The 101,101-nt window shown below is 42.4% G+C and overlaps 2 long non-coding RNA genes across 2 annotated transcripts; both read left to right on the top strand.

Moving 5' to 3' along the window:
- Nucleotides 1-9,183: 9,183 nt before the first annotated feature.
- On the top strand, nt 9,184-48,585 carry LOC148051511 (uncharacterized). Its single transcript, XR_015699830.1, has 7 exons — nt 9,184-9,263; nt 10,630-10,682; nt 14,311-14,484; nt 14,828-14,983; nt 47,085-47,235; nt 47,341-47,671; nt 48,202-48,585. It is a non-coding gene; the product is annotated as an uncharacterized LOC148051511 (long non-coding RNA).
- Nucleotides 48,586-50,459: 1,874 nt separating this feature from the next.
- Nucleotides 50,460-52,454, top strand: LOC148051510 (uncharacterized). Its single transcript, XR_015699606.1, has 3 exons — nt 50,460-50,503; nt 51,048-51,125; nt 52,327-52,454. It is a non-coding gene; the product is annotated as an uncharacterized LOC148051510 (long non-coding RNA).
- Nucleotides 52,455-101,101: the final 48,647 nt, after the last annotated feature.

The following is a 101,101-nucleotide window of genomic DNA, read 5'->3' as shown; positions in this document are numbered from 1 at the left end:
AGCAGTATCTTTTTGTGTTTGCTTTGGTGAGAAGATGGCATCTTCACCTGTGAAAAACAATCTGGAAACTTTCCAGCATGGTAGTGCAGAAAGGAATCCAATTTGTGGTTGGTTCTTATGGGCAAGTGTCAGTACAGCAACCTGTGTCTCACTGATAGCAAATGAAAGGTAAATATTGTGAGTGATGAGGTTGTTCGAAAGGCTGAAATGAAGCTTTGCTCTGACTTTCCAACATGTCTTAATTTCCAGGCAGAGGAAACCTTTGCCCACCTTGAGATGTGTGCCAAGAGCAACTTACGAGACTGGAAGAAAAGCCATCCTCAAAACTGTTGTTTTCTCATAGGTCCATTCCACAAAGAGGAACAGTAATCAGAAGGTGCTGCTGGTGTTTGATGGGACGGCTTGACTGTGAGAATCTTGTTCCTGCCATTGCTGGGTCCAATGCAGATCCATAGCTGTTAGAATCTTGCAAAGTTCTTCGAACAGCACCAGAGCAGTCTGAGTGGTTTTTAAAGGAGATGTGATAGAGTAACAGCATCTTTGTTTGGCACGTGTCTGTGGAACAGATTGCTTCTGCAACCAGATCATTTCATTTACTTGCTTTCAGTCCATGTCCTCATCTCTTTAAAATGGGCACTATAATGCTGTCTCATTATGCACAGACTTTATGGGAGAGGTTCAGTAATCATTATGAAAAGGTCAGATGCTTCTGTGAAGGGCACCTGTAAATGAGTCTATAAATAAATAGACTGGAAGCCTTTAGGAGAGGCTAACAACTTATTTATCTTTTATCCTGCTGGTTGCAGGGGATGTATAAAAGCACTAGCATACTGCTAATTAGTTTAATGCTCAAGTTTTGGTTTGGGGGCACTGAGACACTGCTGGGTGTAGCAATTGGCTTGATACGAGACCTGACCAGCACTAAGCTCATACCAATGCAGAGTATGGCTCCATAAGATCTGTGCTAAGCCTTGCTGGGGACTGCATTTCTTAATTGGGAAATGCGTGCGTTTTATTGAGATGATGCTAGCTGTAAAATATATCCTCGGCAACAATGCGGCACCATTTTTTTCCACTTGGCTTAGAGGAGAAAAACGATTGTTAGTAATGCTTTTTATTGACTAGTCTGAGTGCTGCTGGTTGTTCGGGTAGTGTTCAGTAGTGTCGGGTCTGGACTTGAAACACGACTGTCTAGCAAGAAGCTGGTTTCATTCACACTCTAGTGGTGTTCAAGGCAGGTAGTAAGAAACACCTCATTTGCTTTGGGGCCATTCCACTTTTTATGGAGGAAGACAGTCCTGATCTACCTGTATACCAATGGGATGGTTACTTTGTTTGCCATCTGCCTGTGCAATGGGTTTTGGCTGCAGTGGAAAGGGCTGTGGTGGTGCACAAAGGCAGTCCCAGTTCTGAGGGATGGCAAGAGACAGGGGAAGTCTCAGGCTGACTGGGGGGATGCATCTTTGAAAGGCTTCTCCCTTGGGCAGCTTGTTTAATCACTTCAGTATTGCTTAGCTTTTTGTCACATGAGATCCAGCACTTCCAAGCTGCAGAGAAGCTGACAGTCTCAGTGTGGAAGTTTTCAGAGCCTCTGGCACCTGATCCTTAGTACACTGCTCCTTAGGAGAGCCCATCCGATTCCTTGATCCCTGGCTGCAGACTGAAGCACAGAAAAGACGCTTTACTTGAACTGTAGGACATAGTGTGCCCCCCTCCTTTTCTCTCCAACCAAGGAGACTGACGTTATAAAGGGAATTCAGTCCCAAAACATCCTGGTGCTTCTGAATCCATGCTGATTCAGGTTGCAAATCTGCTTAGGCCTCTGACTGTTCCCTGTGTCACACAGTTTAATGCCAGGTAGAGAGAGAACATGGCAGTTGTTACTCATTGTCTTACCTTTGTCTGTCTTCTGAAAGCATTCAGCCAGGCTGGGTGTTTATTTTCAATCTGATTTAAATAACTAAGTTAGAAGAGTGGCCTTTTTCTTTGATAGCCTGATCCCACCTGGGTTTGCTTTTATCAGCAGTCTGAAGGGAACAGGGCTCAAACCTTCAGTTGCTTCATGACAGACAGGCTCGTTTCTACCTTCTGGGCTTGCACAGGATTGTGCTGGGTGTTGCACTCTTTGCAGGTGGGATTTTAATGATTGCAACCTTTCTTCTGTGGCAGCCCACCCTTTCAGAGGAAAAACAAGTGTGTGTCCATGAAGAGAGAGAGCAGGGACTACTTAAAAAGGGAAATGCACTGATGCACTAGGAAAAGAAAAAGTGAACGTGCAGACTTTGTTCCTCGCTGCAAGATGACCCATCATAGGAAGGCAAATTTTGTAAGTGGCTTATTTTGTCTTTAGTCCACTGTCTCTTGTTATTATCTCAGAATACAAAATTTTCTCCTACTTTGGCATTTGCATTGCTTTGATCGGGCTGGAGCAAACTGCAGGGCAGCCCCTTTCTCTGAGGCAGAGCACTGAGACATTTTAGCCCAAGAAGCAGGAGAACGCCCACTCCATATGGAGGCAGTAGGAGCTACAGCAAAAAGTACAACTGAAGAGCGCCTACATTCAAGAGGGTTCCCACCCTCATGCTAGAGGAAAGAATTAAACAGCATGCTATCACATTGCCAGTTAGCCTAGCATCTGGCCGACCTTCCTGAGCACCTAGGGCAAGTGTGTGGTTGGGGTTCGATTTCTACAGACTGGCAATGCCTGAACTGATATTGTTGTATGTACTAATTCAGCAATGTGGGACCTTTTCCATTGGCACATCCAGTAGAGCAGCATTATTCTGTGTAAGATACAGCAATACGCTGGACTTCTCACTTTGCTAGAAAAACATAGGGCTGAGAAGAGCCTAAGTTTGTGTCCCAGCTAGCTGGGCAGTGCCCACTGCGTGTTGCCTTTCAGTGAGATAAAGGACTCCATCTTCAGAATGACTTGGTCGTTTGACCTCTTCCTTTCTCCCTGGAGGTCTCCCCTTCTCCCTTGATTTCCCCCCCACCCCCCCAAATCCTTTTCTCACAAGGGACCTCTCCATTTTGCTTCATGCTAGCCTTCTGAGAAGAGTTCAGACATGTATGATGAAGTTGGACAAGCCGAAGAAGAGCATGGATGGAGACTTTCTGGATAAATGGGCCACCAGGTTCCTTAGAAGCTTACAGCAATCCCCTTCTCTTTTTCTCACATAGGTGTAGCCTGTTTCTCCTGGGGCTTATTCTTAGTCCAGAGCAAGGAGGTAACTCCTCTTTGCACCTTTAATCACCACTGAGGAGTATTGGATCTTCCCGGAAAGGAAACAACATATTTTTGCAAGCAAAGAAACAAAGTGCCCTGATGACGGCTGGAATAGACTTTCCTTTCAAGCAGAACGAAATGTTTTTGCCAACCTGAGGCTGCTTTGCTTTGGGAATCTCTAATAATGGGGTTTATAGTCATTGCTAGCTGAAATATTGCCAGTCCTCCAGGCTCCGTTTGCAGGTATTAGTATGTGTGTAAATGAGAGTTTTCCAGACCAAGCCTCACACGATATAAAACTGTATGGAGCCAGGGCTAGACAGGACATAGCATTAGCTGGACTTTCATTCACAGCGTGTTATAGTTGTAGGGATCATTCATTCAAGCCCCAATTTTTGCTGTTTTTCATTACTGCTCAGGTGCTGTCCTGGAAAACTTTCACCTAAAATTTTCATCTAAAGAACTAGTGAGTTCTTATATATATATATATATTTTTTTTTTTTTTTTCCCCTAGTAAGCCAGTGAAACGAGAGCAGTTTCCTCAACATCTTTCCTGTGTGACCTTTTTTTCCTGCAATACCAGCCAGACATTTAATCACTCTTTGTTTATATCTATGCTACGTTTCCCCCTTTTGAAACAGGCATCCAAGTGTTGCCTCACTAGACGCATGTGTGAGAAGGATGAATTCAGTTGTACACATGCAGAGGTCAGATACCGAATAAGGAAACACTGAGCTTTAGCTCAGTATCTCACTCGCTGCCCAACCTGTGGCCTGGCCACGGGAGATGCCAAGCAGCCCCTATCAGCCAAGGTATTCCTACATAAACGATAATAATTTTTTGTCTCAGGTTAGATGGTGGTCAACTTGGTGCTGGCTGACAGTTATACTTGCAGCCTTTTCATTTTTTTAAGAAAGAGATTTTTATTTTTTTTTATATTTGCTAAAGGAGAAGTGGGGATATTTGTTCTACAAGTGCCTGCTCCAGGCAAAATATTTCATCTCTGTTTATATTCCTTCTTTCTACAATGGGTGCTGTTATTTTTGTCTCATTATTCATAGACCTTTGGAGGATTAATTAAGCAATAATTGTGAACAGGCCAGATTTCTTATTTAAAGGTTCCAGATCAACAAGGCAATGAATAAATAGGACAAACAGATTTAGCCAAGGCTTACAGTATATTAACTTCATCTCATTTCTCATTAGTTTGGTATCAAGCTTGTCTTTTAGTTTGCTGGAGTTGCACTGTGTATAAAAATCTGCTCTCAAAAGCAAGTTGGTAGTTTCTGGGATTTATAAATATTGATGGCTGAATGTGGCTCCCGCTCGTGTGATGACATTTCATGCTGGAAAAGAAGAAAGTTGCAGCAGCTGTGCAGCATCCCAAGGTCCCTTGTCACCAGCCTTTTTTCCTCCACTGTTCAGCCTTTCTTTTCAGCCCTCCTGATGACAGAGACATCTTCTTTTTTTTTTTTTTTTCATGTGCTTGAACCTACTTGGGAAATAAACACTTTGCGTACATAAAGGCTAATAGCTAACTTTTAATTTTATGCTACTCTTGTTAAAAACCCTGCCTCTTACACGTGCCTTTATGCTGTGCCTTCAGGCATGGTCGGAGGTTGTGCTCAGTTGTCACTCTGTCTCAACAGCTCTTGTAACATTGTCTCAATGTGAAAACTTGCTGTTATGATAAATGCTGTAATAACTGGGGAGATCAGCTGTTTTAGGAAGGAGATCCACTTGCACCCTGATAAATAAACAGAAGGCCTGTTTCATAGTGCTTTCAGGGGGAGAATTAAGAAATCCTGTTTCCTCTCATTGTCTCTATTTATGAAAAAGGTTATCTTTTTTTCTCCTTGTTTTTTTTCTGACTACTCGACCACCGGCGCAGAACAGCATTTAGGAAATTTTCCCAAAATGTGTTGACCCAATCAGCTGTTGTCTGCCAGTGTCCACAGCTGCTGTGCTGGGAAGGGAAGGAAAAGGGACCTGGTTGTTATCCAATGATGGTTTGTTGCAAGCTTAAAGGCAAGGATACCTGTTCTTTCCCTTCACATAACTCTTTCCCTTATTCCTCCAAGGAGAAAGCAATCCTGTTTGGGAGATACAATGGGGATACAATAGGGTAGAGTCAGGATAATTCTTTTCTTAGGGTAACTCAACCCTTACTGCTCTTGCAGTATGATGTATCTTCATATGGGTGGATGGGAAGAGTTTTCTTGCCCAAATGCTACTCAGTGGTGTGGGGCATGCAAGCTTAAAACATGTGACTGGCAACACAGTGGTTCAGTTTTGTCTCCTGGTGCTAGTGAAGACTATAAAAAATACAGTCTGGATCTAGAGATGAAGTGGCATTTGTTGCCCCATCTTGTCTCACATTTGTGTGCAAGTATGCCTTTGTCTGTCCCCCCTTAATTACAGTTATACCCACTGTCTGGCTGCAACCCAAACTTCTCACGGGTGCTCCTGTGGATTTTGTGAAAATAGGTGTCCAGATGGAAAAGAAATGCCCTGCTGAGGAAAGGGCTTCCAAATTCATGCTTTATTAGACTTTGGGGAAGCCATACAGCTGAGCCTGTTGGGTAATAGGATACATTAGCTCTGTTGAACTCAAAAACCTACCTGTTGGGTGTGTTTGGTTTTCAGACTGCCAACAAACCCTTCAAATCAATTAGTCACGCAGCTCTAGTTGCAGTGCATGTTTTCCTGCTGTTCACAGGGAGAAGCCATTTTATGTTATCTCTAATTATTTTTGCATTCAGCTTTTCTTGCTAGCTAAGGCAAGCACTGCTTTTTGTGGGGGATTTAGATCTCAGGTAGCTCCTGGGCTTTTCAAATCTGCTGTAATCCACACTGAATATCTGCACTGGTATCAGACACTGTTTGTATTGCTGTCTAGCACACTTAATGGGGAAGGAGAGAGGGTGGCAACTGTTTAGCGTCCCTCAAAAACCTTTGACACTACTCTTTAGGGTAAGTAGAAGTCCACTTCTTCTTATGGCTAGATCTCCATCTCTCTCTCCTAGATTCAACTGGAACTTCAGAGTTTAACTCAGAAAGCAGGAAAATGTGATTGTTTGGTTACATTGCTTTTAATAAATTGTTTTTATACATATTGGTATATGCAGGTATATTGCAATCTGTTGTATACATGAGCCTCAACTGGATGGGCAATGGGCTTAGCACCTGTAGGTGGTTTCCTTTTTTGGGTGTACTCAAAAGTTTTTTCTCTCCTCCCTTTGAAGAAATTTTCAGCTGTCAAAGATGCTGGCTGTTAGGTCCCAGCAGGAAGAGGTAACCCATTCTGATCTGCATTGGGAAGTGTTTATATCATCCTAGAGAAAAAAAAAATAAAAGTGCATCCTGGTCTTGCTGCACTAGAAGAAAGTGCCACTGCAGAATTTCATATGTGATCCAGGCATCAGCAAATGTTTTTTGTCCACTAATGGCCCATGTTTTAATCTTAGCTTCAAATTGAAGAAGATGCTCTTTTTCTACCACAACCCACAGGGATCTGAAGGACGTGGAAAATGCCACTTGGAAAGCTGGGCTTCTACAGGAAGCTACATGCCTGTTACACCTGAAGACACAATCCTGTTTTCTCCTGTGCATTTTCTTCACCAGCCTATTGTATCTTTTTTGCTCTTCTTGATTCTCACTGCAATGAATTACACGCGACTTTTTTCTTGAGTCCATCACCACAATGTTCACAAAGACTGCACCTTAGTCCAAGGAGGTTCATTGCTCTAGGCCTACTTCACCAAGGCGAGAGGTACATGTACAGGGGCATCACACGAGCAGTGGCCTCAAGATGCCAGAACAGCCCAGTGAATGACTGCCAGCTGCCAACAGCATGCACAGGCAGGTGCCAGCAGGTATTAGCCACACATTTGGTTTGCAGTCCTAGCAGTAAAATTAGGATTTTAGTCGTTGATTTTACTGAACGAAAGCAGAACTTTTTATTTATTATTTTTATTTATTATACTCTCCCAGACACCAAGCCAATGTAGGAAATAAAGGGATTTATATTAGAAGCTCAGCCAAAAGCACTCCTGTTCCTCCAGCATTCGATGGAATTGTGTTTGGCAGTGTCCCCCTTAACAGCTTGAGCTACACACCTCAGGTGTGTTTTCTCCTTCATTTTGAAGGAGGCTCTTCTTCCATGAAAGGGAACTAGAGAAAAAGGGTTTGGTCCTGAGCGTGATGGGAAAATTTCAGGTTATACATTCTCTTAATGAAGTTGCTATAAAGCATGGACTTCTAAAGAACAGCTAAACAGCCCTTTCTGGCTTCTTGTAGGAGCAGCAGTAAATGCAGCAGTTAATAGGGCAAAGTTTGCTTGCAAAACAAACTGGCAAGTGATGGTCCTTTTAAATCTGCAGCAATCCCTCCTTTAAGAAACCGTGTCAAGCTTCTACATCACAGGGCAGAACATGGCCCTTGTTCAATAGCTCATGATCTGTGTCTGTGCTTGAAGAGAGAGCACACATATCCTTTACTGTAGCCATTTAGTCAATAAAAAAATAACAGTCCCTTTAGCGAGATGAATCCTTTTGGCTGCTATATATTTCACACCAGGAGAATTCTTTTATAGAGGGATTATTGGTAAGATTCATCTGGGATGCACTTTACATTCTTTAATGTTAAGCATTTTCCTTTGCTGTAGAGATCTTCTTTCGTGTGGGGTGCGGGCTTCAAATCTGTGGCTGTTTCGCAATGGAGTGGTTCAGTTCCTCCTCTTGGAGAAAGCAATGCAAGGCTGGATGCTAATTCTCCGGCAGTCATCCCGGCACTAAAGTTTGGATAACCCAAGCAAATTAGGCCATCCTGTGGCTGTGTCTCTTGCAGACCATTGTCCTGCTAAGGAAAATGCCATAGAGGAGAATGTTTCAAGTTAATTTCATATGTTTTCCCCCAAAAACACCCATTAGTTTCTTTATTTGCAAACGTCCATTAATGCTTCTCAGTGCTGAAGGGGATGCTCCCCATTACGTCTCACTCTCCTCTACCATCTTGCTCTAGTTCCTCATCTCCCCTTCCTCCTTTTTCCCTTGTCCTCAGCTGCATGTCCCTAATTCCATCCCTCTGCCATCTGCTAATGGTTACCCAGGCAGAGGATGGCACATTTTGAAGCTTGCTCTGAGCTGACAGTGGCTGCTCAGCTGCCTGGCAGGACACATGGCATGGGGGACAGCTGAAGCCTTCTACTTAGCCCCAATTTTCGCAGTTTGCTGCGATTCATCTTTGAGATTTCTACCCTCCCTTCCAACTTGGTTGAAACGGGGTGAGCAGCTCAAATGCTGTTAGGAGGGGCCTTTCAGACAGCCACAGTGCAACCGTACAAATGCACAGCCTTAGAAAACCAGGGCCAGAAACATCCCGTTCCAGCTAAAGAGTAAGAACATAATAGGATGTTCTCACCCCAGCAGAGTGTTTCAGGGTGATCTGTGAGAAGAAAATTAGAAACGCTGCTTCTATCTCTGCCCTGTCCAGTAGCTGTCCTAGGAGCAGCCTGGGACCTGAGATAATTTGGTAATTTCATTCTTACGAGTTCAGCTCCCCTTAATGACCTTTAAAATTGATTTGCTTCATTTGCTTGGGTTTTAAGAGATTATGCTTAAGTAATGCTTTGTTGCATTTAATGTTTTGTTGTATTTTAATTTACTGTGTAATGACTCTCTATATTAAATAATAGTAACAACATCTGAAATTATTAATCAACAAAAGATGACAGATAATGCATGTTAAGTTCTCTCTATATTTTGAATCATTTATCTCCCAGGTAACATAAGAAAAATGTTAAATCATGCTGAAACATATTCCTCAGCTGATGTAAATCAGCTAATGTACAGCAGCTGAATTTCTGGCCCATTATGTTTCTCCATGAAAGATGTCTTTGCCTTCACAGTATTAATTATCCATTATTCTTTTACTTTTCTTGTTTTCTGTCTTTGCAGGTGCTGCTAATTCTCCCAATTTCTTCCAGAAATGGGAAAATTGATCTATATTAGGAAATGTGTTCTTCCTTTCTTCAGTAAGCTGCATTTTCATTTTTGGCATCCATATTTAAATCCTAATGCACATACACATATGAATGATGTGGGTTTTACTGCTGACAGTTTTAAATCCTACCATGTATCAGCTGCATAGACAGCTTAACCCCTTCTTGCTTTAGAAGACGACCATAGATTTTTTGCAAAAGACAACCATGGCATGCACTTTGTCACACACTACACAGAGGTCTCTGTCAACAAACTGTCCCCGTTTTCAAGTCCTATCCCCCAAAATCAGTTAATTCAGATAATAAATGATGCACCAAGACTGGGTGCTGGAGGGGGGATGAAGGGAAGGCTCAGAGTCCCTTACCCCACAGCCTGCTGGCACGGGCAGATGCACCAAAAGCTCCCACCCAAAGGGACGTGGTTGCAGAGGCTTCTTTCCCCCTCCTCGATGCCCCCTTCAGCAAAGCTCGGGCTGAAGCCCACAATATCTGAGCTCTGGCATAACTTTTCCATGCCCCACTGCTGTACATGGAGGGTATTTTGGGCAAGATTGGGTTGTATGCCAGGGCAACGAGAATCCCATGCTGCTCCAGAGGAATTAATCATTGGTGACCTGCATCCAGCAGGCACGACAGGAGCCACAGCTGTGGGGGAGACCCTCTCCCCGTAAGTCTGTAGGTGCGATTCGCTGCCCCAGAGCATTTCCCCCGGGAGCCGCACAGCACGCAGCCTGGACAGAAGAGGGGAGAGGATTAATCATCCTGTCTCTACTAGATTTTAATTGGAAGGGAATCTGTCTTTGACTTAATTTCCTCTCAGCTGAAGTCTAGTGGATCAAAAGAAATGCAAATTGAAAGAGAATATTTTGGATGTGCCCGATTTTAAAGTTGAACATGAATAATCTTTCGTGCCTCTGACTTAATGTCTGTACCATTTTTCTCACAAAAGTCTTGAAACTGTGAATATTTCCTTGTGTGACAAAAAGAATTTACTTTTCATCAAGAGAGGAAACCTGAATGATGCTGTCACAGTATTGAAACATAGCTACTTATGTTATCAAACCTGACATTATCCTTTACATTAAAATACATATGTTTTATTTTATAATAAGAGGGCAAAGACCGAGTTACTACAAAGTATCAAGGTACTGTATGTGGGCTGCCATTATATAGCAGGGGTTATTCACAAAGAAATTCAATTGGCTGATTATCAGATTATTGGCTAATGCAATTTAATATAAAGTATTTCTTTTCCTTTTTCTTTCCTTTTCCTTTCTTTCCTTGTTATTTTGAATTACAACACTAGGAAAAGTATTTTTCAAGTGGTTAACTTGAGTTTGCTTTCCGACATCTCTTTATTTGGGAAGAAATGAATTCAATGGTTCCGTTTTATTTTTAGTGCTTGTGAAAATGAAGGATAGTTGTGCCTGCACTACAAGAAGGGTGATTTAGGTAAGTGTCTCTGAGGCAGCTTGAGTCAATTTACCTTAGACTTTCCATGAAATTCTCTATTGCTTTGCTGCAAACCTTCCCAAAAGAAAAGATTTACTCTTGCTGAGCTGTATCGGAGTAAAGGGTGGTTTTGCTGGTGTCCTACATTATGGCTGAAGAAAAGAGGAGGAAAATGCTACATTGATGGAACAACATCAATGGGGAGAAGAAAAGATTTAATTATTTTTTGTCCACACATTCAGCCTGGGGGTGATGGATGTCAGTTGTGTCATCTGTAAAATTCACATCAGACTCAGCCAAGAAACCTATAAGGATTTTTTATTCCAGGTCTCCTTGTTGCTGGTTTTCCAAGAATTCCTCATTTTCAAAGTGCACACAGGAGATTTTTCTGTCGCCTTTTGACTGCAGGTAGTAGAGCCTTACATGTTGGCTGACATGTAGGTAGAATAAATGCCCGGCCCTCTGCTCAGCCCTAGCTTGGGAAGGCCCAAATGTATAGATGGAAAAAAACCCCACCTATCTTCTCTGCCATTCAAACCATACTGTCCTGAGCACTTACTCCAGATCTGCCCCATGGAACATATTGGAAGGCAAAGCCCTGAGCCGAAACAAAGGGAGAAGTTGCAAGGGCAAATGCTATTTTTTTGATTACCACAGCACTTATTTATAGATTGAGAGGGATAACTTGTGCCTGCTCTCTGAACAGAGCCATTCCTTTGCTCATGCAGAGACATCTCGCAGGCCAGCTGTGCTGTCTCTGAGTCACTTGTTATCAACTCTTACAAGTGTGCGGGAAAGCAACAAAATCATGACAATGACAAATAATGCTTCTTTACACACTTACACAATGCCAGCCCAGTTTGTGGTCCGTAAGCACCACTGTGGTCTGGCTCCGAGTACACAGAGCTATTAGCCATCACAGGAAGCCGACAGGTTGCAGGTTTGAGCTGAACAGTTGCTACAGAAAAACAACAGATTCCTCCTTTCTTTTTTTCTTTTTTTGTGGGCTCCTTTTATTGCTGAATCTTTCACGCTCTGGAGAAGAGCGCTGCTGTTGTCTGGTGGCTAAAAGCAAAATCACATAAAGGGGAAAGAGAAAGGATAATAAAACAAAGATGTCTCTCTTTCCCAGCTCGATAACAAATGCAGCAAGCAATCCCGTAGGTGCACCAGGTAGTGCCCCTGGGCTGGCACAGTGCCCGTCTGTGCCATCTGCTGAGTTTCAGACCCTCTTCTGCTTCCCATCCTGCAGAACCTCCTGCAGCCAGCTGCTTTTCTGCTGAAATCACTGCGGCACGCAGCCAGCCCAGGTTAGCAGTTTGCTAGCATTTACTATAAAAAAGGGGAAAGGGGGTGCATTACATCTTCGTATTTTTGCAGTTATAATCTCTATTATGGCATTTGTGGGTGTAATAGGACATTTATCCAGCTATTTACAACAGGTCAGGGCAAGAGCCCTGCTTCCCATATGCCATCTCACTGGAAACGTGGATGTTTGGCTATTTTTGTTTGCTGAATGCAACTTTAGATGGAGGCTAGTGAAACAGCCACATTGGAATCATTGATGTGATTAGTGGGTGGAAGGAGTACAATAAACAAAGATATGTTGTGTCTATTATGAGATGCAGGACTCAAACTGATGGACTGTCATATAAAAGTGGGAATGAAATAGGAAACTGAGACCCAAAAAAAGGCAGTAATAAAATGCTCAGTATTTTATTCCATGCAGACGGTTTCTCTTCTATCTAAACTGGCATATTTCCTAAAACAATATCATTTAAGTAAACAGCTGGTCCATCACAATGTTCTCCCTCTTCTGCGTATCATCTGCCCAGCATTTTGCTCTGTTCAGAAAGGTAAAGAGCATGAGCACAGAGCGAGGGCTGAAGGAAAAAAAATCCCTTACCCCTAAACAGCAATGCAACAACTCCAAGCAAAGTCATAGCAGTATAAGACAAATTCACTGATAAATCAAGCACTGACAATTTCAGCAGGAGAAAATATGTCCCAACTCTCATAATTTCTTTCAGGTTTTACAAGGTCAGATCATCAGTACTTCAAATTAGTATGAATGTAAGAATAGTGTCTGAGATTTCTGTAAAATCATCTGATTTTCCACAGCACAAGAGATTTCCAAGAAATTTTGTACAATTCATAAATAGCATATCTAGAAGCCTTCCATGTGAACAGAATCATGTTGCTCTAGTCTTAAAAATTGCAGATATAAGATCTAGTGCAAGATACTTAGAAGTGCAATGTGATTCTCCCCTTGGATCAGATGCTTTTAGGAAAAGTCTGTTTAAGGTTGGATCATTAAGTTTTAGTTCAACTTCGGCTGGTCTGTGTTAAAGAAGAGTTCAATTTAGGAGCCCTTCTGCCTAAAAAATTGCTAAAACATTTGGGGCAGTGCCCTATTTCTCCACAGCAGAGTTTAATGTCCAGTCTCATAAGCCTGGATTCTTCTGAGAGCTCTCCCCTCTGGCATTTTACCTTTTTGTTCTTTTTCTGCTTGCAAAGTTGGGAACCTTGGAGATGTACTAAAATTAAAAGTAGGGTGAACAAAAGAGGTGTTTTGCCAGGAATAGTACAAGTTTTACATGATGGTGCATTTAGACTGCTTTTATTTAATCTGAATGGGCACACTGTACTTGCAAGAATTGCACATACATTGATATCTGATGTTGGGTTTGAAGTGTTAGGTAGACACCTTAATAAATAGCGTGGTATTCAGAGGAGGAGTACTAAGTGGCACCTAGTGAGTCATTAACCTTTACTTTGTTCATTTTATCATCTATCTATCTTGCTAAATTTCTTGTGATCTCAAACGCAGATCCACTAGTTTAGCTGATTTTCTCCTACAGCAGCTCTGTTTGATCAAAACCAAGGTTTTCAAGGCAGATGTGCCAAATTCACCAATGCTGATCTGGAAGTCAAATACCCATGTGTTTTGAAGAGTGGAAATGCTGGAACCTGAGTATCTCACTCAGAGCTGTTAGCTCTTTTCAAAACCTAGCATCTATATTGCCACCTCTGCTCAAAAGCCCTGAGATATTTTGAAAAACACAACTCTAAAGGTGCATGCTGAGCATTTAAAAATTAAGCTTTGGGTTCTTCTTGGAAACGCAGGTCTGCAGCTCATTTGGATAAAGTTAAAGTAACCACTGCATCTCCCAAAATCTACTGACCTGATGCAGATAGAGTGGAAAATGCCAGGTAGCCTTGCATTGAGACAATTGCATTTGACTAAAGCACACATTTTTGCTAAAACCACATCTTCTAAAAAACCTTGCAGATGTAATTTTAAAAATGTTGAAATGAATTGTTTTGAACATTTTTTTTTTACTTATATACAAGTCAATGCTTGCTTCAAGAGGTTCGCTTGAGGCTGTAAACAAAAATACAGAACAGCTGTATTACACAGGCACAGGAAAGAAACTCTAGTATCTTTTCTCCTAAAATACATGGAGAAGCCATAGCTTCTGGTCTTGCCACAGTGGATTTACTGCAGTTTTAACTTGGCTATCTAAAGTCATATGTCATAGGCTTAAGTCGCTTTAGTTTTACTAAAACTTCTGTCTCTTGTGCAGCTTCGTATCAGCTAAAGTTGTGTTCACTATTTTTTCAAAAGCAGGACAACAAGGTGAGGAGCCCCCCAACTCTGCTGGCTCTACAGCAGCAGCTGCTGCTTGGGCTTGATGCCCAGCTGAGGCAGCAGCCCCAAGAAATGGTGCTCAGGGGACTTCATCAGCCAGCCTAGCTGCACCTGCAAGAAGAACCTACATCAACCCCAGGACGTGCTTGGGTATGGCTGCGCTGCCTTTGGAGGAGCTTTTTAAGGGGCTGTGGGGCTTTGGACTTGCAGGATTACAGCATGGTGAAATCAGATATTGCAGTTACTTTGAAGAGGCACAGCATTCAGTCTGGGCTAACTGGAAATGGTTCACTTTTTTCTTTTCCAAGCAAAATTTCATTTCAGTTCGACTTAAGGCATTCTATTTAATCACCGCCAAGTGTTTCAGGTTACTTGTTTGGGGGTTACTGCTTTAGGTTGTGCTCTTTTCAAGTGCTGCCTCCAAACACTTCTTTTTTAACCCATTGGCACGCAGTGCTCCAGAGTGTCTCATTTTTGCCTGCCTCTTTTCTAGGAAAAACTGCTCATCAGGCAAACAGAATTTGTAGTTTCTATCTGCTACAAGCTGGGCCTTGGGCTGGAGAAATAGCTGCAGGCTGCCACTCTCCGAAGGAGCACAGGATTTAGGATCTATGCACCACGGTACCAAGAGTTCATTTACCTCTTTCTGGTAAGTACATGCAATGTGGACACACCTGTAGCTTTTATGTAGACCTCCTTTAGGTAAGCATCTAAGGGTCTTTTCCAGAGGCTCCCTTGAGACTAGGTGTCAGGTGAGTACCTCCCATAACGGTCCTATACACGCTGGAAATGTTCATATAGTAAAAGCTGCTCGGGGTTCCTACTAGTTGTGCTGGACACATCACTGAGAGGTAGATGGTGTTCCGGAGAGTGTACAGCCTGAGCAAGGTTGTATGGGGGCACATGGGCTGACCTGTTCTGTTGGAGTCGAATTATAGCCTCAGAGCTGTGTGCAGAATAAAATGTGGTTGATAGGACTGCAGGGCTCCTTTTCCTGAATGTTAGAAATTCCTCTCAACAGACACAGGGAAGCTGGAATTGCTGTACAGCCCCCTGTACTGATACAACAGCGTTTCTAACATTTAAACAACAGTTTAATTTTTCTGGGGAGAAAATGTCTCTAAAATTTCTGTGGAGAAAGCAAAGCAAGCCTTCAGAAAACTACAGATGGAAAGCTTGCATTTATGTAAAATGGAAGCATGCTGTGAATCATTGGAGAAAACCTATATTTTCTTGACAATTATAACAATATTAGGTAGTAGTGAAGGTTTCCAAGGCAACCTGGCCACGGGTGCGTTCATGTGGAGTGTGTGTGACTCCCTGCTTTGTCAAGCCAATGGATGGATGTCAGAAGGTGGTGTGGTGGTGGGAGGGGTACATATCATTTCATCAGTCTACACTAGGAACACCATTTAAAAGCAGAGGGTTTGTTTTTTTTTTCCAGAGTATGTCTGATTGCACCGACCGTCTCACTGCTTTAGTTTCTAGAATAGGTTAGACAAATGCGTGGGAGCCAGGCTGAAGGCAGCTGGCTGGTGAGGTGTCCCACGGTTATAGGACATCTTCTGGGGAAGTTAGTGTGGAGTCTGCTCATAGATTCTCTGTGGGTGTAAATAAACATACAGCATTTTCCCCAAATAAGCTTTGTTCTTCCTTTTGTGCCTAGCCTGACACCAGCCTGTATTTCCAGAGGTGCTAAATCACAGGGATCCTTCCGACACCTCAGGTTTCTCATCCTCAATTGCAGTGCTTGGTACCGTCTTGCCTTACCATGTGTCCCTCCCCATTTCTCTCCGCCACGTCTCTGCTTGGTATATGGGAGCTTTCCTGGCCTCTCTGGCTGTCCTGCAAAGCACAGAAAGTGCAACACGCAGTGTGGTCTCCCATATGTTGTACTTCAGGCCATCACTCTCACTCCCTCTGAAGAGCCTTTGCATTTAATGTTGCGCGAGGACCCCTGCTTGTCAATCTCCAGGGAATTCACTGCCTTGTCTTCGACCTTTTAAAAACTTCCAAGAGTGGCAGATGCAGTTGGTTTAGAAAAAAAAAAAACATCAGGCCTGGAGAATACCTGATATGGTTGGCAGGAAAATAAACAAACACCCCCTAGCCACCCAAGGGAACTAGGAAAGGAGAGTGCATCACGTTCATCAGTTCTGACCTCTTTCTAGATCATGGGGACAGGTGTGACACAGCCATGATGTAGAGCAGACATCTCATTTCACCTGGTCGGGTAAGCTGAGCTTGCAAGTATGTGCTGACATCATAGTGGTGCAGGTCATTGGGGGATGCAGCCATAGGCTCAGTTTCCACTGTTCTTCAATTGCAGTCTCCCTACCAAATTAGTTTTGCTTCAGAAAAAGGCAGGGAGGATTCCCAATTATCTTTCTCTAAACCAAAACTATTATAGTATTGAGCTTACTGAAACTTTGCAGCTTCCCCTGGGAATTAACCCATCACAGGAGGCATTCAATGGAGCGGTTATTCAGGTATTGAAAATTGCCTGTGTGATCCCCTTTGGCTCTGGTGTGAGGGCTCCAACCACATTGAAATGCTGGCAACATGCATGGCCGCATTCCTTGCCCACGCTGCTTTCGGAGTAGCCACGGTGGGTGCTGTGTGCAATGAATGTCAATCACACACTCAGCACCCAGAAGTAAGCTTGAGTGAAAAATGAAGATTCTGGGAATTTGTGTTTAAATTATTTTACCTAACCATTGCCTTTTACTGTGGATTATAAAATACCCTCTGTGCACGCAGATGCGCTCACAGCTAGCTCACACTCAAGAGCTTGCACTTTTGTGCTTACAGCTGTGGTTCAGATGTGCACTGTGCCGGTGCCGTGTCCCTCTCCATGCGCCAGTGTGTACACTGCCATCCAGAGGTGCAACAGCAGCATCTGCGGGTACAACCAAGCTAGCTGTCAGCTCGCTGCCACAGTGCAAATAGCAATGAAACCACACTTGCAAAAAGACTGTGCAGCTGGCAGCCTGGGACTCCTAGCACACACATACCTGATGGCCATGCTGCTCTCGCACCCAAAGTGGCTGAGCCGTGACTGGTGCCGTTAGGTGTGTGCACAGCACCCCAACTGCAGTGGGATCCTCTTCCCAAAGAGGCTGTTCAAGCAACTGCCAAAGCCATACAGGGAGGAAGCAAAGAGGGGAGGATGCAGGTCAGAAACCCACTCGACTGGCCAAGGCAGGAAAATGTACTCATCTACTTTCACTTTCACAATTTACACTGCATTGGCTGTCCTGAAATTTTGGGCATAAGCCCGTTTTTCTACTCGTGGGCAAGGAAAGAAGAGACTTGGAAACAGCCAGCCCAGATGTCAGAGCCCATGTATATGGAAAAGGGTAAACTCAGGTGGTTTGCGCTCAAGCTAGTGTAACCTGAAAGGCAGGCACACAGCTCTGCTGCAGTGCAAGCGAGTATCCAGACTGCCAGGATGTGCGCTGCGTGCACCAGTTGTGTTTGTTGCAAGGTGCTTGTGTTTCGAGAGGTGAAGTTATCCGCTGGATTACAGCATGGGTGAGTTGCTCAGTCTGCTTAGGGCTTCTGAGATGGTTTTCAGTGTTAGAACTATGAGCATGGATATAGCTGAGACATTGATGGCAGGCATCTAAAGGTGGCAGTAGCTCTTAACTGTTGAATATGCTATTGAATATTTGGGCCCAAGTGAATCAGGCACTCCGGACACTTAAATCTCGTGTTTAAGGCTCTCAACCAGCCTAAGGCTCTGCATTATTTGGCATTTTGGGTTCCAGAAAAACGTGTATCAAGCTCTCGTCTCTGGAGGCAAAATCAAACGCTGGATTGAATTGCCTTTCCTTTGTACAATATGGGACACTTGACAGAGCTATAGAAATCCCATTTGAAAAATGATAGCTGTTGATTTTCTGCTTGCTGAGAATTATTAGTATTTTTCTATCCTGCAAAACCAGCTGTTAAATCAGCAAAACGCTTTGGCATTAGAACCATTTGGAATGTAAAAAATACTGCTTCTTCTTGTTGAGCTGCAAATGTTCAGTTGCAAAGTTAAGGGAAAATCCAAAAGGATGAATAATGATCTTAATTTGAAAGACATTTTACAAGTAAACATGCTGCAGTTGTAGCTACAAATCAGATAATTGCTGAACATTTTAAAACCCAGGAGTATAAAATTAAAAACAAGAAAATCAAACTTAAGTGCAAACAAGTAACAGGGGAATTCTAAGTAGAAGGTTCAGATACTTTCTTTTTTTTTTTTTATGGACCGTTTCTTTATCTCTGCAACCTCAAATATTGCACAGTGGTCTCTATTTAATCATCCAGGTTATAATATTTAAATGAGCAGGTACTTTAACATAAAATGGTTTACAGTCAGTTTTTCTATTACTGTATAAGAAATGTGCCCATGAAACATAAAAAGGTCAACTACTTCAATGAAATAACTTTTAAAAATAATACAGTTTTACAGCCACACATAAATATATGTATTCTATTATGTCGAAGAATATGAAATAATATCGCTCAGCATTAAGCCGCAACTTTTTCAAGGCGAATACATTAGCTTTAAACTGGGATATATGATCATTGAAATACATTATTTCTGTTTTGGACTTTACATTTCCAAGTGAAAGGTTTTTATTCTCCCTCCTTCACATCTTTGGCTACTCTTTTTCCCCACTTGTAACGATTTCCCTATCAAAGTACTAATATGTCTTGTCACTGTGTATTTTAGTAATGTACAATCAGGAACTGGGGGCTGTGCTGGCCCCCTGCATGCCCTCCAACTCCATGGCCCAGCTTTGCCATGCCAGGACAGCCCACCTGCTCTGACCCATGGTTTGGGAGGTGCTGGCAGCTGGGTGGGGGAGCAAAGCTGAGGTGCAGCCATGAGGCAGGTGGCAGAGAGGCTCTGGATGTATCCCCAGGTGGGATGGGACTTTAGCTGGGAGGAATATGCAAGGGGACAATGCTTATGCTGATGCGTGTGGAAAATTGTTCAGCAGAACTTCCTGAGAAGGTAGAAGGAAGGGGAGAAGAGACCAGAAAATATACTTTGTACACACATCTGGTCCTCCTGTCTACCTGTGACAAAGTATGTCTTGGTCTAAGCTGATCCTCAGAGAACTTCCAAATCCCTGGGTAGGTTCTGTAGCTTCTGACAAATCTATAGTAGCCCAGATATCTACGCTGAGCTGCAGGCTAGATCCTTCCGTACAGCCTCCCCGCATGTCCCACTTGACTGTGGGGTCCCATGAATACAGATTCCCAAAGCATCTGCTGTTACACAGTTAACTAACATCTCTAGGCCACACCTGACCTAAATTTTATGCAAGTAATTAAAAGGGTAAGTTTATTTCGGAGGAGCAGCTGTTTACAGAGTTGGGAGATAGAAGTAAGGTAAAAAGCATTCCCATTCCCTACACATCCTTCCTCCGAAGGATCAATAAGTTTAATTAGAGTGGTTAGGAATAAACTATGAAAGCAGCAAAGTTAGTACCAGATAAATTAGGGAAACACTAAGACAGAAGATATATGTATGACATTTCTAACAGAAATCTGATGTACGTAATTGCCAGTACCCGTTGTTATGAAGTGGAGGAGTGTGTGCATCAGGACTTTGCAGCAGTGGAAAGAAAGTCCATTATAATCCATCCATTTCACACACTGTAACTGCAGGCTAGAGAAGTAATTGGAGGGTAGAGTGGTATAACACCCGCGCCACCCTGCTTCCCCTTTGATAAATACCGGTGTTCTCTTGCTGACTAGCCCCTAAAGTCAATGGGTAACGTACAAGTCTGATATAACGCTAACCCTCCTGTATGCGTTGCACCTCGCATGTACCCTTTTCTTCTTTCTAGTATAGAACGAAATCCGCTGCAGCAGTCCTTTTCTGAGTACCACTTGAGACAAAAAGAAATCCCAAAAGATATAGACACCCCTAGATTCATCCTGCTGTTTCCCAGATGCCTCGAGTTAGAAACCTAGTTGGCACAGGAGAGCGAATGGTACTTCCAGCTGCCCACCTACAGCTTCATTCCCCTTTAGAGATGTCTGTCTCTCTCTATTGACCATGAAGGCCCTCCCAGAATAAGTGCCGTGATTCTGGGCCAATGTTTCTATCAAGTTTCAGAGGATGTTTTGGGTAACTTAGGACAGCTGTCATCACTGGACTGGGTCATGCAAGATATCCCTGTGCCCTTTCCTGCTTGCGTTAGTATTAACATCAGCTCCACACACAGTTCAAAGTAAGCCACATCTCTTCTATTCCCTCTTTCTGGTGTGCTGGACCATACTTCTCCATGGAGGCATGCTGACTGGGGGTGCTTAAATAAATATATTTTAAGGAAATGGTCCCTCAAATGATGGACATGCTTAGTTCTAAGGTGTGGAGGCTTCCACAGTAGGGATCCTTTATAACTCCAAGCACTGGCTTCCTGGAGAAAGGATTTTAAGAAAACACTTTATTTCTATGTTGGATTTTGTTTGTTGTGGGGCTGCTCATGCTTTTGAAGTTAAGCATGTTCTTAAGAGTTTTGTTCCGTTTAGGTCAAAACGACAAGTGACAGAACTTAGAAAAGCTTTCATAGCAAACATCTTTGTGAAAAATGCTGTAGATCTGTCAATACCAGAATGTTTTGTGGGCACATCCTTTTAGTTGTTTTGATGCATTAAAATACCTGAAATTTTATCTGAGGCACTGAAATTATCTGAAGCACTGAATTTCAACATTTTGTTAGCTGAAATATCTGAACTTTCCGTTTAAAATAGCTCCTCATGTAATTTTTTTTTTTTATTGAAACGCTTAAAAGCAAAATATTTTGGTTTTTTGGGTTTTTTTTACTGTGAGGAAAGGGTTTATTTAGTTTGGAGGAGAGAACAAATTGGATTACTTAGTCTAAAGGAGAGAACATGACGGAGGACATCTCTCCAAATAAATATAAGGCTGCTGCAGTGAGGAAGGCAATCAATCTGATCTCCATGTTCATGTTGGATACAAGAAAAAGTAATGGGATTCCAATTGCAGAGCAAAAAAAAAAAAAAAAACAACCCAAAAATCAAGCTAAGCACTAGGAAAACTTTCTACTATAAGGCTATAGCTCTTGGAGAAGACTACCTGACAGGAGTTCTCTACCAAAATATCTCAAACCTGTGTCCTGCCTGAGGGTTGGATGATCTCTGGGGTGTCTTTAAGCCTTGGGATTCTCTGATGTTGTGAGGGCTGTTTTCTTAAAGATAAAACACTATTGATAAGGAAACAGTCTGGTAAGAGATTGTAGGTGCAGTAAGCAGACTCTCAAGGAGAGTTTCCCTCAGACTGTACTGGCTTTGGCAGGCTGCTGTGACCATCTGACCATCCCCAGCCTTTGCGTGTGCCTTGCCCATACGTGGTCTGCATGTGCAAGGGCACAGATGGGGCTGGCAGAGCCGAAACATTTCTTTTAATCCTTCTAAGAAATGACAAATTAAGATGTGATTATAGAACTGTTAAAAAGGAATTACCACAGAAGAATTTCCAGATGGTCATGCAGAATAACTATTGAAGAGTGAACAGCAAGGTTGAGCTATTTATCCAAGTACAGTTCTCTTGTCTCTTTGTTTCCAGTTGGCAAGTCCTGTTCTGTCTTCCAGTCAGTGTAATAATTTCTTTTTCAGTCCAGTTACAACCACGTTTCTGCCCGATAGTTCATGTTCTTGTCCAGTGCTGGTAATATTCTTTTAAACCAAATTCCTCAGGAAAATAAAATGCATGGGATCAGTTTGTCCCCTGCTGTGGAAAATAACTTTGGGATTTTTTGGCTGGTGTTAAGCTTATTTGATAGTGGATAACGGATGCTTTGGTACTGTTCTGTGGAGCAGCATGCAATTCTGCATGGTAGGATATCAGAAAAAATCACTGCTGATAACCTCCTAGGTTAATTACTGTGCAGTGAGTGACCCTCTGCTTTGAATCAACACATTATGTTTAATCCGAGAACACACTATGGCTGCCTCTTTACACTGACTCCGTGGGGCTTCCAATTGTTATTTATGCCTGATGAGTGACACTTGTTTCAGAGCCATCTAAGTGATTTAGATACAACAGTTTAACCATTTTGCAGGATGTCATCCCTGTAGATGATTCTGGCATAATGTACATTGTAAATGTTTCTATACATTCCAGCTAACGCCTAGATAATGCCTTACTCCGCTTTCTCATCACAGCTTGTAAATCCTTATTTGTTCTTTGCACAGTGGCTAGATTTTTTTTTTTTTTTTTTTAAGTGCTGAGCACTGCACATAAGTTGCAGAGGTCACCATGAGATCCTGATGGAATTTGTCACCTAACTGGAGGTTCCTGTATTTGATAGAGCGGCCAAATGCTGTGTTTGTTCGAGACGGTCCTCTGGGAAATGATCCCAGGGATGGAGGAAGATCCTAGTCAAATCAGTGGGAAGATTCTTCTTCTCACTCCTTTGGCTCAGGCCCTTAGAAACTGTTCAGAAATCAAAAACCTTGAAGAGCATGGGATATGCTGTTGCTGCTGAGGATCGGACCTGATTGCAGTTTTACTAAGTGAAATTTCCCGAGGCGTTTTACAGGAACTAGATCCACATTCCTATTGAATTTTGCTGGAAATTAGATTTTGCTCCTTCTGAAAAAACTTGCCGTTATGATCTAACTGCAGCAAGGCTGTTCTAGTCCTTAAAGTCATGGTGCTAACACAGCATCAAGTTTCCCTAGATTAAAATAACACAGAGTAACAAAATAATATACTTAACAGCAGGGCTGAGCAGGTTCTTGGCCACAATTTCACTGACCAGTCACGAGATAAGGGGGACTCTGTAACTTGCTCAATGCTTCTTCACTATCCACATTGCTTGTCTTCAGCCTCCTTTTTCATTAGCTCTTGCACTTCCAGATCACAACGTTGTTCACAACCAACTGACTATGTAAGTATTCTTGCTGTGGAAGACTGCAAGGGAAGGTGGCTTCTGTTCCTCTTTTAATCTCTTTCCTGAGAAACTGTGCCTCTGCAATGCTCTGTCTTTTGTTTATTACTGTATCACTCACAGCTTCATTTTATGTTGTCTCACACCTCCATGTTTGCAGTATTCCATCTGCAGTAATCAAGGGTGTGACTGAATTTACATCACCTTGCAATGTGGGGAGTGGGGTAAGAAAGGAAGGGAGACAATGCCGTATGCACCCTGTTCATCTAAGCAAAAGGCAGTCTGTGTACACAACATGTGGTTACTTCAGCTGTAGCAAAGCTCAAAGAAAATGCTGTTTTCTGACATCGCGGTCAGCTAGGAACTATTACAACAACTTCCACTATCAGTGTCAAAATAAATCTTTGCTTCCAGATAGAGCAGCATAAGTTTTCTTCGCAGGTTCGTGGAGTAGCTCTCAATCTACATCTTGTATATGGCATCTGTGGAAGGAATGTGTATTAACTGTTTCATCAAAATGCTGATCTTTACTTTGTAGTCTGTGAGGCTTTCCATTGTTTCCTCATTGCTTCCAAGGCTGGTAGTGTGCTGACGGTGAATACTGGTAAAAGTTATTTTTCCTGAATCCTTCTCCATCACGTGCTTGGACTTGTAGTCTAAGCCTAGCTTATAGGCTTTAAAGTTAACCTTAAGTATCCATGAAAGAAACTTATTGCAAATATTACAGTGGTCTGTATTTTTTTTTTTGTCTTATCATTTAAAATTTTAACTTTTTTAAAATGAGAATTTAAAAAAAAAATACCATTTGAACTCATAAAATCCACCTCTGTGAAAGAAGGCATGTGGCTCAAAATATATGTACACACAGGAGCAGACATCTCTGGCAATGAAATGCTCTCAACAGCCCTTCCCATGCAGAATGACTAACCTGCTAAAATCATACTTATCAGCTCCTACAAATGAGCAGATTCATTTCAGTTCAGTAAAATGCAGGATTTTTCTGATCAATTGCCAACATTTCCATGGAAATGACAAGGATTTTGCTGCTTGGGCTATTTCTGTGTATCCTTTGTGTCACTGCTATATACTCTTCTTTTCAAGTTGTATTTGTGTGAAAGATTTTACTGTCTGGATGTCATGATTTCTTGTTTGAGGAAGGTTTCTGTAGAGAACAGCTGCTGATCTTGATCACATCTTGGCATAGTACAGCTCTGTTATTAAATCTAGATTGTAGTCTTGCTTTCATGTTAGGCCAGAGTTGATGATACATATCCATAAAGGATACCTTTGCATTATAATCTGATGGGGAAAAAAGGTAAAGATGGGAGGCTGGCATTCACTAGTAAATTAGGAATATCCTTCATTTGCAATGAAAGCTAACGTTGCCTTTATGTAAAGACGTATATACTTTAGATACCATATTATCAGTGGTTTTCTTCTTGTACCCTGCATTATTTCTCCATACTTTCCCCTACCCCTCTATTTTTGAGAACAGTCCTGCAAGAATTTTTCTAGTGATTCTTAATTACTCTAGAAATCGGGGCCTGAAACTGGTCATTTAAAATTGTGGAATAGTATAGTGTGTTTTAAGTGCTGAGATTTTTATTGGGATAGATGCTTTCAAAGCAAACTTTCATCTGTAATAAAAGTTTTCAGCATGTTATGAGGCAGCAAAACATCATTATTTGTAATAAGCAAAAAAGAGAGGCCATGGTTTTTGCCAGAATTCAAAACAAGTGAGGGGGATCGCACAAGAATTTTGCGCATTTTAAAAACCATGGAAGAAGTAATCAATGATATGTGCTAGAAATGATAGGGACAGAGGATCCGTCAGCCACATCAACAGCCTGTCCTGTGTCCTTCCCTGCTGCCTGAATGGAGACACCAGACATGAAAGCTGCTTCCACACCACGTTCACAATGTAGAGGGTAATTTGTAGGATACTTACTGGTGTTCCACAGAGAGCTACAAGTTGGTGGGTTTTGCTGCTGAAGTCAAAGCACTTTGGTCTTTGGTCCAGCTTTTATGTGTTGTCTCTCTGAAGTGCGTGTGTGTGTAGGTGGGTAGTGGGGGGTGTCTGTGCATTCACACCAGTGTGTAAATATTGCTCTGTATAGGTTGGTGCCATACATTGCTGCTGCAGCTGAATAGGCAAGAACAGAAAATGCAGCTGGAGGATTTCAGCAGCCCCTGGGCATTTCCCGGGTTCCCGTTATTGCAGAGCCCTCACAAGGAATTCACTCCTAATCATGCAAAATTCACCCTTGCTTTTACTTGTAAGAAAGCTTAGCTTTTTTGAAGTAGATAGGGCTGGAAAGGTCCCAAAGGACATTGCAGCTGGCACTGTGGGTACAGAAATGCTGTTGTGCCCAGTGCCTCTTCAATCACTGACAGTGCTCTCCAGTTAGCTGAAATGATGACTATGCCTTTGCCTACCTCAGTGTCAAGTCCTCCTTCTATAGGTTTTTGGACACAGTGAGCTACAAGGAACAGGCAACCATTCCTTGGGACCCACACAGCCCCCATCTACTCCAGTCCCATTTTAGGCTGTACTGGCTAAAGCCTGAGGCTACATTGCTAATCTGTCTCAGAGCTGATGCATGACCCTGCATAGCTGTATTCGAATGAGCTATCTGAGGGTCTCTGTGGTATTGCAGATTGCCTGTCATTTTTGTTGGGCTGCTTTAGCTGCTGATATCCTGTAGGACTTTGGTGTCCACATTCCTGTTTAGAACAGTTTTGTGACTGCTCTGACTCTCCTGGGACGGGACTTAATACACATAACCTTCTTGGGAGGGATCTCGTTCATGCTCAGATATCTGAGCTCCTCGTTACATACCATCCCTAAATTCAGCTTTACGGTGGCAGGAATGACCAGAAAATTAATACTAAATGAAACAAGGAAGAGAGAAAAGACAACAGTGTTTTTCATGTATGGATGTGTCTTCAGAGGAATGACCCATAGAGAAGCTGTGCAGTGAAAGGAGTATTTGATAATGGCTAAAACTCACTGAGCAGTCAAATCCAGTGAAGATGTGTTAGAAATCAGCTGCGCTACAAGAGGTGCAGAAAATTAACGATGCATTCCTCAATATAATAAATATTTTTTAACAGAATAGGCAGAAGATGATGCTGCACAAGGACCAATCTTTCATTGCTTTTGTCTTTTAATGAGATTATAGCAACTACCTTTTGTCGTGAGTAAAAAGTGCTTTCTTTGAACATAAGTGCTGGTAGTTGCATAATATGAAACTTACTGATGCATATAATGGTAGCAGTGGGCCGTCTGAGCACAATGTACGCTTTAAAATTAATCTCTGCACAGATCAGCAAGCACATGCAGACTCTCCCATGTTGACATGAACAACATACTTCTTTAGGAGAAGCCAAACTTTCAAAGCCTGGCAGCTGGAGTTTGCAAGCTTGTCGTTCCGTTATTAACTCTGTAGGCCTTAGGGAAGGGGTAATGGATGAGATGATCCCATGGGGCCCCTTCCAGACCTACTTTGTTTGGTTTCATGGTTCCTAACCAAGCAAGCGATAAGCAAAAATGTTCTCTGAAATGAGCAGAGGGAAAGGGATGTGTATTAATTATGCAAGATGCTCCATCCAGTTCAAAGCAATGTATCTGGCGCCAGTCAGAGTTCAGCAAAGGGCGGGTGAAAGGAGCCACAAGGATGGTGTTTGCTAGGGACTCCTGCGACCCCCGGTGTTGCTGGATGTACCTTGAGGATGAACCATGAGACTGTAAAGAATGGGTTTTGAGGGAGTGGGTTTGGGCAGGAGAAGACTGCTAGGGAAATCATCTCCCAAGAGACTGGAGGTTAAAGCAAACAGACTCATCAAAATCTCATTTCTTTTCAGCAAGAAGTGGCATTTTACAGTGATACCAAAATCACTCAACCCATACTGTAAATGCTGGGGGATTTGAATCACAACAGCAGAAACTTACTGGATTTCTCTGTTGCTGACATGCGTGCTGTGATCCTTTAGAGAACGCGAGGCTGGAGGTCGAGCTCCCGCTCAAAGCAAGGCCAGTGCTGTATCCAGACAGGTTTGCTTGGGCTTTGTCCAGTCGGGACTTGAAAACCCCTGAGATCCTGCAGCCCCTCTGAGCCCTTGTTCCTGTGCTTGGCTGTCCTCACAGTGAGTGCAAGTCAGTCCTAAAAGGAGGGGAATCGTAAAAGGCCAGCCCTGAATCGGGCAGATCCATTATCTGCTCTCAAGACTGGGGTTGCCAGAGGATTGCTGAGCCCGGCAGGGTGAGATCGTAGCTGTAGCTCAGCTCTTTGCAGACCTTTCGGTGCTCCAGTTGTCATCTTCACTTGCCCCTTGCAGCTTGTCTTGAGGAGACTTTTCTTTCATATTCAGTGGTTTCAAGTAATATCTCCACTTCCTTTTGGAAGGAGAAGGAAGGGCACCTTTCTTTTGAATAAAATCTGTCCCAGTCTTTTTGCAATGCTTTGACTAGAGGGTAGCTCTAAAAAGCATTTGTGTGTTCCTTCCTTTCCCTTCTTCCAACAAATCAAGTAAGCCCTCAGTTCACATTTTAAATGGAACCCAGATGATTTGTAGGCATTTTATTACACATTGTAGAATATTTGTAGGTTTATGAGCCCAGGTTGGAATTTTCCTTGTGTCTAAAAGAACTAAATATACTTTTTGCATCCACTTTGATGGGGTTTCAGGCATACATGCAAAAGACCCTGAGTGACTTAGGTACCTACTGAAAGTCAGTCAGGCAGAAGACCCTATTGTGCTTTTAAAAATGTAACTTTCTTCAATGTGTTAAAAATCCCAGCTGGCATAGCTGTAGTGATAAGGCATTAAGTTGAACTGTGCCTTTTTGTAAGACAGGATAGTTTTTCTCTGTATTCTGGCAGATTTACAATGCAGAAAAACAAGTCATTAAAAGATTCATTTATGAGGATAAACAGAGTTGACAAATAAAGCTGGCTTTTGAAACTAGGCTGAAAAAGTATTTTTTCTCAAGAGGTGATGATAGGTTTCAAAGCTGAGTCTGTACTACCTAATGCCTACACCATAATTCCTCCCCCAATTAGCCAGTTGTAAGACAGTGCCATCTTCCACTTGTCACATTATAGGCTTTATTCAAATGAGATGCAAAGGGAAGAATGAGCTGGTACCACTGTCATTACCTGAAAGAAAAACCTCCAACCTGTCCAGTACCACTGAGCAGAATTCTATTATGTAAATCTACTTACATATTTTGGGAACAAATGATAGGCAGGACATAAAATGGAAAAATAAATTATACTCACACGAGTAAAAGATCAGTCAGGCAATGTATGGAGATATCATTAGGGCTGATGAATCACTATTATCATTACAAAAATAACATATAATGCTTCAAATCCAGCATCGTGGTTGACGACTTTGCTGATGAATATTTATGCAGTTTCTTTTGTTTCTTTGTGTGTCTAACAGATGCCAAGCTAAGTTCAATAGACAAATTGCATCTCTGTGAACTGTCACAGCCTTGTCCTTGTTTTTTTCTAGCAAACTGCAGTTAAATAGCAAAATGGAATAAATAAGCAGAGGTCAGAACCCCTATCTCCCTACAAGATTCAATCAACTGATAAATAATCTGTGGAAGGATTCAGTTCAGATCAAAGGAGGAATGCAAGTTAAATCTTCTTTATTTGAAATGAACAGTTTGCTTATCTGTGCTCTGAGGATCATAAATTATTTAACCAATGTGTATGTCATAATTTAATTAGTCACTTACCTCTACTAAATTTCTCAATATTCCTTGAGTCTGTGCTCCTTACCTGCAGTGCAGGATGGGAGAATTGTTATAAATGTATGAGTTTTATTAGCAAATAAGGCTTTTAAACAAATAAAAAATTACGTGGAGAAAAATAAAGATGGTTAGATAATGGAATTTGTGGGCACAAAAGCTGAGGTCAACATCATTTACTACCTTTTTCAAGTGGTAATAAATCAGTTCAATTAATTCAGTGTCTTAGCATAATCTTGTTCCAAAGCAAACTTTTATCTTAGGATGGTAGTATTTATGGCAGGTGATTTTTTTTTTTTTTTCTCATGTCAGGGACCTCCAAATGTACAGTCCTATTGATTTGCTTTGCAAGCTTTCTGTAGAAGGGAGAATCGATGGTGCCCTGTCACCCAAAACAACTGTGAAGTAGAATTTATAGATTTGGGGAAATGGCTTAATTGCTGGAATGATGCTTGCAGCTAAGCCCAGCTGCTTAAACTTGTGCGACTACTGTACATTATCCAAGTATCAGGCATAAAATATATAACAGTATATAAAAGTAACAGGAAAATAATATAAGTATTTCTGGAATGTCACCACTTTTGTGAGGTCTTACACTGCATTTAACTGATGCTCACACAGGGGTACAATCTCTGAAGTTTCTCCCTCATTCTACCTACAACAGGCTTGAGAATCTTGATACCTTTCAAGATACACAAGGCTTCCCACAGCTGAGGCTGTACAAAAGCAGAGTTTGCCATTTAAAACCATGCCAGGCAGAGCTACGTTAAGGATTTTCTCCTGCCTCGGTACTCTCCATTTCTTCCTGTCTTCCCATCAATCCAATTCCCACTAGTCATTGTGGTTACTTACAGCCCAACCTCTTCTCGGACATCTTGTAGTCCTTCTGCTCCAACTTCTTCAGAAGGTGAACTTGCTGATATTTAGCAATGACAAGACTGCAACCAAGCAGTGAGTGGGGTTTTCTTGTCTGGTAATGCAACACCAAATATGCCATCCAGATGACTGAGCAATACAAGGCATCATATACATCTTTTGCTGAGCTTTGTTCCTCTTTCTGACAAGGCCATTATGGATCAGGCAGGAGTGCCTCTTGTTTTGGGCCAAGATTTGAAATATTTAGCTAGAAATGAATGTTGTATACCTTCTCACAATCCTGTAAGCAAGAGACTGAGGCTGCTCTACATCTTTTGGGCAGCTTTGCCCAGGAAATTCTAATATCTTCACAGAAATCATCACCTGCCATACCGACCTATACAGAAGGTACTGAGCTTTGCACTGAACATCTCCTGGTTTTTCTGTGCTTAGCCACTGCTGGGATGGTTTCCAGGATTGCCTTTGCCAAGGGATCCAGCAATGTATAGCCCTACACCATTTGCTAGCACCTCCGACTCCTGAAGAAAACATTAGGTCTGCAATTGGAGGAGTGTTTTTAATGGGGAAATCTTTTCACGCACCTGCATAGTTCTGTCTTTAGCTGGTAGCTTTTCAAGTGGCAATGTAAAGTCATTTGATTCACTTGCTTGGCCAGTTTCTAATTGGATATAATGAAGCAATGTGAAATAGCTGTATACACCCCCTCTGCCACTGCTTGATTATTTCTTACATCTCTGTGATAAGATCAGCAGGACTGTTTCATACATGCGGGGGCTCTCTATGCGGCTGCCAAACCCACCCAGCTAATCAGGCTTTACTGCTATTTCGGTGCCGTTACATTTTTGTTCACTCGTCCTTAGATTTACACATCACATTAGACTCTGCAAGTACTACATGAGCGTATTGGCTTCTTAATGCAAAACAAATACATGGTCTGTCAGTATGTATTACACACATATATACCTTTTGCTAAAAATCAGCTGTGCATTAAATGGATGGCATTTCTATTTAGAAGAGCAAGCATGGTCTGAACTGTCCGAGATACACTGCGACCAGGTTACCTAGGCAACAAAATTCCTCACATTGGAGGGGTCTGTAACAGAAGATGTTTAGATAGCTTTAATTTTGGGGCATGGTTTCTAAAAATCTTAATTGACTCCTTTCAAATGTATTTTATCTAGTGATAATACTATGTTTCAAGTATTAACTAGTACAGCTTCATCTACTGTATCTCTACTACAAATTATAGCTATAAAGCATATAAAATAGAAACAAAGGTTAAAGGGTAACTTATTTCACAGTTTGGCAAGTGTTTAGACGGTTGATCCTTGCTTGTTAGCTATTATAATTACTGAACATGTGTTTATTTTCTTCATACATACAAAGCATCAAAAAGTACCATCTTCAATTTGACTGCAGTGCGCTATCAGATACCAAAATTCTTGACTTTGTTTTTATTAAGTTCTGTATTTTCTGTAATTGTTGCTATAAGGTTCCCTGCAGCACACTTGCTCTCTTTGCATAATTCAGCACCACACAGAGTGGCTCTGTCTAATCCTGGAAATGGTGTTGAACCCATTATCGAGATATGGTAGTCAGTTTTGTCTTGCCTCACACTGCTTTTTGGATAAGCAGGATGGGCCTTTTCCTCTTGGTAGAGCATGACTGCGGCCTCCCGTAACAATCCCTGCCCCTCAGATGGATATGGGAGCAGGGTTGCATGTTAACACGGCTTTGCAGCAAGGCTTTGGGGCTTGGTGTGGGGTGAGCTCCCACGCCAGGAGCTGTGGATGCTTGTTCATCCACAACAGGGCAGCTGTACTGCTGCCAGGGCTGGAGTCGGCTTGTTAGGGGCTACATCAGGCTCTGCTGCAAAGGGTGACATTGCAGGGCGCAGCTGTTGCGTCAGCATGAAGGTGAGGCTGGCTGTACATCTAGCTGAGGGGATGCTGCAGCACCATCTTGGGGATAACCATTCTGAGGTATTCCAGAATCAGTTTCCCCAGAGTTCGGTGCCCACGAGTGGAGGAAAAACGCCAAAAGGCTTATCTCCCACTAGTCATTAGTTAATTTATGAGATAATCTGAAATATTCAATATTAGGTAACTTCTGTTGTTCCTGTAGCACCTGAGGCCTCTCTAAAACCAAGCTGGTCATCACAGCATGGGTACGTCCTGCAGGTCTGTGACAGCTGACAAATTGCTTTCAGAGGCGGCTGTTTGCACAGAGTTGTCCCCACTCAGGGGATCCCTTGGGAACTAGGTTTGCTGGCTTTCCAGGGGCTTTGAAATGAAAGAAAATTAATAGGAAGTGAGCATTCAGATCTCTTAAGAAGCAATTTCAAAAGCACAGGCTTAATGTTTCTGTAGGTGATTTTTCCAGAACATTCAGGAGATTTGAGAGCACGAGGCTCCCTGCAAGGCAGTGGCACTGCGTTCCTCAGTCCCTTGAGGGAGAAGATTGTGGGTTGCCTACCCACAGACATGTAGACAATATCTCCCTCTGAACAAGATGTTGAGAATTTCCCCCCTTGTATTTCCTTTCTGCTCACCTGGATTAAACTGATCTGTGCTTAAAGCAAATGTAGAACTGGGAATCAATAACACATAAGCAACTGTTGCTGTCTGGATTTAGGCATTTCTTGGTCTCTGTCTGGAGCTGAGGTTTAAGGGCAGGATGTATGGTTTTGTGAAATTTAACTTTGTGAAGAAAGAATTTTGCATGCATCTGCTCTGAACAGCAGAAAACTTAATGCAGATGATGGCAATATTAATCTTTTTTGCCTTCCCCTCCAAAATTAAATCTGTTGGTTTCCTGAGCAGATATTTTTGCTTTTCTGTTTTCCACAGGTGTTTTTAAAAACCTTTGTTAAGTGTACCTTGAATGCAACACATGGAAACAGTTGTGTGCACTTGTCCTTGTGTCTTCACAAAACAGAAATTAAACTAGTTTGAAGTTTGACACTGATTTGAGGAAATTTGCTGAAAATGACCTGTCAAATGTTACCAAAGTGCCAGTGCCAAATGCAGGCAGCAAAATGTTTTCTGCTCAACTGAGACTGGCTCATCCTCTTCTAGCTGAACACCCGTGTGCTCTCTCCTGAGGTCAAGATCTTTCTCATTCTCATTAGGTTTCCCTGAAAATTCAGTGTTGCTTGTTATTCTTTGCTGACAGGTTTTGGCTTTTTAAGGCTCAGTCTTGTATGATTATGAAAGTACTACTGAACGTTGTGATTCTGTATTTTTATTCTTGATTGCCCATCAATTTTTTGTATCTGAAAATCTCATTCATTTAGACAACAGAGATGTCAGATTCAGCTTAAAGGAACTGGCATGATAGCAGTCTGTTAGGATTTCTCAGTGATTCGAAACAAGATGCTTTGTTCCTAAGCTTTCTTCTGCATGCAGCTTTGGACATTTATTGTGAGGGTTCTGGCTTAGACAGATGTGTGTCACGTGTCCCATCTTGTTCTTACAGTAAGCAGGAGAGACGAAAAAATGTACAACTAATTGCCAATGGGATAATGAATCTCTTAATCCTTTGACAGAGCTTTTTAATTCAGTAGTGATCCTGTGCGTTGTTTAACCAGTTCTGCTTAGAAACGAGTGGAGACACAGCAGCTGGTACTGGGACTAGAGAGAGAACTGATGAAGAGTAACTAGAAGGGCCTTTTACCCACTAGCTATTTTAAACTAAAATTAAATTTCTGTCTAGCTTGCTGGAGGCACCAAGTGAAATAAGGACTTCATTTCACGAAACTTGTGCATACAATGAATATAAAAAAAAAAAGAACAGAGACTAAAAATGGCAATAATGGGTTGGAGTAATAACTTTTTTGGGTAATCTGCTTCACCCAGTATCCCCGATTTTATACCAGCCAAAAGTTAAAGCATAGGGAAGAGTATAACACATACGTAGTTTCCCCAAATACTTGTATCCTCTGAGACTGGGCGGCTTCCTGAACCAAAACCATTTCCTTTCGTTTGTTTTTTGGATCTGCTTTCTTCTAGTTTTATCTGGTGCTTCCTTCACTCTCACATTGGAAGAGAGACTGAACAATCAGTCCCTATGTACCTACTGCATGCTACTCAGGATTAAAAAGTAAGAAAAACTCTGTTTCTGGTTGATGCAAAATAAACAAAATACAAAGTTTTAGTCAACTAAAATCTTTTAGAGCAAACTTTTCCTGTTCTTTTTTTATTATTATTATTTGTTGGGTTTTGACTGAGGTTTTAAGACATTTTAAAGTAAGATGGAAAGAAACTTTTGGAAAGGAACAGTCATTTGGAACTGAATGACAGAAGTACTTGTTTAAAAAAATCAAAACAAAACAAAACAAAAAAAACCCAGAACCAAACCCAACATACCAACCTGAGATGTCTAGATCATTATCACCCTGTATCTTGTTCCCTCCCTAGCCCCTCACAGGCATGAAAAAAAAGTGGAGGTAAACTGAGAAGTTCTTTTTCCAAAAAACACTGTAGCATTACCAGATCACCATTCTTCCTCCAAAGCATTTTTTGATAGAAAAAAAATGCTCTACTTGATACTTATCTAGGAGCATATAACATCCATCTGAAGTTGCAGGTGAGCACAAAGAGGACTACAGATCTTTTGCTATCAGCCAAAAACAGCTTTAGAGTTAGCTCTACACTGGAATTGCTGAAATCCTCTTCAATTGAAGGCAGTGGCAGCAAAGTCCTTTAGGAGAAAAACAAGCAAACTGAAACCAATCTGTGGGGCATTCATTAAATCGCATAGCCAGAATTCATGCACATAGTACTTAAGTCAGTAAAATCTGCTTGTGGCAAATACATTTGGGAGAAAAAGTACTTACGATTTCTCAGCATCATTTTACTTTGCTTTAATTTTCAAGTTAGATTTGGAATAGCTTAATGCTTTTTCTGAAGTGTGGTAGAGCACAGAATCTAAAAACTGGAGAATGGCAAGAAACCTAGAAACGGCGGTAAGAAGCTTATGCAAGTGACTGCTGAACCCTTACTCTTGTCCGTGGCTTACCTGAAAGCGAGGCATCTAATGTTCCTATGATATATCCTTATTTGCTCTTAATGGCAGCGGATGTGGAAAGTGCTAATGGTGCTACTTTTTTTTTTTTTTTTTTTTTTTTGTAATCCCAAGTGAGGGGAAATTTATTTTGGTCTGTCATTTGGCAGTACTCGATGGTTATGGTGAAATCTGAGCTGGTTGGCCTGTCCCTGTAGTGGCAGACAGTCTAGCTAATCACATCACTGTTTCACGTTTTCTGCTGGTATTCCCCCTCTTAGGACCCACAGTGGTTCAGCAGGTTAGTCCTCCTCCGCCTCATCCCCATGCTGGCTTAAGTGCAGACCGTTTCTGCACACAAAAGGCTCAAACCCAGTCACTTCTCCTGACTTCATTTCTAGTGCCTGTTGCCATTGGCTTGACAGAGTACTCCTCTTTTATAACCTGACACTGAAAACGAGACCTTAACAAGTCCCACTGATGTGCTAAGTCACCTCCACAGATGTTAAGGAAATGCTGTGATGAAACTCAGAGCTTCTGTAGACTGCTTGTCCTTTTGCAAAGCCTTCCCCACTCCTTTTTCCACAACCCAAATCATCCAACAGGTCGAAGACCTGTCTATAGGCCATATTTACTCCCAGAAAATACCTTCTTTCCCTTCATGTCTCTAGGAGACTAAGACAATTCTTGGGAGATTTAAAGAAAGGTGCCTATGGGCTGGTGGGCTGCAATGGTCCCAGCACAGCACAAAAAGGTAGTGAGAACTTTGTCCTACAGATTTGGTGACTTGAAGCAAGGTGAAGATCCCAGCGCCAAGGAGTTTTGTGAATCCGTGCTGGAACCACTTGAATCATCTACAACGTTGCCCGCAGAACAGCTTAGAAATCATTTCCTATGTTAAACATTTAGCCTGTAGCAATTGCTTGGGTAGGAACCATTTCAGAAACTTTATGGTCAACATAAAGTTAGGCCTGGCTGACTAGAGAAGGGTCTCTCCGACCTCCATGTGTAGCCAGCTCACAGAAATTTGGTCTGCTCATCTGGACAGGAAAAATACCTTTGAAGCCCATTTAAATCAAGGGAAGTGGCCGTGGTTTAGGCAGGTAAATCAGGGCAAATATTCCTTGAGGCAACACTGTTCTGGACTGGGAAGCCTAACTCGAGGCAGCTGGATCTGGGAATATTTGCAGTGTTGATCTGTTTGCTGAAGGGGCAAACTCACTTCTTGCATTTCAGGGATTTTCAGATGTTTGTTCTGCATTTCTCTAAGTTGCCTGAATCCTCTGAGGGCTAAAGTCACTTCATCCTGCTCAGCAGGATAGGGGACAGGGTTTTATGACCTCTCGGGCCCCTGGTGGCATCTGTCCTCTTTCTTTGTAACCATTTTTGCTTTCTTTCTCCATTTCTATGGCAACTCTTGACAATGTCCCCTCTATTATGCAGTTCAGTGTAACTTGGAAAAAAAAAACTGTTAAATTTTCAACAGGGTCAGATGTCAGGCTTTTTAGAATGAGAATGAAGATTTGGCTTGCCATGCTCATCTTGGCAAAGTAGGGGGAAAATTCCTTTGTGAGGAAGCTTTTTCAAAAAGTGTATGATATGGCCTGTGATTGCAGGTGATATGTCTCTGCATTGTAACCCCAGCATGAAGTAAGGGCAGGGTGACAACAGCAGAAAGGAATCAGCAACCTTTCTGGACTATCTGCAACCTTTTAGGCAATTGCATGCACTTCTTTCGTTGTGCTGCTTCATGGGTTTCTCTGCAGGAACAGGGCAGTCCAGTCTGCTTGCTCTCCTGGTGCTGTGAAAAAGGGAGAGGTTAGAACGAGGCCTTGCTTTTCATCTCGCTTTAATGAGAAGACTCCAGAGCTGCTCAACTGCCCTGACCCTGCTTACTAACAGCACCTCAATCCTGCGCAGAAAAATGCAATGGGAAAACTCAGTATCCACATGGCACACGTTATGCTCATCTGTTCCTCAGCAATTACCATGATACCCGTGGTAAGCCACCCAGGCAGTCACTGCACAGGTATGAATGATAATATTTTAGCAAAGGTCTTGTAAAAGTTGCTGACATGGTAGTTGGTTCTTCTTCACCACCTCAAGAGAAGCTGCAGGCGCCAGACACTCTTGAAGAGATGGACTCCTCAATATAGGAATAAAATATTGATGGCGGTCTTCCAAAAGTCTGGCCCTGAGTAGTTTTGCCTCTCTAGAAATGAGATGGCTAAAAGAGTCTCTGACCTTGTATGTGTGGTCAGGAAAGAATGAAAGAAACCCTTCCTGCACACCAAGCCTGCGAATGAGATCAAAGGGGGCTCAGAGATCAGAGCTTAACTAGAGTTGGTGGAGGAGCAAATATCGGCTGTTTTTAAAAATTCAGATAGGCAAGATGCAGACCAGCAGCTTCAGAAGATGTCATGGTTATCACCGATACACTTAATTTATTTCTGTCTTCTGCCCTAGGAAATGACAATGTGTTAAATGAACGTAGTGGAGAGGATGGGCAGGCCAAAAACACAAGCCACCTTAAAACAAGTGGCTTCCCTCAAATGAATGGAGGAACAACCATGTGCATTGTTTACACACTGTTCCTCAGCCTCATGGTCCTGAGAGCTGAGTGATGGGCCGAGATCTCCACCATGTCTCCCCAGGGATGGGAGTTGAGGTCCATGCCTGGGGCATTCCTGGAAGATGGCAACATGTGCCTCCAGCTGACCCCTGTGAGCTGTGAGAAGCAGAGGGGTTGCACTGGGGTAGCTGTCTCCTTTGCACTTGTGATGGTGTTTGGGGGGAGACAGAAATGCAGCAGGTGTTATTTTGAAGCAGTCCCTTCCTCTATTGCTTTGAGGAAAGCAGAGCAGCTGTCGGGAGGAATATCCCTATTCCATATGGCTGTTCCATATAAATATAGCACTGTAAACAAAGACCTGCCTGGGAATTAATCCCAGGGTGACTAAAAATACTTGGGCATGTTTTTGCTGGCTCTTCTGCCACTTAGCACAGCACTTTTTCCAGTCATAACTGATAGATATTTCCATTAATGTACGCACAAGCAATTCAAAGAGTTGCTGCTAGCAGAGCAGACTGGGACTTTCAAGTGTCACAAAGCTAAAGCAGAGAACAGAAGTCATATCCAAATGCCAAGCCCAAATGTTTGCTTGTGGTGGTGCTGGTGAAGCACTCAGTGCAGGGAACATTAAATGGCACAGGAGGGTCATGCTGCCACACAACCCCAGGCTAAGACAGCAAGTCAGTACCTGGCCAGGCTGTTTCACTCTCATGGGGAAGTGGGGTGTATCACAGGTCTAGAAGCTGCAGAGATGTTGTTTGCTGTGGTCTGGGCGATAGCATGCCATGGTCGCATGATGTCTGGTTTTGGAGGCCATCCTGCCTCCTCAACTACCCAGCCCTCAGGGGCGATTGCTCCCTGCCTAGCTGTGCCAGTCATTTTTTCCCCCTGAGAGTCCACGGGAAGAGAAGTAAGGAATAGAGACTGGATTATCTATTTCAAAGAGATGCATTTATGTTTTGCATGAAAGTTTTCGTATTTTTGTAAAAAACAAACCTCCTTCCCCCTCCCCTTTTGAAATCACAACCATATTCTGCTGCTTCTAGAGGAAGTTTGCATTTTTTTCAGTGCTTTGAAATTAACTTTATATTCAAATAACCCCTTCCTCACTCAGGAACTCTTGAATTTTTGAAAACTAAAGAGAACTCAAGGGTGTTGGCAAGTGCATTTCTCCAAAATGGTCCCATGGTGCAGATCTGGAAGCATTTATGAGCTGTTTTGATAATCCCTCTACTGAGCTACTTTATAACTCTGGGTTCCAAAATACTTCCCTGACTCTGGACGAAGTCACTTCAAAAACAGAATTTAGGCACTTAAATCATTAGGGAAAAAAAAAAATCCTATCAGTAATGCGTAAACCCCTTTGAGAATATGACTCCATGTCTTTGGCAGCAAGTCCATGGAACCCGTGTGTCAGACAACAAAGCAGGTTGTGCTAAGAAGAAAATCCCCTCAACTTTGAGAATTAAACTGCCATGACACCCTACAAGTCATACACTTTTTGCAGCAGCCTGTCATCAAAGCTCAACATCTTGTTCAGGTCTCGCACACCGAAAAACAGTTGCCTCCGTAAACCAGAAGCCGCACAAGCATCACTCTAGAAAGAGCCAAGCGTGACAAATTTCTTCTATGTCACATCTCATACAGCAAAATTAAGAAAGAGTTTTAAAGGGGTGCACAAAACCAGAAGCAAAAATAATTGGCATAGAAAACTTAGATGACCTACCTAATTACGCAGTAAACAGGTAATGCCTTTGTATGTACACATGGGAAAGGGGTTAAATACAGATCCTGACTTGGTATCTTCAACAGGAGCGAGTGGCTGGTTGGTTTTTGCAAGAGAAGGTTAAACCGCACAGTCAGGCAACTGCAAACACATCGCCTCATAATTCTGCATGTGTCCTCCACTAAGGTTCTACCTAGAAGTAGTTTAGACTTTCGTTTTCTCTAAACCTGGATGCCTACTGTCACAGGGATGGCAGACGGGAAATACGACCTGCAGGAGACAAATGTTTTTCTGGAGAGGTAGCCCACTGCTTGGCTGGGTACAGAACAGGGGAGACATTTCTACCCTCTGTCCACAGTCTGCCTATGGGGTTAGCTGGAACATCTCACCACATCACAGACTACAACATTTACATAAATTGTTATGATAATATCCTTTATCTGTGCATCCCCATATTTACTTTTCCTTATGTGGCACATGATGGTTGCATCCCATTGGGATTCCTTTTCCAGTAGCTCAGGATCTTCTTTTACTTTCACAGATTTATCTTAGGGAGAAGAAGGACGAAGAAGAAGAAAAAAAAAACAAAACCCAAGCATCAATGATTTGGTATTTCTCCTGTATTTGTAGTATGTGCTTGGCCTGAAGGTTGTGTGTTGTTTTTTTCCCCCCCCTCTTCTTTTTTCAGACTTAGTGGTGAATGGATGACATATATAAATACGTTATAAAACATACAGTTACTGATGGAGGTATGATTTGGTTATTGAGCATTGATATTTGCAATGGGTTCTTTTTCCCACAGTACAGACTGCTTCCATTACTAAGTCCCTGAGACAGTTCACTCCACAGAGCAGGCATGGAACAGCCTCATTTTGAGTCCTTAAAATACTGAGTTCATCAGTCAAGAATCAAAGTATAATTGGACCTACCCAGATTTTTATGAAATGCAGGAGGGGAAGTTGAGCAACATTGACCCTACTCCCAAAGCCATCTGTGAGGCAATCTTGAGGTCCCCAAAATGCAGTGCCCACAAAGTAAGTGCAGGAGCCACTCATTTCCTCTTTGTTAGAGTCATCTCACAACCGTAACTTGCCTATGGAGAACTGAAATCCCTGCAAAACTTGATGTATTTTTTTACCCTACTTGACCAGGGTTTGTTGTGGCCGATAGATGTTTAAACAGAGTGTTTCAAAGTCTTATCTATTCATCAGTCATATTATTCACTCAATGCTTTTTCTGCGTCATGGATTTTACTGATCAAACCCACTGGTAATTTATTTCAGGCAGATTTGTAGCATTCACATCACCTCATCTCTTGTGACTTGCTTGTTCCTGGTGCACAGTATCAGATTTCTAACAATGCTAAATGTAATACAAGTTAAAGCCTGGAAGTTCGTTTGCTGTGGTGCTTTATGAATCAAACCCAAAGATGGTGTTACGGATCTGTGTTCATACAGTTTCTTTAATAAAGTAACACCGGGAAGTGACACTGCCACATCGTATTGACACAGGATGATGTATGGCGGCATTAATCTAACTTAGTGCACAGGCATGTTTTGATCAGTTTTAATTCACTTTGCATTGCCCTCCCTATGAAGCCTCTCAGGTTTGATCAGTGAGCCCCTTCTGGTGCTATCACACTGCAGTCTGGAATCTTCTGACTGAGGCATTTTGAATGTAAGTTTTTTTACACAGATAAATGAATTACATTATCAGTCCTAAAACTCCACACTTTTCACTTACAGCGGCAGTAGCAGCGTTACTTTCTACAGGAGTTATGAGTTGTCAGCAGTTTTCTCCTCTCCTCCTGGTTTGGTGACTGCCTGACACTGCACGTGCAGGCAATGCCCTGCGGTGGCCAAGTCCCAAGGGACCTTCTCCCAGCAGCACCAGAAGTCATACTAAGATGCTGTTTGTGTCCTCCTCCCTACCATCACCCCCATTTTTGTTTTAACTTCCTCTTTTATCACTTTAGCATCCCCTTACTGCCCACGTCTAGATGCTCTGAACAGATTTTTCTCTGCAGGGCTGTGTGTTGTTTCAAATAGCAGTACCAGTACTCCTAGGTAGCTCAGGGCTGACTCCAGGTGTATGGACCAGTATTTAACTGAGGGGAAGGCACTGGAAGCTGGCTGGTCCTCCTCACATTTAAGGATAAGATGCATTCTTGGCTTGCCAGCCAGTCTGACTACACAGTTCCTTGGTGGGAATTGTTTAACAGCACCTGTAATTACGGGGTCCCCATTTACCTCAGAGACAATGTTGTAGCAATGCAAGGTGTGCACCAAACCTAATCCTGCTGTGAGCCAGGTCTTCTCTTCTGTTGTGCCTGGGGTGACTCTTCTCCTTTGTTTGGCTAGTTGATTTTCTGCGATCGCCTTTTCATTGTGGCAGGCATCTCACTGTAGAACAGCTTTCCAACCTTGGAAGGCTTCCCAATAGGTATGTTCCAGCTCTTGGGTTTAGGGCCACCTCTTCACTTCTTTCTGCCTCATCCTCCTCTGTTCAGGGAAGGTCCTTTACTCCAGAGTCTCTGACTAAAGGCTTGTGGATGATATATTTTTGCTGTCTTTGCCAGTAGCATTGCAGCAGCAGACAGAGGTCCCATTTCCCCTTCTTGTGAACCTCTTCAGAGAAAGGAGTTGTTATTGCTTTTACTGGATTGTCCCTGAAGCTCCAGTCAGCTTGTGGTAGATGTGGCACCTGGGCGAAGTAGTCTCTCCTTTCCTCTTGGCTGCCGAGATCCTTATTCTGCGGCCTTCCAGTCCACTTGGGGAGCTCCCAGTGAAAGCAGTTAGCTGCTTGTTGGGCTGTAATTGGCAGCTCTTCACCAGCCTCTTGTCTCGCTGCTACGTCCTGAGTATTTTGGTGGGGCACAGTTCTGCAGAGGTATTTACCTCCTCCAGCAGTGCTAGAGGCACCAAGGAAGTCCTCTGTGAAAAGGGAAGGAATCACACACCAACTAGTGACAGCAGCTGCCTGCTGCTTCTGCACACACAAACTGTGTGCAGTAGATCAACTACTCAGTGAAATGCAAAGCAGGCAGGAAGAGATGTTCAGGTTTTCTAGGTTTTGAAGAATGACATCAGTAACCTTGCATGTCTGTTATGGCAAGATAGCTACTGGGATATTGGGGGGAAGGAGCTAAGCCTAATAGGAATAAACATTTAAGAAACAAGGGTCTGACTAGCTCCATGAGTTTTCCTTTGGGGGTATTATTTTAAGGTGGTAAAAATAAGAAATCTTGCTGGGGTTGCTTTGGCCCACAAAGAGCTACTATAAAGACAGGGTGAGGGATGTGTTTGACAGAATGACTATTTCAACTGCTTCTTGGAGTTGAAATACTGATCCTAAACATGTTTGAAAGTAGGCAGAGTCTGACTGACTACAGCCCAAGTGACAGGAGAACTGAGAATAATATCTGGGCATTTCACCTAAAAATGTTATTCTTTCTACCCCATAACATTTTCCCTGAACTCAGGTATTAGCTGTCGGAGGTCCTCAAAGCAAAGTATGGGGGCAGCTCACTATAACCTTCTCATCTGCAGTCTGACAGGCTGTGCCTATGTCCACCGCTCCATCTGCTTAACCTTCCTAGGAAGCTGATGTTCATCTCTGGGCTCCAGTGAATGGTTTTGTTTTTCCAAGATAAAAACCTGGCACAGTAGCACTCATTGGGCTGTCAAATAAAAATGGAACTCAAAAATGTTGGCAATTGTTCTCATAACTAACAGTCTGCTTTGAAATACTTTTGATTCTTCCTTCTCAAATTAACTTGAGAAACATTTTTATATGCAAAATCTTAAGGAGATTTTCCTGACCCTGAGAGTTTGAAGATTGTCCTTTGTATGCAGAAAGCCGGAGGGAGCTCCTGAGAAAGCAGTCTATAGAAATTCTGATTTTTAGTGCTTTTAGTATATCCAAAATAAGCATTATGCAGGTGAAGGCTTTCTGGTTTGTTTCCATTGTTTTTGTTGCAGTTTACTTACAGTTCATCTGCACTCTAACAGGAAACTCCTTCAGACCGAGACAGGAGCAAGTCCTGCTTCAGTTCATGTTCATCGGGTACTACCTGCTAATCTTGGAAGTTTGGCCATGGCATAAGAAAGCTTGATATATGTGGGATTTTTGGTCAGGTTTATCAGGTCTGAATTTCTGAGCTGCTGGGGACTCAGCCATGCTTTAGGGGAAAGGTTTTGATTCAGTGTTTTCTAGCCTGTGCCAGCCATACTTATGTTCCTCCAACCATATCATTCTGACTTTAGACTTCTTACAAAAGAGGGGCATGTACACACAAAACAGACCTGAACACATGTTGTTAAAGAGATCTTTGTAAGTTGAAAGCCAAGTACTCAGGCTTTTGAAAAGCATCCTAGTTTCATCAGGCCCTGCTCAATCTCCTTATTGGTTTCGCTCACCTACAAGGCTAATAGTGCTGACTGGAGGGAGCATACTTGATCAGCACAGAAGTTGCAGCACTAATTGGCTGTTAAGCTTCGTGCAGGTGCATTGCTGAGAAGCACTTATTGGCTACCTAAGTGACTATTAGCTACTAGTGTATCTTCTAAGCTCTATTTGCTCCCTAGCACAAAGGTCTAAATTCATAATACCAGCCCAGACCTGGAAGAAAGGACAATTCATACATTAAGGACAATACTAGCAGGCATGCAGCCTTCAGGATCTGACAGTGCAAGGTGATGAGACTCCAAGGAGAGAGGCACAGCACATGGCACAGGTCAAAGCCCTGCACAGCCCTCCAGCGGGAATGACGCTGGCACAGCATACTGGCCCTGGACACAGCTCTGACAACACCCAGCACTACAGCCCACCCACTAACCTGCTCTTGCCTGCTGCCAGGATGAAAGCTCACACTGTACACATGCAGTAGCCAGGACTCAGTAACACAACCATCAACATACACTTCACACTATGGCAGATGTTAGTGACGGTTTAGACCAGGGTACAAGGCCAAATGCAACAATACTGGAGCTGAGAGGCCTGAACAAGTTGCACTGTTGGGAAGTTACCGCATCTTGTAACTGACAGACTGTAGAGACTAACACCTTGGCAGGGTGGATAACCCAGGGTAACTTGCTAGAAACAATTTTATCCCTGAGAGCACAGTGCTGGCTGCTCCTCTTGTGCCCACAGACTCCTACAGCCTCAGTCACTGGTGGAGTCTCTTCTACTACAGGTACAGTGTGGGTGGCAACTTCGAACTGTGGTCTTACTGCAAAGATGACACAATACATGTTTTACTGACTATCTTGCTCAAAGGATTTTAACAGGAAAATAGCAGCTAACATTCAGGAAAGGAATATAGTAACTTTACATTTTTACAATTACTTGGTTAGTCATTTGATAACACTTTCCCATAAAGTTGCATGCCTACATACTACAGATTTAGTTTTTTGACATCTCTAATTGAGGAAGCTCTTCTATCTGCCAAGTACTAATTTTAACCTATTTTTACCTACTCCTTTTTACCTATTCAAGGACCATTAATTTCTGTAATGGTTTTCTGAAAGACATGAAAGTATAGTTCTCCCTTCTGAAGTTGCAGAGATAGCTTAATGATAACAAATTATACTTTACCAGATTGCATGTGGGAAACATTTGGACTTAATTGAATCACTTGTTTCTTCCAACTCAAGTATCATTTACAAATACATATAATTATATCTACACAGACTTATATACATACTTCACAATTTGGACATAAATATATTCATGATCAGGTCATTCTGATTGTATTTAACAGTGGGAGAGAAACAGAGTTTCTCTTGCTTGGACTCTGAGACACCCTTGAATTTGTGCCACTTGGGTTCCTTATTTTCTTCTTTCCTATAATTTCAGTCATGGCCATGAGCTAAATGTTGCATCTTTTCCTCCTCTTATAAATATGTGATAATGGAAAATAATTAAAGCAAAGTTAGGCAGCACATACTTATCAATATCTATGGGGTGGAATGAACTACTTGCTCTTCTGTGATACTTGTGGAAGACATTTAAAAATAACATAAAATTGGTGTTAATGATCATCTTAGTTACCCAGGCTAGAACATCTTCCTCCATAGGAGTAAGATGTTAACAGCCTAGTCAGTAGATTTTTTTCTTCTTTTATTCAGTTCATTAGCTATTATTCTTAAACAGCTGTTCACCAGATTGTTATTCCTTGGTTCCATCTCTTGCCTATAACAAAGAGAGAAAGATTATTCTTTAAAGTTGCAGTTGCTATATTTAGGCATAGATTTTTACCATCTTTTTTCCTTCACAGGAAAGGTTTTAACCCATGACTTACAGTCATGTGCCATAGCGTCAACTTCAGGAAACATGAAATGCAATAGTTAAGCCTCAGTTATAGACAGGTATGATTATCCTCTACTGTTTTATTGGTTTTGGCCATGATAGAGTTAATTTTCTTCATAGTAGCTTGTATGGGGCTATATTTTGGATTTGTGCTGAAAACTGTTGATGACACAGGGACATTTTAGCTATTGCTGAGCAGTGCTTACACAGGGTCAAGGCCTTTTCTGCTTCTCACACTGCCCTGCCAGCAAGTAGGCTGGGGGTGCACAAGAAGCTGGGAGGGGACACAGCCAGGACAGCTGACCAAAGGGATATCCCATACCATGTGACATCGTGCCCAGCATATGAAGCTGGGGGAAGAAGAAGGAAGGGGGGACATTCAGCATTTGCCTTGCCAAGTATCCGTTACACATGATGGAGCCCTGCTTTCCTAGGGACCACTGAACACCTGCCTGCCAATCGGAAGCAGTAAAGGAATTCCTTATTTTGTTTTGCTTGTGTGCGTGTCTTTTGCTTTACCTATTAAACTGTCTTTATCTCAACTCACAAGTTTTCTCACTTTTACCCTTCCAATTCTGAATAACCAGCTGTGTGGGGCTCAGCTGCTGGCCAGGGTTAAGCCACAACAACCATTTTCCTTCAATGTTACTTCTACTCTGGAAGAATCAACATTTTACTATTCATTATTTTCCCCTCCAAAATTTCTCCTGTACTTACACACACTTGCTTGAAAGAACATGACTGAAACCAATAGCTCCAGCACTAGGCTCAGCTGTTTCTTTAAGCTGTTGCCTTGTAGAGGATTACCCTGTACAACAAACCAGAGAGCCCCATCAAGGCCATGAAGGTGCTTGGTTTTGGAGTGTTTTCCTAGCAGTTGATGGAGATTTATGGAATCACTTTTTAAGACCATCTATTCCTGAAGTATGAACTCTTTTTTAGGGTCTTCATTTGCTTCATGATTTGGACAGCCATCTCTTGTTCCTTTTGGTTTACAGTAGGTTTGCGTTTTGTTTTTTCTTTTTTTTTTTTCCAATTAAAGATACTATTAGTTTCTTGAACTTGCAGTTTTTTCCTACTTTTTAACTGGGCTTCCTAGGCCATTATCTGGTTCTCATTTTTGTCATTAGCCTCTGCAGCAGGCCATCATTACTAATTAGTATTTGCACAGGAGCTTTGATGTATTCTACTTGCATGTTCAGCTTCTCTCTCTTAGTTATACCTGTAAAAATGCTGTAGCACTTCATCCTGTGTTTGAGTAGTGATTTGAATGGCATTCCTTACAGCCTGCCCCTCCCTAAAGTTTCTACATTATGTTGATGGATGCACCAAATCTTACACTACCCAAGAAGTCTTAGTTTAGGTCAACTTGTAAGTTTGTTAAACTTGAAACTGCAAACTGAAAAGCTGACAAGTAACAGATTAACTTAAGCTCACAGAGTTACTGCTATACCTTCTTGCTTTGCTAATCACCATCTTAGTATTTCTAACAATACTGGAAAGTCACAGTGGTAAGGGCAACAATACCTATAAAAATCAAACACACCACTCATATTCATGCATATTTTGTTTCTTTAGAGGAGACTGGTGGTATCACTGTTCATTCCCATGTTTCTGCAGCCAGGGCCCCAGGGTCTGAGCTACAGCTCTTCTCCACTCCAGGTCAGGCCAATTACTGCCATTTCCCAAGGATTCATGGATGACTTAAGGGCAGGAGTAACCTGTCATGGTAAGCTGGTTCTTAAAGCTATTTAATGTTTAGTTAAATGTTTAATGTTTGTCTTTGTTTCATACTGTGTGAATTAGTAATTGCATTTTTATTTTAATTGGGAAGAAGTTAATCTTCCCCAGGTTGAAGCTGTTCTGCCCACGATGGAAACTGCCTGCAGGAAACCAGGCACCAGGCTGAGCTGGAGCAAGAGGAAGACCCACAGGTGCACCGGAGCAGCACTCAGGGCCTGACTCTCCATCGACGAAGCCCTCTTCACACTCACTGAAGGCCATCTTGTTGCCTCCCACCCAATGTTGAGCCCGGAAGATCTCTGAAGTAGGTCCTGACTGCGCGAGTGGCTTCATCCTGGCCCCGCAGGCGGGTGAAACCGTGACTCACTGCCGCCCCGCTGCCTCGCCAGACTCTACCCCATCGTGGGCTCCTCGTCGAGGAGGTGACTGTGGGCTGAGCCAAAGGGGATGGTGCTTGGCGCTGGGCTGTGGCATGGCTGCTGGCAGGAGCAAGAGCTGGAGATATCTGCAGCTGTGCCAGAGCAGTGCCTGGGGCCTGACTGCTTGGGGATGAACCCACAGCTGCTCCCCCCTCGAGGCCACCCCCTGCCCGATGCCGAGGGGAAAGGCCTGTGCTGGGCAACTGCTGGGTGCTGCCTGATCCTGCCGGCCTCCTGCCACCTGCGTGGGGGTGGGAGCGCAGCTCCTGCTCGCTGTGGCGCCAGGGGGGCTCTTGACATGGTTGTAAATCAATCGCTGCCATCACTTGATTATGAGTATCATAGTTTAATATTGAGTACATGCTGAACAATCAATTTACAAGTACTTAAATAATAATGAATTATTAGTTTACAAATATTGTCTGATTACTAAACATTTTAGTTAGTAGATACAGAAAGTAACATGTAAGTGTAATGTGAAATCGAAGATGCTGTTTGGCTGTTTTCTGGCTGAAAAGTGCCTTTCTCCCCAGGGATGGAGGAGCCGGTTCAGCCCTGGGTTCATCTGCGGCGAGTGAGGGCGACCGGGCCGGTGGCGCTGCCCCCACAAATTGCCGAGCAATTTGCCCAGCGTGTGCTGGGACACATCGTTTCTGCCCTTGAAAGGAGACAGGGAGAGACCTGCCCAGGGTTTGCTGAATCCCTGAGGAAGAAGCCAGGCTGCCTGCGCTGGGGACGATGCTGCCGCCTGCCCTGCTCCTGGCTGGGGACAGCCCTGCCCATCCTTCAGCTAATTACAGCTTCTGCTCATTATAGCAGTGTGGGCTTTGACAAGGTCATAAATCAATCACTGTCATAAGAATATGAACTGTCGTAATTGTGCATTGCCTAAATATGGACTAATGAGTTAATGACTATTCTGGCTGTTGTGCACACCTCAAATAAAGAGCTGGCCAGAGGAAGACAGTGTGAAAACGTGCCTTTTCCCCCAGAGACTCCCTCGAGTCTGGCCTGGTGCCTGCTGGCCTCCCGAGCTTCAGGGACCAACGTGACCAGAGCCCCACCTCTGGGGGGGTCCATGCACCCTGCCCACCTCCAGCCTGCCCAGAGCCCAACACCCTCCCGCCCCCCTGCACAGAAACAGCCGCCTCGGTCTCCGTTTCTGAGCCCAAACGGGCAGGACCCAGTCTCTGCTCCAACCCCCAGCCCAGCCCCAGGAGCCCATTTCCCAGCCCCAAAAATGCAGGACTTGTTTTTCAAGTCTGGAAAATGCAGGACTGACCGAGTCTCCATTTTCAAGTATAGAAAACACAGGACTTAGTCTCTGTTTCTGAGCCCCAAAACCAGCCGCATGGGCCGGGCCTTGACCCCCAAGGACACGCGTCTCCCTTTGAGGCCCAAAGCCCACGACTTGCCCTCCCTTCCTGAAGTCAAATGAGCCGGGGTTTTGCACCCCCAGAACAGCCCCCCCGAGCCCATGTCCAGGTCTGGAAAATGCAGGACTTGGTCTCTGTTTTCAAGTTCTTGAAAATGCAGAACTTAAGCCCATGTTTCTGACCCTAAACCCAGCCAAACGAGCCTGGCTTTGAGCCCCCAGAATGGCCCCTGAGCCCCCTTTCAAGGCCTGAAAAACACAGGATTCCGCGTCTGCTGCTGAGCCTCAAAACCAGCCCATTGGGCTTGTTTTTGACTCCCAACACCACACACCCCATTCTGTGTTTGAGACCCGAACTGACAAATGACCCTGGTTTTGAACCCCAAAACCATGACTCAGTCTCTGCCCCTGAGCCCCCAGACCAGCGGCACGTGCCTGGTCCTGAGCCCCAAACCCCTTGCTGGTGTCAGAGATGGGCCCGGGAGCCCCAGGCACTGCTTGGGAACTGGCCCCGGGGACCTGCAGGCACCCTGAGGCCCAGCCCGGCCCGGCCCGGTCCAGTCTCGTCTCGTCTCATCTCGTCTTGTCTCGTCTAGTCTCACCCCACCTCATCCCCACCCCACCTAGGTGTGGGTCCTGCCCCTGCAGCCCCAATTGGGCGGGGCTGGGGCAGGGCCTTGTTCCACCCTGAGGGGGAGGAGGTGGCCGTGACCCGTGGACGTGGGGTTGCCAAGTTGCTCACTGAGGAGGAGACAAGAAGCCTCGAAGTACTAGTGACTTCTATCATATTTCTGAGGGAGAGGGATAATTATTTTGTGATGCCACAGAGTCTCATGTCTTCCACCTTGCTTTGTTACTTTGTAGACTGACTGGACAAAGATTTAAACAAAACTCTACAAATCAAGATCGGAACCTTCAATTCTCATCCCTCCTCCCTAACTCTGGACGTTGAACTAACTCTCTTGACTTTGGAAGATCTCCTCCCTCACTGTTTGGGGAAGGGAAGATGCCTTAGGAGTTGTCTGTCTATGCAAGGAATGTGGGGGGAGGCACCCCAAAAAGTCAGAGATTTTGTCTAAACTAATTGTCTGATTTCACTCTGTTTCTCCCAGAAAGACCACCTGCTCTCAGGCAGCAATGAGGAACAGCCCTGCAGGGCCTGAGGGCCCTTACAGGCCCTAGTTGCCCTGAGCAGCCTCACCTGGGTCCTCCCCACCACCATTTAAGCTCCAGCTGAGGGTCTATTCTTTTTTTTCCTGGCTGTGGGCAGGTCTTTATACAGCTGTGGTCATTACTAAGCTTAGTGTTCTGCCCTGGATGTCTCAGTTTCACCAGCTTGTATTTGTTTTTTGTGTGTTGGACCTTTGGCTGAACCTACTATTGCTTCTTGCTCTGCTCTGCTTCCCCTGCTTGGCTGCTGGGGAAGCTGGGCTACATCTGTGAGGTTGATGTATGTGGAGGTGCTTATTTTTGGTTTGTTTCTCATCATGGGACTGCTTGGGGCTGGCCTGTGGCTTTAGGTTAAATTGCAAGTGGTATAGGAGGCTGTTATCAGGTTGCAGCTGTGCAGGGTTCTGTGGTGATTCCTGCACCCTAAAACTTCCAATGGATTAAGGCTTGAAGGGAGTGGGGGTGCTGTAGTTAAATGCAGGTCATATCTCTGCCTCCCCAACAGCTGTTAACTGTTTAGTGGCGATAGCTTCTTAGCTCTTGAGGATGGTCCAAGATGTCATTTGGGTATGCAGTAGAGCAATCTTTGCTCTACGTTTGTAATGCCTTATTTATTCACTTTGCATTGTCTTGGGGATTGCAATGAGCAGAGTGCTGTTGCAGGCAAGAGGCACCCTTGCACAGCAAGGTGGTGCTATCCTGCACATATGTTTGCATGGGGTTACATGTGTTGGGGCCGCACACATCTATAGGGCAGGCCCTTAGAACACGTACTGGTAAAGGATGTCAGGTAGAGAAAGATGCCTGTTGTGAGACAGGTCTGTCTTTCTGCAGGTCCTACAGACAGTAGCGGAAGACCTTTGCAGGCTGTGCTTGGCTGCTGGATGCTTACAAGGAGTAGCTTAAGAACATGTGAGTACGGGTTGCCTGTGTGCCTTGTACCCCTTCCTTACCAGCTGCCGCTCCGCCCTTGTGCCTGGTGTTGGTTTCTGGGTCTCCTGGGGCTATAGGAGCCTCTCTCTGCCCTGCTGCCCTGCCACAGCTAGGGATCAGCATCTTTAGGATCAGCTCCTGGGGCTGCCCGTGACCTTTCTCCTGCCTCTTGCACCCCCAGGGAGAAATTGCTTGTGATCAATCCAGCTGCCCTGGTGGGGCTGCTGGGGCCTCTCACCTGGGGCTTGTTGGCCATATCCTGCCAGTGGGCAGAGGCCTGCCTTGGCTGCCTTGAATATAAGGTGGCCCTGACCAGCCTGATCTTCTATGCCTGAGAACACCAAGGTCATGCAGAGCTGTACCCTGCCCACAGGAGGGAAGTGGGAAGAGGCAAGATGCTTTGCTAGTTTCTTACACCCATCCTGTTAATCCTCTGTCTTCCTGCTCACCTCAGGAAGGATCCCTGGGATAAGCCCTTGAGTTCCCCCTCCCCAGGACATCTCCCTGTGGTGGTGGGCAGCCAGCAGCTGAGGGCAGCAGGCAGCCTTTACTGTCCTGAGCAGTCGTGCCTGGTACCTCCCTGGGCTTCCCCTCTGGGGTAGGGAAATGGGTCCAGAGAGTGACAGGACTGGGTAAGGGCTTGGGTGTGCTGTGCCATGGGGAGCCTGGGTGGCTGCCCTGTGCTCTGTGGCAAGTCAGCCTGGGCTGTCTCAGCTTCGAGAGCCTCAGTTAGTCCTAGGCTGTAACAGGCCTTAAAGGCTCTTTCCTCCACTGAGTTGAGCAGCGAGTTTCATGAACTGAGCTGTGTAGTATGAACTTGTGAGCTAGAGGGTTTTTTTGGATTAACATACTTATTTGTGTATCTTGTCTGTGCAAGTCCTGTATAACAATTGGCAAAGTGCTCTGAAAGTGGGTGCTCTAGCATCTCCATACACTCTCAGGGCAGATCTGATCTTCATGAAGTCAGTGCTGTTGTTAGAGTACAAGTTTTGCAGATAAGAAAACATGAGGGGAAAAGCTTCTAAATCTATTAGCTGGACAAAATATAAAGCCTCTGTACACACAACAAAGGGATTGTGTCTTCTGTGATCCTCTAACTGCCAAACTAACAGTCCCTTTGTGTTTCTGATGAGCTGGAGCAGGACTTATGTTGCCTCTCCTGCCACTGATTTCTCTCCAGATGTTGAAGACTTCCCTTCACGAAGGACAGACCACAGACTTCATGACCACTGTCCTGCATAGCTTGCTATATGCCAGACCGACAGGTGTATGATGACTGGATGATCACCTTTCTGGTGGAACGCAGAAGTGAAATACTGCAGAAGATAAGAGGCTTTTTTTTTTTTTCCTCTTTGACTCTAGATTTTTTTCTTTCCTGCTGATGAAAAGCGTTTACTGACATGGGCTGCCGTTGGCAAGGGGCTCTGCATATCCTGTAAAACTGCTGAGGGGGTGGGGGGGGATGTGAGCAACTTTAGTGAAACTATTCCTCTGACATCAGGTGAATTAGGCTGACAAGCCAATGGAAATTAGCTTTAAGTTGTCCTTTCCAGTGGCCCAAGAGGCAAATTCTGCTGTTGGGAGCTACTTCTGCAATTCCTAGTGTGGAAAGTCTTGTTATGGGAGTAGCTGGGACTTTTGGTAGCCTTGGCCAAGTTTGGAAAGGTTTGCATGACACAACCGGCCACGGAGGCTACAGCTAGTGTGTGGGCCTTCAATTAATCAGTTGGGGAAGGGCTTTTATGAGCATGCAGTGCTCACTGCTGGTAGCGTTTTGCTGGCGCTGCTTTTTCACCCCCAACCCTTATCTGAGGAGAAGGCGAAAACATGTTTCTTGAAAACATTCTGTGTGACTTGTATTTTCCCCCTTTTACTGAGGCTGTGGAATAGTGTAGCTACTGAAGCTTTGGAGCAGTGAAACTCCCAAAGATGCAACCTGTCTGCAGACCAAAAGCTGTATCAGTTATTTCAGAATTAAGATAGAACATGTATTTTAGATGACACAAGCACAGAGCTTTTGACAGCAGCAAAGCTTACATTTGATTCTGAAGATAAAATCACTTCAACTTTCAAATATCTGCTGTAACTTTCACTGGAGAATTTAATATCTAGGAAAGGCTCTTGCAAAACCTTTAAGGTGACCTGTAATGAAAAACAAAATTGCAGTTCTATTGTTGAAAATAACTTGATAAGTCTATTTCTTGCTTGATTTCTCACCTGCCCCTTTGTCCTTAAACAAAACCTGAATGACAGACGTCCTTCCAAGAAGAGAAGAAATATTTCCACCTTTAAGACCAAAAGGTGCAAGTATCGTTTAAGTATGTACTCTGAAGGTGGTGCTTAGCATGAGCTGTGTTTTTCAGAGCTTTGAAACAAGGATAGGAAGTATGGTATCTTATTTGCTGGGTGTTAGTCTTGCATACTTGAAATACAAAACAAGTAGTGCAAGTTAGTACTTTTTGAGGTTGTTCCATAACTGGAAGGGAACATGGTTGGAAGAATCAACTGCTGTGTATGTCAGTCTGGCAGGAGAGTTCTTGCTTTAAGTCAGCCCAGCCTCCTTACAGGCGCTGCTGAGATCTGCTGTGCGAAGCTCAGCTTGGGTAGGCACTGATCAGACTGAGAGTGCTAAACAAATCCTGCAAAGTTGCATGGCTATTTCTTTTGGTAGCTTGTGCTGACAAGTGAGCTTGAACCCAAGATGTGTTGTTGCTGAAGTCTGTGGAAGCATTGGCTGCACTGTCCCTTCCTATGAGTGAGAAATAGCACTATGCTAAAGAGCTAATGATCTGAACAGACATGGCCAATGGGATGGTAAAGGAACAGCTGTAGAGACTAAGGGAAGAAATGTTGTTATTAGTGCCTTTCAGTCTGAACATCCCAATCCAACGATCTCTCGTATATACCTGGAAGTAAGGTGCCAAATGCCCCCATTATCCTGGATGTAGCGGAGTGAGGGGGACATCAAAAGATGTAGGTATGGAAGAGGTGAACAGGCATTTACTTGATGTTATTCTGCTCACTGGCTCCTGGCTGTCTGGCCTACCTGCAGAATGCTTTCCTGTCTGCAAAAGTGCAATATTAAACTTTGAGTGGACAACTGATAATTTAGAGTGTAATTTATAGTGTTTTCACATCCTCTTAGTTTTAGGTTCATATAAAATGTCTTGTTTATTTTCCTGATTATTCATTTCAACTGTACATATGATTAAAAATAATGAATGGTTATTAATTTTTATCGTTAGTACTATCATTACACCTACCCATATCCTTTGATAATATTGCAAAAATTATCTTTAATAGTTTTAATAGGAGCTATTCCTTCATGCTAATGAGGATATAAATCAAAGTATTAAACAAGATAGAAAGTACAGTTTTGGACTATAGTCTGAAACTGAATCCCCTCCGTGGAGTGGATACCTTCAGGATTTGCTCAGAAGAATGATGTATGTCTCTTCCATGTACTTACATGAGATGGGGTTTAATAACTTGACTAGCATCAGTTAAACTGTCTGTGGCAGTAGGGAGACAAATTCAAAGGTAGCAGAAAGAGCAGCTAGGGTGTTGCACTGCTGAACTCTGTTCTTACTTAGGTCAGAAGGTTTTATGCCACTGACTGCAACAAGGTGGGGTATACTGAGTACTCTGGGGAATCCCACCTGAAGAACTTCAGCATGAAGTACAGGGCGAGAAGCCTGTGCTCTGATATTGAGTCAATATCAGTCATTAAATTCCATAGAAGCATGCAATAGAGTTCCCTGTTTAATTACTGGGATGTCATCTCTGTTAAAGCTGAGACATGGCAAAAAGGAATAAATATCTCTGGTAATCTTCCAAAGGATGTCTTCTAAACATGGTAAGCCATCTCTGCCTTCTTATTGTCCTCTGTTGCTTTGCTGCTTCTAACAGAGCAAAGCCTATCAAGGGTATTGTGCTGGCAGTGGATTGGAAAGTCAGGCTGGCTTCCTGTGCTTTCTTGTTTTATTGGGGGTTTCTACCCAGCTCTAGTTAAAATGCCATTAATTTTTGTGAGGCTTTTTTTTTTTTTCCCCCAATGAATATTGAACTAAAGCTCGCTTCATACAGCACAATGCTCTTGCCAATATGAGCAAAAGCAATATAGCAGGATAATACTTGGACATGTTTTCTGTATTCCTAAAATTTCCTGTTCAGGGTTGAGATACCTGCTTTAAGAGGATTGCAGACTATTTGCTACAGATCCTGCTAATGAAAGGTCTTCAGATACTCAGTTTAAGCTAATTGTTGCTAGTCTTGTCACAATTTTTGAGGCCAAGGACATTGCTAAGCTGCATGGGGGAATCTGTTAATGTATTGAATGAAGCTGTTAGAAAGCAAAAGTGGAGGAGTGCAAAGGAAACAGAGTTGTGCACCTAGCCTATTGCTGGCCAAATTCTCTGGGCAATTGTGGGGTTTAGTGACTTCAATTGGAGTACGCTGGCTGTATCTCTGAGGTGTTGGCTTTCTCCTCTATTCTGCGGTGAACCCCAGCCTAGGAGGACAGCAGTGATGGCTAGTGTTTAGTGCTGTAGCTGATAATCGGACAGTGGGTTTTTTCTGTATGTCGGGTGGAGAGTAAGACCTGTTGAGAAACTTCTCACAAGAAGAAAATAATGCAGCAAATGAAGTTTTTGGGTGGAGAGTTTAAAACTATTTTTTCCTCGCAGTGCTTAATTAACCTGTGGACCTCACTGCCAAAGAACACTATGGATGGTATTAGTAAAACCTCAGAAAGGTTTAGTCAAGTTAATGAACATGTTGAATATCTGCTAATGCAGTTAATGCTTGAGATAAAATCTTTCTTGGGAACGCTCATGTCTTAACTGTCGAAGTGGAAGGATGTAGTGGCGTGAAGATCTGTGTTGACTTTTGCCCTAATTAATTGCTAGATAGAAGACACCAGTTAGCTGGACTTCAGTCTGACCCAGAACAGATCCTCATAGTTTTCTGTTCCTAGGCTTTGAGGACAACTTGTTGTTCCTCAGCAATTTAGGTGCCAGTTTTTAGATGGGTCACTGAGAAAATAGCCTGAGCCTGGAAAACTGGAGCTGGGTCCTACCTAGAACTGCTACCAGCAGTGCTGGGAGGCAAGAGGCTATTGCAGGGAGGGTGACCAGAGCTAAGTGACTTGGCCAGGGTCGTGTTGCAAGCCTGCAGCCGTCAATTTGAACCTGGCTCCATGGTGTCCTGCAGCAGCATAGGATGTGCCCCTCAGTCCTTTCAGCCTGCAACCAACTCTATTGGTCCATGGTAAGTGCTGCCTTTACACTAGTATAAGGCACATCTGGGGATAAACGCTTTAAAATCTACTTGGCTTTGATAATGGACTGTAATTGAGGCAGGCTTGAAAAACTTTTTTAATGTTATGCAACACTTCTGCGTTACTGTTGGTGCTTTTTTGCAACAGATGAGGAAAACTGTACAAGCAAATGGGGGGAATTACAGGTGCACTTTCTCTTTGACCTTAGAAAATGAGGTCTTCAATGCCACTCATCTTTCAAACTGCTTGATTATATATCATCATGTGTGTCTGTCCGAGAGCACCTCTTGTTTGAATAGCAACAGCTCCCTCTGTCTGCCTTGCGTAAACAATGGGCTGTTCCACATCAACAGATGATTCCTGCCCAGTGAAATTCATGCTCTCTAGATGTGTTTGCAGCTTAAATGGATTAACTTTGAGATGGTTTTAGATTTTTCTTAGATATTTTTAGGAGCAGTTATAAAATTTTTGCTATTACTTCAACTTTCAGTTTATGAATGGAACAACTGGGGTTTTTTTGGTTTTTTTTTAAAAGGGGGGGGGGGGGGTTGCATTAGTGCAAGAGACTGTTTTCTGTTGAAAGGCAGCTTTGAACAACCCGTGAATTACTGTCACATTGAACATGTCTCTGGAGATTTGAAAGTTTTGTACCCTCTTCCAAAGTGCTGCTATTGTCTGTGTAACAAATGTGAACTGAACTGTTCTGTTAAAAGTCAGTCAGTCATGCACACTTAAGAACATAATAGAAGCTCAGCGTTAACAATGCTGCTACATTCATTTCGGCAAACTGTTATTGTAGTACAACTGAAGCTCTAGCAAGCTGTTTGCCTTGTGATGAAGAGCCAGTGTGCGATTAAAGGCATGCTATTAACATTTCCTAGCTCTTTTCTCACTTTGACATTTGTCCCGTATTAGGGTTTTTGATCACAATCTCAGCAGTGGACTTTACTACGCATAGCACTTGAAGGTTTCACAAGGCTGCCTGTAAAGGGTACATCATATCTCATCCGGTATTTGCTGTGATAGGTAAAGGAGAAACAATAGCCTAGCTAAAGTTTGTTTTGGTTTAAAATATTTTGCCCAAACACTTCCTTTCTTTGTTAGCTTTTTTTTTTTAAACATATTAAAATAGCTAGGGCTCCAGCTCTGAAGTACAACACAGATGATGGCTTGATGCAGCTCTGCTACTAGGAAGGTGTTTGCAATGCGTTAGGCTGCAGGGTGTGTTCAGATGGCAAGCCAAAAATTGTTGTTCTCCACTGCAGGAAGAAAGCTTGTCAGGGTTTGTGGGAGATGTAGTCCAGCCAGGGTGCACTGGATTCAGGTGGCACATACAGCCCTCTAAGCTGGCTGTGGTTCCTGTGAGGTTTTGTGGCAGTGTTTCTGAATAAGTCTTTCAGTTCTAGTGTTTAAATCTTTGCGGGATTTTCCTCTTAACATAGTATTCCCAACTGGACAGGGGAATACATTTTTCTGTTAGGTTACTGCTGCCTCCTTACTAAATAGGAACAAGATACCTTGAAGCGTTTTCCCCAAGCAGCCAGATAAAAAAACAACAAACAAAACCCCAAAACAAACAAACCAAAAAATACCCCCCAAAACCAATAAAACCAACAATGTCAGTTTGCTGCTGTTCATGAGTTCTGCTTTTGGAGTGAAATACCAAGGTTGTCTTTGCATCTGTGTGCATGGTCAGAAGCGTAAGAAAAGTTGCAGTGAATGTGGACTTGTGTTTCGTGGCATGGCTCAAACAAGTGTGTATGCCTATACTTAAGAAAAATCTTGTATAAGAGCAGCTATTTGTAGAGTCCTCTGATCTTTCATGCTTCATAACTAGGCCTGAGGGATGGGTTTTAAAGACGTAACTTGTGGAAGACAAAGCGTTGTCAGAATTAGAATGTGCTCACAAATTTTGATAGTGTATACCATTAGCTACTGAAACTGTTTTAGCACCCAAGTCTCTCCTCAAGAGGTGACAGTCCCACTGTGGATGGGCTTGTCGGATGTCCCTTTCTGAATTTAACTCCTATACTTCAGACTCTCTTTAAGTATACATATAAAACCACTTTACATTTAAAAGGTCGCTTCAAATTCATGACACATTTTTCTGTTGTTAATAAAATATGAAATTCTTTCACATGATGAAATATTTCATGTTTTTTCTTTTCCTTCAGTAAATGTTGTCGAGCTCAACAAACATTCTTGAATGAAAAAGCAGTAGCTTTGGGGGTGGGGAAACCTAAGCAACTCAAGCTGTACAGCTCACTGACAGTCCATTCACTTAGCCCCAGGGTACATGGCTATATTATTAATTCAGTCATTGCTGACTATTCAGTCGATGGCAAATGCCTGGCTCTTCAAGTGCCTTGGCTTTTCTTTTTATTTTTTTGAGGCGCTCTGTCCAGCCTCTGCTTGCCAGGAGGATGACTGCAGCCCAGCTGGCTGGCTGTGGTCACATCACTCTGGTCACCCCAAAGTCACTATGGAAGGCTGCTGGTCTCTGCTCCCTATGTGCCAGCTTGAGCTGAGCCTGAATCTGGTGCTGTACTCATCAGCCAAGTCTAGTGTAACACACAGTATGCTCCATTTAGTACTCTAGCAGGGACAAAGGTCTCTCAGTTGTTCCCTGTAGTCAAAATACTTATTTCACTGGAAATCTTTCCTGAACCTATACAATTTCTCCCGGTGAACCTCTCCTTAATGCAGGCTCTATCTGTATAGTGCTTGTTTTGATGAAACAATGTTTTCTTTTATATATAGATAGATAGATAAAATAATCCTAACTAGTCTTAATTAGAAAGGGTAGTGTTATTGTCTTACAAGAATTCTGCTCCCATGAAACTTAGTTATGCTTCACTCTACTAAAAGTTGTAGTGTAAACTTGCCCGAAGAAAAACACCATGTGGTGACTGCAAGACAGTATGTTTATACATAAGAACTCATCCTGTTGTCAGTGTTGTTGATAACAGACCTGCTAGTTAAAGAAGGGAGAAGTAGATGAGCAGCACCTTATTAAGGACATAATGAGGGCTGTGGGGCTTGGTGAGTTGTTCTGTGGTTAGTTGCATATTTTCAAAGCAAATGAGTCAGTGTTACATGTTATTTTGTGTGCAAAATAACTAAGTCTATGGTGAGTTCTGTTCTTTTTCTGTTTACAAATAACCCTGTGCTAGTCACAGCATTGGAGACTATAGGGAGACAGATACTTCGCCGATGTGTACCGGTTAGGTGTATCTAGCTAGACAGATTAGATATAGATGAATGTAGGAGACAACTATGTTCCCTGTGCTGTACTACTGAGCCAGATGTCTGGCATCTCCTTCCTGTTGTCTTGGCATTGGTTGCATGAGCACCCGCTTGTTATTAGAGCCAGCTGGCCACAGGGAATCCTCTCATCTGCCCTTTGGGCTTGCTGGTCCCAGAGCACAGCCTTGCTGCCTGCAAAACCTGGAGAGCCAGCCAAGAGGCACTGAAGTCTGTGTGCTTGGGCTGTGGGTGTCTGAGGCAGTCTTTAAAGCCCAGGGGGATTGCTTCCAAATCTAATTGGTATTTTGGATCTTCCATGAAGTATTTGGGTAATTGGAGCTGTACTGTGTATGTTTGGGTGGGGATGGTGGGGATACGGCCAGGTTTGTTTGTTTTCCAGGCCAGTGGAGGACTATATAGCCATTCCAAGGGGAAGTGAATGTATCTCCCAGCTGGTTTGGTGCTCAGAGTTTTAAGTGCCGTTTCTGTCAGCTGCAGTGACAAAGGGTCGTCAGGTCCTTCCCGTGTGCCTTGGACTTGTGTTGTGGGCCTTAAATTCTCCATGCATGCAAGCAAACCGGGAACTGAGGCAGCTTGGACTGTGCATCTTCTGTCTGAAAGATGGAGGGGAGAAATGCTTCCCTCATGCTCATTTGATGATGAACATAAGGGAGCCAGGGTGAACCTGTCTGTCCCTTACAAAATACTTTTGCAGTGAATGAGGACTGAGGGCACTAGAAGGGAAAGGAGGTATGTCCAGGAACAATGTCTGAGTTGGCCTTTTAGAGCAGCTCCTGTCTGGTGCCACCACCACTGGGGTCTGTGGCACACAGGTGGCAGGCAGCTATCCAGGCTTGTCAGCTGCTGCAGCTAGCAGGGAGGAACTGGGCTAGCACACAGCCTGTCTGTCTTCCACCTCTGGGAAACACCCAGCTTTTGACTTCTAGCCCTACATAAAGGGGTTCCCACACACAGCTGGGAGCACCATGTGCCGCACAAACTTTGAGTGAGGTCTAAACTGAAGTAATAGCCAGAGGCCTTAACCAGTCTCTAGTTCCTCCATGAGTGCTGCCGCTGTCCCTGGCCTTCTGTCTACTCATCTGCACCTGCAGGGTTGAAAGCCGTAAAGAAATCCTGTTCAGTCTGAACCAAAAAGTACAGCTGGGCTTTGTGTGCACAGAGGGCTTTATAAAGGTCATGAATTGAGCTCTTGTGACAACCTTTTTGTGATTTACTTCTCATTGTTTCTCTTTCTCCAGGAATTCCTCCTCTGAATTGCCATCTGCTAGCTTTTTTAACAGGGAGTTCTGTGTTGCAGGTTTTCTATTAGTACATGTCTTAATGCCTTTGTGCAGGAAAGCTGGACCACTGTGGAGGTCTGTCACTGCCTCCATGTGTTGCTAAATCTACTGGAGTCATGCTGGAGAGTTACCACTTGGTTTTTGGAGGGCAAAAAACAACTAGCTCCAAATAGTCTGCAGTACTGGCTGTAAGCTGATCTCTGGGACAGCAAGGAAATCCAGGCTGTAAAAAAGACTGTTGGATCAAACACAAATTCATTTCTTTTTACAATCAGTTCTGTGTTTTAGGTCTGAGGGGTTCATTCAGACTCATTCATAAGTCTTCTGTTACCAATTCGGAGCATGTTTTGAACCACTTTCACTCTGATGCTGTGAAAAAGGATTAGGCACAAAATACCAGCTGCAAAGATGCTTCTTCTGGTCCATTGTTATAACTTGGGTTTACTGCCACGCTTAGTCCTGCAAATAGCTGATATAATAGACTGACATGGTTCTGTCTCTCACTTCAGTAACAAACACTATAAAATGTTCAGGATGATTTTGATTAGTAGTGATGTAGTTATGGCACATGCACAGCCTTCGTATGTATTTCTTTCAAAATACTCAAGTTGATTAGGTCACACTATCGGCATCAAAAATTTGTCATAATTCTACTCTTGGAAGAAACCAGCATCTCCTCCTGCACAGAAGAGCAAGGGAAGCTGCTTCTGTTGAAACTCAGCCATGTACTGTTTCCGTTTAGGAGCTTAAAAATGCATCGATTGTAAAGAGAAGATTGTTACTACTGCTTTGTGGTTTCAAGTATGGCAGAAAAACAAAGGCTAGGCTATGCAAAGCAGGAATCCTGGGGAAAGATTAATTTGTCCATCTGTGGGGCAAGTGTCTAAGTAATGGTTTAAGCTCCCTCTGATATAATAGAGTGGGTTGTCTGTGAGAGGCGCTTAATTTCTTTAAAATAACTAGCTTAGCCTAGATGCCTGACTTTTAGCCATTCAGTCTTGGGTAAGATTATTCTCTCCTGCATATCTATATTAAGAAACAAGCTGTTGATTTTTTTGGTTTTCCAGTTTTAATAATTACAAGATTTCCAAGTATCATAGAAAATTGGAGGACCAATTATACTCAATTAGCCGCCATGTATCTGAAAATCCCACCTTTAAAATGAAGAACTTTTAAAAACATCTTTGAAAAGTGAGAAAGAATAGAAAGGTGGTATGGAAAAAATCCAGGCTGCCTTTTTCTCTTGCACAGGTTTGCTTATTCAAAGTCTCTCCCAGAAATCCAACAAAAATAAAATGACTGTAAATAACAGAGGACCTATGAAGGCATCTGCTGCCATTGGTAAGCTTGACGTTGTGTCCTTAAAACGAGCATGAGAAGCCAGCCGTAGCCTTGAGATTTCCTGTGTTAAAATTCGTTTTAATAGAACACAATAGATAGATTGGAACAAGACAAACCTATAAATAGTAAAAGTTTAGGTGTGATGGTTGAGACAGATTAAATGAGGCTTTGTAGACAAATAAGGCCACAATAAAGACATGTTTCAGTTCTTGGGCTTGGGGTGGGTTTTTGGCTGTTTTATCCTTCTCCTGGTTAACACTGCTTCATTCTTCTGGATTCATAAAAACTGAAGCTGAATCAGGACCTTGCTGGGTCCCCAAGATCAGCCTAGAACTGTAAGTTGTGGCTTGCTGTGCAGGACTTTCCATACCAGTTTTCACATTATTCCCCCTTTACCATCGCAGTTTAAACTCTTTTCACTTTCCAAGGCAGAGAAAACTTTGTGGGGCTCAGGTTTTAATGCATAATGCAACCTTCAAAATCCAAAAGAAGCATGCAGAAATCAAAGGCTTGACACGAAGTAAGTGATTTGATTCTGCAAATAGCAATGCAGTTGGTTCTTCCATTGAAGAGGCTGTATTGCCTTTAGGATTTACTGTAATCAAGACAGCCACTTGCTGGATATTGATAATTTAGTTGCTGCCACTCTGGAAAAGGTAATTCACTAACCACTGTGTAACAATTTTCTCAGGAGTTGTTCCCCAGCTGGCTACATGCATTTCTCAAAGGGTTTTTTCTTTCAGTTTTACATATGTTAATATATGTTATTTTTCTTTTGCATAAGATCCCTAACAGCAAGTGGAGTTCTCATGCTGGAAAGCAGTATTTCCATTTTAAATAGTCACAGGTCCACTTTTTGTGAGGAGGAAAAGGCAGGAGCATGTCACTATTCACATAGCTAGACCACTGAGCAGACATCTTCCTGTGCTTGCTGAGCAAGACTGGCTGGGAGCGGAGTGACAACATGGGGCTGAGACTAGGCAGAGCCACCTGCCTCAGAAAAAGAAATCCTGGGGTTAGCAATTATGATAAAACCTACCTAAAATCCCTATAACTAAGGGCTGGCTTTTATACATCAAAGTCTGAGGATTTCCAGCCTTACCGGAAGTTTTATTTTAATGTTGTTTTCTAGCATTTGTATGCCGGGTATATTACTGTATATGTCAGATTGTCTCTTGATTACAGTTTTGTCAGCTATAATCTTGTTCCACAGGTTCAGGGGTAAGTGCCGGCCCTACAGCGTACCAGTTTACAACTCAAACAGGAATTGGTTGTTGTAACTTGGCTGTCTAGTCTGGCAAGTCTAGCTAGTCCAGGCCCTAAGGGGCCAGTTTGGCCATGCTTATCTTAAAGCATTTCTTGAACATATTGTAGAATCTCCAGTGGTAACTATTCTTCTAGGGGCACTGTGGAGCCCAAGTGAAGCCATGGCATGCCACTTTCTTGGCATACCTCTTGTCCTTCTGCAAGCAGGTAAAAGGGAGCCTCTTGAAGAAAGATCTACTTATTGCAAAATACTCCCTGGTGTGAGAAACTGCATTTTGTTAGCAAGCATCTCTGACCCAACACATGTGTTGGGTGCCATGGGTGGGAGGACTTGCTGTGCTGGGCTGCCAGGGGGTTGTTTCTTTGTTTGCAGTGCTCTTTCAAGTGCAGGGCCCTGCTGAAAGGCAAAGATTCCTAGCTGCTAGGCAGCATCATCTTTTTCCATGCCACATCTTCAGCATTTGCATGATTTCTGGGAGGAAGAGAAAGCTGGACTGACACGGTAGTAAATAAACAAGATCCAGGCACTGCAGCAGTGGGGAGCACTGGAGTAAGTCTTGCAAAGAACAGGCAAGTCTTTGCAGGTCTGAGGTACACCTGGTAAAGCAGGAAATACCTCCATAAAATCCCAGTGGACTGGCTATGGTACCATGCTTAAAAGGGTCCCAATGTTCCTCCCCAAGATTTCCATGTACCTTTGGTGTCCTGCCTGGTCTGGGAGAGTTGGGAGAGATGCATTCCTGCTGATAATCAGGAGTTCCTCTCCTGTCGGAGGCAGGTGAATTCATAGCTCTGAGAAATGCTAAGGCAGAGTCCTCACTCAGTTATAAATCATTTATGCTTTCTCAGTTCTCTGCTTCTCAGACCTCGATAATTTTGTCGTTCCAGCTGGACAGAAGTTTTACCTTGTTAAATTCAGGGAGTGCCACTGGTGGCAGCAGTCTTTTATCCTGTCCTTATTTTCTGCCAGACCCATAATGAATGATTAATCTCAGTGTGTTGCAAAGGGTTCAACTATCTGTTTCTTTTGCCTGTAATAAAATATATGCCATTTGATTTTATTGTGCAGCATCTGTGTTTGGATTTTTTTGCCATTTCATCTGTTTTATATTGTGAACCCACTTAAAGAGCTGTACTGCAACTCTGGAAAATGTAATTTTTCCCCTATTGTCCCTCTTTCTTTTTGATGAACTGATTTCGCTATTTCTAATGCACATTATTGGCTTGTGTGCCTTTACCACCCATCCATGCTAAGACTCAAGTTTATTGATTCTAAATATACATTCCACTAGTCTTCATGCTTATTGTCAAAAATCAAAGCAGCCAGATACATCTCTGGTCTGCAAGCCTAGCTTTTCATGGAGACATCACTTTAAAAATTAAATCTCCACACTCTATTCATGGTCTAGAGCAGATACTCCATGGATGTAAATTGGTACAGCTCCATGGGGCTATTCAAATGGACACCAAGAGGAGCTGTGGTCTTCCAGAGCAGCACATTTTCTGACATATCTGTGTACTGGAATCATGCAAGTCAAACAGTACTTAAATAATTCAAGAGCGTGGAAACACTGGGACCATTGATTTGTCCTCTTTCTTGAAGTTATTTATACTAAATTTTTCTTCCAATGTTCTTTTTGGGTTGAAATACTGAAACCACAGTAAGATGGAAAATGAATTGTACGGAAACATATTCATAGGAGGCTCGATTGCTGTTATGCCAAAAGCAGGTATCTTAATTTACTAATGTATCATTCACTTCAAAATAACCCTGTAATTTTTATGTTATAAATTCAATACTTGCTATTTAATATCACGTAAACTATATTGCTAGTTCTCAGGACTAAACTTACCATAATAGCTATAGCCAATATATACTTGTTTGGATGGCTTGAAAGTCTACTGGATTTCTTGCAGCAACTTAACAGACACATTGTTGACTGACTTGCTGCAGCGCGGTTTGTCACAGATTAACTCTTCAGATAAATGGGGCTCAGACTTTACAAGTGGCCCTGAAAAGCCCAGTGACTATATAAACATAATTCTGCAGCTCACTTGAATCTTCCTGTCGTCAGGAAAGGTTACAAAACCAAAGTGGTCACAGTTTTCTTACTTGTCGACCCACGTCCCCAGTACAGTGGCTTGCTAGTGTGTTACTTTACTTCTCTGGCCTTATTGAAATGCTGTCTCATAAGCTGGTGGTTTTTAAGGCCAGGAAATGCATGGGGATCTTCTTTGTAATGGTGGTGTGAACTTTTGTTCATAGCAACTTGCCTACTGTCTGTATAACCACCCTTGGCATTAGTGATGCTTTTTTAGAAATGTGCAGCTGGTACACGGTTTTCCATCACTTATGTTCAGATAGTACGGATGACCTCAGAGGTATCTACTCATTTTATGGGCACCCTACCTTTGAAGTCATTAGCGCTTAATTTTCACTGCTGCTTGCACTCAACAACGTTAGTAGTGGCTTCATGAATTACTAATGTGGTGCTTAAAGGTGAAAAGTAAAGACCTCATCAAATTCTGGATATTTGCATATACGTTGCAGATAATTATGTATCTGAGAGGCAATGCTTTTTTCTCTTCCCCTTTGCTGTTAGGGTATTCAATAAAAGAGTCCATTTAATACCTCTTGCTGCTGAGGATTAACCTTTGTTTAATGCTGTCCGGTCCTATATGGTATATGATATGCTGCATTAACCCTCATTTGCAAAGCAGCGTCTTGGGTTCTGTTGTGTTTACACTGGCAAGCTCCAAGAGGTAATGACAGAGCTCCTTTGTTAGAAATTAAGTGCTGCAGATGAAGTCTTTTCCAATAAATCAGAAATCACATATACAGTTCAGTTTAAGAACTCGAGGAGACTGTATTTTTCTTTTCCCTCTGAAATTCTTCTCCATCAAAAGCAGTTCTTCAAAGCATTGAAGTGTATACTTAGCGTTACAGTTTTGAATTCGATAAGACACCTCGGCCTTTACTAAACAGGCATGTCTTTAAACAAAACTTAAACACATGCTTAATTAGTTATTGAGACAAAAGTTATGGTGTATATGTACTCTTCACATTTTTAAAAGGGGATTTTTTTTCCCCAGTATGCATGACCTCTTTAAAGCAGGAAACATGCTTCTAGCTTGAGTAATGGCTTTTTTCTTTTTCAACAGCATTTCAATTCAGAGTAGATAAAAATGATCTTTTAAGAATGAGTCAAAGGTTTAAATGCCTGTTTTGCCCAATCCCTTTTGAAACCCAGTTCAGATATACAGCTTCTTTGAAATAAATAGTTGTGCCAGAAGCTATGTTCATCAGGAAACTGTTTTTAGTATCACCTGCATAAACGAAATCACAGATGCTTCAATCAAGGATGACTTTTTTAAAGAAAGGCTTTATATTGCCTGCTCTGCAGTATCACGTGCTTGCGTGTAATTTTGTGACTTATCCAATGGAGTGTCACAGGGATTAGCTTCTTCTGGAATGTAGAAATTACTAGAAGATTAAAAATCCATATACAGTTCCCTGATTTTTTACAGAATACTAAAAACATATGAAAAATGTTTAAATTATTATAATTTTGATAATCAAGTTGTAGATGTTCTTTCTGCCTTCTATTGTACAGTGTATTTTTTCTTTTTTTTTTTTAAACCAGAATAATGAGTTAAACTTTGGATTATATATTATTTGGGTTTTTTGAAGTTGCTCTTTGTTTATTAAAAAGGAGACAGATAAAATTGGCATTGTGAGCAGAGGTGTACTACCATTCTGGCATGCATGGGCACTCCACAAAGCATTGCTTGAAAGAGGAACTGCGAGGAATTTTAACTCTTGCACATCTGAGCCAATTGCTTTAGGAATAAGAGAACTGTGATGTTCTCCATCTCTCCAGTGACAGGTAACATCACACATGCGGCATGAGACTTTCAAAAGGGGTCATTCTGTTCTAGCTTTTATGATGGGACATAGCCATCAGTTGACTTGATGGGATTAGAGCGGGCAAGCCAGGTGTCGGTGTAACTGAACCACTTCTTGTTTTAAATTGACTTCATGCTGTCTGGTTTGGCAGTGCTAGCGTACGAATCTCTGCAGCTTCTTCTGCTGGTGTTCTCTGCTGTTGTGTCACGGACCAAGACAGCCTCTATTACTGGAGCATGTATAGGTACTGAAGCACAGGCCTTTTGGTTATGCAAAAGGAAGGTGAATTAACACAGCAACTGCAGCTTCTGGAAGAATCATTTTGAAGACACTTCTGTTGGTTCTAGGGCCATTAACAATTTCTGTAGTGTGTTAGTGAATGGACTTGTGCTTTGTGAATGCAAGAGTGGGTATTGTTACTGGAACCCTCCAGGAAATTGATGGATAGCAGTCTGTTTGGTTTGCCATAGACCAGCCAGAGGAGTGGACGACCAGGACACTATTGCTGCGCTCTGCCTGTACTGTTGCTGATATTAGTCAACAGTTTTCAACTGATGGGTATCCAAGTTTTCCAGTCATTGCAAACTTATTTGTAAAATTCATGTGCAGAGGACTACGTAGGCTTTGCAGACTTTAGAGTCACCATTCATGGGTTCTAATGTTGCAGTGAAAATCACTGTTAGTAACAAGAGCATTGCATGGTGAGTAAAACCGATTGTTCAAAGCTTCACAGGAAACTGGTCCTGACCTGTGTTTATTTGTAACATGCTAGGGAGAAAATCCTCATATGCAAGTACACGCTCACCTGACTGGACTTGTTGATATAGAGACTGAATCATGTGCTCCTGAATCCATAACAGAGAAGCTCAGACTTGATCACAGAGAAATTTAGAGGCATTGATTGCCAGTGTTGAATGGACATCACGCTTCTTTTGGAAGTGCTTCAGCCTCTAATTCATCTAGCTGTGACTAAACTGTGAGCAAAAGCCATAGGGGGCTTGAATGTCCTTTTATCTAGTTAAAAAGGTAGCCTGGCAATAAAGCCTGCTGCAGATCTGCAACAGCCACTTGTGGAGGAACAAATGGAGTGATACTGAGAGTGTAAGCTCCATCAGATTCAGAGGTATTCATGTTTCTACATAGTTGCACCTCATGACTAAGAGCTAACGGGCACAAAGGTCCATTGCTCTTCCAAAGATATATGGGCATTTGGATTGTTTTGTGGTAAGGCACACAAATATCAGTGTGCATTATAGACAAATCATATTACTGAAAGAGGTAATTGACTGGAAACACTTCATACTTATGTAGAACTTGTCATAACAATTTCATAGTTAAGTGAATGCTTAACTATTAATTTTCTTCCTTCCAATCTACGTAGAAGTTCCTAAACTACCCTCTGGTTTGAAGCAGAAGGAATGATGTTTGCTCTGTCACATGAATTTGTCTCCTGTTAATATGGGGATGTAGGTCTGTGTTTGCCAAGAGTTTATTTTGCGGTGCATGAAAGTATCAAGGCGATTCAATCCTATGAAAAGATTCGGTTTGGGAAATTGCAGTTGGCTATGCTTTCCTTTCATGTTCTTATACAGAATCTGAATCATAGAATCATTTAGGTTGGAAAAGACCCTTAAGGTCATCAGGTCCAACTGTTAACCTAGCACTGCCAAGTCCACCACTAAACCATGTCCCTAAGCACCACAGCTACCCATCTTTTAAATACTTCCAGCGATGGCGACTCAACCACTTCCCTGGGCAGCCTCTTCCAGTGCTTGCTAACGGTGAAGAAATTTTTCCTAATATCCAACCTAAACCTCCCCTGGCGCAACCTGAGGCCGTTTCCTCTTGTCCTATCACTTGTTATTTGGGAGAAGAGACAAACCCCCACCTCACTACAACCTCCTTTCAGGCAGTTGTAGAGAGCAATAAGGTCTCCCCTCAGCCTCCTTTTCCCCAGACTAAACAACCCCAGCTCTCTCAGCTGCTCTTCATAAGACTTGTGCTCTAGACCCTTCACCAGCTTCGTTGCCCTCCTCTAGACATGCTCCAGCACCTCAATGTCCTTCTTGTAGTGAGGGGCCCAAAACTGAACACAGTATTTAAGGTGTGGCCTCACCAGTGCTGAGTAAAGGGGGACGATCACTTCCCTAGTCCTGCTGGCCCCACTATTTCTGATACAAGCCAGGATGCCATTGGCCGCCTTGGCCACCTGGGCACACTGCTGGCTCATATTCGTATTCCCAGAATAACTCTTAATTGCAGATGCAGAGATGCCCTATCACCTCTTTGTAGGAGGCTGCAAGATCTTCAGTCACCACTGTATCTGTGCCTCTTGCAACATCTTTGGGAAGCAAAGGAGTGCCATTATCCTAAATCATTTGTTCAAGATCACAGAGGAGGTGAGTGGCAGAGCACGACTTGAACCCATTCCAGTACTCTAATCTCTTTGCCCTGTCATTGCCTTCTGTTAATGACTTTGGGGGCCAATAGCAAAACCTTTGGAGCACTGCTTTGCTGTAGAGGCTCTGTCTAGTGTCCAGTGTGCAAGCCACATACTTGTGCACGGTCCCACAAAACCTAAAATGCTTTTGATTGCAATGTGTGGAGGTTGTAGGCACTGAAATCAATTGACTGTAAACACTTGTTCAAGGGTAAGCATGTGCTTAAATGTAGCCTTGCATAGGAGTGAATGGTGGCAAAAGCTGCCAGGTTCTGGTGTTGTGTTCAGCACCAAGAAGTTTAAATATCAGGAGGAATAAATAGTTTTCTTGTTTGTAGACGTGACTGTGTTGCAGTATCAGGAAATGTGTTGAGAGTTATGCTCAACAAGCTCTCCAGCTCCTGCCCGTACTCTTTGCTCTGATAATGAATTCAAAAATTCAGTCTCAGGAGGCTTAAGTCCATACCTTTAACATGAAATTCACTTAAACTGTTGTGGAGAGTGTTGGAGGGGGAGGAAGAAGGAAGAGAAAGGAGCACCTCAGCTCCAATCTTATTTTTCAGAGACATATCAGCACCTAATAAGTTTTTCCATTATATTGAAGTAGCTGATCGTTATCTACTTTGCAGTAAACACCTGACTTTATCTAGGCAATTGTGAAATAACTTGATCCTTAACCAGTGTGATGTAATGTACAGGCATCTAGACACTAGACATGTGACCTTTACAAAAGCAGCCTTAAAAGTCAAATGCCATCTTCTTCCTAGCTTCTATTCCTCTGCAACCAGGCTACCTATCACTTGGTCATTTTCTTGCCTAATCTTCATTGAAATAGTTCAGCAGAAAACAGAGCTGCTTTGGTGATTTACACTAAATCAGGCTCTGGCTTTAAACTCTGAAGCTTGTAACAAAAATCTTACAAACTTACCTTCATCACCCAAAAAACCCTCCAAAAGACATTAGGATTTCTGTGTCCCAGTTCCCGTATTAGGGATTCCTTTCACCAACTTGGACCAAACCCAAGAGTTGGATATTCATGGACTCAGGTTGGGCTTGGAGGCAAAAGGCTTCCTGTCTCCAGCCTTTTGAGAGGTACCTACCTATCAGCAGAACTCTATAGGGGAAGGGAAGGGTGGAGTAACTGTCCCATCAAATATCTTACCTTTTTTTCTGAGCCTTATCTAAACAGGTTCAGGCTACTAAAACTTTTATAACTTTTCAAAACCTTATAAGCCAGCCGTAAAGCAAGAGCTTCTCTTGTTTAACAGCCAGCAAATCAAGGTGTGAAACTAAGGACATGCGGTAGCAAGAGAGATAAGAAATGTGCTGCTACTGCTGCATTTATCTTTAATAAGAGGATGCCTAAGAGCTTCAGCTTTCTGTTATCTTTCACAAAGATTTACCAGAACAAGTCGTACTAAGCCTTTAATGCTGTTGCTTTACATTTACAAAAATGCTAATTTTTGTTTCTATTTCCACTCAGCCTGATTAGAAAAAAAAAAAAAAAAAAATCTTTGTTAAATAGCAGTCTCTCATTTTGGAAGTTTGGTTTTTGTTTTTTTTTTTTTGAGATGCCAAGCAGTACTCATTATATCAGTGGAGTACATGGCTTTTTTTTTTTTCCCTTCCCCCTCGTATTTGCGCTGTATAGCCAGTAAGCATGATATTTGACATGATTTATTTTGCTTCTCTTTTCCTCTCCAAATTTTTGTGGAAATAACCAGAATTACATTGAAACCAGCATGAGAACTTCATTGTGACAAATCTCCTGCGCTTGTTCAATCTAATGAAAAATGTACAATGTGGAACTTAAAGCCTTTGTCTGACTTCAGGGTCTGTTTATGCCAATGCTAACTTGATACCTTTTCCTCTGACCTGTGGTTGTATGGTAGATGATGATGTTCTGTGACTTTTGGAGGTGGGGCGCAGCCCCTGTAAGCAACTTGTCTAACCCTTTGGTGCTGGTGCAGGTCTATGGTAGGGCAAGGGCAGTTGACTAGAGGATGGGACTGGGCCACCCAGGGTTTGTGGTGTTCCTTTGCCATATGCTGGGACAAGTCACTGTAGACATAAAAGGAAGAAATGTGCTATATTGCCATTCTTTCTTATCTCAGCTTTTACAATGGTCTGCCATGGTCTTGGTTGGTGTATCTCACCATGATCTATTGATTTTAATCAAGTGATTGTAACTTATGTTACCCAGATCCCAGCATGATGAAACTTGAGTCTTAAAGCCAGATCTGTCTGTTATACAGCTTGTGAGATCTGCTAAAACCCAGCAGTTTCCATTCCTGACCAGCACTGCTATTTCTGGCACAAGCATGTCAAAATGCTTTTTATTCTATGACAGCATGCCTGTCCTCTTGTCTCTGAAACATGGTTTGCTTGTGAGGATTAACAAAACTGGTTGTAGCAAGGCTACAGTAGTTTGTGTGGGAAGTGTTGTCTCCTACCCAGAAGCCTCAGCGGTATTTCCTACTCCATAAGTTAGACACCTAAGAAGATTCAGATTTTAATTTTAATTTGCTTTTTTTGCTGGAGAGAAAAAAAAAAATCCCACAACACAAAAACTGGATTAATTGGTCCTGCATTGCACAGAGAGGATGATTAATCTCCTGCATACAAGAGCATCTGTCTACTACTCCTGCTTGAATTCCTCAAAAGGCTAAGAGTGTTTCTAATGGTCATTTAAATAATAAATGCCACCACACTCATTAGAGGTGTATCAGTCGTTCTTCTTCTGCTCTGGTGCTTGTTGTGTTCTATTAATATTTATTGGAATTCAAGGAAATTCATCCTGAGCTAGTGGTCTGCATTTCTTTTCAAGGTCACCAAATATAAATATTTTATTTATCTAATTTAGAAAAACGACATTAGATACGATGCAGCAAACATGACAAGAGTATGAATTAGTGGAAAGCTTCCCTTGGGAAATGTATCCAGGTACCAGTAATGGATAATTATAAGTCCAATAGCTTCTCTCCTAGCAGGTAATAAAGATACATAATGGCAATACAAACCCTCACCTGAAAGCGTGCATATGGCAATAGCAGTGAGTAGCAAAATAGACTATTTACTATGAGGGCAGTGGAAGCATCCAAATCTCCTTCTGGTATTTGGGCCCGAAGTAAGCTTATTAGAGCTTCAGCTTCAAAATCTTACATGGATATGTATGTGGGCTATATGGCAGATTTTCAGTAGCCCTTTGGGACTGAATATGCCTAAATCCATTAGATGCTTGATGATGTGTCTTATGTTGGCTAAAAGGCGCTGGCTAAAAACCATGCCTGTAGCAATGATATGAATGGCCACAGTAGCTCATCTTGAGTATTGCACAGTGTTTTCTTCCCCCTGGCAGCCTACGGTTCTCCCTTCGAACAGGGCTGCATTACCTACTTGGTCCTATTTCTTTCCCACCAGTTATGAGATGAAGAGAAGATCCTGCTGAGATGCTGTGTTCTGAATGTTCCTGTAGATTAAGCCTTCCATGCCCTTTGCTGCTGCATATTCAACTTCTGCACACTTGGAGCCTGTCGTCGTTGCATTCTCTGGAGGTGTAGAAATTCTTCTTTTATGAATATTTCATTTTGAGCAAGCACCATCTTTTCTTTACATTCATCCTGCCCTCTCCAAAAAGAAGGTGAGATGATGGGGGCTACATTTTAGAAATTAATAATTGCATTCTTGCAAATGCTGGCTATAAGAAAACAACGCTTCACAAAGGAAAAAGCCAGTAGATTGTGTTTACCTCCTCAAAATGTTCACCAAGGAACAGTTCCCCCAAATTGAGTTTTGAGCTGTCAAGAATCAAAGAAAACAAATGAAGTGGCACTTAATTTAATTGAAAATTGTGCTTGTGGGTTTTTGTGTCTGCATTCAGTTTTTAGCACGTTGTAGTCTTTTGCTATTGCTAAGGTTAAAATTAAAACAAAGTGTTTATTGCTATTGTCTAGAAATATCGCAGACAAAGCACAGGCTCTAAAGAAGTGGGTGTTGAATAACTTGTGTCTTTGTAGCAGTTCTGTTTTTAAATAATACACACACAGGATCTAAGGGAAGATGTTACAGGAAAATTGGCTGTACAAAGGAAAGTTAGTAGCTCTGGAGCTTTGACTTAAGTGGTGCGTGACCTGTGCTGCTTCCTGACTTTACACATAAGCATTCCTATGGCCTGTTCTGACCTATAGAACTGGAGATTTTATGGCCCTGTCTTACTTTGACATTACTGGTATCAAGCTCTGATAATATACCACTAATTGGCAGCTCATTGATATTCTTGGTGGCAAGGCCTTGATGAGAACAGGTATGAGGAATAAATCACTCCATCTCCCTTCTTGCAAAGCTTGAAGGGGAAACTCTGTAGGGAGCAGGTCTGATCTGCTGAATCCTGGTAGAAACCATATCAGATGGGGTCTGTGGAGTAAAAAAGAGGAGAGAAAAGGCCCTTGTATAGTCACGGGAACAAGCAGAGCTCTGATAAATATAGAGCTGAGTTGCTAAAATAAGTGTTAAAAGCATGAAGGCTCTTATGACTAACCCTGAGTAATGGTGATGGATAGGTGGCAACAGGAGCACAAGATGCCAGAAGAGGGAGAGGAAAGACTGAAAAAACTGAGGTAGCAGGAGAAACAGAACTAAATGGAAGAAGTGGATATCTCTGGAGCTGCATATATAATCAAAAGATTAGATCAATGACTGGTGGGCCTTTGTCATGAATAAAATAGATCCCTGTGTACAGGGGACACAGGGTAGAAAGCATAGAGACACCTGAAGAAATAGCATACTGGTGACCAAACAGCTCAGTAAGCCCCTAAAATGGGTGGAGAAGTGTGACAAGAAGCTGAACAATCTGTGTGGCAGAGGAGGACCAGTGCACACATGGCAGGGGCACAGAGAGGGAGGAGTGTTTTGGGGACTGCCAATGGAGCAAGCCAGGAGGGCAGAGCAGCAGCATCTTGTTGAGTGGGTCTGAGCTGGAACCAGCTCTGGGGATGGGCCTGTTATTGCAGGAGCTTGAGAGCGTTAGGCTGGAGAGGGAGGAGAGGCTTAATGTGTTTGGCAAACAGCCATAGTAAGGCTTGGAGTTTGTCACGTGCTTGAGCAGAGCAAAAATAATCATGGCATCTTCATTGTTGCTTTTCTCTAGAATTGCATCAGAAATTATGCCTGCTGCATTAATGTATATATCCTTGTGTGATACACCACATCCTCCCCTTGCTTCAAACCAACATGGAAAATATGTATGGCAAAAATATCTTTGGCAGCAAGCTAAACAAGTTCTAGCATGACAAGCTCCTAAGTAAATACCAAACAGTTGCTAATTAAAGTTAAGTGCATAGTCCCTGATTTTTCAATTAACACACTCAATATATAGTGATGCCTTAATTATTTTTGTGTCTAAATATACTTAAAAGAAATCTGTAAGTCTGGAGGTGAACTTTACAAGGCAGATGGTTCTCTCTACTTTCAGTGGTAGGGTGGAGGTAGATTTAACTGAAATTGAAGGGAGGCTCTCATGGCAACATATCATGGTCTGCAAAATTTTGTTCTTGGATAACCTTGGCTCTTCCTGTCGTCTTCCATTTACCTTCACTTTAATCTCAGATGAGCCTTTTTCCAGGAATTATTTGCCCCTTAACTAGGCATGGGGGCAACTATTTGGCAAGAGAGCACATTGGCCTTCGCTAGATAGTTCTGCCAATTACCCACACAGTGATTCACATTCTCTGCTGTGAGCTCTGGAGGTGCTACGGCATTTTGTTCAAACCAGGCAGCTGCCCTCCTTCTGTAGTTGATGCAGAGGACGCTGAATAGCCCCGTCAGAAGATCAGTGTTTGATAGATGGGATGAATTGCCCTCCAGAGGTGCCTGCTCTCTCTGGGGACGAACAAGGTAACTACCTTAAACAGGTCAGCTAACAATCAGATATATAAGGGCGAGTGGAAGCGGGGAGATGCCCATGGCTTAGCTGCTGTCTGGACTCCCAACTACCTAATGATAGCCTGCTGCTAGCCTGTTCCCATGGCAGCACTCGTAATGGCCATTCGTGTGAAAACTACCGCTTCTAAAAATATACACCTATAAAACTCGGGAATAATGGTTTAAATCACTCAGTACTGGAATTTTTCAGAAGCGCTTAGCATTAGAGCTTATCAGGATTTTCTCAAATATTTTTGATCAGAAAATGCCAGCTTACTGAAACACAAAGTGTGGGGACAACGGTCTGTTTTCAAGAAGTCGACTACAAAATTTCAAAAAAAAAGTCCAGATTTAAGGTGTTTTCATGGCAACGTGTGCTGACTGAAAAGTTCCTGTCTTCTAGCCCGAAATGAATTTTAAAAGCATGTGTTACTTTGGTGATTTTTATTGTGATTACTGATCAAATTTAGAACAAAACAACTCAAGTCATATGATGTATTAAATTGACTTGAGCTGACACTGTGCATCTAGTTTAGGGTGTGTTTTTGCAGTTTCAGTTTTAGTGTCGACTTGATACAGGGAATTTTTTTTGCATATTTTGTATATTCTCCTAGGCAGGTAAAATAATGTCCTATCTATCTCTATAGAGTGCTCGTCTAAATGTGTTCCATTTTAGTAAAAGCATGATTTTTTTGAGGCCCAGTGGGAGAAAATGTTAGGAAAATTCAGAATGTTTTTTAAAAATCTTTCCTATGTTTTGCAATTGGAGTTCTACTACATTTAGGCTTTTAATGCCAGGAAGTGTATTTCCCTTTAAAATGAGGGCTATGAAGTTGTCTTCACTTTGGAGAGACTGGGGAAATGGGGACACAAGTCTTGGAGGATTGACGTTGGTTTCTACTGGTAAGAAATGTAGGCTGCCACTAAGCCATGAAATTCAAATCTCAAACCAAAGTAATTGGGCTGAGAATTGCTCTAGCAGTTGGCTGCTAATTCTGAAAAATAATCTACCACCTGTTGTTTGGTCTGTAGGATTAAAGAAGGTTTAATGTTTGAGGCAAGAGAAATTTATTGCTCCAGATGGAGCACAATTTTCAGAAAAGTCTATGAGTGAAGATCAGCAATCAGTGCAGTAGCCTACTACTTTTAAAAAGGCAGCTTGTCACAAGCCACAGCACTCTTAATAGCAACCTACGGACAGAGCCGTTTTCCACCTTCAGAAATTGTTTCCTCTATTTGGAAGTCACCACAGATGAGTTTATCGCAGTTCTTGAACAGATATGCTGTGCAATTGTCACTTTTTTCCCTGTGCACATCATCAGATTTTAATAAGGGGCGATAATTTTATTGTTCCACTGAGAATGGGTAATTAAAGATGTGTTTGATACACAGGATAAATAGTTGCTGGAGATGGAAATGTGAAAATTCAAGGGTTATTTTGTTTGTATGCTATTTACTGACCATCTGGAAGCAGGAAATACTGGCAATGAGAGACTTTCAGAAATCAGCGGTATGAAATAGATGGGAAGACAGGGTAAGGTAAATCTGTCGGTTGGACAGACTAGATCATATTGCTAGGAATATTTCTGCTCAGAAAAAAGCAGACAGTGTTTTTTTGATAGATGTATAATTTTTGTGACAAAAGTGTTTTCAGTAAATATTTCCCAGTTTGGAGAGGAGAGGGGTGGGGGGATGCTTTCTGGTAGGGCTAGAAGAGGGGACTTTACTCTGAAAGTCATATCTTCAAGACCTGGGGAACTTAGAGGGACAGGGAGATGTGGGTTCAATTCCTGCTCTGGCTCAGCCTGGGTTATAAGTTTGAGCTGATTGCATTCCACACTAATGCCCTAACCAGCAGATGTGTGGTTGTTTCACTCGGGGCATTGGACAGCTTGGGAAAGTTTTAATGGATTTTAATGGCCTGCTATTAGGTCATTTGGTTGGAATGGCCAACATCATGCAAGGGTGTATGTTGTCACACCAGGCATGTTGGTGTACGGCCACGTTTCAGAGGTGATGATCGTCTGGAGCTGATAATCAGAATGTGCAGCAGGAGCCCCTAACACACGCGCTGACCCATCCTTGGGGGAGATTTGGGGATATATTGAGTGGAAAGGGGAAGTGAAGGCTCACTATGCTGGATAGGATTCATCAAGAAACTTGCCTTGCTTCTGGTCAAGCTTTCTATTGAGCCTTTTTTCCTGGCTTGTACTTTTAGCTACTTCTTCCATTTCCCCTCTGTAATATTTTATTGTCCTTGGCTTCAGTCATCTCCTCCTTGCTTTTTCCCCTCTTTTTCCATAAAATTCTCAGGACTGTTGGATGAGGTAAATTAAATTTTGGAAAGTAAACTCTGATTTGCCCACAGAGCCCTTTCAGGGCAGGTCATTTATGCTAGTCCAGGAGTTTTCTGGGGCATCCTGGGTTTTTTAACAAAACTCCTAGGGGATTGCATGTCTTCTTTCAGTCATCTCTGCAGTTTAGCTATGCAAATACTGGCTATCAGCTGTTCCCTGCTCCCCTCACAGACTCCAAGTCTCACACCTGGTGACTCTCCTTGTTTTCCCCAGTTAGGTTCATCCAGCTGAGTATATTAAGGCTAGCAATCCATAGTAGTCCAGATCAGTCTAATCATAGAAATCCTGTTCTTTCTGCCACTATTCCCTGTCCATGTGGTCCTGGCACTTCCCATGCACCCAACCTGTTCTGTTTGCTGAGCCAGCAGAAAACTGGGGGCTTTTTTGGTTTGCCTTTGTGGGGTTTTGGGATTTTTTCAGCAAACTGAGCAGGCTGGGCATAGGGTCAGACGTGGGACTCCACAGCATGGGATGACACTGTGGCACTTAACAGTTGGATCCATTCAGTCTACTTTAAAGCCAGGGTCTCAGGTCCTTTGGTCAAAGAAGTGATCCCTGCCTGCTGGATGGGTCCTACAGTAGCCAGAATAAGGTAAAAGCCTTGTTCCTTCTTGCTCAGTCACAACTTCTGTAAGAAAATATAAGGTAATGAAAACTGAGAACAAATTAAACAACACTACCATCTGTAATAGGTATATGGAGTGGCAAGAGGTGACTTTTGGAAAACTTTGTGCATAGTAGCTTGACCAGCACAATCTCAGAGTAGATATTACATACAATTTTAAAGCATTGAATTTAAAGGATCTAGTTTTTCTCCACTAGCATTTTGTATTTCAGTGGCAATAAATATTCAAAGGTCCCAAGACACAAAGAAACCCTAGGGATGCTGTAATTCTCCCTTGTTTTTCTTTACGCCAGGCATGAATATTAGTCTAGCTGGTTAAGCAATAGCTTTGTCTAAGTGAAATCGTTAAACCAAGTCACACTGGTACCACTTTAAGAAAAGCCCTGTGAATTAAAGATGCAGTCCAGGACCATGGTTTTCTTGAAATTTTCCAATAGAAAAGATTTTTTTCTTCCTTTCTCTCCTGCTTGGGTTGTTATTCCCACCTGTCTAGGTGAACAAATTCAGGCAGGACTGACAACAGCCCCTATGCCTATTATGGTGTCCTACTATAGAGAGTGTTGGTCATCTTCTAATGCTTTAAGGAGTGTTGATGTTTTGAAGTGAGCTATGATGTCACCCAACAACTTATAAACAGACGGTTTAGCAGATCAGTGATGATACTTGAGAAATTTGGTGGCAGGAGGCACCTTTTCTGGCAGGCTATAAATGTTTGCCATTCCCAATGTCTGACCCACCTCAGGGTTATGGTCTGGCAGTTGTGTGGTGGGATGTCAGTGGGGAGATAGAACTACTGTGCTTTTGTTCTGGATGACTTGCACAGTTTGCAGAGCTGGGTCCTACTCTGCTATGCACTCTTTCTGCCAACTGTTTCTTTGGAAGTGGCTGCACGCTCTCCATTAGCAAGCCTGGTGGACACATTTATGTAGCAGCCCCTCAGGCTGATGAAATTGCTGTACACGGTGAGGTTTGTTTTATACTGCAAGTAATACCCAAGCCAACTTTCGGGAACTTTTACCTCAAGAAGTACTTGCAAGATTTTGAGGGAATTCAGAGCTTTGAAAAGCAGAGCCTAGGCAGTGACTAAAATTCCAAGAGAATGGGTAACATTGTATTATGCAGAATATTTGCAAACACTTCTTTACAGTCACACTGGTACCACTTTAAGAAAAGCCCTGTGAATTAAAGATGCAGTCCAGGACCATAATATTGCCACTGCCCTAAAGGGAAGGAATGGCCCTTATTAGAAGTATTTGGTGGACTTCTTATCAATACATTGCAACAGATAAAGATCTAGTATTTGAAGGTCTTCAGCCAAAAGACTTGACAATATAACAGCATCTAGCAGTAATATTTTATCAGGTGCTAGTGTTCCACCGTGGGTGCTAGACCCTGTCCAGCTCTTTCAGTTGACGCCTGAGAATCAGATAATCTCAGCACAAATATCTTCCGAGAAAAGAGATCTATAGCTAAAGTGCTGCAGGTGGAAACTCATGCATGTACATCATATCTGAGTTAATGTCAAAAATCATAAATGAAAAAATCCCCAAATTATCTAGGATCTCCCCCCAGCTCCAGTCTTTTCTTAATTCTTCATTTATTATAATGACAGTGCAATTCTTTGTGGAGATGAATGATATTTTTTTAATGACTAAATTGATAAACATAGTATTTCAGGTAAATGGAAGGAAACAAATCCATTGACTTTTCCATAGAAAATCAGTAAATGCTGACCTATGCAAAGTGCCAAATGTTAAGAATTTTCTCCCTGACAGTGCTGGATAGAAGATAGAAAACCTGAAAAAAAAACCCGAGCCAGTAGTACATATAAATGCTGTGCTGCTACATTTTATCCCTCAAAGACAATTCTATTATATGCAGCACAATATTAGTGTGTTCCATGTTTTAATCTTTACATTTAATTCACAGCTAATTTCAATCTGGAGACCAAAACCCCTCTTAAATTCTTCAAATGAATAGTGTGTGATACAGACAGTGCTCAGGGAAAATGCCAGCCATCTCCTGGAAGGTGTGCTTCCATGGTGTGTGTGGAGGACATGTGGTATGGATTGTAGGTAGGCACATTGGTGTGATTCAAGCTCCAAAGACTTGTCTGGAAGCTTGGAGGAAGCACTGGTTTGGGTTTGAGAAGATGTAGTATTTGGTGACTCTGCTATGTAATGCCTTGGGAATTTGGCAAATCCTTTAGTTTAAAAGCACTGGCAGTTCAGTGCCTGAATACCCTAAATCTGACCCCAAAATCTTTGTGTCTGTGTTCCTGACACAGCACTGACACAAGCGGTCCAGCTTTTTATTCTGTATCTTTGGGGGCGGGATTCTTTCACTCTTACAGTCAGAAGGTTAAGAGCAATGGAATTAGGCTTATCAGTGCCTTAAGTTCATATTTGGTGCCTTTTAGCATCTGTAGGCTCCCTAGCTATGTTTAAAAGCTGGTCTCTCATCCATAGCACTGCCATAATAGGATTAGTTCCTTAAGAATATTTCTTCAAAGTTTTTCTCTTCGCTCTGATATCCCAAAGTAGTAAATTTCCACCATTCTCCTGGATTGTTTAAGATTATTTCACAGGCTGATGAAGTCAGAAGAGATTGATACCAATCCTGCAACTTGTCTTGATGTGTGTGAGAATCCCACCAAACTCTTACAGCCTGTTGAATGGGTCTGTTGCCAGCTGCACCTGGAACATAGAAAGTGCTAAGAAGGACTTGGGAAGAAGTAGGTTCAAAGTTTTTTGTTCTTCTCAGTCAAAATGAACAGCTGTCATTTTAACCTTACTCTTTCTGTTCTTACGCTGAGGCGGATGTATCTAAGTTGGCTCCACTTCAGCTTCCAGAGTAGCAGATCTTTTTCTGGCACCAGAAAAAGATGCAAATTATTTTCATGTGGCAGGTGTTTCAACCAAATATCCTGGGATCAAACTAACATTTATCAAGTACCTTGAATCACAGCTTTATGTACTTGGTGGGCATTGCCCACAGGGAGGTAATGCATCAGCAGGCAGAGAAGCTTAGAACACAAAGAAGGAGAAAAACAAATCACAAATCAACAAACTCAGTTGTATTAAGCATGCTGCCCAGGGATGCTTTCCTCTGGCAAGAAAATATTCAGATGCAAACTTACTATTACGAGTTTAAAAAATACAGCAATTGTAGGTAGATCATAGTTGTTTGGTAACATGCAAGCAGTCAGGACCCTGAGCTCCATTTCAAATACCTGCTTGTCATATTCTTGGTCCTGGAAGTGATCATTATTGCTGTTCAATTAAACTGAACTGGGTATGACAGAATCTTACCAAATGCTGGCCTCTGAGGGGGTTGTTCTTGCTAAAATTTGAATAACGTGCTATTATGAATGATGGTGTGTTAAATTTGTAAGAATACTAAAAGAAGTAAAAATAGACAGGGCATTGCAAGATTTCCCAGCAGCTGACGTGTTTGGGCTATTATTATATAGCTGAGTTCATTTGAAAAGACACATGAGTTTCAAGGAGTCTTAAATGCAGTGCCAAATAAATTAAATAGGTGGGAATGGGCTTTGCAATGTGTTTTGGTTAGTCAAAATTGGAAAACTTTGAGATGTTCTCTTTTTAACTTATTAGCGTCCAGAAGGATGCTGAATTTAGATTCCCCATAACTACATTCTTTCACATGACCTTCTAATCCCTTATAGTTTAGTGCTGGGATCAGGCTCAACACAGCCAATTAAAGATAAGGTGATACAGGGGGCTTTGTTATTTTTGCTACTCAGACTGGGTAGCCAGCCTGGTAAATGAGGACTGCTGCCTGGGTTATCGCTATAGCTAGAAGGTCCACGGTGGCTGGGCAGGGAACTGCTGCAAGAGTGAGAATATCCTGGGGGCTCCTGCAGTCTGTGGGAACTTAGTAGTTCCCTGTTCTGGACCCTGAACACATGGTTCCTGGCATCTCAGCCTGGCAGCTCAAAATTTCTGGCATGGGAAATAATGAATGAATGTAATGTCTCTGGCACTCATATAATGTAACATCAGGAGCTGGTAAAAGTCATGGAGACCACACTGAAACCAACCTAATTCTTCCCACATGATGGTCCTGTGTGTTCTTCATGTGTTCTGTTTCTGGAGGAAAAGTAGTGTGCTAGGGTCTCTTGGTGGCACTGTTCAGATAGGATAGATTTGAGGCTGTTCAGACATATGACATGAGAGACAGCCTATGTTTTCTCCATCCCGTTTTGTAGTTTTATGTGGTCTTTAGCTTAATTTATTTCCTCTTATTTCTGAGGTTGAGGCACTGACAGTTCTCACTCTGGGAGGCTAGGAGGCACGGTTGCTTATGCTTTGCACCTCAATTAAAACTGTAGAATGAATTAAAGTTAATAGTAAAACTGTTTGCCTCTGTTTTCTGGCTCTGCCATTCCCCACTTTTTCAGAAGGCCTTCCCTACCAGTTAGATACCATAGTTTCTGTCAGTGGCAGCTCATAACAAAGCCTGTATCAGAATGTCTCTTACTTGAGCATCCTTCAACTCTTTCTTTTCTTTTTCATTTCTCTGCTCCTTTAATGCTGTCTTAATAGTGGTTTTCTCTGAAGGCTTCTTTTCAGGGCTTCTCTTCAAATAAATTGGTGTTGAAATGATCATAACATAGCTTCTCTCTCTTTTTGGTTTGTTTTTTTTTTTTTTTTTTAACTCACAAAATTATCTCAATTGGCATTAAGTTCAGGGAGTCACAAGGCCAAATGTGCCTTCGTAAATCTGAGATGACTTCAGTGAAGTCTTTGAATTTACAGTCTCTTAACAGAGAGCACAGGTTGACCCCAGAGCCCACAACATTAGCTCTAATGGGAGATTTAGAATTTTTTGGTGCAGTGAATTCAATGACACAGTGGTAAGATTATCTGAGGATGGAAAGCAAATGTTTGCTCTACCATAGCATTCCCTTTATCCTCTGTATACGTCTGCTCTGTTTGAATGGTGAATTACAGAGACTGAGATTCAGGGTGATCATGTTAATAACCAGGGTTGAATTCAAAACAGCACTTTTGCTGGGAGGATTTTTCTTTCCTCTTTCAAGTAGAGGTGTTGGCCAGGGTTTGGGTTTATTTTGTTCTTTGTTCTCTCAGTACTAGTCTTCCTAAGGGCTTGTCTGTGGCTGCAGCGCTGTCCAGTGGCTTCTCGCCGTCACAGCCGCTTCCCACAATGTTATCCCAGTGATATTTGGGAGCAGCAGTAATCAACAGTAAGCCCCCAGGCCATTAATACGGGATGCACGGGCTGAGGGGTAGTGGTGTGTAGAGTCCTTTTACTTGCACAATGGTACTCTGGATGGCAGTACTCATCTTGTGCTCAGCTTTTTTCATTAGGTTTTTGCTTTCAGATTGCAATTTATTAACATGCAAATGACTGACTTTATGTGCCTTGGTCATGGAGGTTTCCAGGTAAAAGTGCTTTCTTTTTACTTGTTAACTTCTTCACAAATGGAATTCTGCATCTGCAGTGCCCCATCTCTTATTTGTTTGTTTACAATATCAATCACATCCCTGTTTTACCTTGTCTCAGGGCTGTGTGTTTGTTTGCACTCTTCTATCAATGATAATCAAGGATCTGATCAAATCTACATCTCTTTGTCTTGACCTTGTGGAGCTTGCTGATTAATGTGGGAGGGATAATAGAGAGAATGCAGTAGAAAGGCTCTTCATTTAGTGAGGTCTATATACACAACGTGATGTGTTAAACTCCACCTCAAACATGGTTTCTTTCCATGTCCTGCTGTCCCCTCTTTATCCATTCATGCCTTTCCCAACTTTGTTTTCAGAGCCCTGCTCAGAGCAATGTTGGCCTTCTGGGCAGGACTGAGAAAGTCAAGACAGCAGTCCTGTCTCTGCCAGTGTCCTGCTGACTCCCTTCTTCCTGCTGTGTTGACTGGAGTGCTGCAATGTTAGTCCCTCCTGCCAGGTCTGAGTCATATTCTTGTATGTGATAAGAAGACTGGGTAATATGGGCTGATGCAGCTGATCCGAGTGCCTGCATTCTGCTGTGTCAGCAACCTGCTCCTCTTCTGACCAGGCTGTGGGCTACCTGAAACCCCAGACAGGCACTGTTTCTATACACAGCTAGTCTGTAACTGCAATACCAGATGTCAAAGGGTCCAGGTAAGCCAGGAATACCGTGAGCAGGCCTGCTAAAGATAGGTGGTGCATAAGACATGTTGCCACCTGCCATATACTGGAGAAGTATCCAAGTTACTATAAATGATTGCAGGGCCCATAATGGGAGAAAAGGCAGGCTAAGGTCAAGCCTTGTTTTCTTCAATGTCCTGAACAGAATTTGGCCACAGGCAAATGAAGTATAAAACTTGACTACTACAAAGCAACCTCACGCATGCTTTGACCTGCATGGTAGGGCAAATGCCTCCTGCATTATATAAACATCAATCCAGCTTCCATAGCAACAGCATCCATGTCACCAATTCAGTGATAACCACGTTGTAGTAATCTGCAAATATTTAAATTATACACGATTGGTTTGTCAGTTTTGTCACATATGTTTATATGCAAACAGATCTTATGACTAGCGCTTCCAGAAGTCACTAGGAATGTGTCAGTGCTGAACACTCAGCAGGTTTTGTTGGTTGGGTCTGACCTGAATGTTAATCATGCTTTTCCTTAGATGAGCACTAAATCTTTTCTGCTTGTGGAGACCAACATCAAAATTCAAATATTTAATTTGCTTGTTGACATTTATCAAAATAACTTCGTGCTTGAATATCAAGTTAAGGCAGTGGCAGCTAATTTTGTTAGTCTAGATGACGTTGGAAGCAAATTTAAATCTGATTGAGAAGCATTTAATACTCACTAAGAAAAGGAGGGAATGAAAGGTCAATGGTATAAAATGTTGATATCTTCAAACACAGCAGATTTTAAGTAAGGTTTGGCTTTTGAAGTAACTGAATGAAGCCTCAAAAACAGTTGCAATAGGGATATTTCAAAAAAGGTTAGGAGAGGGGTCTTCTAATGCTTCCCAAAACAGGTCTCAGTGTCCTAACAGGGCAGAGACCTCCTCTTGCCTAGAGATGAAGTAAGGGATGTTTGAAGCCTCTCAGACCATTTATGTTTAAGTCTTATTCTTCAGCCCAAAATTTCTTGAGTTGAGAGGTTAACTACATACATATATATGCACATACATTGTAGAAAGGTCTCATTTTGAATGATATTAAGTACATAAGGTCCTTTAACTTCCAAATAATATGAGGAAAAGCATTTACATATATAGATGTGAAGGAAAGGCTGCATTTTTTCAGGTAAATTGAAAATATGAGAAGGATGGACAAGAATACTTGATATCTTTAATCACCTCTTCAAGTAACTGGCTGGTCTCCTATTAATAACTGGCTTGCTGGGTATAATTCCAGTTTTACACCACTTGCTTACATGATTGCTTGTACTGTTGGCCTGGAACACTGAATTGTGAATTTATTGTTAAATTCCTTTTCATTGTGAAGCCATGCAGCTGTAACTGAAATGTGTTTAATCCCCTAGGGGTAAGGATCAACTAGAGGCATGTAAGTACAAAGGATTATTTTTTCTCTTTTTAAGAAAAGCTTCTGTATATTTACAGATCAGTAGATTGGTACATATTTATTCAGCAAACAATGAAGGGCTAGTCTTTTTTGCAAACAGTGTGAGGTTTATTTTGAGGGTTTCTGTTTTGGTTCTGTTTCACCGCATTTCTCTAGAAACACTTCTAGACCCCTCTGAGGGGGTTTTGCTCTTTCCTTAATCTTGGCTGTCATGCTGAGCTAGCAATGACCTGCTGAAGAGGAGGTTAGTGTCAAGTGTAACTTCCCTATCTTAAAATCCAGCTGTCAGCCAATGTGTGCAGGGGTCCAGTGACTAACACCAGTTTGAGTAAAGCTGGTTGTTTACCTAGGAGATACTGTTCTGGATTCTCAGTGGAGCGTCTTATAGAAAAGCCTGAAAATTCATAAAACTCAGACTGAGAGTCAGTTTAAATTAATTCCAACTGTGTTTTCACACTGGAAAGATCTTCCTGGGTGCTCTATTTCAGGAATGCATGAGAGATAGCATCTGGTCATATTGAAGAAGGCAGATGAGGACATTGCTGGTCACAGTTAGTCAAATGCCTACCCTAGGAAAAAATGACCATCCTATTTTGCAAGCAATGAGAACACAGACACCAATCCCAGAGCGTTATGTGAATGACATCTGTTGCTTGTTTTTTGGCAGACGTAGCTTTTCTCTGAGAACTTGGAATTCTGTGTACAAAGTTTGGGGTCAGAAAGAACTTCTGTTGATAAGATTGTTTTGATAAAGATGGCTTGAAGCTCCTTAAGCAACTTTATAGATCAATATGGCTTTCCAGAGCGTAATTTTGTTCATTTATTTGTTTTGCCATTGTATGGCAAAGTACAGCAGTGCTTTATTGTCAGTTTCTTACTCGCAGTTTAGTTGTAGGAACATAGAACAATTTATTAAGGCATCTAGGTTCTAATTTTTTTAACTTCATATTGAAAGGAAATGATGGAGTATTCATGGTCTCAGTCATTCAAGGAGCGGAATTTGGACCAAAACCCAGTTGCTCTCCAACCACAGTTTCCCACTGCTCTAGTACTCAGCTTCTCTGAGAAGCGATGGTCGCTGCTAATTTACAGAATACCTTTAGCAGCAGATGAGCAACTTCCCATACGCTATTTGAGGAACATGCCTTTCTGCAATCTGGAAAGACCATATGTAGGGGAAAGCTGAATCTCTGTACTCTTGTAGTCTTTGAACTGAGTCCAAGCAGTGTCAGTCTTCCTGGGCCTTTTGTGCTGAGAAGGCTGCTTTTTACAGCCACTAGAAGACAACTGAAAGTAAACTGCTTGGTCACAGAAACACACTCTCTGAGAAGAGATCTAGAGCTGGTTAGGAGAATCCCGACCCAAAGCCTCACAACATTCAGTTTATGAAAACCAAAACTTTCCAAGAACTGCCACTCTCCTTTCCAGACCCATTTCTCGACAATCTGGCCGAAACCTCCAGGCTCAGTAGCTCTGTGGAAGTCAATCACAAGAACTTCCAGAGTATTTGGGTTCTGTGTGCCAGGTAAAACCTAGAGGGGGCTTCTGAGGTTTTGCTAGGTCTCCCACTAGCCTGATGAATAACCAAACTTCTTGGATCTGTGGTGCTGGCAGTGTGGAGATTTGAGATTGATTGACTTGTGCTAGAGGTGGCAAAAATCATCCCTGAAATCAGGATTTCCAGGCTTCCCATGTTCTGTGCTAGGTGTCAAAGTGTGTGTGCAAGCACGTGTATGCAATGGTATGGACTGTGGCTTTTGTTTACATAGAAGATGTCAAAGTTTGGAATTGGAAGAAACTCCATATTGAAAAAACAATTTGCTTATGAAATCATGTTTATCTTTTGTTTACAGCTCTATACAGGGTATCAGAAAATGAAGCATTTCTATTTTGAGGCTGGATGCAAAACAAATACTTGTCAATCCGTCTGTTCCCTCCTCAGAGCACCATCACTCTTCTGTGACCATTCAGATGGAAGCTCTATATGAATTCCCGTCTTTGTTTTGCTCCTCTTAGTATTTTTAAGGATTTGGCTTTTGGGATAGCCTAATTTTTAGCTCTTAATTCTTAGTTTGAGAGCGCTCTGAAATGAGCTGTTCGTTTTTCTTAAGCATGTTGAAGCTCGTGATCTTTCTAGCCAACTTCAGCAGGGAGTTTCATAGGTATTAGCAAACCACCTAATAAACTCTTGTGTTTACAGCTGGTCTCTATCTGAACAACAGCAGGTGTCAGCTTCTTTAGGTAACACACCTGCTCTGGCCATGCGGGGCAAAGTGGTCCTCCTGAGGGAACAGCAGTCCCTGGAGGACTTGTCCCTAGGACTGTTGCTTTCACTTGGCTTCTGTATTGAGTGAGAAGCCACTGCAAGCAAATCAAAAGAAGAAAGATTTAGCCTGTATTATTAAATATTGAAGGTGTTTTGAGCCCAAATCGATTGTTGAAGATTACATACCCTATTTTCAAATACAAAGGCAAAAAGAACTACTCAGTTCTTCCCAAATGATTCACACTGACCTGTGTCTGGGGACGTTTGCTGTAGGAAGGTGTTGGTTCCAGAAGCTGTGAAGAAAGAAGCATCACACAAGTCTTTGTTTTTAAACTAATCTTAGATAATAAGTGGGCAGATTTTCTTGCCTGTCTCTATTTGAGAGTGGTGGGTGTGATGTCTTGGTCCTCTGTAAATAGGAGAAGGGCTCATCAACAAAGAGCTCAGAAAGCAGCTTCTAGTGATCTTGAGATCAGGCACATGTAAAAGGAGAGATAAACGTGATAGCTGGTGATACACAGGGAAAGCGAGCCTTTTAAAATTATTTCTGGCTCCTCCTTTTGTCCTACTTCCTTGTCATTTCTCCAGCCATGTCCAGGCTTAGATTTATCCAATCTTTCTCCATCCAAATACTTGCATTTCCCAAGGACTGGCACAGCTAGGAGCTAATGCTGTTTGTATTTGATATAATAGAGATACAGAGCTGAAAGACCTGATATTTCTGCCAGCTGGGTCTAAGCCTTTTTGCTATCTATCTTTGCAGCTGTATGTAGATACCAGACTGGATAGGGAAGGAGATTTGCTCATTTTTATGGTGCATTGTTATATGTTTATCAGCTCTAGCAAGAGAATGAAAATTCACTAGAACTGAGTACTTTTATGAACACTGTGCAAAATCTTGGCACCACATTGTGGTTTTCCTCCACTGTTAATTAAACTCTCATGATTGTGACCAACCCCTTTGCCTTTGGAACAACATTGAAGATGTAGGCTTAAACATGAACTAAATCCTTCTTACAAACTATATGAGAATCACAGGCCCATGGATAGCATGTTATACATCTATTGAAGAAAATTCTTAGCGGTGTAGTTGCTGCCCTTCCATAACTTGTCTGCTTTGGCAGGCAGTGGGAAGCCCACAGCTGTCTCTAACTAGCTGTCCACTCTTGCCATCCATTGTAGTATACATATGTGGCCAGCTTGTTCTCCGATTGTGAGGTAAACTATTTTTAAACTAAGGCAGGTATTGATAGAGCTGGTTAAATATTTGGCTTTTTTTAACTTGTTAGGTCAAATATTAGGGAGAGGTGAAGTGGGTACATTAGAGAAAGCAAGGTTTTAAATGTTTCTTAGTTCCCAGGTGGGCAGGGCAGACATCAGATACCTAGCTAGCCTCTTTATTCTCAAGTGCTCAAGTATGGGCCACGGGTTTCTGCCCTTGGCCTAGCATATGCCATTCAGAATATCTTCCATGTTATCATCTCAGTGCCCAGATGGGACTTGTTGCCTGCAGATTGTCCCAGCTGACTGAATATATTGTATTGCACATACCTCCGTGGCTGCAACAAGGTCTTTGTCTGGGGGGAGAAACTGATTTGCATATGCTTAATTTTTATTCTTGTGATAGCTGTGCTCTGCCAATTATGCTATAAATAAACTGGCGTGTAGGAAGGTAATACATAGTATGTTCCTGGCTGTCCTTTCTGTAGAGGGAACCGTGTAGGTACAGTGTCAGAGCGTTTCAGGGATTACAGTTTGTTTCACAAGCTGGTTGGGGAAAATAATTGGCATACCTGCATGCCTGCAGCACTCTGAGTATACAGCAGGAGAATAGATTTCATGGCTTTAAAGCCACATGCTGTGTTTTGGAAACTCATCACTGTCTCTTCAATCTTTGCAAATGGGCACAAGCAAGGACCTGATGGATTGTTTTACCAGGAGCCAGCTGTCATATATTGGCATGTCAGACTATACTCTATTCGGCTTCCTTAAACCTCTGCTTTCAACTAACACACACACACACACAAAATCAAATCAAACCAAAGTTGCTGTACAGATAAACTCTATTTAACTCCAAGGATAAGGGGATATAATTTTCAGACCCACCTCTGCCAGTAAGAAGTCTGGAGGAAAAGATTTGTAAACAAAAGATGCAGATAAATGGCTGAAGGGATATATGGAAGCACAGAAATGGATGAGATGCTTTGGAAAATCCTACTATATTCCAAGTCATGTTTCCATACTAGCCCACGGCCCGTGTTACAAATGCTATCTGAAATTAAAAAGCGATTTTTAAAGACATTCTTAAGTAAAATAGGAATCTTCAGTAGAATTTAGACTCCTAAGTGATTTCCACAAATGGATCTTAAGCTTCTAAAACAGGTAGGTGCTCTGGAAAATTTTACCCTGGGGTCTTATTATTTACGCTTATTTTAAGTTGCCAGGCAACACAATGCTGGTTCCTCCTTCATGGCTTAGACCTATGCACTGCTGGGAGCTTAAACAGGGCAGTCCCCTTTCCTGAGAAGTGGCAATGCTTGAGAACACATTTCAACTTAGGGAAAGTGAAGGTGACATGGAAAGTGAAGGGGCAAAAAAAGAAATGGACTTTCTAAAAATACGTAAGGAATTTGTTTGAGATAGTGAAGGTAACCTACTATAGACATCATCCATTCCCTTGTCTCAATGGAAGGGAATCCTTTGGAGTCTATAGCCTGTGGGGAGGTCAAAGGCGGTGCGGGGACACATCAGTATGCAGTCCCTACGGGGAACTGGGTGCACAGAACCATCTCCTCTGGTGTCCTTAAGCTCTTTCCTAAATCTTCAGAGCTGTTTTCCAAGTCTGGACCCCTAACAGAGGCTGGCTGTCCCTTACAATTTTTCTCCCACTTAATCATTCCATGTCTTATTTGCTCTGGTAATGCACCTGCCTTTCTATTTTTCTGTTTCTGTTTTGATGTTTTGATTTTATCCCTCCCCACTCTCTCAGGATTTTTTTCCCCCAAACCCAACCACGAAAAAAAAGTAATCCTGTAATCACTAAACATTTTCATTTGACCGGCTGACTTTGTTCAGACACTTTCTTCTCTTCCATGAGAGAAAACTGACAGTTATTGTTTGCTAAATGCATGAACTATTTTTCCTGTTGCTTCTTTCCATTGGCACAACAGCAAGCCTGATGCCCACTTCTGAGAAATTTTCCCTTGCACTGGAGAAAAATTCCACTGGGCAGAAGTTAAGTTTTATGGATGTTGGATTTAGCCAGTGTAACCCAACTGGACATCTTAGTGAGGAGGTTTCATTCATGCTTCTGGGTACTGTACATTTTGTTTAGCTGTAACTACAGAGTTTTCTACAAAATGTTTGGCTTCTTTATTGAAGTGTGGTTTGGGATAGTGCCCTATTCTATGTAGCTTAGCTTGTTACTTCTCTTATTCAGTGGAGAATTAACCTGCTTTAGATTCCTCAATATGGTTTTTCATTACTGTTAAAAGCAAGTTGTGCCACCACCTTGAAATCTTACTCCTTCTGTTTTATGAAGTGCTAGGTCTATTCCTAGAAGCATTAATAATGTATGCACTTTGCAATTTCAATATTCAAATACTGAAGACACCTGGTACATGAGAACCTATTTAAGTTGATAAGGCAAAGCTAGATGCAAAGCTAGGATTATCTGTTTCCTAAGCGTACTGAACACAATGGCATATAAATCTTATACCCACAATGGCCTTTATGAAAATGCCTGAGAACATGCTTTAGTTCCCACTTGGAAGTTCTAGAATTGGCATTAAAAAGCATAGAATTCTTAAATTAAGAAGGATATTAACGGTTAGGTAATTGTACTGTTGGGTATCTAGGTTGCCAACACCTTTTCGGCAGAGCTGAGCACAAGGCATGGAAAATGTCATAGAAAAAATGCAAAAGATAGAATGAGAATGTTCCCAGTGTTGGATTTTTTTCTGGAAAACCAGAATCCAAATCCTTCCTCCAATTTGGGAAGTGATGTCCGACCTTATACTGACCACTGCGGCTGCAGAGAACCTCAGCTTGAAGGACAGCACTTCTCATGCACGTTGCTTGACTTAGAGAAATGTGCTAATGAATCACCAGCAAAACTTCTTTAGCCCCAGGACATTCATCAGAGACTTCACAGCCACATCGTCATCTGCTTTTGCTGAGGCACAGCAAGAGAGTGCTGGCAGGATCAGAGCTCAGGGAGTAACGCTGCAGGGTCTGAGCTTAGTGCTTATGTTGCTCCAGGCTTCCTTTTATTTAAGAACAGCAGCTCTTTCTGAATTTGTTGGTATGAGGTGAGCATGCTACAGATGTGCAATATGAGTTGTTCTGGCGAGTTTCTCCAGTGGTTTTGGACAGTCTAGCTGGAAAGGTGCCTTGATGGGGAAGACTGGAAAAAACCAACATATGAGGAATGAGAGTTGGGGCAGCTGATGTGTAAGAGCTTTCCCAGGCTTTTTATATTGGAAGAATCATCTGAGCTAACTTTTCTCTGGAAGGCATTTTACATGGTTCAAAAAAAGAGCCATCCCCTTACAGGGCATGTGACCCTACATGCTGACGTACATGTTCTTTCTAGCATGCCTTCCTCTGAGAGTGACATGTCTCCCTCAAGTGATCCTACCATACAGGCTGGACTTCATGTTTTGAGTCTGACTGTACCTTAAATGCCACCTGATCAAACTGGGCTTTCTCTGGAGACTTTTCCATCACATCACGTCTCATTTAGGGTTCAGGAAGATACATAAGCACATGCCATACCAGCTTGGAATAATCCTGTTAGTCTCAATGGGCTTGCTCATATAGTCCAAGCTGAAAGGCGCTTTGCTGAATTAAGACCTTTGTAAAGAACACGACATGAGGAAAATGCAGCTTTTGTTCCTTTTGATTCCTTAGAAAACTCACTCTGACTCTGAAAAAAAGTTTAATCAGGCAACGTTTCCAGGAACATTAAGAGAAATTTTAATTAATAAACATGCCCATCATAGGGGCCATTGGTTAGGAAAAGTAGGTGGTGTTACCACTCCTTGAAAAGACAAAATTTTAAGCATTCCAATCCAAATTAAAATGCTATTGGTACTTGCAGTTGCTACACAAGAAAGAAGAGAGAAGCAATAAGATGCTTAAAGGCTGGATTCCTACCGATGTCAATAGGAAAACTCTTGCCTGCTTCACAGCAGTCTGGTCTTGCACTCTTTTCTATACCTAGCAAAGGAAGTGAGCATGATGTCCCGGATGCTGCTATTTGGGAAGTACAATGTACATAGGCTTTTCAGAGTCAGTACCTGTGGTTTTTGTGAAAAGCACAGCATGGCTGATGCTCTTTGGATTGTGCACAACACAGGTTTAGCTCCTTAAGCTCTTACCTATCTCATACCAGAGTGTGTTCTTCTGGCCAGTGTCACCAAACTGGAATTACAACAATGTAATCCTGTTCAGGGCTTCTAGGTTTTAACTATGATTTTTATAACCAAGTTGTTAGGGATCAGAAAGAAGACAAGGGATAAAGGAGACATGTTCAGAATTCAACTGGGGTTATGGGGAAAGCTGTGAAATGAAGTCACAAACACATTCTGCCCCTTCTGTATACCTCTCATTATAAAAGCAGCATCACCTCCCTCACTCAGAAAATGAGTGAACTGCCTGCTTTCCTGAGGGCAGCTGGTTCCTTCAGGAGCTGAAATAAGCTCGGGCCTTACTTCAGAAAGCAATAAGAGAAAATGCCCATTTGGATGAAGGAAAAAAAGCTCCTGAGATCTTTGCTGAGAGACAGAACTTTAAAAAACAAGTGGCAGCAGGAACAAAATGCACTGCAAGTCACAGGAGAATTATAGCAAAGGCCCTACCACTGCTCTGTTGCTTCCACAAACTGCCCCTGCCTTCTGGCTAAGCTGGGAGGAGTGCTGAGACCATGAGAGAGTTCAGCAAGTGGAGACAAGGATCAAGGGGTATTGTGCCTGTCAAGCCACGACAAACAGACCTACAACTGTAGGATTTATGTGTGAGGACTCTGAAGAGCAGGAGCATGGCCTTGTCCTTGCTGCTGGCTGCATGCCTCTACAATGTGCCAGAGGTTCCTGTTTCAGCCATACGCAGCAGTGATAATGGCAGCAGTGTTTTTTGCAAAGGGAAGGGACAGAAAATCTGCTGGCTGTTGGATGCTTTGGAACTTGTTTGTAGGTACCTAACTGGGACTGGAGCTCCCCAAGAACCTTATCTTGTATGTGGTCAACATGTGAAATCTGGCTCTCAGCTCCATAATACCATGATCCAAGGCAGATGCTTTACAGCATTGCCTGTAAGCTGGTGTTTACAAAAATACATCATGGAGCACTTTTTTCAGTACCTATGACTGAAAAGGCATTGATTTATTATATCCCAAAGTACTGTTAGTCATCACCTCTTTAAAATCTTAGATCTGATTCAATAAACAATTCCTTATTTTGGGCTAAAACTTTCAGCGTTAATTAGAATATTAATTTAGTAAATAAAGGTCAGAACTTTTTTAGTGCTTTACATAAGGCATAAGAAAACTTAATCTCAGGGTTGTAAACAGTGTTGCTGTTAAATAGACAGGAAACACTTCCAGCTGGAGTCTCTGAAATGTAAATGAGCCCATTTTATCCCTTGATCTTCACAAACCTCTCACCATGTTGTCACTACAGAAGAGGAGAAAAATAATTCTAGTATCGCTTCCAAAGAGACCATGTGTTTATTGAAACCAGCCTGGAGCTAGGTATGGGCACACTGTTTAGTGCAATTTGTAGCATTATTTTTAATATAGATTCACCACAAATGGTAGCTTGCAGCAAAATCTGTTTTTGTACTGACTCAGATGGAATCATAATGGGTCCAAGCTGCTACTTGTGTATGGATGCTTCACAGTGGTATTGACACAACTGCTAAATGTACACCTACCAAAGGCATCCGGTGTCATTATCCTATATGTAGATATTGAAAGCTTTGAACTGATGTTCTTGTGAATGTGGAGAGCAAACCAAGGAAACAGCTGAGTGGCCTGACTGATGTCACAAAGTCTTGCAGATCCTTAGTAGGAACGTACAGTTGGATCTCACAACATCTTTGATTTAGAGCTTACTCCTGTGCAGATCCCTTAGTTATGTTGCAAGGTTGAAAAGCAAGGCAGAATATGAGCCTTTGTGGGTGGATCAATGAAAAGTAACAATCCACAAGATGGACTGTGCTATGTAGAGCTAAGAAGAGCAAAACTAGAAGGGTTGAATAATCCTGATGGTTTTACAGGACAAACGAAGAGTCTACCCAAGGTCTGGAGCTACTTGTATTTCAAAGAGCTTAGAGGTGCAAGGAGACAGTAAGGGGCCTGGAGAAGAAGTGATGTCTCAAGGAATGGTGGGAAGCTAGGGGGTTTTTTAAGAGAGGGAAGCACTAGCATTTTTGCCTTTTTTCCACTAGACGGTAGAATCTCCTGTGGTTTGCAGCAGTTATGGGACTGCTGTCTCAGAAACCCTCTCCACATTTGGAAGCTAAATAATCTTCCACCAGTTTCACCTGCTGGATTTGAGACTGGGAGTTTGAATGGCAACTGAGTTGCAACTTCACTGAGGGGGACTGTAGCTGCTCTGTGATAATCAAATTTGGTTTGCTTGACACATAATGGGATTATTGATTAGACACCCGCAGCTTGCCATTTCAAATCACATCTCCTCTTCATTTCCAAGGGATGATTGACATAGCCTAACATGCTCAGCATCATTAAATGGAAACAGTTATTTACGGTGTTGCATCAGAATTTATCACTAATTCCCAGATCTGACAGAAAAGAATCACTTTGTGTGCAAGGCATTTTTATCTCGCCATTAAAAAGTGTATCAAAAGCTTTAGAGAACTGAAGCTGAAATTCCTTCCTAGTCTATATCCAGATAATCTCATCTGCAAAACTGAAGCAGGGAGTGGCAGGATATGTGTTAAACACAGTTCCTGATCCTTCAGTAACTTCTGACATATTGTGGCTGCTCCAGATGTGGATCTCAAGTCAGAGCATGCTTATGCTGAACGTCATCTTTGTGAAGTTGTCTTAGGCCTTACTTTCCCCGTACACCACTAGATACCAGCAGCACTAGCCACGGGCAGATTTTAGTGACCAGATAACATGTGCTATGTGACACTCCATTTAGGCATTGCTTCCATTCAAAGGAGGTGATATTTACCAGGAACACATTTAATGTGCTTTTATTATCTCCTCCTTTTCTTGAGGAGAAAGGTGCACAGCACCCAAAATTCTAAAGGAGAGGCTGTGAAGGGGCACTGTGCTCTTGCTACTGACCTGAAGCTGTTGGATTTTTTTATCCTGAATCTCAAGCATTTCTCCTTCAAAAATCTTCCTCTGATAACTTGAAAGAGCTGAACTGGAATCCTGCCAGACAGAACGATTTTACTTTAAAGTAGCTGTGCATAAAATCATACTGTTCACCCAGTTCTCTTGCAGATGTTCATGCCATATTCTGCCAATGGAGCTAAATAGCTCTTCTGGGTAAAAGTATATTTGATATTTTTTTGTTACCAGCCTTCTTGATTTCATGACAGCACCTCTATGTATGTGAGACACCACCAGCCCCACACTTGGACTTGTCTGGAACACGTCTGTAATAGAGTCCCATTCTAGAGTCCCATACTTCCAGAAGTGTTGTGAGGTTGGATGATGTTTGAAGAAAACACACATGGTTAAATGGGCTGGAAAAATATGCATTATACAGAGAGACTCCAGGAGCTCTCTGTGTTTGTCTCATCAAGGCAAAGACAAATGAGCAACTTCCTCATAGGCTATAATTACCTCTAAGGGGAACAAAAACATTGATAATTGACAGCTTTGAGCTTGACCCTAGGAAATAACAAAATCCAGTAGTTGGAAATTGAAATTTGGAGTGGAAATCAGATACAGAAGTTTAACCCGGTGGTTAACTAGCTATTGGAGTAATGAAGTTGTGTGATCAGTGATTTTAAATCTAAATTGTGGGGTTTGGTTTTTTTTTCATAAAACATACACTCTTCTTCTAATATAAGTTTAAGTCTTTGGCCTGTATTCTCTCAAAGAAGGGGCCAAGATGTTTTAAGAGCTTAGCTCTTGTTTTGGCAAACAGATGATGTGCAGGTGATAATCCTGTTTGAAAGGCATTGTCCATCTTTAAGCTTCTAAAAGCGGTGAGCACTGCACTTTTGAAAATCTGGTCCCAGCTGTGGGATTTGAGACTCTGAAGGACTGAGGCCATGAAGCTGAAGAGCAAATTCATTTCTTTCTCCATCCATCCATCAGCAGAGTAACGGGTCTAGAGCAAACCAGACCCTATGTTTTGAATTCCTCTGTCATTTCCTGGTTTGTATTCTGTCATGGCTGGAATTTCCACAGCTGTATTTGCATTATACCTGAGACTTAGGCTGCCTACAAATCCCACCTGCCCAAGCAGAACGTAATGGGAAGGCTAAACTTAGTCACACAGCACATCTGCAACCCCCCTAAGCAATGGATCTGTTTCTTTGCATACTCCATGAGCTCAGCCGCAATTGCTTCCTACAGGACGATATACTTCTGCATCCCTTCTGATGCACAGCAGCTGAAAGGGACTGGCAGGCATTCTTTTCCTCGGTTCAGTTTCCTTTGCCCTAAGTGTCCCTCACAACATTTTTTTTTTTAAATAACTCATTGGACAAAAAGGGGTCCTCTCTGCCTTTGGTCTGGGTTTATCAACATCCAACGCCTACACAAGGCTCAGCTAAATTTGTATTTTGCATTTGTTCCCAAACCGTAGCTGACTTTTCGCTCACCTTTTAAAAAACCAGAGCCTTTCTTTATTTAACAGGCTTCCTACTTTCTGTATAGCATAAACCCAAAGTGGGACCATGGATATGCAGTTGAATCAAGATGTTCTCTTGGCTAACCAACACAAATTACTTCTTTATATTGTCCTGTTCTTCAGACGCTGCCTCAGGATCCAAGTCAAATGAGAATCAGAACTCATGCAGCTGGGCGCTCGCTCACCGCGCTCACTTGTTAGTTTCCTCCCCTTTATGAATCCAAAATCTCCATGTGATAATTATAGTATCCTACCAATATTTATGTTAACTGTCAAATTTTAATCCCTTTGCATCCCTTTTTTAGCTAGTACAGAGTGTGAGAACATCTCCTGTACATACCTCAGGCTCAATTCTAAATCTCCTGTAATAAGAAACCTCTGCATAATTTGTGACAAACTGAACATTCTGTGACAAAGATAAAATAATGATTTTTGTTTAGAAGAGAAATGCCCACGTCACCTAAAGTGTGATATGATTTAAAGTGGAAGCTCTGAAATCTCTGGAGGTACATGGAATGTGTTACTGAAATCAAACCCTAGGTTTATTTTTAGGGAAACAAGGAAGATTTCAATCCCCTAAACAATGAATTCTGGTTCTAAATAATTGGAAATAAATTTTGCTCTCTTTTGTAAGCGAGCTTGTTCTGTCACGAGAACTGATTTTAAGTGGTCATCTGATTCCTTGAAGGAAAAAACCAGTATTTTAAAATTTCTCCTTATGTTTCAAAAGCAGGGGAGAAAAGTATTTTGAAAACAGTTTGTGACAACTGAAATCCACAATTTTATAGGTTTTTAGTTGTTGAAAATAATGGGAGAAAAATGTCCAGTTTGGGGCAAGGGGAGAGGGGGGATGTGAAGAATCATAGGAGAGATTTGCTATTCTTCCACCAAAGTATTCATTCAGGTATCAAATGGCCTTACCTGTAATTTTGGTAAGAGAGAAGTCTTACCTCTATCATGTATGACAGAAGGTAGACCTTATCTTCTTCTTGCTAGAGGAATGCACCTGTACTATGGGATCTTTCCTGTTAGGACAACAGACTTATCTACAATTGACTCCAAACCCAGACCTTCTTACCAGCCTTTTTAGTGGCTCCCAACCAGTCTAATTATCACAGCTCTGCTGAATTTCTAGGTATAAAGTTTACCCAACTGTGCCCTGTCCTGCCATGTAGCTGGAGCCTTTCTTCATGCTGCACAAGTTGAGTGCAAAATGGAATCAGCTAGAAAATCAATGTTTGTATGATAAATTAGGATTGTTTTCTTCCCCACATGTGTCATTTCGCAGTCTACATTGAATTTTGTCTGATATTGTATTGGCTAGTCACCAAGTCTTACATGTTCTTCCTCTGCAGTTCCTCGGGCAGTCCTTACCTCTTATACTATCCTGAATAACTTGGTATCATCATTGGCGATGAGAGGAGTTGTTCCTACGTGAGAGAGAACTTGGCTCAGTGTCATTACAATGAGAACAACGTAATAGCATAAAAAGTCAGAATCCATCAGTTGAACTGGCCATAAAGGCCCAGGCTGGGATCAGTGAATTTGATAGCAAGCCTTCCTCTGAAAATGCTGGGACTCAGGCTGGACTTCCCAGCCAAACAGGGGACTTCTCCTCTTCAGCAATCCACAGGAGGGATTCAGAAAGTGTTTTGTGATGCATCGCCATCCCTTGGCTTCCCGCACCAGTGTCAGCTCATCCCTTTCTGCTTATCCTCAGAAACAAGATCGCCACATGTTGTATGAAGTAAAAGAAGCCTTTTTGAATGACTTCTGAATGATTTAGGTTAAACCTAAATGCCATTCCAGGCAGCCTGCTCTTGCAGTATGGCTTTCTCAATTGCTCCTAGCAGGGGATCACAAAATGCAAGAACAGGGTGTGTGCATCAATTCTTGCATATTTACAGAGACATCTTCCTTCCAGCTTTTTTCATAACTGTTTAGTTACTGTAAATACCATGCAAGCTAAGGGTGAATAATATGTTAGTATTTTAGACTCCAAAACTCATTTTGAGAGGATACCAAACAGGTTTGTGATGCTGCCATTCAGAAGTAAAGGTTTCTTTTTGTTTGTGGAGAGGTTTGGTGGGGTTTTTTGCCTTGCATTTAGCTTTCTTAAAATGTAGGTTTCTGACCTTGATCTTCTTGGCCTCCTTTCTTTTCAGAGGGCTATAAAACAGCTGTGACATCCAACAAATATCTGCAAGGAACCTGACTGCCTTCCCAGCCAACCTTGGCAATGGGAGCTGTTGAGTGAGACTACCTTTACCTTCATTGGAAAGAGTTTTGTTCAGTAGTGCCTATGTGCAGCGTGTCAGGGCCACAGACACTTGGTCATTTGGCTCCATCTTCTGGGATAAGACAGAAGGAACAGAAGCCACTTGAGCTGACATTTTGCAAGTCCTGTCACACATCATTTATTGGTCCTTTATTACTCTTCATTAATGCATCCATGCAAACTCACAATGGATACAAACTCAGTGGAAAACCTTTTGCTTTTCTGGAGGCTTTTTAATGGGAGCAAGAAGTCAGCACACAAAAAAAAATGCTGAAAATCAATAGCTCTTTTGTTTTCCAAGGCTAAGAAAGGACAG

Source organism: Nipponia nippon, unplaced genomic scaffold, assembly GCF_047370975.1.
Source record: "Nipponia nippon isolate SJK-2023a ecotype South Korea unplaced genomic scaffold, ASM4737097v1 scaffold_6, whole genome shotgun sequence".
Lineage (NCBI taxonomy): Eukaryota > Metazoa > Chordata > Aves > Pelecaniformes > Threskiornithidae > Nipponia > Nipponia nippon.
Note: the sequence above shows the minus strand (reverse complement) of the source record. Positions and strands in the feature narration are given on the sequence as shown.